The sequence below is a fragment of the Cetorhinus maximus genome, chromosome 18 (assembly GCF_964194155.1).
Source record: "Cetorhinus maximus chromosome 18, sCetMax3.hap1.1, whole genome shotgun sequence".
NCBI classification, from domain to species: domain Eukaryota; kingdom Metazoa; phylum Chordata; class Chondrichthyes; order Lamniformes; family Cetorhinidae; genus Cetorhinus; species Cetorhinus maximus.
In genome coordinates this window covers 89,113,288-89,257,466 of record NC_135896.1, presented here as the reverse complement: position 1 = coordinate 89,257,466, position 144,179 = coordinate 89,113,288, and the positions used below count along the sequence as shown (strand labels likewise).

The 144,179-nt window shown below is 43.6% G+C and overlaps 1 protein-coding gene across 1 annotated transcript; it reads right to left on the bottom strand.

The window, feature by feature from the left end:
* Positions 1–83,408: 83,408 nt before the first annotated feature.
* On the bottom strand, positions 83,409–112,839 carry synj2bp (synaptojanin 2 binding protein). The gene is made up of 4 exons (XM_078563143.1): positions 112,648–112,839; positions 92,966–93,102; positions 90,605–90,700; positions 83,409–88,149 (listed from the first exon to the last, which is right to left on the bottom strand). The coding sequence occupies exons 1-4, from the start codon at positions 112,706–112,708 to the stop codon at positions 88,033–88,035; spliced, it is 411 nt and encodes a 136-aa protein (XP_078419269.1). The 5' UTR covers positions 112,709–112,839; the 3' UTR covers positions 83,409–88,032.
* Positions 112,840–144,179: the final 31,340 nt, after the last annotated feature.

The window sequence follows — 144,179 nt, the reverse complement described above, 5'->3', positions numbered from 1 at the left end:
TGGTGCAGTCTCACCAAGGCTCTATACAATTTCAGCAAAACATCATTACTCCTGTACTCAAATCCCCTTGCGGTAGAGGCCATATTTGCCTTCCTGATTGCTTGCTGCACCTGCTGCTAGCTTTTAGTGACTCACGAACAAGGACACCCAGACCCTTTTGAATATCAACACTTCCCAACCTCTCACCATTTAGGAAATGGCTTTCTGCTCTTTTTCTACCAACGTAGATAACTTCACACTTATTCACGTTATATTCCATCTGCCATGTTCTTGCCCATTCACCTATATACAGCTCAACATACTGAAGATTCCCCTCATACCCTTGAAGGTAACCGAGTGAAACTCCAACATATTAATCCAATTTTGCAAGCTCCCCCAAAATGTGCATATTATATATTATGTTTGATTGGCTGTTGCGTCATACTGTACATACAAGATTTCCTTGACTGTATGCATTAAAATGGGTCTGCTCATTGGATGCTGTGAAGCTCACACAGTAATGCACAAATAACACATGGCATCAATGGTCCAAGAAAACAACTTTGAACTAGTATTGGAGTTGCTGATTCCGGAAAATGACCTACAATGCCAAGCATCTGAAAGTACAGGTTACAGTTTGGGGTATCAAACAGGGAAAGCAAGTTCCAAGGCTATATTACAATGTAATAAATCAACACATACTGTATGACGTACAAAACAATTCCTTTGGAGCGCGTATTACTTTGTGTTTTCAATGTGAAGCCCTGAAATGGAGTTTAATCCAGGCTTGAATTATTCTTAGCTTGCACATAGGCTTTCCTGAACTGAAGTCTCAACAGTTTGTTCCAATTTGAACTGCCTGTGTTTTCCCTTGCTAGAAGTGTATAGACTGAGCTTCCTTCTTTTTCTGCAAGATATCTGCTAACTGCTTGTTTACTCAAACTGAAAGCCGATAGGAGACCACAGGCAAAACTCAGAGGCAACCAAAAAAATATATAAAAAGCAACTCAAACAACAGGCAAACTACCCTAGGTACTGACGAGAACCAAATGATTTTTAAGGAGGCCCCTCTGGCTTTGCTCATCACAGTGGGTGCCCTCCATAAGTTGGCTTTTGAAATGCAAATTAACAAGACTCCACAGAGATAGCCTTGAATGGGAACATTCAGAAAATGAACTATTTTTAAAAAAATACATATTGGTCTCATTTTAACAGCAAATCGATGCCACTTTTCTACACTATATTGTTGAAAAGATTTTTATTCACAAAGAATCTACATTATTTATTATGTTTCAGCCAGTCAGCACAATGGTTTATGGTGTCACTTGTCCGACAGTCTCCTGTACAGTCCTGTCATTGTGCATATATCAACACTCTAAAAGGGTATTTTCTGTTAAATTCAAAGCTCAGGAAATATCTAAATTCTTATTTCATTCTATACGCCAGAAATTCTACATAGAGCAATAGTCAGCAGTTAGTGCTGAATTTTGTTGTGAAGTGCTGCATAAATGCAAGTTGTGATTGAGGGAAATAAAATTCTGAGTCATCATCCCATTCAAACACTTGTGTTAATTTATCTCCAAAATGCAGAGGATTTGCTTTACTTTTCAAAACATGAAACACTCAATCTTTTTTTGACTATGCCACTTATGAAATATATACTTACTGCCTTATCATTCAATAACCAAATGTTGGCTTTCAGTTCATCTATTCCACATAGACGTGGTTGACACACAGACTTTCCGTCATGAGAACATGGTCCATGTTCAAGCTAGACTGATGGGATGAAAGTTTCCTCATTTTGATGACTGCAAGTGCTCTATCTCAATGAGTATGAACAACCTCAACTGTCCCTAGTTAGAGTTGATCCACACTAACAGCACAAAACAGCTTCTATATGGCACTTAATTAGCAATTTCAAATAGAAAGGACACAAGGAGATAAGGTTTCCCTTGGTTTTCTAACTGACCATCCATTTGTGCCAATGGGAGGCCCAGTCTATTTGAAGGACCAGGTCACGTTAACTTGGGTCCAAGAAGGGGGGAATACCAATGTCCCAAACAGCGCACAAGGTCTGTGCTCCCGCAACGTTGAGTGACCCCGATGACCTTCAGGCCTAGGAAAGGAAAGGCAGGGGCCTGAATTTTTCAGTCGGTGTGCAGGGGCGATCCCGACATGTCGGCGCCCAAAATGACGCGCGATGACGCTGGCGTGTGTCCCGACGTCATCATCGCGCTGTCTCACAATGTTTCGTTCAGCGGGCGCGCGCTGGAGTCAGCTGCGCACCCGCCAATAATTGATAGGCCTGTTAAGGACAATAACAAAGTAATTAATGTCAAGTTTACGCTACCCATCCAACCTTACGGTTGGCAGGCAGGCGAAAAGGCCAAGCGGCCTTTACGTTTTTTAGGAAACCTCATCCACGAGCGGGATGAGGTTTCCTAAAGCTTTTATAAATTAAATAAAAACTTTTTCTGAAAAATAAAAACATGTCCCATCTCATGTGACATGAGGGGACATGTTTCATTAACTTTTTATTGATTTTATTTATTGTTCTCAAAAGCTCTTCAATCTCCCTGAGGCAGCTCCGTGCCTCGGGGAGATTGAAGCACTCTTGCGCGCACATGCCCGATAGAGTGCTGGCCCCAACTCTCCCTCCTCCCCTCATCTGCACAGGTAGTGCTGAGCGCTACTGCTCACATATTATGTTGGGTGGGCCTTAATTGGTCGCCTGAGTAAAATGGCGGTGCGGAGCCAATCACGGGCAGCGGTCAGATCCGTAACTACCCCCGCCTGTTCCCACCGAGCCCGCCTGGTGTGGGAAATATTCAGGTCTGGGCTTCATTCTTGCAGAAGTTGAGCTGGTGCAGCAATGGCCCAGATTCCTTTTCTGGTGCTTAGAGACAAGCACTCCTACTGCCTCCAGGTCCCACAAAAATAGCTAAAAACCTACCTATAGCCTCCACTTCGGCTGGACTGGCAGTTGATACTGAAATTTTCACAGCCATTTCTCCACCCCATTGAGTCCAAAAATGACACCAGGGTCCTCATGACAACCAAAAACCCAAGTTAGCCATTCACATGCTACAGTTGGCTGCCCAGTCCTCACACTCTGACAAATTGGCGATGGGAGAATGGGGCAGTCAATTCTACATTGCAATTTTCAGGCTGATATCCCTGTCGTTTCCAGGCCACAGACTTCACACATATGAACATATGAAATAGGAGCAGAAATAGGCCATTCGGCCCCTCAAGTCTGCTCCATCATTCAGTAAGATCGTGGCTAATCTGTTTGTGTTTCGAATTCCACATTCCCATCTATCCCCGATAACCTTTGATTCCCTTGCCTAACAAGAAACTATCTACCTCCACCTTAAAAATATTCAATGATCCCACTTCCACCGCCTTCGGAGGCAGAGAGTTCTTGTCGCACAGCCACTTGAGAGAAAAAATTTCTCCTCATCTCTGTCCTAAAAGGGCAACCCCTAATTTTAAAACAGTGCCCCCTAGTTCTGGAATCACCCAAGAGGAAACATCCTTTCCACGTCCACCTTGTCAATACCATTCAGGATCTTATATATTTCAATCAAGTCACCCCTCACGCTTTCCAAGCTCCAGTGGAAATAAGCCCAGTCTGTCTAACCTTTCCTCATAAGATAACCTGCTCATTCCAGGTATCAATCTAGTAAACCTCCTCTGAACAGTTTCCAACGCATTTATATCCTTCCTTCTATAAGGAGACCAAAACTGCACACAATATTTGAGGTGTGGTCTCACCAATGCCCTGTATAACTGAAGCATAACATCTTTACTTTTATGTTCAATTCCCCTTGTAATAAAGGATAGCATTCCATTAGCCTTCTTAATTACTTGCCGTACCTGCATAGGAACTTTTTATGATTCATGTACTGGAACACTTAGATCCCTCTGCACATCGGAATTCTGCAGTCGTTCTCTGTTTAAGTAATACTCTGCTTTTTTATTCTTCCTGCTAAAGTGAACAACTTCATATTTTCCTACATTGTACGCCATCTGCCAGGCTTTTGCCCGTTCACTCAGCCTATCTTCAAACTCTGCCCCAAGATGTCTTCCATGAGAAAGACCTGTGTAGTGGCCAGTTAAGGCAAAGTGGAATAAATGGTTTTCTGGCTCTTTATATGTAACAATGCAATAGGCGTGTTTGTAAAGGTTTCCTCTGTTTGATATTTTGAATTTAAAAATATTAACGATTTTGCTTGGAATAGCAAACAATGGAAATCTACATGTGAACATTTCTGATGATGTTGTATATCGTGACATACACACTGATCCTCACAGGAGCTTGAGTAAACACATTGGGAATAATACTGACTCAGGCTGATAGTGTAAAACGGGCCACACTGATTCAACTGCCCGTTACACCTCTCACCTGATTTTCAGAGTTTTGTATAATGGAAGGGAGAATCAATGGGCTGAATTTTACAGCCCTTCACCAGCGTGTTTGAAGGCAGGGGTTGGGCACTTATAAAATGCATTGCATGGCCTGCCTGCCCATGTGGCCTGCCCACCATCTTCCTGCCCATTCCCCATGCCCCCAATCTGTGTCCCATTTTAGGGTGGGGGGGGTGGGGTGGTGGAGCTGTCAAGTGGCCCGCTCGCCCTTGGGCTTATTGAGGCCCTTAAGTGGTGAATTAATGGCCACTTAAGTGTTTCATCCTGCCCCGTCTGCTATAAAATTTGGAACCAAGTGAGCTTCAGGAACTGACATCTGTCTAGATTAATTCATAAATTGAGTTCCAGTTTGTTCAGTGAACAAACTCTTATTCAGACCCAAGCCTTTAATATAGCTAATACTTCCATTAAAACTTTAAATTTTAAGTGTCAATCTACACCAATTTATTTTCAGTGACATCTTTAAAGTTGGATAGTTATTTCAATGGGCTGAAAATCTAGTGCAGAATTGCCATGGCTGCCTTGGTGTGAAATGTGATTGTCAAATCTGATTGGTCTTTGTCAACCACATGTTCAGTGTGGTTGGTTGAAATGACCAATAAAAAAGTAAGTTGAAAGCTACATTCCGTTATTTCCAGTCATAAAATATTGTATTATCAAAATTATTTCACGTATGGAAGCAACCATTATATTTCTGGAGTAAAGTTGAGATTCATAGGCCAGGATTTCACGGTCGGTGAGAGAGGGGCGGGGCCCGCTCGCCGACGCGTAAAATGACGCGGGATGAAGTCGGGCAGAACTCCCAACGTCACCCTGCCCCATTTCAATTTTCAGGTAGGCGGGGGCACAGTCGAATCAGCTGTGTACCCACCGACCTGTCAATGGCCAATTGAGGCCATTGACAAATTCATTAAAGTAATTAATGGACCTGCCCGTCCAACCTTAAGGTTGGCGGGCAGGCCAGGAGCCCTGGCGGGCATTGGAAAAAGCGTGAAACCTCATCCATGGGTGGGATGAGGTTTCATGTAGGATTTTAAAAATGTAATAAAGGTGCCTTTGAATGTGATGGACACGCCCCAACTCAGGGAACATGTCAGGGAAATTTTTTTTTTCTATTTTTAAGATATTTTATTGTGGAGCCGATCTCCCTGAGGCAGCACTTAGCCTCAGGGAGATGAGTGCGCTCTTTTGTGCGCATGCATGAAAGAGCGCACTCTCGGCCCAGGCAATCCCCCCCACCGCCTGCACAGGGAGCGCATAGTGCTTCCTGGCGGACGTCACACTGGGCAGGCCTTAACTGGCCCACCCACGTAAAATGGCGGCACGCCCCCAATCGGGGGCGCCGATTGGAGGCGCATCTTCACGTGTCCGTTCCTGAACCTCCCCCTGGATGGGGGGAATATTCTGCCCATAGCTTTTTACTTCTTATTGGGCAGGATTTTCACAGGCCAGCGGGGGCTGGCACGGAGATGGTCAGGCACATAATTTCACGCCACTGGCCAGCGTGCCAATTTTCCAGTCAGCCTGTGAGTCCTCGGCAGCACTGGGAATGGACCAGCTGCCTATAGCGGCAGACCGATGGGGCTAGCACTCCAGACAGGCTTTGAGGCTGTCCCTGCCCACCTGTCTGCTCCACAACAGTGACCCAGCAGCTGCGACCATTTTGTTCTAATTCAAATCTGTTAAAGTTGTGGAGAGGTTGCCTCAAAACGGAGGTGCCCTCTCTCTCCCCATTCCCTGCAATGGCAGGCTGCAGCTCCTTCCACGCCAGAGGGCCTCCGAGTGGCCCTACAGCTTTGACAGCCCACCTGCCAACCTTAACTAGACGGAGAGGGCATCCTCTGGCCACTAATTAGCCAATCGAGGAAAAATAATTGCTCCCGACGCTGCGGGGTCAGAAACCCCATTTGACCCCAACACCAGGGGCCCGACCCACAATGCAAAATCCTGCCCACAGACACAGCTGGCTTCAGGAGGACTAACCTTTCCATAAACTGTTTGAAAAGCTTATATTTTATTTGGTGGAGGCGATCCATTGATAATTTTTTATCACGATGAAATATCAAATATCTGTTTCCCCATAATGGAAGAACGATTTGTCAAGGTTGCTGCTCCTTTAAATGATCATTCATTTACAGTAAAAGTTTTATTGTGGCCATGCTGATGTATTCATTCCTGCAAATGGAGAAATGCGCACATGCTATATCCGTTAGCATTGAAATGGAGTTTCTGTAACACTGTCTTTATAGGGCCTCCTTTGATCTTTTCCCTTTCTCACTAATCCGCAAATCTTCAGAGCTGGCGGGTGGGGCATTAACCAGAATCAATCAATTTCTTAACTTCTGCTTTGAGACAAGAAAAGAAAGGGAGATTTATGAAGTAATTTGTTTCGACGAGTCACAATCCCAGCCTGCACTAGCAGAAATCCTCATTTAAGGCTGGAGAGTATTGGGGCCTGGGAGGAATACATTTCTCAGAACAACTCAGAACCAAATTTAGAACATACCAAACTGATTATATGACACAGATTTTGGAACGTTAACACAGCACGATGCGTATCCACGTTAAAATCTTCTGCAGGCAAAGGGTATTTCTGGTCAGTCAGTGACAAAAATAATTTAAACAGTTTGTCTAGTTTGAACTTTGTATTTGTTCCTTACCACCTGAATTAAGACTACTGTTCCCAACCTAACATGATCCAAATCTTACAAAGGGTTGGACTCTATAGGGTGGCGCTTTCCCCGCCCCGTCTAAAAAGTCAATCGGGAGACCGCCCACAAAATATCCAATTGGCCGGCAGCTCTGTTGTCCCGGCAGCGCCAAGTTCAAGCGGTGGCCGCTGCTGGGACTACAGGCAGAACCCGAACAAAAGCAAGTTATGGGAGCTGGACTGGCGATAAATCCAGGGTTTCAGTGGGGGCTGACCAGCAGGCCCCAGCGGGTGGGTGAGGAAGGTGGGGGCCAGGTTTGAGAGGCTTGTGGGGTTGGGGGGGGTGGTCAAGGGTAAGGAGGGGATATGTCCTTGGGAGAGGGTGACGTCTCCAATGGACACAGGCAACCCACCAAATGAGGTACACCCACTTCTTGCCCAATATCAGTTCATCCAATAAAACCTACTGGGCTACCCACTTGGCCTGGGCCTCCCCCTACTGCAGGATAAGGCACTTCAGTGGCCATTAATTGGCCACTTAAGGGCCTCAATAGGCCCAAGAGGGAGTGGGCCACCCAAAACACCCACCATGCCCCCACCCCCACAGGTTTGCTTGTCATGCTCACCTCGTGGCGAGCCCCTCATCCGCCGCAGGGTTAATACCAATGGTGACAGGATAAGGCACATAAGTGGGCATTAATTGCCCACTTAAGGACCACGATTGGCAGCAGGGCAGGCTGGCTATCCATGGGCTTTCCCGCCATGGAATTAATCATGGAGGAGGTGGGGAGGTGATGGTGTCACCATCTGCCACCCTCCTGTCAGATTAAATGCACCCCTGCCACCAACTTTGCCAAGAGGTAGGATCTTAAATTCCATCCTTGGCGTGTGGGTGTAATGGAGCAGAGCATGGAAATTGTGGAGGGTTAAGCAACAAAGTTATCCTGATGACTCTAGAACATCACTGAAATTTTGCCTTGGAAGTTTTGACATGCGACTACACCCATTTTACCTGGGAGGATAGCTGTTGAATTTCTAGAATATGTTCCGATGATCTAAATGCCCAAGGTGTCACAGCATCCTTTCCCTGATCATTTTTAGCGTTACGGCAAACACGGAGGAAAGTGAAACTTCACTCCTGTCTCAATGTGTGAACAAAAGATGGTTTGGAAATTCAGAGGCCAAGCATGATAAATGCCCAGGTCAAAAAAAAGCTCTAAATTATCCTGATGACTTATACCCCGATAGCTGCCAAGACATCACATACCACAGTCCACACGCTACAGTAAGATTTAACTATTTGCTTAGTACAGTACAATGAAACTTGAGGCCATAAAGGTTAAAAATGGGGAGGGCAACAGCTAAATATGTGGCCTGAGTGAAGTATAGCTATGTATTATGGGATGGAATTTTATGGCCCCCTCGCAGCAGGGGCAGGGCTGGAAAATGTGGTGAGCCATTCAAAAGTCCGTTGACTTTGGCCAGACCAGAAAATCTCGTCGGTGGGAGGGGCCATAAAATTCTGCCCATGTTGTTTGTGCGCTTATAAAAACATAAGAAATAGGAGGAGGAATAGGCCATTTTTGACCTTTCAAGCCTACTCCGCCATTCAACCTGTTGATTCCAATACTTGTATGCTGAGCAAAGAATGAGTCTGAAGCCAGCCTTTACCTTAAGACAAAAACAAAAATTGCTGGAAAAACTCAGCAGGTCTGACAGCATCTGTGGAGAGAAAGGCAGAGTCGAAGTTTCGAGTCCATATGACTCTTCATCAGAACCAAAGAGAAATTTTGCTTTTACCTTAAGACAGACTTATAGAACCATAGAAACATTACGGCACAGAAAGAGGCCATTCAGCCCCATCATGTCTGCGTCAGCTATAAAAGAAAACATTTAAAAAATAAAAAACTAGCTGCCCATTCTAATCCCACCTTCCAGCACCCGGTCCATAGCCTTGCAGGTTACAGAACTTCAGGTGCAGATCCAGGTGTCTTTTAAATGAGTTGAGGGCTTCTGCCTCCACCACCAAACCAGGCAGTGAGTTCCAAACACCCATCACCCTCTGGGTGAAGAAGTTTTTCCTCATGTCCCCTTCAATCACCTTAAATCTGTGCCCCCTGGTAATTTACCTATCCACTAGGGGAAACAGGTCTTTCCTGCTTTTTCTATCTAGGCCCCTCATAAGCTTGTACACCTCAATTAGGTCACCCCTCAGCCTCCTCTGTTCTAAGGAAACCAACCCCAGCCTATCCAATCGTTCCTCATAGCTGCAATTTTCAATTCCTGGCAACATTCTTGTAAATCTCCACTGTACTGTCTCCAGAGCAATTATGTCCTTCCTGTAATGTGGCAACAAGAATTGTACACAAAATGCCAGCTGTGGCCTAACCAGCATTTTATACAGTTCCAGCATTACATCCCTGCTTTTGTATTCAATAGCTTATCCAACAAAGGAAAATATTCCATCTGTCTTCTTTATTATCTGTCCTGCCACCTTCAGGGACCTGTGGACTCCAAGGTCCCTCACTTCCTCTGTTCAGTGCCCTCCCATTTTATTTTCAAGCCTACAGAGTAAAGAGATAGACTCCTCCCCAATTCCCCCTACACCCAATATGAACAGCTTTTTATACTCTTGTAATGAAGCGCTAATACTTCCCCAATTGGGGACAGCTGCTCTAGATTACCAACTTAAAGCATGTTCTCTATTACAGCACAATTCCAACACTAACACAACCAGAACATGGCTGATTTTCTACCTCAACTCCGCTTTCCCACACTAGCCCCGCAACCTTTAGTTCCTTTAGTCACCAAAAATCTATCCACGCCTATCTTGAATACGCTCAAGGCAGAATTTTCCCCCCAATGCGGGGGAAGTTCAGGAGCAGGCGCGTGGGGGTGCACCGCCATTTTACATGTGCGGGCCAATTAAGGCCCGCCCAGCGTGACGTCCGCAAGGAAGTGCTATGCACTCCCTGTGCAGGCGGAGGGGGGGATTCCCTGAGCCGGGAGTGCGCTCTTTCGCGCATGCATGTGAAAGATCACACTCTTCTCCCTGAGCCTAAGTGCTGCCTCAGGGAGATCGGCTCCACAATAAAAAATATTGAAAACAGAAAAAAATAATTTCCCTGGCACGTCCCCTCATGTGACACTGTCAGATGAATTGGGACATGTCCATCATTTTCAGTTTCACTTTTATTAAAAATTTATAAACATACATGAAACCTCATCCCGCCCGTGGATGAGGTTTCATGCTTTTTCCAATGCCCGCCTGGGCTCCTGGTCTGCCCGCCAACCTTAAGGTTGGGTGGGCAGGTCCACTATTTACTTTAATGAGTTTGTCAATGGCCTCAATTGGCTATTGACAGGTCGGCGGGCACACAGCTGATTCAGCTGAGCCCCTGCCAACCTGAAAATTGAAGTGGGGCAGGGTGATGTCGGGGGTTCCGCCCGACGTCATCCCGTATCATTTTACGCGTCGGCGAGCTGGCCCCGCCCCCCCGCTCGCCGACCGGGAATTCCTGGCCTCAGTGACTGAGCATCCACGGGTCACTGAGTGGAGAGTTCTAAAGACTCACGAGCCTCTGAATGAAAAAATGTCTCCTCATCTCAGACTTAAATGGCCAACCCCTTATTCTGAGATTGTGACCCCCATGTTCTTGATTCCCCAGCCAGGGGGAAACATTTTCTCAGCATCTACCCAGTCAAGCCCTTTCAGAATTTTATATGTTTTAATTAGATCACTTCTCGTTCTTATAAACTCCAGGCAATTTAGGCCTGGTCTACTCTCTCCTCAAAGGAACAATTCTTTCATCCCAGGAGCCAGGCTAGCAAACTTTCGTTGCATTCCCTCTAGAGCAGGTATGTCCTTCCTTAGGCAAGGTGACCAAAGCTGCATTCAGTAGTTCAGGTGTGGCATCATCAATGCCCAAGGTAGCTGATAGTATAAGAATAGAACCTCTTCCCCCCCTCTCCGTCTTCGAGGGAAGCGTACTTTTGGGTGATCGGAGTGGATGGAGGGTTGAAACTGAGGTGTTAGGAAACAGGCTGGAATTGTGGCATTGTTCTCTTGGGGGTAGCTTGCTCCCTGGGTCAGTCAGAAGACTACAGCTGTGCAAACAGCTTAGAGAACGGTAAACGATCTCTCTGGGCCTGGGAACCAGGCTATATTATCTGTATGACATCTTGTCATTTAATACAATGCTGTAGAAAAATTATATAAAACCAAGTTCTATTAGTCATTAGAAATAAAGCTTGCTGATTATAAGAAAACTGCTCAGGTGCTCCCATGTGCCTGCTGCCCTTGTCCTTCTAGATGGTAGAGGTCGTGGGTTTGGAAGTTGCTGTCTAAGGAGCATTAGTGAGTTCCTGCAGTGCATCTTGTAGATGGTACACACTGCTGCCACTGTGCGTCGGTGGTGGAGGGAGTGAATTTTGTGGAAGGGGTACCAATCAAGAGGGCTGCTTTGTCCTGGATGGTGTCAGGCTTCTTGAGTGTTGTTGGAGATGCACTCAGGCAGGCAAACGGAGAGTATTCCATCACACTTCTGACTTGTGCCTTGTAGATTGTGGACAGGCTTTGGGGAGTCAGGAGGCGCGTTACTCACCATAGGATTCCCAGCCTCTGACCTGCTCTTGTAGCCACAGTATTTATATGGCTAGTGTAGTTCAGTTCTGGTCAATGGTAACCCCACCCCCCGAGGATGTTGATATTGGGGTACTCAGTGATGGTAATGCCATTGAATGTCAAGGGGCAATGGTTAGATTCTCTCTCTTGTTGGAGATGGTCATTGGCTGGCCCTTGTGTGGCACGAATGCTACTTGCCACTTCTCAACTCTAGCCTGGATTTTGTCCAGGCCTTGCTGCATTTGGACATGAGCTGCTAAATACCTTTGAAGTTAAGTCACAGTTGTAATGTAGGATACACAGAGGCCAATTTTCATACAGCAATGTCCCATAAACAGCAATGAGATAATGACCAGATATTCTGCTTTTCATGTTGTTGGATGAAGGATAAACATTGGTAAGGACACTGGGCGAACTTCCCTGTTCTTCTTCAAATAGTGCCATAGGATCCTTGGCATCGACTGGAAAGGGCAAATGAGGCCTTGATTTAATGTTTTATCACAAAGACATCACGACGACAGTGTAGCACTTCCTCAATGCTGCACTAAGGTATCATCTGAGATTATGTGTTCAAGATTCTGGCATGCAGCTTGAACACATACCTTCTGATTGAGAGGTGAGGTGATACCACTGAGCCAAGACATGAATAAACAGATAGTTTATTTTCTTTCTGTTCATTGAGGGATTAATATTGGCAGGACATTGAGAGTCTTCCCCTGTGTTTACTAATGTCAGTATTGAACTGTAAAGTTACTTCTCCCATTAATTTACTGTTGTGGGACCACTTTTCAATCAACTAACCAAAGTGGCCTTCATCAACACTATAAATAAAGCACCTACTTAATATAGCTATGATTTGTGAGTTGGCTGCTACCTTTTCAGTTACATTCCTTCAAGGCATTTGATTCACGAATGGGATATGTTATTTTGGCATTGGCTGCTTTGTTCGGCTGCTGCCAAGTCATCTCATCAAGTGAGAGGAGCATCTGAGTTTCCCCTGCACAAAATAAGTTATCTGACTAATTTTATCACTTAATGACATAGCTAAGGTAATCCCTAAAGTCCTGAGATCTGAATGAAAATTCAGCTGAGGAACAGAATGCCGGGATGCATTGGAACAAAAGACAAAATAAATATACCGTAGCCAAAAAAAGGTTTAAGCGGGTTGTTGGGTTTTAATAGGATATTGTCATACATTCTTTACCTCCAATACAAGTTTGAGGACTAGAAAATATCAAACCATCTGATTAATGCTCTTTGTTACTTAGATCCAGAAGCATACAGGCAAAAGTTTAGAAATCTGAGGAACAGAAAGAATCAGACTCTTGTGGAAGTGTTTGATAGATGGTATAGGGCAATGAAGCTTTATAAAGATTTTAAAAACCTTACAGAGATGTTGCTGATGGTAGAATTTTAAAACAGTATTCCTTCAGGAAAATGGTCCCAGCTCGAAGTCCTAAAATAAGGCGAGCTGCTGTTATGGTCATTCGTTACAAACTATCCCACAAGCACATAGCTAGCAGCAAACTTTGTTTGCAAATCCACACAGAAACTGGAGAGATAAGAGGAGTGATAATGTGCCGGACACTAATTACCAAGAGAGGATGGCAGTACTGAGGAAACATGCTTCGGAGAGAATTAAAAATGCCAGTGGGTGGGATAAGTATGATTCAAGGGAGCCAACTTGTTACTTCTGCCATTAGACAGGCCATGTAAAAGCAGATTGCTGGAAATTACAAGCTACACCAGTGGTGTTTGTAGTTTTGTCTAGAGTTTCTCCAGAAAATGCTGTACCAGTGAGTGAAATTTGTGTCAAACTGACACCATCTAATGTATTTACATTGGGTGCAGATTGAAACATGAAGGATTATGGGGTGAATTAACTCCATTTTTGTCTGATAAAGGAGCCAAAAAGATTGATATTCTTAGGGATACAGGGTCAGCTCAGCGAAGAGGTGATATTCTCTCCATAAAGTTCGATAAATATAAAAATGTAGTGATACAGGCCATTGATGGAAACATTTTACTCGTTCCATTGTGTAGATTGAATCTAAATTGTACTTTAGTCATAGGTTCCGTTATTGTGGGAGTGATGTTCAAATTGCCTATTAATAATGTTGGCCTTATCTTGGGAAATGGGGAACATGGACCAAATCATCCGATGCCCAGAGGAGCGAAATCTGGGGGATATTTTCCCCCCATCTGGAGGGGGGGAAGTGCAGGCGCGGGCAGGTGCGCCTCCGATCGGCGCCCCCGATTGGGGGCGGGCAGCCATTTTATGTAGGCGGGCCAATTAAGGCCTGCCCAGTGTGACGTCCACCAGGAAGCTCAATGCACTCCCTGTGTGGGCGGGGATGGGGGGGGGGGATTCCCTCAGCCCAGAGTGTGCTCTTCCGCGCATGCGCACAAGAGAGCGCATTCATCTCCCTGAGGCTAAGTGCTGCCTCAGGGAGATCGGCTCCAAATTTAAAAATGGTCAATGTACAAAAATATAATTTCCCTGACATGTCCCCTCATGTGACACTGTCAAATGAGCTGGGACATGTCCATCACTTTCACTGAAACCTTTATTAAATATTTAAAAACCCTCATGAAATCTCATCCCGCCCGTCGATGAAGTTTCATGCTTTTTCTTAAGCCCGCCAGTGCTCCTGGCCTGCCCACCAACTCTAAGGTTGGACGGGCAGGTCCAGTAATGAGCTTAATTGATTTTTAAATGGCCTCAATAGGCCATTGACAGGTCGGCGGGTGCGCAGCTGATTCGGCTGCACTGCCGCCGACATGAAAATGGAAATGACGCGGGGTGATGTTGGGAGTTCCACCCGATGTCATCCCATGTCATTTTACGCGTCAGCGAGCTGGTTCCGCTCCCACTCGGCAACCAGAGGATCCTCCTCCAGGACTTAAGCCTGTGTTGTGAGTCACGACCCTGCGGAATTCCTGGCACAAACATGTGCGCTGTAATTGCCCGAGAAGTTTAAAATGCTGTTGGGTGATTTCTGCTCCCTGGGACCCTCCACAAATGTCTTTGACACCAGCTACCCTCTAGAGCCAATTACACACTCACTCACTTACCCACTCACCCACTCACTCATTGAAAGACTTGAGGTCTTTAAAAACTTAACTGAATACATTGGTCACTGGGAATTCAAATTTCTTATTAAAAGTTATTGGTCTCTACTGAGATTATAACAATGAGAAGACATGACTTCATCTCCACAAGGAATGTATGGTGGACACTCCTACCAATACTGTCATGGACAGATGCATCTGCGACAGGTAGATTGGTGGGGACAAGGCCAAGTAGCTTTTCTCTCTTATTAGTTCTCTCACTTGCTACAAGCCCAGTCTGGTAAATATGTCCTTTGGAACACGGCCAACTTAGCCATTAGAGTTGTTATTAAGCCACTCTTGGTGATGGATATTGAAGTCTCCCACTCAGAGTACATTCTGTGCTCTTGCTGCACTCAGTGTTACTTCGAAATGGTGTACCACCCAACTGTATACCACCATGGCATCACCTCTGGTGGGTCTATCCTGACGGTGGGCAGGACATACCCAGGGATAGTGAAGGAGGAATCTGGAACATCAGCTGTAAAATATGATTAGGTGAGTATGACGGTGTCAGGCTGTTGCTTTTCTAGTTTCCGGGGCAGGTCCCCCAATTTCATTACATGCCCCCACGTATTAGTGAGGAAGGACTTTGCAGGGTTGATTGGGAAGGGTATGCCTTTGTCAATTCCGGCGCCCAGGTCAATGTTGGGAGCTCCGCCTGGTTTTATTCCTTTTTGACTTTTCCAAAGTGGTTTGATATGGCTAGGTGGCTTGCTAGGCTATTTTGGGGGCACTTAAGAGTCAACCACATTGTTGTGGATCTGGAGTTACATATAGGCCAGACCGTGTCAATTTTCTGAAGGACATTAGTGAACCAAATGCCATTGTGAGGGTTAAGTATGGCACGACAATCCAGTAGTTTCATGATCACCATTATTGAGACTAGCTTTATATTTCAGATTTATTTATTAATTGGATTTAAGTATCTTATTTTTTTCTTATAGACATTTAATGAAGTAAGGTCTCCACTACTCCAAGCATAGCATAGCTATTTCAGATCAGAACTAATGTGTGGATATACAGATCTTAAAATCTTACCATGGCTATTCTACTTGTACAACTATGCATACACAGTTATTAAAAGGGATAGAATAAGTCACAAATAATGTTAAACTTAAACCAGTTAAAATATACAAAGGAGAGAGAAATGAAGGCCAGAGATGGCAGAAATAAAGTTTTTAAATGCTATTTGAAGTACTTGAGCAAAATGATATAACAATATATTCCTTCTGGTATTTGGCTAGCATTACTGTATGATTCTCGTTTGGTTGAACTTTTTATCAAATAAAAAATGCTTGCCCATGTTGTGAAGGAGGTTGCACAGATATAGATAGGTTGAGTGAGCGGGCAAAAATCTGGCCAATGGAGTATAACGTGGGAAAATTGTGAAGTTATTCACTTTGGCAGGAAGAATAAAAAAACAGTGTTACTTAAACAGAGAATGACTGCAGAATTCCGAGATCCCGAGGGATCAAGGTGTTCTAGTGCATGAGTCACAAAAAGTTAGTATGCAGGTACGGCAAGTAATCGAGAAGGTAATGGAATGCTATCCTTTATTATTATGAGAGGAATTGAACATAAAGGTAAGGATGTTATGCTTCAGTTAAATAGGGCATTGGTGAGAACACATCTCAAATACTATGTGCAGTTTTGGTCTCTTTATTTAAGGAAGGATATAAATGTGTTGGAGGCGGTTCAGAGGAAGTTTACTGGATTGATACCTGGAATGAGGTGGGTTGTCTTATGAGGAAAGGTTGGACAGACTGGGCTTGTTTCCACTGGAGTTTATAAGAGTGTGACTTAATTGAAGTATATAAGATCCTCAATGGTCTTGACAAGGTGGACATGGAAAGGATATTTCCTCTTGTTGGTGAGTCCAGAACTAGGGGGCACTGTTTTAAAATTAGGGGTCGCCCTTTTAGGACAGAGATGAGGAGAATTTTTTTCACTCAGAGGTCGTGCAACTTTGGAACTCTCTGCCTCAGAAGGTGGTGGAGGTGGGGTCATTGGATACTTTTAAGGCGTGGTAGATAGGTTCTTGTCAGGCAAGGGAATCAAAGGCTCTCATGGGGGATGGGAACCTGAGGGCAGATTCAGAATAGGGAACAGGAGATGGAGAATTAGTGAGTGACTCTGAAAGACAGAAGCAGGTTAGGTTAAAAAATGTACAGCACAGAAATTTGGCAGTGTTAAAAGGTATATATGTAAATGCAAGGAGCATTGTAAATAAACCTGATGAGCTGAGGGCACAGATAGACACATGGCAGTGTGATATCATTGCTATAATGGAAACTTGGTTTAAGGAGAGGCAAAAATGGCAGCTCAACATCCCTGGACATAGAGTTTTCACGCAGGATATGGAGGGAGACAGAAAGGGTGTGGGTGTAGCAGTATTAGTTAAAGAATCAATTACAGCTGTGAGGAGGGAGGATGATATATGAAATGAAGCATCAAATGAGGCCATATGGGTTGTGCTCAGGAATAAAAAATGGGGCAGCCACACTGCTAGGAGTGTACTAGAGACCTCCAAATAGTGGGAGAAAGTTAAAAGAACAAGTATATAGACAGATTTCTGAGATCAAAAACAATAGGGCAGTAATAGTTGGGGACTTCAACTACCCTAATGTCAATTGGGATACGAACAGTCTGAATGACACAGAGGGCACAACATTCTTGAACTGCATTCAAGAGAACATTTTTAGCCAGCACGTAACAAGCCCAATGAGAGGGGGTGCAATTCTAGATTTAGTTTTAGAAAATGAAGCTGGGCAAGTGGATGAAGTAGCAGTGGGGCACCATTTTGGAAATAGTGACCATAATACAGTTAGATTTAGCATCATTATGGAAAAGGACGAAGATAGAACTGGAGTAATAGTTCTTAATTGGGGGAAGCCAAATTTTACAAAGCTGAGAGGTGAGCTGGCGAGAATTTTTTTTAAATTCATTTATGGGATGTGGGCACCGCTGGCTAGGCCAGCATTTATTACCCATCCCTAAGTGCCCTTGTTCAGAGAGCATTTGAGGATCAACCACATTGCTATGGGTCTGGAGTCACATGTAGGCCAGACCTGGTAAGAATTGCACATTTCCTTCCCTAAAGGACATTAGTGAGCTAGATGGGTTTTTTCCTGACAATCGTTTCATAGTCATTATCAGACTTTTAATTCCAGGTTTTTATTGAATTCAAATTTCACCATCTGCTATGGTGGTATTCAAACCCAGGTCCCCAGAGCATTACCCTGCGTCTCTAGAATACTAGTCCAGTGACAATATCACTACACTACCGCCTCCCCCAACTGGACTGGGTACAGTTTTGAGAAGGAAAAACTATGTCAAATCAGTGGGAGGCATTCAAAGGTGAGATTCTACAGGCACAGTGTAGACATGTCCCCACAAAGAAAAAGGGTGGTGCTGCCAAATCTAGAGCCCCCTGGTTATCCAGAAGCATACAGGCCAAGATAAAGCAGAAAAAGAAAACTTGTGGCTGTCACAAAACACTTAATACTGTAGAAAGCCTAGAAGAGTATAGAAAGTGCAGGGGTGAAGTAAAAATGGAAATTAGGAAAGCAAAGAGAGGATACGAAAAAGTATTGGCAGGTAAAGTCACAGAAAATCCTAAGATGTTCTACCAGTACATTAAAACAAAGGCCCAACCTTTTCCTTAGTTATGCTCTATCAGAGATGCACATGGTAACTTATGGCTTAATGCAGAAGATGTGGGCAGGGTTCTCAATGAGTACTTTGTCTCTGTCTTCACTGAGGAGAGGGATGATGCAGACATTCTAGTTAAAGAGGAGGAGTGTGAAATATTAGACACAGCAAGCATGGTGGGAGAGGAAGTACTGGAGGGACTGGTATCCTTGAAGGTGGATAAATCACCAGGGCAGGATGGATTGTATCCCAGGCTGTTGAAGGAAGCCAGGGAAGAAATAGGGGATGTTTTAGGGATCATTTTCCAATCCTCACTAGATACAGGCAAGGTCCCAGAGGATTGGAGGTCTGTTAACGTTGTACCATTGTTTATAAATGGAGTGAGGGATAGGCCAGAAAATTATAGGCCGGTCAGTCTGCTGTCGGTGGTGGGCAAATTATTAGAAACAATTCTGAGAGACAGGATAAGCTGTCACTTAGAAAGGCATGGCTTGATCAGGGATAGTCAGCATGGTTTTGTTAGGGGAAGATCGTGTCTTACTAAATTAATAGAATTTTTTCGAGGAAGTAATAAGGAGGATCGATGAGGGTAGTGCAGTGGATATTGTCTACATGGATTTCAGTGAGGCATTTGACAAGGTCCCACATGAGTGAGATCCCATGGGATACAGGGGAAGGTGGAAGGTTGGATCAAAATTGGCTCGGTGACAGGAAACAAACGGTAATGGTCAATGGATGTTTTTGCGAATGGAAAATGGTTTTCAGTCATGTTCCACAGGGCTCAGTGTTGGGGCCCTTACTGTTTGTTGTCCTTGCTGTTTGTTGTATATTTAATGATTTAGACTTGAATGTGGGAGGCATGATTGGGAAATTTGCAGATGACACAAAAATTGGCCATGTAATTGACAGCGAAGAGGATAGTTGTTGACTCCAGGGTGATATCTATGGTTTGGTTGAGTGGGCAGAGAATTGGCAAATGGAATTCAATCTGGAAAAGTGTGAGGTAATTCATTTGATGAGGGCAAACAAAGTAAGGGAATACTCAATAAACAGTAAGTTACTGAGAGGGGTAGAGGAAGTGAGAGACCTTGGAGTGCATGTGCACAGGTCCTTGAAGGTGGCAGGACAGGTGAATAAGGTGGAAAAGGAAACATATGGAATGCTTCCCTCTATTAGGCAAGGTATTGAATACATAAGCATGGATGTAATGATGGAACTGTATTAAACACTGGTTAGGCCACAGCTGGAATTTTACGTACAGTTCTCATTGCCACATTACAGGAAGGATATAATTGCTCTGGAGAGTGTGGAGAGGAGATTTACAAGAATGTTGCCAGGTCTTAAAAATTGCGGCTATAAGGAGAGATTGGATAGACTAGGGTTGTTTTCCTTAGAACAGAGGAGGTTAAGGGGTGACCTAACTGAGATGTACAAAATTAAGAGGGGCTTAGATAGGATAGACAGGAAAGACATGTATTCCCTAGTTAATGGGTCAATTACCAGGGGGCATAGATTTAAGGTGATTGATAGAAGGATTAGAGGGGACATGAAAAAAACCTTTTTCACCCAGAGGGTGATGGGCATTTGGAGTTCACTGCCTAAGTTGGTGGTTGAGGCTGAAACGCTCAACTTATGTAAAATCTGGATCTGCATCTGAAGATCTGTAACCTGCGAGGCTATGGACCAGGTGCTGGAGAGTGGGATTAAAATGAGCGGCTAGTTTCTATTTTCTCTTTTTGACTGGCGCAGACACGATGGGCTGAATGGCCTCTTTCTGCGCTATAACTTTTCCACCATTCTATGGTTCTATGAGAATGTGGAATTCAAAACATACAGATCAGCCATGATCTTATTGAACGCCAGTGCATGTTCGAAGGGCAGAATGGGCTAATTCATTTCTTATCTCATATGTTTTTATGTTCGTATGTGGAGCTGTCAAGCTGTCAAGTTATTTAAACCCCCTGCCCTTTAAAGGCTGAAAAAACTGTCTGCCTGTGTCTCATAGTGAAAAAAAAAATTGTTTCTAGGGCCTGAGTCTTCTGGTTGGTGTGCGGAGGTGAGCCCCGCTCGCTGACGCTTAAAATGACACGCAATGACGTCAGGCATGCGTCCCGATGTCACCGCACATCAGTCCGATCTTCAGTTCGGTGGGTGCGCACCGGAGTGGGCTGCGCGCCCACCCAACTGTCAAAGGCCTATTAAGGCCATTTGACAACCAACTGAAAGAGAACTAACAGGGCTGCCTGTCCAACCTTAAGGTTGGCGGGCAGGCAAAGAGCCCAGATAGCCTTCGCCTTTATCATGAAACCTCATCCATGGGTGGGATGAGGTTTCATGAAGGCTTTATAAATCAAATAAAATGTTTTTAATTAAAATTCATTGACATGTCCCAGCTCATGTGACACTGTCACATGAGGGGACGTGTCTGAATAATTTTTTCTATTTTTTTTTAAGTTTTCATAATGAAAACAATCTCCTTGAGGCAGCTCTGTGCCTCAGGGAGATTTCTGTGCTCTGTCTTGCACATGCGCGAAACAGCGCAGGCCCCGACTCCCCTTCCTTCCCCCGCACACACAGGGGGCCTTAATTGGCCCACCCACGTAAAATGGTGGTGTGCAGCCGATCGCAGGCAGTGATCAGCTGCGTGCCTGCCCAGCCCACATGACTGGGAGAAAATTCTCCCCTAGTAGTTTCAATAGATGGTTGTTGCCATAACCCTAAGTACTATCACTATAACATTGGGCAGAATTTTCTGCCTGTCAGGCGGGCGGGCCCGACCCATTCTCTGGCGAGCGGGGAGCCGATCCCTGCCGGAGAAGCGGGCCCTGCCGCCATTTTACATGGGCGGGCCAATTAAGGCCTGCCCAGCGTGACATCTGGCGGGAAGCGCTATGCGCTCCCTGTGCGGGTGGTGGGGGGGGGATTCCCCAAAAGTGAGAGTGCGCTCTTTCACACGTGCACAAAAGAGCGTACATCTCCCTGAGGCTAAGTGCTGCTCCAGGGAGATCATTTACACTTTGAAAAATATGAAAAATAGAAAAAAAAATTCCCTAACATGTCCCCCTCATGTGACAATGTCACCTGAGATGGGACTTGTTCATAATTTACATAATAACTTTATTAAACTTTTTAAAACCCTACATGAAACCTCATCCCGCTGGTGGATGAGGTTTCATGTTCTATCTATTTGCTGCCAGGGCTCCTGGCCTGCCCGCCAACCTTAAGGTTGGACGGGCAGGTCCTTTAATTGTATAATTGATCCTGTCACTGGCCTCAATTGGCCATTGACAGGTCGGCGGGCCCGCAGCTGATTTTGCTGTGCCCCCTCCTTCCTGAAAATTTAAATGGGCCGGGATGACGTTGGGGGTTCTGCCCGACATCATCCCGCATCATTTTTTGCGTCGGCAAGCGGGCCCCGCCCCCTGCTCGCCGACAGCAAAATTCTGCCCATTATTACTGCTTGACTGCTTCCACAACCTGACATTTCATTAAGGTGGGGAGTAGTAGTTTGTAAGTTCACAGTTTGATTGACAGTTCTAAGAGATTCGTAAAGGATTAGCTGTCTTTGATATGGGGTTATGGATACAATTTTTTTTGAAGGATTAAGTTCTTAAGGTGATTTAAATGTATTGAAAAAGCCTTCATGTATAAGAGTGTTTTTTATATAATTAAGTCTGTAGCAGATACTTAGAATTTTATTTTATTTCATCTCAGCATAGCCCCTGAGGTCTGTCAATGGTAGATATTGGGTGGGTTGGCATATAGGGTGTAAGGGCATGAGTTTGCATGAATTGACACTAAGTTGGCAGTGGGGCTATAAGGGGCCATGAGTACGAGTAGGAGGGGATGAATTGGCACTAATTTGGCATGGAGGGTATGAGAGGTCATTAGGGGTAGGTGGGATGTATGAGTTGGCATGGATGTGGCATGGGCAGTGGGTGGGGAAGTGAGGGGTGAGGACAAGAGAACCTAATATTTAACAACACAACTGGGATGAAGTCTCAGAGAACTGAGGCAGGCCTTTCAACCAACCTGCCACGGCACTTGGCAGCCCCTGTGGCTGCCTCCAATGTGCATCTGTGGTCATCGGGCCTGACTCCAACCTGCACCCATACCCCCACCCCCCTGCATTTCCACAGAATTAAAATCGTCAAGCAATAATAATGCTCTAGTAATAGCACTTAGGGTTATGGCAACAACCATTTACTGAAACTGCTAGAACCAATTTTTTTCACTCTCAGAGCCATAGGCAGATGTTTTTTCAACCTTTAAAGGACAGGGGATTTAAATAACTTGGCAACTTGACAGCTGTACAAATGAACATAAAAACATATGAAATAGGGGCAGAAGTAGCCCATTCGGCCCTTCAAGCCTGCTCCGCCATTCAAGGCACCTTTTCCCAAAGTGGGCGTGTCAACACAGGAAATTTCCCAACTCCAGCTACCCACTTCTAAGATGAAAATCCAGCCCAGAGTTCGCAAGCCAGCTGCTGCCATCTCACCTACCATCTATGGAACTTTACACAGTCTAAAGATTAAATGTTGCAATTACCCCAAAGTTATTGGTGAGAATTTAGGAGTTCCTGAGCTGCTTTTATATTTCTTGCCAGTTCCAAAAGGATTGAGTTCCTGTCCCTTTAACTTGCCAATTACCAAAACTACACTAAGGGTGAGAGCATTAACAGAGCAGTCAATTAATGAAAAGCTTTTAACAAAACTGTTTTGTTCAAGGAATGTCAAAGAAATCAGGGGAGCCCTGGGTTACATAGGACCAGGAACTGGTTATTCAGCCCTTGAACCTGTTCCAGCAATCGATTAGATCATAGCTGATCTATCTTCACCCACCTTGGTTCTGCAACCCTTAATACCCTTCCTTAACAAAATCTCTCAACCTCAGTTTTGAAGTTTTCAATTGACCCCCAACCTCAACAGCCTTTTGAGGAGAGAATTCCAGGTTTCCACTACCCTTTGTGTGAAGAAATGCTTCAAGCCATCAGCCCTGAATGGCTTAGCTCATATTTCAAGGTTATACCTCCTTGGTCTGGGCTCTGCCCCTAGGGGGAATAATTTCCTACCATCTATCCTATCAACTCTTTTAATCATCTTAAACACTTCCATTAGATAACCCCTTAATCTCATTTCTATTGAGATAAGACAATGCATTAATAACACAATGATACCCTTCAAGCTGAAATGTAAACATACAATACAAAAATATTTATTGAATATGCTACTTTTTTTAAAAAAGGGACAATATACTTTTGTGAGAGGGATGGCTCACTGATATTTTATTATCATGCTCAGCAAACAATGTCAATCAGTTTTTGAAAAATATAAATTAACTGCCGCTGCACTATGGGGCTACACAAAACAAGTGGATTAAAATTATGTTCTCCCACACACTGCCACATTAGTGCACTGGAAATTCATTGCTGTTTAGAATTATAATGTAATGCTGAAAAAAAAACGTCATTCCATTTTATTGCAGTGGCATTGATATCACAATTCCTGGTACATCGACAAAAATGTGGAAAGAGGTTTTTGATGACTTGGCTGAGACCCATCTGTCTATCCACCTTCTGATTTTGACATCTGGGTGGCACATTTGAAGGATTTATTTTCAGGATGAAATGATGCTGAATGTCACTGAGTTTTCCCATTCACAAACAGCATCGGCTGGTGGGATGTCCAGGCAGTGGCTAGCTTTTATTTTGCAACAAGAAAGGGTGCCCAAAATCCACAGCACACAATGCTTTGCAATGAGGCAATAATTTATCACCAAGTAGCATAGTGAAGTATTTCAGGCAGAGGATTTTATTCCCCGCATCCGGATATTCCAGGTTTTCTTACCTTTTATATATTCAAATGCACAATTCCTTAAATGCCAAGAGCATGGTTTAGAAATGCATCTTGGGTGGTGGTGCAAAAAAGACAGTATCAGACCGCTGCCTGTTATACACAATGCCTGATGTTCAGTTACATTCTAATCAGCTGAATTAACTACAGGTCCTATGTATAATGGGTCTGTTTTGCATTACAATTCAAGATGAATTTCTACCCTGTATCTATTTCCTTTTGAAGCCCCTTCAATTTCTTGGTTAAACAATCTACATTGGTCGTTTTCTGACTCGAAACAGCATTGGATTCTAGGATGTCAAGGTAGTGGTAAGCGTTTATTTCATGCAGACAAGGGCACACAGAGAGCACATGCACAAAAATCCACAGCACACAATGCTTTGTAATGTGGCAAGAATTTATCACCAAGCATCATAGTGATGTATATCAGGCAGAACATCTCATCCCCCATTCTATACTGAAATAAGGTTGATCATCCTTTTGCTGCCTTAGTTATGCCTAAATTGACCAGTCAACTTTTATTTACTTTGATTCTAAACCTCTTGGTTCTGGAATTCTGTACATGTCCCGAAAACATCAACTTCCAACTGTCAAACTCCTTCAAAATTGTTAAAATGGCTACCAAATCTCTCAATGATCTTCTCAGCAAAGTAAAAAAGCCCCAAATTAACTTCATAGATCCATCCTTTCTGTCCTGGTATTAACCTTGTAGCCCTTCTCCGAGAACGTGGCATCATATCCCTTTGAAAGCAGTGGAACCAAAACTTGATGCAGTACTCTAGATGTGGGTGGGTAAGCCACTTTATAGCTTTAGAAATCACTTCTTTCATTTTAAGTTGTACCCTTTGCTCCATACCCCAACAGTGTGTTTGCATTCTTTACTACCTAAGGCTGCTGCTGTCATTGAACAGTTCCCCACCAATATTTTGAGGTCTTCCCTTTCTGATGCCTGATATTTCTCATTAAGTATATAATCCATGTTTCCATCATTGCCCCGGTAACGGGTTTGATAGGGGATCTCTGGAGGAGGCTGGGGGTAAGATTTCCCTCAGAGCTTCTCCTGCTCCACTGTCATCACTTTGACACCTATTTATCCATGTAACTCCACTGAAGTTACAGCACGAAGAAGGAGAAACGCCAAGGAAATCCATCCCCTGAGACACAATTTTCAAATACAGATAGACTTTGCAATCCATTTAGTTTGTATTTTGTTGACAGATCCTTTCTCAATTTGAACAGTGGAGTACTCAGAATCCTCAATGTCATGGTGACTCATTTCTGGGATTAAGCTCTTTACTTCAAATGGGCACCTAGTAGTTGAAGTACCAGGTGAGAGGAACAGCTCTGAGATTTCAGAGAAAGAAAAGATTTCTGAAACTCTAAAAGGTAGCTCAATACTCCTGAAAGGCAGGAGAAACACTGAAGAGTAGATTTCCCTGGATGTGAAACATTGCCTGGATGAAGAAAGATTGAGCTGGGAACATCACAGATTAGTTAGAGAGTCCGCCTATTTTTCCTTCCATTACTTTACATGGAATTAGGTGAACTCTGTCACCATATGCCAATGCTCCTTCCCTGATTTGCTTCTATGTAACCATGCAATGCCCATCCAGGCAATGAAGAACAAAATCTACCTCTATATATTTACAATGGATTAAGTTATTTCATACAGTTGCGATTCTTTATTATTTTGTCTAGTAGAAGAGTTAGATAAACAGCTATATAAAACTGTATTTTATCACTGTTAGATTAATGTATCAAATATTCCAGGAAAAATAGCAACATGTTCATAACACATGCCATTATTAATGTACAAATCAGCCACCAGATCCAGAGGATTAATAGATATATTCTAAATTGTGGATCACCAAAAATTGCTCATCAATTTATGTTGCTCCACTATTTATTTTGCACAAACTGCATTTTGCTCTCAATCTCCCTATTATTTTTAAGAACTTGTTGGATTTGCACATTAATTGCCCATTAAATCTACCACACAAAATCTGAGCTCAAACCCAACAATGTAACTGCTCTTTTAATGAACCAACAGTTGCTACTGCAACACCCATCAATCTCTCTCACCCAGAGAGGAATTTACATTGTTGGACATCATTCCTCTCAGCAGTGAATTCTTCTCAGAGATTTAAAACATTTCAATTTTTATATCTTTCTTATTTTTCCTTCCTATCTCCTTTTCTCTCTCTCTTAATCAAATCTTTCTTTGCCTCTCTTTATTTCTCTTTCTACACCTAATTTGGACTTGAATTAACTCTTCTTATCATTCCACTTTTTTTCTCAATCCTTAAATCTCATTAGTCAATATGTACCCCAAAAACCCACTTCCTTGCCTTGCCATTATCAGCTTGCTCTTCCAGCAAGCTATGCCACAAATTAAATTTGAGCTGAAGGATGCTGCATCAAGTCTAATTAATGGCCTGTGCCACAAGATATCCCAATCCAGCAAGATCTGGCCCATTAATTTGTTTATTATTTGTGTGATAAATTTGCTCCCCGGTTTAAACCTTAAACAAGGTCTTCACAGACTGAAATGAATTGCATTGGAAGGTAACCCAGTGGTTAAAAGCAATTACCAGCCAGGGTTTTCTATTTGTTTATCCATGTGTTAAAAAAGCTAACCTAAATCTCATGTCAAGGGGGATCACTCTTGAAGATATGGGGAGTTGGGACTCAAACTACAAGAGTTATGCATGACCCAAGAGCAGCACCCGTTTGCTAAATTGTATCACTTCATATTTATCTGCATTAAATTGCATTTGTCACTTTTCCATCCACAAGCCTAGCATCTACGAATTGTATGGAATTCATGAGCCTGGTTCCAGTTTGGAGTCATATGGTAAATTTTATAATTTCAAACTAACTCCTGTCAGAATCATTTATAAGAACCATAAAAGCAGTGATCCCAACACTTGACCATAATTTGGCATTAATTTGTAATCTCTACAGACCTGTACAAACAGTGCTCAATGATTTTGCTCCCAAATGTCCTAGCTCTAGTTTTAAGATTATGTCCTCTTGTTCCTGATTCTCACACAAAAACCTAAAGGCAAGGAATGGAAATGTCACAGTGATGCTGTCCAGATTGCTCTTTTGAGGGCAGAGTTCTTTGCATCAGGTTTATTCCACACTTCAGAGTGCTCCTTGTTGGCAATGGATAGAAAATTCCCACCAATCAGCTGGAAAATGATAATCTTCACCAAACTGCAAGAGCAACTTCTCAATTCTCTCAAAAGTAGATGCCCTGCCAAGATTTGAATACAACTCCCAGATTTGGATGTGCATTTCTAAATCTTCTCATTCATGCTCTTGGACAAGATACAGATGGTCATTTTGACTTTGTGCGATAGGGTGAAATGATTGATAGTGAGTGGCCAGCCAGTTTGTTATCTCCCAGAATATTTATTTCTATTGACTTTAGTGGAATCTGTTTTACAACATTGCACAAAGACAAGCTTGACCCCACAAAACAAGTTGGGCATCAGATAGCCAATTCTCTATTTTTCAAGTGCTCTCGCTCTCGCTCTCTCTCTCTCTCTCTCTCTCTCTCTCAGGCACATGATGATTGGTTTACTAAACTTATTTGTCTGCAGCATCAAGTCTTCAAAACTTATTGTTATCCAGCACTGTGCACCTTGGCCCAGCACCTTACCTTCCCTGTTGCAGAAAAGAAAGAGAGTTTTGCAAAGAGAGTAAAAGACTAGTTTCGTTATTTCTGACTGGTCCTTCACACCTTATGCACTCCTACTCTTTGTTTATTGAAATTTCTGGCTTACAAGCTGGAAAGCCTGTTTCCAGTGCCACTTAACATTATGATTCGTGACACCTTTCAGTGAACAGCATGAGTAATATTCTCCAAAATTAGACATCCTATAAGCTACTGAGATGAATCATATCACTTCAGATCAGTTGGAACTGAAGATCAGTATCATTGATACGTTTTTTTTTTGTTGTATAATTGATGACTCACATTATCAGCTAGTGGCCATATTAGCCTCCTAGTAATGAGGCAGTTAAGATGTTCATTTCACAGTGCTGCAGTCGTGGGCTCCGATACCAGGACTCAAGATACTCCATAGCTATGCGTTGCTTTGTGAGGCTGTGAGTTTTGCATTCGTTAACATGAGTTAAGAGAGTGTTGGAAAATACAACGGGGCCATGCCAAGCATTTGTAGCTTATCAGCCAACAATCTCAATCAGCAGAAGACATTTGGCATGAGATATTGGCAGATAAGCAGGGCCACTCAGAAGTTGCGAAGATGGTTTCTGTGTATAGCACTGCTAGTTTAAAAATAGCTTGCTTCAGCACAATACAGAGGTCTACCTCCAATGCGTCAATCTTCTTCTTCTTAGGCTGTCCCTCAGGTTCGAGGATGACTTGCTCCTACACTAAAAATGAGTTCTCAGGTGACTGAAAAGTCCAATGTGTGACCTACAGTCTCTGTCACAGGTGAGGCAGATGGTGGTAGGGGGAACGGGTAGGTGGAGTGCCCAGGTTCAATCACAATGTATAAGAGCACCTCTTAATATTTTCACTTCACAAGACATTGAGCATTGACGTTGCTCACTGAAGCCAAATTTAGCGGACTCAGTACACACTTACAAACACTCTCATCATATGGATCGGAAACTACCAGGTCAGAGGAGTAGAGGTAAAGCTGAGTAAAGGAGTAAAGGAAAGCTGAACCAAACCAGCCAGGTGTCAAGTGGCAAACTGAAGGTTGCAACTTGGCTGGTGTGAGAATTTGGAAAATGTTGCTGTCAGCCTTTATCTAAAAGGCTAGAATATAAAACAGTGCTACACAAAGCCCTGGTTAAACCACATCTGGAATATTGGGTGGAATTTTATGACTCCTTTGCAGCAGGGATGGGGCTGGAAAATGTGGCGAGCCATTCAAAACGCCATTGGCTTCGGCAGGTCCGGAAGATCCCGCCGGTGATAGGGGCCATAAAATTCCACCCATTGTGTTCAGTTCTGTCTAGCTCTGAAAGGGTATAGACTTGGAAGGAGTGTGGTGTAGATTCACTAGGACTCCAAGCATTAGATTACGAGGAGAGATTAGATTAACTAAACTTGTATTGGCTGGAATAACAGGTTAAGGGGTAATTTGAATGAGCATTTAAAGATTTTGAAAGGAATTAATAGGTTTGATAGAGAGAAGCTTCCTCTGCTATTGACAGAGTCCAGGACAAAAGAACATGACCTTGAAATCAAAGCCAGGCCATTCAGGAGGAAGTTAGGGGATACTTCTCCATGCAGAGGGTGGTAGAAAAATGTAACTCTCTCCCAGGGAAAGAAGCAGATGCTACCTCAATTAATAATTTTAATATGATATTGATAGATCTTTGCTAGCCAGGGGTATATGGGACATAGAACCAAGGTGGGAGGATGGAGTTAGGGTTAAGATCACCCATGATCTCATTGAATGGCAGAATAGGCTCAAGGCCTGATTGGCCTACTCCTGTTCCTATGGGCCTATGTTCCACTGGTGCAGTCAAGCAGTTTGGGGGTATAACGGTTAACAATGCCATACCTGACGTGGGAGTGAAACTTTCCCAATTCCCAGGTTAACATCCCTCATCTTCATGAGCAAAAAAAGTACGCAAGGTCACAGCAATGAGAAAGACCATTCAGCCCATCTCAAATCATGTATCCAGAGAGATCCAAATGGTTGGCCAGGAAGTGAGCAAAACATTGAAAAGAAGATTGTCCTTTCTTCTTGCTGAGTGCCTGTCATGAAAAATTCCTGCAGAATTGTATGGAGGGGTATAAACAAATTGTATGAATAGAACTACAAGTCACACTGGTATTAATTATAGGTAACAGTTTAGAACTAACAACATTTAGTGGATATAATTTTTCCAGGGCCTGATCTGAAGGGGCTCATTATCAGCCCTGCAGATCCCAAGCATTCTCAGAATGGGTTTGCATACTCAATTATTATTAATTAGTTGTATGTTTATTACTAATTATTTGTATTGTGATTTTCATATGCATGAATAGTTATTCCGTTATTAATTCGGGTGCCTACTCATCAGCTCACTTTACTGTTTCTGGTCATCAGCAGCTAGGTTTGGTCAGTTATTGCATTGCCTCCCAACACCCTGTGCTCCCACCTCACCATCCACCCTTCCCAATACACCCTATCCCTACAGGATAGTCACACCCTCAGCTAGTAATTTACTTCAAACTGCTCAAATAAAAAAGGTTTTCTGTGAGATTGAGCAATCATCACTAAGAGTTTAATGAACAAGACTGTAATTTGGAATATGTTACACCTGTAAAATGACAAATATTTTCTCCGCTATTAGTCACCTAGGATATGTAACTCTTTTGGCCATATATTACAGAGCTTTTGCAGGTTACAGGACAAACGAACAACAAAAACAGCACTTCCCTTTCTGTCGTCCTGGAGGATTAGACGGCTTATTTGCAGAAAAGCCCTTTTGGACAATCGATTGTAGAACTATTAATGACTTGGATGAAGGGACTGACTGTATTGTAGCCAAATTTGCTGACAATACGAAGATAGGTAGGAAAGCAACTTGTGAGGAGGATACTTAGGCCGGAATCGTCCCAGATTTGCACGAGAGTAGTATCGAGCAGGTAAAACGACATTTTACCTGCCGGCCGCAATGACAGCTTCTCACACCGTATCATCGCAAACCTGCCGCATTAATTATGCATTCCCGGGAAACACGTCATTTCCATTCAGCACGCCGGGCGTCATATTTAAAGTGCAGCCGCGCACACACGCCTCAGTGCTTCCAGCCCAGGGCTGCTGCACAGGAGACTGGATGGCCCCGAGAGGCAAAAAGACTGCAGCCCCAGGTTTAGTGACACATCCCTTGAGCACCTTTTGGATGCCTGGAGCCCGCCGTGATGCCCTCTACCCCAGCTCTGGCCACAGGAGGGGCAGCAACATTACCACTCCGGCTTGGTAGGCAATGGCAGTGGTGATCAGTGCCAACATTGCACAGAGGAGGTTGGCCATCCAATGCAGATAGAGGACGAATGACTTAATCCGTGCTGCCAGGGTATGGCAACCATCTCATCACTCTAAACTCACTCAGGCCCATCACACGTGCACTGGAATTTCATCTGCTGCCACCTCAAGGGACATCACCACTCACTCTCTCACACACGCCCTTACATCTCCATCTGGCCTCATCTCCTTTGGAGGCTGCCTCCTCAACCCTCAGCATCTTGAGGCCATTTGCACAGATCAACATGTGCCCCCACACACACCCTGGGATGCCCCCCATCCCCAGTATAGCCCTCACTCTGCAGCCTCTTCCCTTGCCTGAGGCCGCTTCTCCCCCTTCCCCAAGCAAGCCTTAGCCCTGCAGCTGTACAAAGCCTTATAGCTGGTCTGGTAGGTAGAGACCTGCCCGTGAGCCCCCCTAGAAGTGATGTGGTGCTGCCTGCGAAGCCTGGTGTAGATGACTGCGAGTACCACCTGAAGCAAAGTAGGCAAACAAACCTCAAAGTCCCGAATGAAGTGCAGCTCACCAGGTGCACGTCGCTTATGTGCTGTGGTGAAACATGTTGGTGCGCTGACATGGGCAGACGATCTAGCGTGGGGGGATGAGTCTGGCTGGCTAGCCTTATAATAATATGCAGATGTATTACAATGATGCTCCCGGCATCCGATGGCGGGAGATGCGGCCCACCATTGACAGGCTGAGCAGATGATCGCAAACTCATTTCACAATGTTGTGAAGCCAATTTTTGTCCTTCTCGCCATATTGTCCACTCATGCTACCAAACACACCCGACGCCAGCAGGCACTGACAATTACACCCAAAGAGTCTGCAAAGGGATACAGATAGGCTGAGTAAGTGGGCAAAATTTAGCAAATGCAGTATAATGTGAGAAAATATGAGGTTGACCACTTTGGCAGGACAAATAGAAAAACAGAATACTATTTAAATGGAGAGAGACTGCAGAATGGTGCAGAACAACAAAGGGATCTGGGTGTCCTTATACATGAATCACAAAATGTTAATATGCAGGTACAGCAAATAATTAGGAAGGTAAATGGAATGTTGGCCTTTGTTGCAAGTGGGATGGAGTATAAAAATAGGGAAGTCTTGCTACAACTGTACAGGGCAATGGTGAGATCACGCCAAGAGTATTGTGTACAGTTTTGGACATTGTATTTGAGAAGAGACATGCTTGCATTGGAAGCATAGAGAAGGTTCACTAGGCTGAGGGGATGAGGGGTCTGTCATATAAGGGAAGGTTCAGAAAGTTGGACCTATAATTATTGGGGTTTAGAAGAATGAGGGGTGATCTTATTGAAACATCTAAAATTCTGAGAGGGAGTAAATACTGAGAGGATGTGTCCTCTCATGAGATAACCCAGAACTAGGAGCACAGTTTAAAAATAAGGGATCTCCCATTTAAGATGGAGATTGGGAAGAATTTCTTCTCTCAGAAGGTCATTAGTTTTTGGAATTCTCTTCTCTAATGAGCAGTGGAGGTTGGGTCATTCAAGGCTGAGTTGGACCTTTCTTTGATCTGATAATGTAAGTGTTCTGGGGGTGGGGGTGCACAGGCAGGAAAGTGGAGTTAAGGCCACGATCAGATCAGTCATGATCTTATTGAATGGTGAAACAGGCTTGGGGGTGGAGGGGGGTGTGGGGGGGGGTGCAAATGGCCTACTCCTGCTCCTATTTCTCATGTTCTTAAGTTAAAACAGTATATTGTGCACAAGAAACTTGATTTATAACCATTCAGCTCATATGCTGAAGACATTTAGTGAGAGCATTGCTTAAACTGTGCTTCAAAATTTATTACCATATTACTGTTTTACTGGCCTACTGTGACCAACATCTATTAGATCTCACTTGCAGTGATAGACATGAAATAGCCCATCACCAAAAACACAAATTTTGTTTTATGATAGACAGTTGGCTGAAAAGCTATAACTTATATTTTTTAACCTCTCCACCATCAGGGGTTGTACATTTTTTCCTGAAAAAGGTGAGGGTGATTTTCTAAATATTAGAAATTGTACATTATTCAAAATATTCTGAAAGACTAAATTCACAGTGCAGAGATCATCTGTTGTATCCCCTCCCCACATTAAACTCAAGTGAAAAGCAAAGAAGGTCTGATTAAAGTGCCCTGACATTCATTTTCAAAAGGAAAAAGTCAAGTTTTTTTTTAATTCATTCACGGGATGTGGACTTCACTGACTGGGCCAGCATTTATTGCCCATCCCCAGCTGCCCTTGAGAAGCTGGAGGTGAGCTGCCTTCTTGAACTGCTGCAGTCCCTATGATGTAGGTACACTCACAGTGCTGTTAGGAAGGCAGTTCTAGAGACAGTGAAGGAACGGCGATATATTTCCAAGTCAGGATGGTAAGTGACTTGGAGGGGAACTTCTAGTTTCTTACTAACATGAAGCCCCTTGGTAGGGTATTCCAGCCTATTGTGTGGCAACTAATCATGAGAAGTTATTCTATTTACTGGAACAGCTGCACTCACAGCTTATAATACCTTGCTCCCCAAGTTACCAGAACAGTCTCAAAACATGGATTTCCTCAGAATTTCTTGGATAAAGTGGGGCACTGACAATCATTGTGAGAGGATCAATGGACACTGGCATGTAGCAGTAGATTGGAAATAGGCTAGCATAATGTCCATGTTCAAAAAGGGCGTCACAGGAAACTACAAACTCGTTAGTCTTACTTCGATTCCATTTAAGTAATGGAATCAATTATCAATAGCAAGTACAAGAATCATTCGTGCAACAATAATCTGGTTAACAGCCATCAGTAATGATTCAGAAAGGGAAGATTCTACCTGATCAACCTCTTCAACTTCTCCGAGGAAGGGAAAACTCAAGTGGACTATGGTAAACACTGTGATGTATGCCTTTCCAAAAGGCTTCCATGTGGAAGGGTGCTAATTAAAATAATAGCTGTGGGGATCCAGACTAAACCCTAGGAATGGATATGAGAAAAGCTGAAGGTTAAGAAACAATAAATGCTCATTAGAGGAGTTATATCAGAGTGCATAGGAATTTGGGTCCTTTAGTCTTGTATTCAGAAATTCAATACAAACTGGGCAAATTTACAGATGAGAAGGAGGCACCTTTAATGTTGGCAAGTGTAAAATGTATTTCACACTGGACCATTTACAACCAACAGACAGAGGAGGCTTTTATGCCATCGGAACCTCAGGTCCAAGACAGCTTTCTAATGCACTGCCCCATCACCATCACCCACTCCTCAATAAGTTTAGAGCATTCCCAAGGTGACCCTTGCTGGGATGTGAGGAGAGACACCTGCTGGAGAACAGTTCTGGCTCACATTCACAGTCAGTTGCTTGAGTCAAAAGGGCAGCACTGACTCACCTCCCACAGTATTCCCTTTCCTTCTTGAAGGTATCAGTAGAGGCTAACAGCTTTTTAATGCCCTGTCTAAGTGGCCACTTTTAATATCGAGCCTCAACATTGAGCAGTGACAAGTAGCACAGTTGAGCTTAATACTGTCTGCACTTTCCAACAGGTTATTAGAAATTCAAACACTCCTTAATTCTTCCCTCCCTATCCCAGGGCACTGAAGTCACTTGCAATATCTACTCTACAAGTTAGCTGATGCCAGGTAACTCAGCATGGAAGGTATCATTTTTTTTTTAAAATCCAAAGCTTTTCATTTACAATTCCATTAAATACTGCATTTTGATCACTATTGTCACAAGAAATAATCTGTATTCAATATTTATTAATAAAAATCAATTTACAAACAAAAGACAAGGCTCCAAATGATTGGTGTTCCAGAAAAGGTCAAAATGTTCCACACTGGGCAGGATTTTCGGGTCGTCCAGCGGGCAAGATGGGCGGGCCCGGGTGCCGCCAGGAAACGGCCCACTGCACCCGATTGGCCCCCAACCCACGATTTCATGCTGGCTGGCCAATTAATGGTCAGCCAGTGTGAAATGCGCGCTGAAAAGCTCAGTGCTGCCGGGGTGGGGGCGGGAGGAGTGCGAGTGCAAAAGTCTGCACATGCTCGGGGGAGTGCGCACTTAAAGCTCCCTGAAAGCAAGGAGCTGCCTCAGGGAGCTCAAGAATCTTAAAATCAAAAATGAAGCGTTTGAAAACCTGAAAGAAATGTCCCCGCATAGGATTCACTCACATGGACAGAAACGTAATAAAAATTAAGTCAAAACATTTTTTTTTAAATTAATGTTGGAAACCTCATCCCACCCGTGGATGAGGTTTCCTAAAAAATCCAAAGGCCGCCTGGCCAATTTGTCCACCCACCAACTGTAACGTTGGATGGGCAGCGAAAAAGAGCTTTTAATTAATTGATTAATGGCCTTAATAGGCCTCTTAATTGTCGGCACGTTGTCACGTTGCCGACTCTTGCGCACGCCCGCCAACCGAAATATCGCGCGAGTGCGCAATGTTGGCGGGACGCTCGCCGGACATCATCGCCCGCTATTTTATGCCCGATTGGGTTGGGCATGCACCCTCCTGAGGGACGTAAAATCCTGCCCACTAAAACCAAAGGGCACTATAGTATTCAAAAATTATACATAGCTCAGTGGAGATTAGGTTCTGGGGAAACTGGCCAATGAAAGGAAAGGAAACCAGCCATTAAAGGAAAAAAGTGTATTGAAAGAACAAAGAAAGGCTTGCATTTTTAAAGCACCTTGCATGACCTCAGGATGTCTGAAAGCACTTTTGAAGTGTAATCACTGTTATAATGTAGGAAAGGTGGCACTCGATTTACATGCAGCACAAACAACAATAATGACAAGATAATCTGTCTTTTAGTGGTGTTGACTGAGAGATAAATATTGACTGGGACAGAAGTCCCCTACTGACTTTCGAAATAGTTTCATGGGATTTGCTACATCATCCCGAGACAACAGACTGGGCTTTGGTGTAACATCTCATTCAAAAAGTGGCACTTCAGGCAGTGCAGCAGATATCGAGTTGTCTTTTGGATTTGGCTAAGTAACATGTGTTGCTTTCGAACACAATGGTTACTAAATCCAACAAAGATGGCATATGGTTCAAAGGGACACAGATTCCCTTTGAAGGGGTATGCTGTCAATGAAGTTTCCCCTTATTTCATAGTCCTTGATACCTTAGTCCCCAGCAGCATTGGTACTCATTGTTTTCCAGGGAGGGGATAGGAGAATCTAGATCTATCTAGAGATATACGTGACTCCATATTTGTTGTCAGTCTTGACAGTTTTGCTGTTGTTGTTTGATTAGCTATGCTTGATTCTTAGGGTTGGGTGGTGCCTTCATGTTTTCTGATGGTCAAGAAAAGCTTATCGACTATTGGGATTAGGCTTCAAACTTTCCAACTACCTGAATATTGGAATCTCTGAACCAAAATCAATGTCCATGGCAGTGTTCATTTCCAATACTGCACCAAGGATAGTATCATGCCAGCCCAAAGTAGAATGAGCTTTGACCAGAATAGCAATTGTGTTGTATCTTGTAAACTGGCAAAGCTTGGGATTTTGCAAGAACAAGTAAAAATGTATTATTAGCTTGGGGCCCTTTTATCAGCTTAAAAAATGATCATATCCAAAATCTGCAAACAAAAAACCTCAGCAGATATCATCTGCAAGTTATATGTTCTAAACCAGCTCAATGCCTCAATTAAACCCCCTTCTGGACTATTTCAGTTGTAGACCAATTCTGAGGCAGCGTATTATAAGCCGTCATCGGATCATTAAACATACCCCAGTCCCAACCCATGATGTCCTCTAGTCTACCCTATTTCTCCTGCAGTACCCTCTGTGCTATTCCACAATCTAGTCTACCCATTATATAGTAAACCATTTAATTGCTGCAATGTGTAAGTGCACTGAAAAATATATAGAATGCAATTCCATTAAAAGTGGTTAATGCCACATTGGTTCACTCCTTTAAAAAGAGTTGAAGAAATATTCCTTTAAGAACAGAGGAACAGTAACTATAGGCAATGGTGACAAAATATTCTAAAGATCATAATGCTGAGTTGCTGGGGTAGTGGAATATCCTGTGGAATGTAACTATGAATAATACAGATCGCAATGTTAAACTGATCTCCTGAGTATTTACTGCTCTGATTTTAAAGGATCTAGAATAAATTTCTGGGATTTGGAGAGCAAGTTCCTCCTGCACATAATTTTGCCAAAATCATCAGCATCCCTGCAAACCAAGGAATTGCATTTTTTATGTATGTAAAAACGATCATCAGCAGGAGGAGTTTCAGTCCCTTTCATTCTTGGGGATGTGCCTGCAGTTGTGCTTTACCATCCTAAAGCTTGGCTCACAGGACTCTGACAGCAGTGATGGCTTGACATCAGTCATCTGAGTCAGGGATGGTGTGCAGTCCAGAGAAATAAAAAAGTTAAAGCACACGAAGAGGATCCCTGAATGATCCCTGAACTAAATCAAAAATCCCCATTGTTGCAAGTTTGTAGTTGAGCCAATGAGTTGACTCCTGTTTGCAAATAGGGGTTTTTGATATCTACACCAGCAATTCCTGGTAACTTCATCTTGAAGACCACACCATGAAGGTCATTCTCACTCAGCCATTCAAATCCAAAAAGCATTTGTGTGACAGCTCCATACATAGAAGCAGAAGTCCATTTTCGAGTTGCGCTAACTATAAAGGAAACAAGTTCAAGAGGTGCATATTTGTAGGCCAGATATATCATTACTTATTTATAAAAGACCTTTGCATTAGGCTTATTTCAAATGCTGACAGTTTTTTCACCTGCTTAGGTGAGACATGATTAAACATAAAATCCGTTATATCCCATATAGCAGGTCAATAAAATAATGACGGATAATTAACCCAGCCTTGTTTTTCTTGAAGAAGCCAGGAGAATAATTTTGTTTGGATTTTGTGACTCTACCCTGGCTTGCTTTGATGCTCTTGTATTTTTTTCTGGCTGTTGAATGATCAATATGGCTTTAATCCAATTCACTTAGGTTGCATGAACTGTATTTTAGGAGTAAACTGAAGTATTCCCAGATGCATATGGGGAAATACTTGGACTTTTTAGGAATCTGGAATGAATTGTAAATATTCAGGGCAGTGCATGAATAGAAACGTCCTGGTAAGACCTCTGGAGTGATCCAACATCCATCTGTATTATGCAAATGATCCAATGCTCAACCACACCTTCAAGTTTATGTTAATGATATCAGTGGATGATTGTTTAGCATATTTACACACACACATATTATGACTGCCTTTTGGATTTTAATATCCCCTGTTTACAGAACTGTAACACTCATAGAAATCAGAATAGGCCATTCAGCCCCTCTAGCCTGTTCTAGCATTCAATTACATCTTAACTCCAACGCTACCTTCCTTGATTTCATAATATTTAGTACTCTTGCCTAAACAAAATCTATCAACCTCAGTTTTAAAATATTAAATTGATCTAGCCTCAACAGCTTTTGAAAGGAGAGCGTTCTAGATTTCCACCATGCTATGTGTGAAAAGGTGATTCCCAACATCATACCTGAGAAATTATACATCGTGCTTACGCCCATTATGTAATCTGCCCCATTTACAGAGGTATATCAGTTCAGCCTGTTTCTTGTTGCATAACATTCCTATATGAATGTTCCATTTACAGAGATATAACACTCCTGAAAATATAATAATCCAACAAAAAGAATCAATTTTCAGTAAAACACTTCTTTTCTATTAAAATCCAATGGGAACTAACATTGTAAAACTGAACTTTTCCTGTTATGCAATTTGAGGCTGCACAGCAAATTAAATAGCCATAATCTTGGTGGTTAAAAGGAGTTAAGGAAAAATATCAATAACTACCAAAGCAGAAGGATTTGGTGTGTATAATTAATACATCATATTAAAATTATTTTTAAAAAGCTCCAGCATGTTTTAGGCTGCAATGCAATCCCAGTATTTTGCTATCCTATATTAAATATGCACTATTCATCTGGAATAATTTACACTCCATCAGCTGCATGAATCCTCAATTAAATAAGATTGACACAGAAATGGAAAGTAGAACACACCCCCATAATATCAACTACCAAAACCACAGTGAGGGAAAGATATCCTCAAGTTACAATGTATTAACAATAATGGGACAATGTTACTGTTTCTAAAAAAGAATGTTTTGAAATAATTCTAAAAGAACACATAAATGATTTGGCTAGAACCAGTGTCCTGAGGATATTTTGCCATTTGATTTACGATGTGGTTAATGGATAGCAATCAGAGGAATCTCCATCTTTTCCTATAGAACAGATGGCATGTCTCACTGCCTGTGAGTTCAATATGGCTGCATTTTTTTTTTAATGAGAGAGAATGGGGATAGGGTGGGAAAGTGCAGTTATTTAGAAGATCGGCCATTATCTTATTGAACGGTGAAATCTCCTTGATGGGGTCAAAAGGCCTACTCCTGTTCCTATTTCTGATTTTCTTCTCTATAGTCATTTGGTGAAACAGGCATGCAGATCCTGTGGGAGTTATTTGCTTCATACCCAGGTAACTTCGATTTTGACACAAAATAGAAATGTTACCATGGAATAATCAATAGTGCCTTTTGGCTGTTTAATCACCACACATTTTCTAAACTTGATATGCAAAGAGTCCTTTGTAGCCTGAGATAATGAACAACAACCCAAAACCATGTGTGATGTGGAACATCATTTACATCATTCTGACCAGAGGCATTCGTGATACCACAGATGATGTGAAGTGACATTAAGAAATCGGTATCAGACAATAAGAAAAATGCTAGACAGATGCATCACATTAAACGTCATAATAGGCTGTTCAATGCAAGAATACCTCATTTCTACTTTCTATGTTCTACTTTCCATTTCCATGTCAACCTTATCTCATTTTCAATTTACAAATCAGGTGCAGTATTGAGGTATAAAGAATATCCTAACCTTTTCTATGATTAAATGGTCTGGTCTCATTGCTTGGCTTTAAAAGCAGCTATTGAACCAAGTGTGCTGGGCAGTGAAGAGAATAGTTATAAAACAGTTTGTGATCGGCGAATGCAAGCATGAATGGTTTATTTCTTTGAGCAATATTGCTGTCCTTGTAAATATATGGTCATTAAAACATGATTTGCGTCAAAATTTGCCATTGCACCCTTTTACATGATGCCATTTATGATAGGGATAAGATTCTTGTAAATGTTATAATATGCCCTGTTGACAGAGGTATAACACTTCTGTATATCTTATTTACAGCATATTTCCATATATTGTGTAATTTGCTCTATTTATATAAGTACATACCTTCAGCCTATATCTTGTTATGTAACTTATAATAATGAGATATAACACAGTTTTTCTTGGCACCAACCATAGCGTCAATTCTTTTTTAAGTGCTTTTGGATATTTAATAGAAGGAAGGTGATGGTTGGGTGGCTGTCTCTAAACTTCCCTTCCCTTTAATTTAAGAGCTCAGTGATACTGATGTTTTAAATCTGATTGCTGTACTGTTCTTATATCTATTCAAAAGCAAAGTGTCAATTCAATATCACAATGAGTTTGATAGTAACATGACAGATGGTCCCATTCAGTATAAATATTCAACCTACTATTCAAGTACAACTACCCTATGATAGGATATAGCTAATTTAATGGTGGATGTCTCTGGTGGTCAACTTGAGCAACTAATGACTTTGATTTTATATAAATATTATAAACCATGTAGTGTTGCAACAGATTACTTAAGGACTAATTTCATATTCTTGCTTGTATAGAGCCTGTAATTTCTATAAGATCAGCCTGGAATGCAAAAGTAACTCCAGCTTTTCTCCTTCATGACCAATATTCTTGTTAAACCTCTCTTCCCTACTTCCTCCACCTTCACCTTCAACAAATGTAAAGAGATCATGGACCTCTTTGTCGCTAAGATTGAGACCGTCCAATCAGTTGCCTTTTCTGCTTCTCTCCTTTCCCCAGTCCACCAGGCCAAGTGGCTCCCCTAACTCTGAACTTGCATCTTTCTCTAGTGTCCCTCCTATCTCCACTCAATGCTCTATTCCAGCTCATTTTTTCCATGAGACCACATCCAGCCCCACCCATCCTCTTCCTCCTAAAATGCTGACCACCCAACTTCCCTTCCTGGTCTTCACGTTAATTAATATTGTTAACAGTTCCCTGAATCTGTCCCCCTCCCCTTCAAATCTACCATCATCAACCCTCTCCAAAAAAAAACATTCTTCATCCTTCTGCCCTTGTAAACTATGTGCCCAAGTCAAACCTGCCTTCCCTTCCATAAGTCTTTAATCATCCTTTTATATGGTGCTAATAGTGGTATGCATAAGATTCTTGCAAATTTTATATAATGTGCCCTGTGCAACAGAAGGTTGCACCATCCAAATCCACTTTCATTTTCCGGCAGCTCTATGTTTAACCAATGTTCCCAGTAAACTGCACGGCTTCAACCCAAATATTCCCGACGCAGTCCTCGCACAAGTCAGCCTATTTAATTTACTGCATATATGTGACTGAGCAAAAAAATTACAGGGGCTGCGAACTTAAATAAATTAGCCATATACTCCAATAGGGAACGTTGGTTGGAACGTCTCCAATCAGGTTTCCACCCCTGAAACAGTACGGAAACAACCCTTATCAAAATCATAAATGATATCCTATGAATGTTACGGTGCTATTCTAAAGCTCCTCATCCTTCTTGACCTGTCTTCAGCCTTTGACACAGTTGACCACACCACCTCCTCCAACACCCTTTCACCGTCATCCAGTTGGGTGGGACTGCACTTGTCTGGTTCCATTCTTATCTACCTAAAGGTAGCCAAAGAACCACCTGCAATTGCTTCTCTTTCCACTCCCACACTGTTGCCTCTGCAGTCCCCCAAGGATTTATACAAGGCCTTTTCCTATTTCTCATCTACATGCTTTTGCTCAGCAACATCATCTGAAAATATATTAGGTTCCACATGCGCTAGCTCACCATCACCTCTCTCGATCCCTTCACTGTCTCTGATTTGTCATGGTGCTTATCCAACATCCAATACTGAATGAGCAGGAATTTCCTCCAACTAAATATTGGGAAGACTGAAGTCATTGCCATGGGTCCCCATTACAAACTCCGTCCCTACCTCACTGACTCCATCACTCTCCTTGGCAACTGTCTGAGGCTAAACCAGACCATTTGAAATGTTGCTGTTCTATTTAACCCTGAGTTCAGCTTATGACCACATAGCTACCCCAACAGCAAAACTGCCTACATCCACCTCCATAGCATTGCTCAACCCCACCCCTGCCATAGCTTATCTGCTGCTGAAACCCTCATCCATTCTTTTGTTACCTCCAGACTTGATCATTCCGATGCTCTTTTGACTGGCCTCCCATCTTCCACCCACCATAACCTTCAGTGAATCCAAACTCTGCTGCCCGTACCCTGACTCACACCAATTCTGTTTACCCATTACCCCTATGCTCACTGACCTACATTGGCCCTTGGTCTAACAATGCCTCAATTTTAAAATTCTTTCCCTTGTTTTCAGAACCTCAATGGATTCACCCTTCCCCAGATCTGTAATCTCCTGCAGCCTTCCGAGATCTCTGCACTCCTCTAATTTTGACCTCTTGAGCATCCCTGACTTTAATTGCACTAGTGCTGAAGGCTGTGCCTTCAACTGCTGAGTCCCTGACTTATGCAATTCCCTCCTTAAATTTCTCTGTCACTTTCTTTCCTCCATAAAGGTGCTCCCTAAAACCTATCCCTTTGCTCTGGCTTGTCCTAATATCTCCTTTTGGATTTGGTGTCAAATTTTGTTTGATAATGTTCCTGTGAAGCGCCTTGGGTTATTTTATTATGTTGAAAGTGCTACATAGATGTAACCAACAAATGTTTCCACAGTAGGAGTGCAAACTTGCAAAGCTTCCTATAGATTTTGAACTGAAATCAAGCTTTTAACATGTGAGGAAAGAAAGTCCACCTGTACATGGGTTATGCCATTTTTTTACTTGTTTATAAACCTTACTTGTACAGCTTTAACGCAGCAAACTGAAATATCTGAATTCAATTCCAGGTTTCATTTTTGAATGAAACAGAGTTTACATGGTGTCCACAGTGTGATGGAAGCCTGACACAGCTGTGAAGGAGAAAACTGAGAGATTCACATATGTCACTTCAGTCCTAAGATGTGCTTCTACTTTTGGCCACTTGCTATAGTTGTTACCCTTTATAATTAAGATAAATACATTAGTTACTGTTATCCACCATATTTAGGTTTTCGAACTTTGCAGTGTCTTAGTTAACAAGACACTACCAATAACTGTGATTAAACAAAAGCTGTTTGTATGGTAGAATTTAGGTGCTTGTGATTAATTTCCCTACATGTTATCAGGAAATATCACACTGTTGTATATCATCTAGAATATAATGGATGACTAGGGGTGATTATAAGTTAGTAGTCACACTGAGAGGCTACTACAGTGAGCCTTGAGTAATTTATCACTTGAATCCCGAATAGAGATTGCAGCCTTCAAACTACACCTGGATAATTAGTTTCAAGATGAAACTCCTTTGAGGTATTTTATTTCCTTTGCTTCTCCATGTCATTCACCTTTTCGAGGCTGAGGTCAGGGGATCAACTCCCTGGCTGGTCTCTGCTAACCCTTGCTCTAAACTCAACCACTAGTGCCCCAGAGCAGCCAAGGGTGACCCTCCATCTAAAGAGGAATTGTGTAACCTTTCACACAGTAATCCATTACCTGAACTATCAGCACCCATTGTACATTGCCAAAGAATTGTCATTCCACATTGTTTTGCAATATACAAACACAAAAAAGGCTATGATATGTATTACTGTTGGATCTGAAATAGCAAAAGAGCCTCTCTACTGTATGTGCCACAAAGTAATGTCACTGAGAGTGCTTTTACCAAATGCACCAATATCATATTCAGGAATAATTATAAAGATGCAAAATGATTGCAAATGCAGAAAAAAATGCAACATCGAGTTTCAAGCAGACATGCTCCTCCATTCCAATATTAAGGGGAAACAGAGATTTGTCCAACACAAGCAGAGTGCTACTTAGAACTCTCCTAGATCTAATGTAAATGCACATCAACCCATCTGTCAAACCAGCTAATGTAGATTTTATTCATCCTGCAACTGAGATAGCGAGTATTTAACAACCTCTGGGGAGAAATCCAACAATGACCCCTGAATCTACCTAGCAGCCTACTGAATTTTATGTTTAATCAATCAAATGGGTGCTGTTTAACACTTACCATATCGTAAACATTGAGAATCACTGGTTCATTTGCCATCGCTCGTTGCAGAGATCACACAGTTCCAATAATCCTTAAATCAGTTACTGACCCCAGTTCGCTCTCACTGACCCACACTGCTGGTGCATCCAAGATCTACCATGCGGGACAATTTCCTTTTATTTTTACACTGAGATCGGAAATCTATCCAGTCTCCAGAAATACACAGCGAAGATTGGATTCCCTCTACTTCGGGCAGTGTGATCGAGAGAGTGTGGTGACAGTTCATCCATGGGAAGTGCCCCTCTCTACAAATCCAGCCTGTAGGCTAGAAAACCATGTTGTGCATTTAAACAGGAAGAGAGAGAAAATGCATCAGTTAGAAATCATTGCATTAAACGCCTCTGATCCGTTAGAGAATTCTTCATGTTCACTGACCCTTTCCCTCGTTTCAGAAGAGATTGGAGATGGAGCTCATAGAAGTGCAGGTGACTTTTGCCCCTCCGGGCTGTAGCGGTTGGCAACGGTGATCGGAGCTGTCCAACGTGCTGATGCGGCTGGCAGCGGCGATTGGAGCTGTCCAGGGTGCTGATACGGCTGGCAGCGGCGATCGGAGCTGTCCAGGGTGCTGATGCAGCGAAGCCTGGCTGGAGTAGGATGACATCACTTGAAGCTGCTACCCAGCCAAGCTTTTAAAGCAGCCCCAGCAAAACTGAGATGGAGATTGCTGCGATCCGGTTACATCATAACTGTCCACATCTCCAAAAGGCCCGGGCACGCTTAAAGCTGGACTGCATTCGTTGGGGGAGCTTCCTGTGCAAATCATAGGCCAGGTGCATTAAACGCCTCCAAAATAAACAAAAATGTAAAACGTTACTTTTTATTTGTTTGAACCATTGTGAACTGCGTTCCAATAATTGAGTGAACACCTTTAAACACGAGCTTCTTGCTTTTTTTAAAAGCGTGTTGGGGATGAGTGGGAAAACTGATTTACAGGTGTTCACTCTGAAATAAGAACTCGTCCCTCAAAATTCAGCTTTGTAAAAGGACCGGCTCATGTTAAAACGTAGGCACCAGTTGCTAACAGTGCCGGCAGCGTGACTTGGAGCATACGCCTACAGCGCGTAGCATTTGCAATTTCCAATGCACGACTACAGAAAGATCGTTTTCATGAGCTGCTGCTCCAAGTTTATCCGAACACCACAGCACACAGCTTTTGCAACGGCTCAGCTTTAAATCCATGCAGTTGGAATTAGATACCGATAGCATTTCAGCAATCCAAAAATAAACCATCTCATCCTAACCTTTCACAGAGCCACTAACACGTGATTTTCTTGTGGTTTCTAAGTGAATGGGCAAAAACATGTCTAAATCAACTCCAGCTTATTTATACTCCGACTAATGAATCCTGCTTCAGACGGCAAGAACCCAAAGGGAAGGGCCTATAATTAACAGATATCTGGGCAAGGAATTCATTTATACTTGAACTTAATTTCAATCTTCACATTCCAGATTTTTTTGAAATCATTAAAATATTTCTGACAGAAACATAAAGTGAAGGCAATCCGCATCTAACTCTCTTAAGTCTTAAGTTGCTTTAATATTCTTGAAAGCTATTTGCCAACAGCTACTTCTTTAAATCCAGGACTTCTGGAGTCGGGATTTTCAAAACTGAAATTCCAGCCTTCTTCTCACTTGCTGACTTTTCACTCCTTAATTCAAGGTTTTCAGGCTCAAGGGTCTTTCTCTGATGATTGCATGTCACAATTTAAACAAGCCTGAGCTTTAAAAACCTCGTAGACTTGCTAAAATATTATTAAACAAACCTATGATTTTAATATCTGGATGTTGGAGCAATTTTTAGTTATGAAATTGTTGACTCTCTCACGGGTAACAATTTGTACCCGTGAGTCTCAAAAAACTGAACCCAACACAAGTACACAACCAGCTCCTCGTTGTGTAAAAGAAAAGTAAAACATGGAGACCACTCTCCTGTAACAAATGTAAAACTGTCTCCTGACCCACCAAGGAACATAGGCATATCACCTTAACGAAAGGAAGTGTGTACATATTACAACCTCAACCAAGATCCTCAACACTGCTAGGCAAAACAGATCTATGCTCTAACAATGATAACTGTCTGGTTGGGAAAATAGATATCTTCAACACAAAACAGTGAAATGTGATGTTGTTAATTAAACAGGGAGGAATTAGATACTACAAGATATACCATCAATAAAAGTGCAGACATGTACACCTTTTTGGCATTGTTGCCTTATTTTAACTCAGCGGTGGTTCCTTCAATTCAGTCAGGTATTAAAAACCAACTTCTGAATCCATGTGCCCAGAACTTAATACAAGTGTCCACGACTGTTAGGTTGAAGGAAGAGCCATGCCACACACACAAACAAAACCATACCATGCAACGTATATAAATATGAGCAAGCTGAGCAGCTTCTTTTGAACTTAGCCAACATGCATTCAAATTCATAACTGATAAGACACTATTTGGGCCTGAAATGTTCAACAGTCTTTAAGTTGGTTTGGAACTTCATAGGATCAAGTCACTTAGCTCCACATTTGCTAAAAATACAGGGTGCATAATAAATATGTATGGAAGAGTGAATTATTAAAAGCACAGTTGTGGAGAATTTTTTAAAAATTCATTCATGGGATGTGGGCACTGCTGGCCAGGTCCATGTTTATTGTCCATCCCTAATTGCCCTTGAGAAGGTCATGGTGAGCTGCCTTCTTGAACCCCTGCAGTCCATGTCCACTCACAGTGCTGTTGTGAAGGGAGTTCCAGGATTTTGACCCAGTGACAGTGAATAAACTGCAATATATTCCCAAGTCAGGATGATGAGTGGCTTGGAGGGGAACATTCAGGTGGTAGTGCTCCCTTGCATCTACTGCCATTCTCCGTCTAGATGGTAGCAGGCATTGGTTTTGAAAGTGCTGTCTAAGGATCCTTGGTGAGATCCTGAAGTGCATCTGTTCCACTGTTGAGGGAGTGGATGTTTAATGTGGTAGATGGGGTACCAATCATGTGGGCTGATTTTTGCTGGATGGTGTTAAGCTTCTTGTGTGTTGTTGGAGCTGGTAAGTGGAGAGTATTCACACTCCTGATTTGTGCCCTATAGATTGTGAGCAGGCTTTGGGGTGTCAGCAGGTGAGTTACTCGCTGCATGATTCCTAGCTTCGTACTTCCTTTTGTAGCCACAGTATTTATATGGCTAGTCCAGTTCAGTTTCTGGTCAATGGTAACCTCAAGATGTTGATAGTGGGGGATTCAGCAATGGTAATGCTATTAAATGCCAAGGGGTGATGGTTAGATTCTCTCTTCTTGGAGATGGTCCTTGCCTGGCACTTGTATGATGCAAATGTTACTTGCCACTTGTCAGCCCAAGCCTGGATATTGTCCAGGTCTTGCTGCAATTGGACATGGACTGCTTCAGTATCTGAGGAGTTGTGAATGGTACTGAACATTGTGCAATCATCAGCGAACATCCCCACTTCTGACCTTATAATGGAAGGAAGGTCGTTGATGAAGCAGCTGAAGATGGTTGGACCTAGGACACTACCCTGAGGAACTCCTGTAGTGATGTCCTGGAGCTGAGATGACTGACCTCCAACAACCACAACCACCTTCTCTTGTGCTAGGTAAAACTCCAACCAGCCAAGAGTTTTCTCCCTAATTTTCATTGACTCCAGTTTTGCTAGGGCTCCTTGATGCCACACTCAGTCAAATGCTTGCAAAGGCAGTCAATCTTACCTCACCTCTGGATTTCAGCTCTGTTGTCCATGTTTGAACCAGGGCTATAATGAGGTCAGGAGCTGAGTGACCCGGGCAGAACCCAAACTGAGCATCAGTGAGCAGGTTATTGCTAAACAAGTGCCACTTGATAGCACTGTTGATGACCCCTTCCATCACTTCACTGATTATCGAGAGTATGTTGATGGGCAGTAATTGACCAGATTGGATTTGCCCTGTTTTTTGTGTACAGGATATACCTGGGCAATTTCTCACATTGCTGGGTAGATGCCAATGTTGTAGCTGTACTAAAAAAACTTGACTAGGGGTGCATAAAATTCTGGAGCACAAGTCTTCAGCACTATTGACAGAATATTGTCAGAGCCCATAGCCTTTGCAATATCCAGTGCCTTCAGCCATTTCTTGATATGACGTGGAGTGAATTGAATTGGCTGAAGACTGGCACCTGTGATACTGGGGACCTCCGGACAAGGCCGAGATGGATCATCCACTCGGCACTTCTGGCTGAAGATTGTAGCAAATTCTTCAGCCTTATCATTTGCACTGATGTGCTGGGGTCCCCCATCATTGAGTGTGGGGATATTTGTGGAGCCTCCTCCTCCAGTGAATTGTTTAATTGTCCACCACCGTTCATGACTGGATGTGGCAGGACTGCAGAACTTAGATCTGATCTGATGTTTGTGGAATTGCTTAGCATCTGCGGTGGGCAGGTTGGTGAGGATGAGGTCAAGTACGTTTTTCCCTCTTGATGGTTCCCTCACCACCTGCCACAGTCCCAGTCTAGCAGGTATTTCCTTTAGGGCTCGGTTAGCTCGGTCTGTAGTGGTGTTACCAAACCACTCTTGGTGATGGACATTGAAGTTCCCCATCCAGAGGACATCCTGCCACCCTCAGTGCTTCCTCCAAGTGGTGTTCAATAAGGAGGAGTACTGATTCATCAGCTGAGAGGAGGGCCAGTACATGGTAATCAGCAGGAGATTTCCTTGCTCATGTTTCACCTGATGCCTTCATGGAGTCTGGAGTCGATGTTGAGGACTCCCAGGGCAACTCCCTCCCCACTGCATACCACTGTGCCGCCACCTCTGCTTGGTCTGTCCTGCTGGTGGGGCAGGACATACACAGGAATGGTGATGGTGGTGTCTGGGACATTGTCTGTAAGGTATGATTCCATGAGTATGACTAAGTCTAGTCTAGTCTATAGTATGACTATGTCTAGACTATGTCTATGTCAAGTCTAACGATGACCATGAAACTATTGTCAATTGTGGTAAAATCCCAACTGGTTCACTAATGTCCTTTGGGGAAGGGAATCTACAGTCCTTACCTGGTCTGGCCTGCATGTAACTCCAGGCCTGCAGCAATATGGTTGACTCTTAAATGCCCTCTGAAATGGCTAGCAAGCCAATCAGTTCTCAAGGGCAATTAGTCATGGGCAATAAATACCCTCCCAGCCAGCGACACCCACACCCCATGAATGAATAAAAAAAGACTGTGGCTTGACTAGTCTGTGAGACAATTTTGTGCCAATTTTGGCACAAGCCCCCACATATTAGTAAGGAAGACTCTGCGGGGTTGACAGCGCTGAGTTTGCTGTTGTCATTTCTGGTGCCTAGGTTGATGCTGGGTGATCTGTCCAGTTTCAACCTATTGCAAATTATTATTTTCCTTACATAGAATTAAATAGAATATACAACACACAAACAGGCCATTTGGCCTAGCCAGTCCATGCCACTGGTTATTCTCCACTCAAACCTCCTATCATCCTCTCTCACCTAACTCTAGCAGCTTAACACTCTAGTCCCTTCTCCCTCACGTGCTTATCTTGATGTCCTTTAAATGCACCTGTACCATTTGCATCAACTACTCCCTGTAGCAGTGAGTTCTACATTCTCACCACTCTCTGAGTAAAGAAGTTTACTCTGCGTTCCCTATTTGATTCCTTGGTGACTGTCTTAAATTGAAGGCCTTCTGTTTTGCTTTTCTCCAGAAGAGTAAAAGATTTTCATGGAGTCGGGCCAACTCTAGAGGCCTTTTAAAATGACAGGCAGAACATGGATGTGGATGCCCCACCCCCATTTCTGGAAGATCCCATTTTTGCCAGCTGGGGAAAGGGAAAAGGGATGGATCACACAGACGGGAAACACAATCTCAGCATGGCTTTTTGAAATGAGTACTGAGTTTGAACAGACCCCATTTTCACTGTTCCAAGGGCCTTAACCCATAGTGTGGGAGTCACAAATTTATAGAGGCTCAAATACATAGCATGGTGGTCATTACAGAGACATAGGTAAAGCTGCTCATGATTGGCAGTCAAATGTTCCAGGTTATAAGGTTGTTATAAAGCTCAGGGAAACTGGAAGAGCAGGATAGGTAACCTTTTTGATTAAAGACAACAGGGGGATCTTTCACTTGAATGACCGAATAGGTTTGGGAGCAGGTGGAGAGCTAAGAAGTGTTGAAATTGACACCTCATCTAGAAGCCAGCTCCGAACCATTTATGCATTTAACTGGAGCACATTGAGGTTGCTTGAAAACAACCTTGTCAGTTTGTCAATTTCAATATGTTAATCATTCAATTAGAGAGATATTTAATAAGAACAGCAAGTGCTGGAAATACTCAGTGAAACAGTGTTAACGTTTCGAGTCGACTATGACTCTTCTTCGGTGTTCTTGCTTCTTGCCTGCTTGCTTTCACTGGGCTGCTCCTTCCTCCCATCAGTATTTCTCTCTGGGCCCTACAGCCCCCAGAATCACATCTTGGGGGGCAGTGGAGCTCAGGTTTGAAACACTGGGACTTCATCCTGACAACTCCTTCTTGTGTTTTTCCAGCCCCAGAATCCGTCATCTGTCATCTTTGCAGTGTCCCTTAAAGTTGTTGTCAGTTTCCCTTCATTATTGTCGATGACTGTTTCTTGCGTGCATAGAGGCATCCCTTTTGTGTTCTAATGCAGCTGTGGAGCCTGAATACAGACCTGCTTGGCTTTCCCCAATGCAGGAAGGATGAATTGTCTGATTTTTTGTTGGGACTGCCCAGTTTTTCTAACTTGCCTTTTGTCCTTTGCTGCCTGTATTCTTTGCTGTTCGAAGGAAACAACGCTGCTATTTGAGATTGTTCTACAGGTGGTTCTTTCTTACGCATTTCTCTCCCAATCTGTGGTGGACATGCAACGTTTCCTGAGTTTGTCTTCATGAAGCCCTTGAACCTTAATCTCGGCCTACCTCGCAGGCAGTATCTAAGTTTAAGTTGTGAATACACGTCCACCTTAGGCATTTTATCTTCTGTCCTACGTACTACGTGTCCGCTCCATCTGAGCTGGGCTCTGATGATAAGTGCTTCAATTCCAGACATTTCTGCTCTTTGAAGTACCTCCGTGTGGGGCACTTTGTTCTCCCATTTGATGTCTATGATGGTCAGATTGCATCTCATCTCCAGTCCCTTAAAGTAGTGCCATTGGAATCAACACCTGCAGGTTATCATTATGTCCATTCGAGTTAATGGACCGGGAAGCCTGGAAGCCAGGTATAAATGCAGTGGCTGAGTTAGAAAAGCCACTGAGAGGCATGCTGCTTTTACCTTCGAGTATCCAGGCCCTACCTAACTCACATTCTACTCCCCTTCCTTTCCTCTCCCCGCACCGCTCCTCGCATGTCATCAAGTTAACCCCCACCAAACCCCAGCCCCTACCAATGTCACATTATTAAGAGAGAACATAGGTAGATCAAAGCAATCAACAGATACTCTATGGTTAGAATTGAGGATTACAACTGAACAAGAGAGGACTTAAAACTATAATGGAGTAATCTACAAGATGTGGGCAAAAGAAGGCATGAGTAGGAATAATATACTTGAATTGGAAGGAAGTGACTTGTGATGTCCCACAAGGATCTGTACAGCTGCCTCAACTATTCAACATATTCATTCATGGCTCAGATAATACAGTAGAGAGCTATATATCCAAGTTTGCTGATGTCACATAGATTGTGCTGTCATAAGTAGGGCAGACAGGAACACAGATTTCAAAGGGAAGTTGGTAGATTAATTGAGTGTATGAAACTGACAGATGGTTTTCAATGTGTGAGGTCATCGATATTGGAATAAAAAGGATAAATTTGAGTATTAATTAAACGGTGAAAAGCTAGGAACAGTAGAGGTCCAAAGAGATTTAGGAGCCCATGTACACAGATCACTAAATTGTAGTAGTTAGGTGCAAAAAGAATCAAAAAGGCTAATGGTATAGGAAGAAGTTTTGCTACACATTTACAAAGCACTGATTACAGCATATCTGAAATAATCTTCTGGACACTGCACCTTAAAAAGGTTATGTTGGCTTTGAAAATTGTGCAGAGCAGAGTCACCCGAATGTTACAAGAGCTCCAAGGGTTAGATGATGAAGATAGATTTACATTAACTTGTATATCCAGGAATATAGAACCTTAAGGGCTGATCAAGGCTCCTACAATTTTGAAAGGAATTGATAGGGTTGGTAAAGAGAAATTATTTTTCCACTAGTGGAGGAGTCATAACCTTAAGGGTTAAGTGAAAGGGACATAACCTTAAAATCAGAGCCAGGCCATTCAGGACAGAAATTAAGGGCAGGATTTTTAGGTCAGTGTACGGTGCGATCGGCCGGCCCGGCTATGGCCGGGGATCGGCCCCTGACCACAATTTCACACTGGCTGGCCAATTAACAGCCAGCCAGAGTGAAACGCAAGTTGAAATGCTCAGCACTATTGAGATGGGGGTGGGAGGGGGGTGGGCGCTGACATAAGCGTGGGCGCAGGCGAGCATGGAATGAAAGCTCCCTGAAGGCAGGGAGCTCCCTCAGGGAGCTGAAGAATTTAAAAGCAATAAATAAAGATTTTAAAATCGAGAAAAAAACGTGCACGCATCAGAATCAGTCACCTGAACGTATACATGGGCAAGAAACTTCCCGTCGGTGAGCGGGGGTGGGGCCCACTCGCCGAGGTGTAAAATGACGCGGAATGACGTCGGGTGGAATTCCCAACGTCATCCCGCGTCATTTGCATTTTCAGGTAGGTGGGGGCTCAGCCGAGTCAGCTGTTCGCCCGCCGACCTGTCAACGACCTATTTAGGCCATTCCAAAAACAATTAAGCTCATTAGTGGACCTGCCCGTCCAACCTTAAGGTTGGCAGGCAGGCTGGGAGTGCTGGCGACCACATGAAAAAGCACGAAACCTCATCCGCGGGCGGGATGAGATTTCATTGCTGAATCAAAAAAATAAGAGACACTTTTAATTAACGTTATGGCCATGTCCCAACTCATGTGACATTGTCACATGAGGAGACATGGATGGTGAATGAAATTTTCACTGCAGTAACTTTTTTTACTTTAGGAACCCATCTCCCTGAGGCAGCACTTAGTCTCAGGGAGGTCAGATTCCGATTTTTGGAATCCCCCTCCCCACCACATAGGAAGTGCATAGGGCTTCTCTGCCGTCATCACACTGGGCGAGCGTTAATTAGCCCACCCACTAAAAATGGCGGCTTCCGACTTTCGTGCATGCCCGCCAACTGAAACATTGCGCGGGATGACGTCAGGACACTCGCCCGACAACATCACACGCTATTTTATGTTCGAGCGGGTTGGGTGCACACCCACACGCCGAGCTAAAAATTCTGCCCTAGGAAACAATTCCTCACAAAACGTGGTAAAGTATGGAAATCCCTTCTATGAAAAGCAGTAGATGCTAACTTAATTAATCATGCTAAATCTAAGATGGTTAGATTATTGCTTGACAAGACTGTTAAAAGCTATGGAGCCGACTATTAAAAGCTATGGAGCCAAGGTGATCCAAGGATACAGATCAGCAATGATCTCATTGACGGGCAGAACTTGCTCGAGGGGCTGTATTTCCCACACCTATTCCAAAGTAGGCTTGAGGCTGTAAAATATGAGGGCAGTCTAAAATGTAGAAGTTGATGTAAGAAAGAGCAGAAAAGGCCCAAAAAGGAAACACTCCATGTAATAAGAAAGGATGACTTATAGCCAGAGAATCCTAGATCCATAGAACGATCAGTGAAATATCACCATGTGTTCTTCTCTTTTTACTTGAATGCAAACTGAAAAGTACTCTATTGTAAATTCAAATTCAAATCACAGCTGGCTTATTTTACATAAAAATACATGCATGGACAGTATACAATTACACAGTGAGAACAGGCCATTTCCTACACTTCTTGACATTAAAAAACAAAAGGTTTGCCTCTTTCCAACACAATGAATGCAAGTTCACTGTTTTGACTAAAGTATTTATAAGTAGTTGGTCCAGACTTCTTGACGCTACCTGCGAAAGTTAAACTCCTATTCACACACAGAGGAAAGAAGGGAGAGTGGCAGACATAGAGATAGACTAAGTGTGAAACAGAGAAAGTGAGAAGAGATATCTTAGTTTAGCCTCCATTGTGAAAATGGAATGGAACAGTATCTGGTCACCCCACAATTGCAAAGTGATCCTCTCAAAATGGCCTAACATGCCTGAGATTAGAGATAACAAGCCTAATTTGTTTACTAATTAACAAGCCAATTCACTATGGTAAGCTGTCTGCTTTTCAGGCTGCTGTTCACTTATAAAAAATTTCAGTTATCATTACAGGTGTATTACAAGATGAAAACCTCAGTTCAGGCAACATAGACTAAACCCAATCCTTACACAGGGTGCTAGCTGGAAAACATCCAATATGCAAAATGAAAGCCAGATATACAGAAGTGGACCTTCAGGGACCTCATGTACCACTGAAACCCACATCCATGCCTTTTTGTTATTTTTAGACCTGACTATTTCAATTGCAGTCATTTCTCTCAGTAAAGTTAGATGAGGAAAGGATAGTTACATACAAATTATATGTATAAAATCAATCCCAGTCACTTACAGCAGTGGGGTATCCAGGTTTGAGTGCATTACCCAATCATCTCCATTCAGTCCTGGAATAGTGGTGTCAGTATGTGCAACCACAAATATGGGCTGATCAGGGAGCGCCAGTATGGATTTGTAAAGGGTAAGGCATGTGGAACGAACTTAGTTGAATTTGAGGACGGCACTAACGTTATAGATAGGGATAGGAAGTAGAGGGTAGTACAGAATGGGTGTTTTTTCTGACTGGATGGAAGTATGCAGGGGGGATCCCCCAGAGACAGTATTAGGAAAATGTTTTTTCTTGTTCTACATAAATGACCTGGAATTGGGTATAGGGAGTACAATTTCAAAAGTTTGTGGATGACACAAACTTGTCAGTGTAGTAAATAGGACAGTGTGTAGCAGACTTCGGGAGGACATAGATAGACTGGTGAAAAGGGCGGACTCATGGCAGATGCAATTCAATGCGGATAAATGTGATGTGATGCACTTTGGGAGAAACAACATGCAAAGACAGTATATTCTAAATTGCACTATTTTGAGTGGGGTACAAGAGTAGAGAAACCTGTGGTTCATATTCACAAATACTTGAAGGTGGCAGGGCAAGTTAAAAAGGGAGTTAGAAAGTACATGAGGTGTTTGACTTTTTGAATACAATCATTGAGCACAAAAACAAAGAAGTAATACTAAACCTTTATGAGCTACTGGTTGGGGCCCAGCTGGAGTACTTAGGAAGGATGCTAATGCCTTGAAGAGGATAAAGAGGAAGTTTACCCAGAAGATGCCAAGGATGAGGGAGTTTGGTTATGTGGAAAAGCTAGAATTCTACTGCTTGGAATAGAAAAGGTTAAGTGGAGATCCAATATAAATACTCAAACTGGTGAGGAGTTTTGATAAAGCAAATAGGGAGAAATAGTTTTTTGTGGCTTGTGGGTTGGTAGTAAGATCCATAGATTTAAAATAATTGACAAAATAACCTGAAGGGAAATAAGGAGGTATTTCTTCACACAGAAAATTGTTAAGACCTGAAACCCACAATTTCAATTTATGGTATCAGATTCCACAGCAAGCTTCAAAAGGAAAGGGTTTGCAAGGTTAGGGGAAAGCTGGAGGGTGGGTCTAATTGGATAGCTCTTTGAAAGAGCCAACACAAGACATTACAGGCCAAATGGCCTCCTTCTTTGCTGTAGGATTCTATGATTCAATTATCCCATTTTAACAGTCTCCTCACCATAATCTGCCATTTTCAAAGGCTTGTGCACATCTATCTCCAGGTGTCTCTGTTCCGACACCCACTTTAAAACTGTAAAATTTAGTTTCTATTGCCTCTCCTCATTCTTCATACCAAAATTAATCACATCACACTTATGCATTAACTTTTATCTGCCAAGTATTTGCCTATTTCACTAGTCTGCCCTCTTGAAGTCTGTTAATATCCTGCTCATTGTTTACTACTTTCCTGAGTTTCATGTCATCTGCAAACTTTGAAATTATGTCATGTATACTCGAGTCCCTTTCATGAATATATATCAAAAAGGGCAGTAGTCCTAACACAGACCCCTGGGGACACAACCGCACATCCCCACTAGATTGAAAAACAACTGTTCACAATTATTCTCCACTTTCTATCCCTTAGCCAATTTCATTTCCATACAGCCACTTTCTCTTTAATCCCTCAGGCTTCAATTTTGCTAACAAGTCTATTGTGTGTTACTTTTGAAGGTTTGTGTACACAACATCAACTATACCACCTTGATCCATCCTCTCCGTTACTTCATCAAAGAACTCAATCAAGTTAATCAAACACAATTTGCCTTTAACAAATCTGTACTGGTTTTTATTTATGAACCAATATTTTTCCAAGTACCAATTAGTTTTGTCCCAGATTAATGTTCCCCAAAGTTTTGGCCTATAATTACCAAATTTATTACACTCCTTTTTTTGAACAGGAGAATAACATTTGCAATTCTTCCTATGTTGTGTGCACAGTTCATTTCGTACACCGATCTCTTGCAAGTAAATTATATTCCTGATATTTTAGTGCCCACACTCTTTTAATCTGCATTAAGAATGGGAAAATTAGATGGGCATTAGTAGCCTAGATGGGGAATTCATAGAGTGTTTTCGGGATAGTTTCTTGGAACAGCATATCCTGGCGCCAACCAGAGAGCAGGCTATACTAGACCTGGTATTGTGCAACAAGATAGGATTAATTAATGACCTCAAAGTGAAGACACCCCAAAGCAGCAGCGATCATAATATGATTGAAATTTATGTTCAGTTTGAGGGAGAGAAGAGTGGGTCCAAGACTAGTATTTTACACAAATAAGGGAGTTATGAGTGCATAAAAGCACAGCTAGCTAAAGTGAACTGACAAATTAAGTTAAGGGATAGGTCAATAGAGATGCAGTGGTGGACATTTAAGGGGATATTTCAGAATACACGGAATAGATACATTCCAATGAGAAAGAAAAATTTGAAGTGGTGGACTCAACACCTGTGATTAATTAAAAAAATTAAAGATAGTATCAAACTTAAAGAAAAGCATATCATTGTGCAATGATGGGTGGCAGGTCAGAAGATTGGACTGAATATAAAAAACAGCAAAGAATGACTAAAGATTGATAAGGAAGGAAAATTAGAGTATGAGAGAAAGCGAGCTAGAAATATAGAGACAAATAGTAAGACTTTCTATAGATATTTTAAAAAGAAAAGTTAACAAAGTGTGTGATTGTCCTACAGAAAGTGAGGCTGGGGAATTAATAATGAAAAATAAAGAGATGGCAGATGAATTGGACAGGTATTTTGCAACGGTCTTCACTACAGAGGATATAAGTAATATTCCAGGAATAGCTGTAAATCAGGAAGTGGAAGGTGGAGAAGAATTCGGGAAAATTACAATCACCAGGGAAGTGGTACTGAGAAAATTGTTGGAGCTGAAGACTTACAAATCCCCAGTTCCTGATGCATGTCATCCTAGAGTCTTAGAAGAAATGGCTAGTGAGATCGTTGATGCTTTGGTTTTAATTTTCCAAAATTCCCTAGATTCGGGGAAGGTTCCATTAGATTGGAAAATAGCAAATGTAACTCCTTAATCCAAAAGGGAGGGAGACAGAAAGCAGGAAACTACAAGTCAGTTAGCTTAACATCTGTCATGGAAAATGTTAGAAGCTATTATTAAAGACGTTTTGGCAGGGCCCTTGGAAAAATTCAGGGTAATCAGGCAGAGTCAACATGGTTTTGTGAAAGGGAAATCATGTTAACCAATTTATTGCAGTTCTTTGAGAAAGTAACATATGCTGTGGATAAAGGGGAACTGGTGAATGTACTGTACTTAGTTTTCCAAAAGGCATTTGATAAGTTGCCGCATCAAAGGTTATTGTGAAAAGTAGAAGCTCATGGTATAGTGGTTAACATATTAGCATGGGTGGAAGATTGGCTAGTTAACAGGAAACAGAGGGTAGGCATAAATGGATCTTTTTCTGGTTGGCAAAATGTGGTGTGCCACAGGGATCAGTGCTGGGGTCTCAACTTTTTACAAATTATACAAATGATTTGGATGAAGGGACTGAAGGTATGGCTGATAAATTTGGCGATGACACAAAGATAGGATAGTGAGATATGAAGAAGACATAAGGAGGCTACAAAAGAATATAGGTGGATTAAGTGAATCGGAAAAGACCTGACAAATGGAGCATAATGTGAGAAAGTGTGGAATTGTCCATTTTGCAGGAAAAATAAAAAAAGCATATTGCCTAAATGGTGAGAGATTGCAGAGCTCTGAGATGCAGAAGGATCTAGCTGTCCTAGTGCATGAAACGCAAAAGGCTGGTATGCAGATGCAGCAAGTAATTAGGAAAGCTAATAGAATGTTATCAATTATTGCAAGGGGAATTGAATGCTTCATTAGGCTCCAGTTATACAGGGCATTGGTGAGACCACATCTGAAGTACTGTAAACAGTATTGGTCCCCATATTTAAGGAAGGACGTAAATGCATCGGAAGCAGTTCAGAGATGGTTTACTAAACAAATACCTGGATTGGGAGGGTTGTTTTGGAGGAAAGGTTGGACATTCTAGGCTTGTATCCATTGGAGTTTAGAAGAGTAAGAGGTGACTTGATTGAAACAAATAAGATCCTGAGGGGTCTTGGCAGGGTCGGTGTAGAGAGGATGTTTCCTCTTTTGGGAGAACCTAGTACTAGAGGTCACTGTTTAAAAATAGGGGTCATCCATTTATGACAGAGACGAGGACAAATTTTTTCTCTTAGAGGGTTGTGAGTCTTTTGAACACTCTTCCTCAAAAGGCAGTGGAAGAAGAGTACTTGAATATTTTTAAGGCAGAGGTAGATAGATTCTTGATAAGCAAAGAGGTGATAGCTTATTGAGGGTGGACGTGAATATGGAGTTGAGGTTACAGCCATGATTTTATTGAATGGCGGAGCAGGCTTGAAGGGCCGAATGGCCTACTCCTGCACCTAATTCACAAGCTCATATACTCCTGTTGTCACAATGATGTGCTACATGGAATGGGTGGTGGCGTGTTACAGCTTATGCAGGGTTTTACATGCATGTTGTAGCCTGGGGCTACGGATGGTGATGGTAGAGGCTCCAACTTTCTTTCCATCACATGGCTGAACAGGAATCTATCCCACTCTTACCGCCTGCCATTGGCATGTGTACTCAACCTGTTTGGCCATCAAATCCTGGAGTGAGGCTCAAACCCAGAGCTTCTGGCTCAGAGGCAGTGACACCCCCCTCAGCGCCACATGACATCCACATTGCATGGAATACCTATCATTAATTCATACTGCATAGAGCCCCATAAATATATATTTGGACAGCCAAAAATCACTAATTCAAAAATATTTATTAATTTTACAGGGACACTATAGTGTAACTGAGTTTCATCCAATGTTCCCTCCAAGCGTAGTCAGACAGCAATTTGAAAGTTGCCACACACAAGTTGACCCTTTAAGTTACTGCACGTGCACAGCCACACAAAAAATAGTTTAGAAGGTCCACGCATTTAAATAAATCACCCACAGAACACAAGGTACATCAGCTCCACCTGATTTTCTTTTAATGAGAAATAGTATTGGATCCTTAAAACCTGAAAATGTATCCAGGGAAAATCTGATTTCACAAGGATGATTGGCTTAGCCTCTTCTCAAGACTCTGTAACACTAAAATAAACATCAATTAGACTCACCATGAAGCTACTGGTGTTGCCTGGCCCCACATTTGTCAGCAGTAGAAATCAATAGCACTCACCAAAATCATTCATCACAGCAAAATACCCGATTTAAATCCATTCAGTTTATGAGGCACAACTTGAAAGTTGGCTGAACTGAATTTATAGTCTTCGCTGTTTATTTTCATTCCGCACCTGTACATCACAGAATTGGAAGCAATGAACCATGGAACAATAGAACAGTTAGGGCACAGAAAGAGGCCATTCAGCCCATCATGTCTGGGCTGGCTGAAAAAGAAAAAATAGGAAAAAACTAGCTACCCATTCTAATCTCACCTAACAGCACCCGGTCCGTAGCTTTGCAGGTTACAGCACTTTAGGTGCAGATCCAGGCACCTTTCAAATGAGTTGAGGGTTTTTGCCTCCACCACCAAACCAGGCAGTGAATTCCAAACACTCTGGGTGAAGATGTTTTTCCTCATGCCCCTCTAATCCTTCTACCAATCACCTTAAAACTCTGCTTCCTAAAGGAAACAGGGCATCCCTGTCTACTCTATCTAGACCCCTTATAATCTTGTACACCTCAGTCAAGTCACCCCTCAGCCTCCTCTGTTCCAATGAAAACAATCCTAACCTATCCAATCTCTCATCGCAGCTGCAATTTTCAAGCACTGGCAACATTCTTATAAATCTCCCCTGCACTGTCTCCAATAATGTGGTGACCATAACTGTACACAAAATTCCAGCTGTGGCCTAACCAGCGTTTTATACAGTTCCATCATTACATCCCTGCTTTTTTATTCTATACCTCATCCAATAGAGGAAAGCATTCCATATGCTTTCTTTACCTCCTAATCCACCTGTCTTGCCATCTTCAGGGACCTGTGGACATGCACACCAAGGTATCTCACTTCCTTTACCCCTCTCAATATCCTCCCATTTATTGTGTATTCCCTTACTTAGTTTGCTTTTCTGCCCACTCAACCAAACCATTGATATAATTCTGGAGATAAAAGCTATCCTTTTCACTATCAACTGAACAGTGGTATACAGTTGGTGGGGAATTGCCCTGGGCGTACTCAACATCTACTCTGGCCCCAACGAAGTCTCATGGCATCAGGTCAGAGGTGGGCAAGGAAACCTCCTGCTGATCACCACGTACCGACCCCCACCCCCACCCCCACTCCACAACCCCCACTCCCCCGTCAACTGATGAATCAGTACTCCCCCATGTTGAACACGAATTAGAGGAAGCGCTGAGGGTGGCAAGATTGCAGAATGTACTCTGGGTGGGGGATTTCAACATCCATCACCAAGAGTGACTCAGTAGCACCACCGTAAACCGAGCTGGCCGAGTCCTAAAGGACATAGCTGCTAGACTGGGTCTGTTACAGGTGGTGAGGGACCACAAGAGGGAAAATCATATTTGACCTCATCCTCACCAACCTGCCCACCGCAGATGCATCTGTCCATGGTGGTATTGGTAGGAGTGACTACCGAACAGTCCTCGTGGAGACGAAGTCCTGTCTTCACATTGAGGATACCCTCCATCGTGTTGTGTGGCACTACTACTGTGCTAAATGGGATAGATTTCAAACAGATTTAGCAACTCAAGACTGGGTATCGGTGACGTACTGTGGGCCATTAGCAGCAGCAGAATTGTCCTCAACCACAATCTGTAACATAATGGCCTGGCATATCCCCAACTCTACCATTACCACCAAGTCATGGGATCAACCCTAGTTCAATGAAGAGTGCAGGAGGGGATGCCAGGAGCAGCACCAGGCACACCTAAAAATAAGGTGGAAGCCTGGTAAAGCTACAACACAGGACTACTTGCATGCTAAATAGCAAAAGCAGCAAGTGATAGAGCTAAGCGACTCCACAACCAATGGGTTGGATCTAAGTTCTGCGGTCCTGCCACATCCAGTCGTGAATGGTGGTGGACAATTAAACAACTCACTGGAGGAGGAGGCTCCACAGATATCCTCATCCTCAATGATGGAGGAGCCCAGCACATCAATACAAAAGATAGGGCTAAACCATTTGCAACAATCTTCAGCCAGAAGTGCCAAGTGGATGATCCATTTCAGCCTCCTCCGAAGCTCCAGAGCATCACAGATGCCAGTGTCCTGCCAATTCAATTCACTCCATGTGATATCAAGAAACAGCTGACGTCACTGGATACTGACAGTATTCTGGCAATAGTACTGAAGACCTGTGCTCCAGAACTGGCCCTGTCCCTAGCCAAGCTGTTCCAGTGCAGCTACAACATTGGCATTTACCCGACAATGTGGAAATTTGCCCAGGTATGTCCTGTCCACAAAAAAATGGACAAGTCCAATCGGGCCAATTACTGCCCCATCAGTCTACTCTTGATCATCAGTAAAGTGATGGAACAAGTCATCAACAGTGCCATCAAGTAGCACTTGATTAGCAATCACCTGCTCACTGACACTCAGTTTGGGTTCTGCCAAGTTCACTCTGCTTCTGGCTTCATTACAATCTTGGTTCAAACATGGAACAAAGAGCTGAACTCCAGAGGTGAGGTGAGATTGACTTCTCTTGACATCAATGCAGCATTTGACCAAGTGTGGCATCAAGGGGCCCTAGCAAAACTGGAATTAAATGGTAATTAGCGGGAAAATTCTCCGCTGGTTGATATCATACCTAGCACAAAGGAAGTGGTTGTTGGAGGTCAATCATCTCAGTTCCAGGACATCATTGCAGGAGTTCCTCAGGGTAGTGTCCTCGGTCCAATCATCTTCAGCTGCTTCATCAATGACCTTTCATCCATCATAAGGTCAGAAGTGGGGATGTTCGCTGATGATTGCACAATGTTCAGCACCATTTGCGACTCCTCAGATACTGAAGCAGTCCATGTCCAAATGCAGCAAGACTTGGACGATATCCAGAATAAGGCTGACAAGTGGCAAGTAACATTCGCGCCACACAAGTGCCAGGCAATGACCATCTCCAACAAGAGAGAACCTATCTATCACTCCTTGACATTCAATGACATTACCATCGCTGAATCCCCCACTATCAATATCCTGATGTTACCATTGACCAGAAACTGAACTGGACTAGCCGCATAAATACTGTGGCTACAAGAGCAGGTCAGAGGCTAGGAATCCTGCAGCAAGTAACTCACCTCCTGACTCCCCAAAGCTTGTCCACCATCTACAAGGCACAAGTCAGTAGTGTGATAGAATACTCTCTGTTTTCCTGGATGAGTGCAGCTCCAACAACACTCAAGAAGCTTGACACCATCCACGAAAAATCAGCCCGCTTGATTGGCACCCCTTCCACAAATGTTCACCCCCTCCACCATTGACGCACAGTGGCAGCAGTGTGTACCATCTACAAGATGCAGGAACTCAGAAGCCTCCTTAGGCAGCACCTTCCAAACCCATGGCCACTACCATCTAGAAGGACAAGGGCAGCAGATACATGGGAATAGCACCACATGGAAACTCCCCTCCAAGCCACTCACCGTCCTGACTTGGGAATATATCGCCGTTCCTTTACTGTCACCGGGTCAAAATCCTGGAACTCCCACCCTAACAGCACTGTGGGTGTACCTACACCACATGGACTGCAGCGGTTCAAGAAGGCAGCTCACCACCACCTTCTCAAGGGCAATTAGGGGTGGGCAGTAAATGTTGGCCTAGCAAGAGTCGCCCACATCCCAAAAATGAATTTTTAAAAAACTGTGACAGTATGAGTACTAATTACCTCCATCACCGAATGTGGGCAAAGGTAATGTTTTCACCCATGTTGGTCTGCTCATCTGTAAACAATATATCTCAAAAACTAACAAACAGATTTCAACTAAACTTGGTACATGGACAGGGTTTCGCCCAAGGAAGAACTGGACAGTTTTTGGTGAAGATGTGGATTTGGGTTTGCACCCTGGAATTTTTCAATAGATCCGTGGGACATGTTTTATGACATTTTTATTCTCTCCATTTTTTATTTAAACAGCGCTTCATCTCCCTGAGGCAGTTCCGTGACTCAGGGAGATTGAAGAACTCTTTTGCGCGCATGCACGAAGTTTGCCCCCCTCCCCTTGCCCGCTGAACGCTACCGCTCGTGTTCCAGGCTGGGCAGGCCAATTAGGCCTGCCCACATAAAACTGCGGTGCTGTGCTGATCGAGTGTGGCGATCAGCTTTCCGACTGCCCCCCGCCAAGGGCAAAATTCTGCCTTAGGATTTTTCTGTATCACATTCCCTAGGTAACTATCCAGGTAAGTCCCACAGAACTGTTCGAAGCCCCTGACTCTAACTGAGAGCCAGCGACTTTTGCAGAGGGTCCCAGGGAGCAGGGGAATTGCCAGTCGGAGGTTCAAACTTCCCGGAAAATTCCCACAGAGGTCAATGCGTCGGGACTTCCGTGGGGTCCCGCCGCACATCTTGGGTTATAAGTCTGGTCTCCGATGATCCAGAGACTGGAAGATCTGGGCCAATATTCAGAAAATAAGAAGACCAAATTTACGGAATTCACCTTACCAAAAACCAGGACTTTGTTTAACAAAACATCAGACACTGTTACGGCTTCAGAAGTTATTCCTGTACTGTAAATAGTAATTAAGCCTTTATGAACTTAGTCATTGAAATGGCTTTTATTATTCATCAATTTTGTACTTTCTATCTCAACTTAATTATAAAGGTATTATCTGTTTCAGTCCTTTAAAAGCTCTGGTTTAAATTTAAATGCTCACTACCTCAAAGCATTCAGCGGCACAACAGGAGTCTGCTTAATCTAGTAAGAAGATTACTTCAAGTATGGTCATTGTTAACCCTTGGGGGACACACTGTTCTGACATTATTGTAAGTAGAGTTTAGAAATTGCAGATGACAATCTCCATTTACAGGAACAGCTACTAAACTACCAAGAGAAAAAGAAAAGTTTCTATAATAACCAAAAATTGTAACGCAACCCTTTGCCATTTCAATAGTTGGAAGAAAGGATCAAGACTAGGCCATTCAGCTCCTCCAGCTGGTTCTGCCATTCAGTTAGATCATGGTTGATCTGTATCTCACCTCATTTTCCCACCTTTGATCCACTTCCTTATCTCATAAATATCTGTGCATTTTGGCCATGAAAGTTTTAATTGTCCTGGCATCCAGTTTTTTGGGAGAGAATTCCAGATTTTCACTACCTTTCGTGTGAAAAAAAAGTGCTCCCCAATTTTACTCCTTAATGCCCAAGCTTTAATCTTAAGGATGTGCCCACTTGTTCTAGATTCCCCACCACAGAGAAAAACTTCTCTGGAAAACAAGGATTGTGGCAAGTTAAAATAGTTGGGGAAAAATAACACTGGAGAAAAAGTATGTGGTAGGTAGGATCTTTTGCCTTAATAAGAGTTCCAAACATTAATACCCAAAGCATGAAGAATACAGCAAGTGACTTAGAAGTGAAACTCAGTTTAAAGGGTATGAAGTGGTGACATCACTGAGACATGGCTACAAGCTGAGGAAGGCTGGCAGATAAATGTACCAGGTTCTAAGGTTTTTAGAAGATGCAGTCAAATCATGGAGAGCCTGAGTGCTGCAATCGGTAATGCTCATGCCTCTGAGCTGGAAGGTCCCAGATCTGAGTCCCACTCCAGGACTTGCTTTCCGCAGAAGAACCCAGACACTGGTGCAGGCAGGCCAACATGTATGGGTGTCGGACCCCAGCCTGGATAAATGGGGGGGGGGGGGGGGGGGAGGGGGTGGCGGCGGGGGGGTGGGGGGGTGGGGAATTAGCGACAAGAAGGCAACTGGCTATAAAACCACCTGGCAAATCCAGAAAAAATGGTTAATATGAAGGGTGATCAACCAGCATTGTGGAGACTCCATGTAACATGGGAAAAATGGAAAGATAATGAGGCAGAGAAACTGGAAAAGGAATACTGATAAAGTATGTTATGATATCATTTGAATGAGGGATTCTCAGAAACAGCAATAAAAATGCTCTTGGTATGATTATTATCAACAATTTATGAATATTATCAATTATTTATATATTGATAACTAATATTAATAAAAATTAATTATAATTAAAGAGTAGAAGAGGATGTAAGATTGTGGAGGCAGTTGTTTACAGGCTGCCTGACAGCAGTGACAAAGTAGCAGCATTCATAAACATGGAGATCAGAGAAGCTTGCTCCTCAGGGTAGTGTTTTAGGTCCAGCCATCTTCAACTGCTTCATCAATGACCTTCCTTCCTTCCATCATAAAATCAGGAGTGGGGATGTTCGCTGATGATCGAACAATGCTCAGCACCATTCATGACTCCTCAGGTACTGAAGCAGTCCATATCCAAATGCAGCAAGACCTGGACAATATCCAGACTTGGGCTGATGAGTGACAAGTACCATACACACCACACAATGCCAGGCAATGACTATCTCCAACAAGAGAGAACCTAACCATCGCCCCTTGACATTGAATGGCATTACTATCGCTGAATCCCCCACTATAAACATCCTGGAGGTTGCCATTGACCAGAAACTGACCGGACTAACCATATAAATACTGTGGCTACAAGAGCAGGTCAGAGTCACGGAATCCTATGGCTAGTAACTCACCTCCTGACTCTCCAAAGCCTGTCCACCATCTGCAAGGCACAAGTCAGTGGGATACTCTCCACTTGCCTAGATGAGTGCAGCTCCAACAACACTCAAGAAGCTCGATGACATTAAGGACAAAGCAGCCCACTTGATTGGCACCCCATCCACAAACATTCACACCCTCCACCACCGACGCACAGTAGCAGCAATGTGTACAAGATGCGCTGCAGGAACTTACCAAGCCCCCTTAGGCAACGCCTTCTATGACCACTACCATCTAGAAGGACAAGGGCAGCAGACACATGGAAACACCACCACTTGGAAGTTCCCCTCCAAGTCACTCACCACCTTCACTTGGAAATATAATTCTGTTCCTTCACTGTCGCTGGGTCAAAATCAAGGAACTCCCTTCCTAACAGCACTGTGGGTGTACCTACACCGCATGGACTGCAGCGGTTCAAGAAGGCAGCTCACCACCACTACATTTTCAAGGGCAACTATGGAGGGGCAATAAATGCTGGCCCAGCCAGCAATGTCCACACCCCTTGCATGAATAAAAAAAAAACAAAGAGGTAATTACAGGAGACCACAATTTTCAAATAGAATAGATGGAATAAATAGACGAAACAGAACAACTCAAATTCCAAAGATGCCAATTGATTGTACTCGAGGGTTTTCTGGAAAAATATGTTCTTAAACCAATAAAAAATGGGCCATGTTAGATTTAGTGATGATCGATGTTCTTTCTAAGCTGTGTGAATGGGTGGCTGCACAGCAGTCCAGAACTTACAGTGCGGGGGACAAATAGACCATGCACAGGAAGCTGCCCCTTTAAGGTGTGCTTATAGCCACAGAAATCTTAAAGAGGCTGCGCAGTGCAACAAATGGGCCATACATGACAAAGGGAAATTAAAGGGCACATCGGTGATGAGCGATGAGCCTGAATTAGCCAATAATTGAGTGATAAGGCAAACACCTAACAAACAGTGGCCAAAACGTGATTGAATCGATATTAGGTTTGAGAGGCAAGAGGGTGAGTCACAAAACAAGGTTTTAAATTAAAATAAGGTTGAATTTGAATGAGCCATGAATTTGTTCACATTAAACTGGCAGAACTATCAATGGATAAAACTACAGGAAAACTGTGAGGTGTTTTAAGAAGTGTTTGGTAGAATATAAGCCTTGTAGCTATCCATAAAGGGAATGAGTTTTACTTGTGTGATTAAATAACCTTGGTCCACAACAGATAATATTAAACTCGAAGAAAGGGTTGAAATGAAGTCAAAAAAGAACAGACATCCCGCAGACTGGAAGAGATATAAGGAGCAGCAAAGGGGCACTAAGAAAGTTTTTTAAAAGTTGCAAAAAAGGAACACGAGAAAAAATTCTGAGGGGTATCAAGGAAAACACTAAAAGCTATTACAAGAAAGAGGAAGCTAAGGTCAATGTGGGTCTCTTAAAAACACTCACCGTCAATATTCTTATTGAAAATTGAGAAACAGCAGGTTTACTAAATACTTCCTTTGTATTAGTCTTCACATTGGAAGAGGAAGATAAATTACCAGTGATATGAGGAAAAGTAAAAATAAATCCATGGGAGGAACTTAGCAGAATTAATATGTTAAGAAGTAGCAACAGAGAAAGTGAGACTAGAGGTATACAAATCTCCAGAATTTAACATTCTTCATCCCAGGGTCTGAAAAGAGATGTGAAGAAATTGTCGTCCTCTAGTCCTGATCTTTCAAAACTCTCTTGATTCAGGAATTGACTCCTTAGATTGGAAAATCGTCAGTCACTTAACAGTTTTAAAAAGTGTGAAAAATAAACAAGGTTTTTATAATTAGTCTAATGTTAGTTGTGTGGAAGTTGCTAGATTTCCTATCAGATACAGAGTGACTTGTATGTGGACAAACATGAGCAGTGAGAGTCACCATGGGTTTATAAAGGGTAGGCCACATGTAGTGGACCTTGTTGAATTTTTTGAGGAGGTATCTAATGTGATAGATAAGAGAGTGACTAATGGACATTATTTGTATCGACTTTCAGAAGGAATTCAGTAAAGGTTGGCATAAGAGACTACTAATCAAAAATGAGAGCACATGGAATTCAAGGCTGTTTATTGACATGGGTGGGGAATTGGTTAGCATGTAGGGTACAAACAGTGAGGTAATGGGTATGTACAGGATGGTATGATGTAACTGCTGGTAGCCATCAGGGATTTACACTATGGCCCCAGCTTTTCATTACATTTATAAATGACTTGGATAAAGGAATAGATAGCCATATATCCAAAAACAATATATTGCAAGTGCTGGAAATCTGAAGTAAAAATGGAAAATGCTGGAAATATTCAGCAGGTCAGGCAACATCTGTGGAGAGAAACAGAGTTAATGTTTCAAGTCAACGATGACCCTTAATCAGAACTCATATTTTGAGCCACACATCCATATCTGTTAACAACACCAAGTTAAGTGGCATGGTAAATAAGACGAGAGCAGAAAGTTGCAAAAAGACATCAATAGATTGCGTGGGGAAAACCTTGGCAGATGGAGTTCAATGTGGAGAAATATAAGATCACTCACTTTAGACTTAAGATAGATCAGAGAATATGCTAAATGGGGAGAAGATAGGAGCTGAGAGATTATAGGGTGCAAGTACAGAAACCTCTGAAAGCTAGTGGACAAGTGGAAACAGGTAATTTCAAAAGGATAATGGAATGTTGACCTTTATCTTGAGAAGGCTAGAATAAAAAGGGGGTGGAGGGGTTATGTAACAACCACATAAAACTCTAGTTACTTCATTCAGTCCAGGCCACTGCACCCCAGGAAGGATATGCTAGTCGGGTGCAATGCAAGAATAATACTGGGGCTAAAGGAGTTAAATTATGAAGACACGTGGCAAAGACTCAACTTGTATTCCCTTGAGTGTGGAAGATTAGGGCTGATCTATTTGAGGTATGATCTAATTAAGGTAATTACAGGATCTGATAGGGAGAAATGATTTCCTTTGGAAGGAGTGTCCAGAACAAGGGAGCAGAACAATAAAATTGCAACTAAGCTGTTCAGGTGTGATGTCAGGAGACATTTCCTGATACGAGGTTAGTGGAAATCATGAACTCTCCCTAATATCTGTTGAGGCTAGGTTAATTTGAGATTTGAAAACAGAACTTGATGAGATTTTTCTTAAGCAAGGGTATTAAGGATTATGGAGTCTAGGTGGGGAAATGAAGTTAAGGTACAGCCATTACCTAATTGAATGTTGGAACAAGATCAAGGGACTGAATGGCCACTCCTGTGTCTAGGTACTCTGAACCCCCCTTAATCATTTGAAATACCTCAATTAGATCACCCCTTAACCTAGTGATTTATGCGAAAGAGGTAGCATTTCAGTATTGTGTTGCTTAGAATCTCGCAGAAAACTTTGTCACTGACAGATTAACATTCCAGAATACCCCAGGGAACAACACAAAAAGATACTTTAAAATCAAGCACAAGTCTAAACACCACCACCCCCCCATCCCCTCCCTGCAGACACAACAGGATTTATTTGACTGGTTTTAAATCACGTAAGGGCAGAAGTGTACAGAAAAGTATTTAAGATGCAATATATTGTAAAGAATATACATGTGTTTACAGGAAATAAATCTCTGGCAGGAGAACAGAGGCAATCTTTTCTGAAATTTAAAAATACTCACTCAGCAGGTGAGACAGCATCCGTGGAGAGAAACAGAGTTATCATTTTAGGTCGATGACATTTCATCAGATTTCTAGCATCCACAGTATTTTGCTTTTGTAGTTGTGGCAATCTTTTCTCACTCGTTGGATTCATGTATAGCACTGTTGTATATTGCTGGTCACCTCTGTAAGTTACTGAACAGCATAAGTCATCATGAGTTACTGTGTTCCAGAAAAGATCTAGCAACTCAAAACTGGGCATTCGTGAGCCATTAGCAGCTGTAGAGTTTCATTCAGTCACAATCTGCAACCTCCTGACCCGGCATATCCTTCACTCTACCATTACCATCAAGACAGAGGATAACCCCTGGTTCAATGAGGAATGCAGAAAAGCTGCCAGGAGCAGCACCAATGCATACCTAAAATTGGGGTGCCATGCTGGTGAAGTCACAACGCAGAACTACATGCATCTAAACAATGGAAGCACATAGGCAGAGCTAAGCGATCCCACAATCAAAGCCCTGTAGTTCTGTAACATCCAGTTGTGAATGGTGTTGGACAATTAATCAACTAATCAGAGGAGAAGGCTCCATAAGCATCCCCATTCTGAATGATAGCGGGGGGGGGGTTGACACATCAGTGCAAAAAACCGATTTCCAGCATCCACAGAATTTTGCTTTTATCTTAGTGCAAAAGAGAAGTCTGAAATGCTTGCAGCCATCTTCAACCAGAAAGGGCCAAGAGGAAGACCCATCTCAGCTTCCGCCTGAGGCCCCCCAGCATCACAGGAGCCAGTCTTCGGCCAATTTTATTCACTCCATGTGATATCAAGAAACATCTGAAGACACTGGATATAGGAAAGGCTCTGGGTCCCAGCAACATCCTGGCTGTAATGCTGAAGACTTGTGCTTCAGAGCCAACTTCACACTTAGCCAAGCTGTTCCAGACTACAGCACTGGCATCAACCTGACAATGTGGGAAATTGCCAGGTATTTCCTGTCCACAGAAAGCAGGAAGAATCCAATCTGGCCGATTACCGTCCCATTAGCCATCTCTTAATCATCAGCAAAGTGAGGAAAAGTGTCGTTGAAAGTGCTTTCAAGTGATATGTTGTCACCAATAACGTGCTCAATAATGCTCAGTTTGGGGTCTACCAGGACCACCTAGCTCCTGACCTCATTACAGGCTTGGTCCAAACATGGACAAAAGGCTGAATTCCAGAAGTGAGGTGAGTGTGGTTGGCCTTGAGATCAAGGCAGCATATGACCGAGTGTGGCACCAAGGAGCCCGAATGAAATTTAAGTCACTGGGAATCAGGGGGAACAGTGTCCACTGGTTGGAGTCATACCTAGCACAAAGAAGGGTTGTGGTTATTGCAGGCCACTCTTCTCAGCCCTAGGAATTGCTGCAGGTGTTCCTCAGGTAGTGTCCTAGGCCCAGCCATCTTCACCTGCTTCATCAATGACCTTCCTTTCACCATAAGGTCAAAAGCTGAGATATTCACTGATTATTGCACACTGAGTCCCATTCACAACTACTCGGCTACTAAAATAGCCCATTCCTGCATACAGCAAGACCTGGACAACATTCAGGCTTGGGTTGAGCAGTGGCAAGTAACCTTCACGCCACACAAATGTGTGATGACTATCTGCAACAAGAGAGAATCTCCCCTTGGCATTCAATGGCATTACCTTTGCTAAATCACCCACCACCGACATCCTGGGGATTACCATTGATCAGAAACTGAACTGGATTAGCCATATAAATACTGTGGCTACAAGAACAGGTCAGAGGCTGGGAATTCTGTGGCAAGTAACTCACTTCCTGACTCTACAAAACCTGTCCACCAGGATTCCGAGCCTCTGACCTGCTCTTGTAGCCACAGTATTTATATGACTAGTCCAGTTCAACTTCTGGCCAATGGTAACCCCAGGATGTTGATAATGGGGGAATTCAGTGATGGTAATTCCATTGAATGTCATGGGGTGATGGTTAGATTCTCTCTTGTTGGAGATGGTCATTGCCTGACACTTGTGTGGCGTGAATGTTACTTGCCACTTGTCAGCCCAGGCCTGGATAATGTCCAGGTATTGCTGCATTTGGACATGGACTGCTTCAGTATCTGAGGAGTCGCAAATGGTGCTGAACTTTGTGTGATCATCAGCAAGCATATCAATGTCTGACATTATGATGGAAGGAAAGTCATTGATGAAGCAGCTGAAGATTTTTGGGCCTAGGACACTACCCTGAGGAACTCCTGCAGTGATGTCCTGGAGCTGAGATGACTGATCTCCAACAACCACAACCATCTTCCTTTGTGCTAGGTATGACTCCAACTAGCAGACAGTTTTCCCCTGATTCCCATTGACTCCAGTTTTGCTAGGGCTCCTTGATGCCACACTCGGTCAAATGCTGCCTTGTTGTCAAGGGCAGTCACTCTCAACTCACCTTGGGAGTTCAGCTCTTTTGTCCATGTTTGAACCAAGGCTGTAATGAGGTTAAGAGCTGAGTGGTTCAGGTGGAACCCAGAACTGAGCGTCAGTGAGCAGGTGATTGCTAAACAAGTGCCGCTTGGTAACACTGTTGATGACCCCTTCCATCACTTTATTGATAATCGTGAGTAGACTGATGGTAAGGTAAGGTAAGGTGGGATTTGTCCTGCTTTTTGTTTGCAAGACATACCAGGGCAATTTTCCACATTGCTGGGTAGATGCCAGTGCTGTAGCTGTACTGGAACAGCTTGTCTAGGGGCGTGGCAAGTTCTGGAGCACAAGTCTTCGGTAGTATTGCCGGAATATTGTCAGGGCCCATAGTTTTTGCAGTATCCAATGCCTTCAGCCATTTCTTAGTATCATGTGGAGTGAATCAAATTGACGGAAGACTGGCATCTGTGATGCTAGAGAACTCTGGAGGAAGCAGAAATGGATCATCCATTCGCCACTTCTGGCTGAAAATTGTTGCAAATGCCTCAGCCTCATATTTTGCATTGATGTGCTGGGCTCCCCCATCATTGAGGATGGGGATATTTGTGGAGCCTCTTCCTCCAGTAAGTTGTTACATTTTCCACCACCATTCATCACTATCACTGAATCCCCCACTATCAACATCCTGGGGGTCACCATTGACCAGAAACTGAACTGGACTAGCCATATAAATACTGTGGCTACAAGAACAGTTCAGAGGCTCGTAATCCTGTGGTGACTAACTCACCTCCTGACTCCTCAAAGCCTGTCCACAATCTACAAGGCACACCTCAAGAGTTTGATGGAATGCTTTCCATTTGCCTGGATGAGTGCAACTCCAACAACACTCAAGAAGCTTGACACCATCCAGGACAAAGTAGTCCACTCGGTCAGCACCACATCCACAAACATTCACTCCCTCCACCACTGATGCACAGTAGCAGCAGTGTGTGCCATCTACAAGACACACTGCAGAAACTCACCAAGGTTGCTTAGACAGCACCTTCCAAACCCATGACCTCAACCATCTAGAAGGACAAGGGCCACCACCTGGAAGTTCCCTTTCTGGCCACTCACCATCCTGACTTGGAAATATATTGCCCAAACTTCACTTTCGCTGGGTCAAAATCCTGGAACTCCCTCCCTAAAAGCATTGTGGGCGTATCTAAACCACATGGATTGCAGTGGTTCAAGAAGGCAGCTCATCAACACTTCTCAAGGGCAATAAGGGATGGGCAATAAATGCTGACCTATACAGCAAAGCCCACATCCCTTGAGTGAATAAAAAAAAGTGACAGGACTGCAGAGCTTAGATCTGACTTGTTGGTTGTGGAATCACTCAGCTCTGTCTATCGCTAGCAACTTATGCGGTTTGGCATGTAAGTAGTCCTATGTTGTAGCTTCACCAGGTTGACATTCATTGTTAGGTATGCCTGGTGCTTGCTCTTGGCAACTCCCCCTGCACTCTTCTTTGAACCAGGGTTGATCCCCTGGCTTGATGGTAATAGTCGAGTGGGGGATATGCCGGGCCATGAGGTTACAGATTGTGTTGGAGTACAATTCGCCTGCTGCTGATGGCCCACTGCGTCTCATGGTTGCCCAGACTTAAGTTGCTAGATCTGTTCCAAATCTATCCATTTAGCATAGTGGTAGTGCCACACAGCACGATGGAGTGTATCCTTAATGTGAAGACTGGACTTCTTCTCCACAGGGACTATGCAGTGGTCATGCCTACCGATACTGTCATGGACAGATGCGTCTGCAGCAGGTAGGTTGGTGAGGATGAGGTCAAGTATGTTTTCCCTCTTGTTGATTCCTTAACCACCTGCCGCAGACCCAGTCTAGCAGCTAAGTCCTTTAGGACTCGGCCAGCTCGGTCTGTGGTGGTGCTACTGAGTCACTCTTGTGGTGGAAGTCCCCCACTCAGAGTACATTTTGTGCCCTTGCCACCCTCAGTGCTTCCTCCAAATGGTGTTCAATATGGAGGAGCACTGATTCATCAGCTGAAGGGGGTGGGGGGGTGGGGGGGGTGGAGGCGGGGTGCGGGGGGAGAGCTGCGTTACATGGTAATCAGCAGGAGGTTTCTTTGCCCATGTTGGACCGGATGACATGAAATGTTATGGGGTCTGGAGTCAATGTTGAGAACTCCCTGGGCAACTCCTATGTATACCACTGTGTTGCCACCTCTGCTCAGTCTGTCCTGCAATTGGGACAAGACATACCCAGGGATGGTGAGGGTAGTGTCTGGGAGGTTTGATTCCGTGTGTATGACTATGTCAGGCCGTTGCTTGACTAGTCTGAGACAGCTCTCCTGATTTTGGCACAATGTTAGTAAGGAGGACTTTGCAGAGTCAACAGCTCTGAGGGCTGAGATTGCTATTGTCATTTGGTCTGGTGACTAGGTCAATGCTGTGTGGTCCGTCCAGTATCATTCCTTATCCAATTTTCTGTAGAGGTTTGCTACAACTGAGTGGCTTGCTAGGCAGGCGGTGTTGGTTGAGAGGGCATTTAAGAGTCAACCACTTTGCTGTGGGTCTAGAGTCACATGTCGGCCAGACCAGGTAAGAACAGCAGGTTTCCTTCCCTAAAGGGCATTAGTGAACCAGATGGGTTTTTACAACAATTGACAAAGGTTTCATGGTCATCATTAGACTTTTAATTACATTTTTAAATTGAATTCAAAGTCCACCTTCTGCAGTGGTGGGATTTGAACTCAGGTCCCCAGAGCATTACCCTGGGTCTCTGGATTACTCCTTCAGTGACAATACCACAATGTCACTCCCCTCAATGATGTAATTCTCTCTATTTGCCTGGGTGAGTGCAGCTCCAATATGACTCAGAAAGCTCAACACCATTCAGGGGAAAGCACTTGATGAGTTCCCCATCCACCACCTTAAACATTCACTCCCTCCATCCATCATCAGCACAGAGTGGCAGCAGTGTTTACTATCTACAAGGTGCACTGCAGCAACTTACGAAGGCTCCTTTGATAGCACCTACCAAACCTGTGTTCTACCACCTAGAAGATGGGCAGCAACACATGGGAGCCAGCACCACCTGCAGGTCCCCCGCCCCCCAAGCCATACATCATCCTTACTTGGAAACATACTGCAATTCTTCACTGTTGCTGGGTCAAAATTCAGGAACTCCCTCCCCAACAGCACTTTGGGTGTAGCTACACTGCATGGATGCTGTGGTTTAAGAAGGCAGCTCAACACCACTGCTCAATGACAATTAAGAGTGGGCAATAAATGCTGGCCTTGCCAGCAATGCCCAGATCACATGAGCGAATATACGACAATTCCAGCAGACATGTAAAAAAATAAACGGAGAGGAAAATACAGAAGCATTTTGTGAGCTATCTTCTCTTTTAATAGTTATGCTGCTCAATCTGTATTGCATGAAAAAAGTCTTTATTTTGATTTGTTTATGGAATGTGGTGACTGTGAGCCAGTGCTGGTGGCCTGCCAATGGCTAATTGCCCTGCCTGCATACTTACTAGGAAGATTTCAGATTCCCTGGATTGTGTCAGGTTACCTGATTTCAGCTGTAGCAGCAGCAAGATTTGGAAGATTTGATTCAATGCCACTGAACTAAGAGGCTGGGGAGGGGGGAAGGGAATACAATCATCCAACGTTCCCAATCCTGATCATTTTCCGATGTTTTGCTGGAGTGTGCACAAGTGTCACTGACCATCACGGAATGTCAGTCAGTGACTGGATTAAGCTTGTCTGTGAAGCCTGCCATGGAAAATTAGCTAGTTAGCATTCACCATTGATGCTCACAAATGCAAGAGATGATGGGGAAATTACAGTGTCCCTGAAATTGTTCCCCAGCAAGATCAAGGGAAAATATTAGGGCTTTACCATTACTGTTTTTTTATTTGCAAAAGATGTAACTAAATTGACCTCGATGGAAAATAAAAATATGAAGAGGGTTAACAAATTTTACTGGGTAACAATCAAAGCCTGGAGCATCTCAGTAGTGAAATGCATACTTAAACAGCTCTGCAAACGACAGGGCATGGAAAAAAGGTTACGCTGGTAGGAAAAAATCATTCTGTATTGCTTCATCACTAATGTTCTGTGCTAACCCTCTGGGTTGATGTGTACATGCAGCAGCTCTTATTTCTGTCAAAAAGATGGTAATGGTGCTTGAGAGGAAGAGAGACTTTGTGACCTGGGGTATCCTCATGCAGGATTTTGATGGTTGTGGCTGTCAGTGAATCAAGGAGCAAGATACTGATACAAGATAGAAACAACAAGTAGAAAATGTTCAAACAGTGCCATTGATTTACAGCCAGGATTTTACGGTCCCTCCTGCCCGGTGAGATATTATAGTCTCACCGAACTGAATGGAGATTTCAATGGCTCGCCGCATCCACCAGGGGGAGACACGCCGCGGCAGGGCCGTAAAATCCTGGCCTACATATTGTTAGAAAAAATGCACTTTGAAAAGCTTGCAACTCATTTGAGGGGGTCCCACTAAATTCAGACTACGAATGCTCTTATACCTCAAGAATACATGCACCCAGGAGTTCCACACAGAATAAAATAGTCTCAGCCTCAATCCCTCAATTATAACAAGGGGGAATCGACAATTGGTATCAATGTTCCTGAAGCTTAAACAGAGAAGTCAGTCCGGTGTAAGTGAAGGTCAAGAGGAGACTGGACTCAACGATGCATCTTCTTGGTTACATAGCTTGTCAACATTCACCGACCCCTGAAAATTGGCCGTTGGATAGGTCACCATAAAGTTGCCAATGCCCATTAAAAATGATCATAAATAGAGAAAATCAGAGTGTAGGAAATGGGGGAGGGAATTTAGAATACATGCACCTTCAGGAGCTAAACTGATGTTTCTCAGGGTAACAATTGTTTTAAATTATGGTGACTTTACACTGTATAGGAGCAATATATTAATTAGCTTCCTGTATGAAGTTGAAAAGTTATCCCATTCTGTAAACTAAGAAGAATCTGAATTTGGAGCTCCTGCCAAGGATCCATGTAGTAATTGTAGCTATAATGACTGTAGTAGTTGCAGCTTTAAGGAATGTAGTGACTGCAGCTTTAAGAATTATTGTGCTGTGTAGGATCACGTGACAGTGTGAACGAATCAGCCTGAAGTGTGGGGAACCTTAGGGTGGACATCACAACAATGACACAGGATAACTACCATCATGTAATCTAATTAAGGAGTGGAGGAGGCCAATGTCACACCCAAATGGCCCCAGACAACATCCATTCATCCCTGACACGGAAGGAGGGAAATCTTTCACATAAAGATCAACTTTAGAGCCAGGGACAGCTCATCTTGGTAGGATCCATTGTTTTCAGTTGTGGATATAACATCAGCGCTGAGCAGGTCTGTCCAGAACAAACTTGCTGGAGCAAAGTGGGTGCTAAGCACCAATCATCCAACAAGATGTCCTCAGGAGGTGTGTCTGTGATGGTCTATAAGCTTAGCATCCGGGAACCATTTTAACCCCATAATTGCTGTAGAGCTTGAAAGCCCCACTTCACAGCACTCTCTCAAAACTGGGGAGGTTGCCTATCTTATGTGCTCCAGCTCCTGATAGAATATGAAATCATAATCTCCTACTTATAAAGGTGAAGATAGGACCACCTAAAGCAAGCAAAAGTGGTAACTTTGTGAAGACCCAACAAATATATCTGCCCTGGCAACAAACAGACTCATATTGGTGTTACAGTCTGAGGCACTGGACCAAAATTTCTCATAAGTTGTAGCTTGATAGGCTACTTCGTGCAGCAGTATGTACATATTCCTAGTGCTCTTATTTCTGAACACCTCTCCTAATCCTTTACAATAGTAGACCACAAAATTCAAAAGCCAACCTGTGCAACTCACAAACCTTCTAAGAGTACTTATTCACTGCCTTCCCATTTGCTAATTTCATCCCACGTCGATTGACAATACTATTGAGAAAGGAAAATCCGGGCCACTATGTTTTGCACTGCTACGTATAATAATTTAAAAAGTTGCTTGATGACTGCATGCAACTTACTTTCTAAAGAATGCTAGACTGATGGGTGATAATAATGCAGATGCTTATAGTATAAGGAAAATTGAAACAATGGTATCAAATTCCATGATCCTACTACCAATAAACAGCATTATGTAGAATTTAAATCATTCTTATACTAAGTACAATACATCTTATGTATAGTATTTTATATTGTGAATTATCTTTTCATTGAAACAGTATATGCATAAATAACATTCACATCTATAGAATGTTCAAAACAATGAGCATTAAATGTTGTATTTTTCTTCATATACAGCAATGAGCCTGAGACGATTTGTATTCAAACAAGTAGTGCAGTTTAAAGAAGAATGTATGCAACAGCCACCATAGGCATGCAAATGCATCTGGGAAACCACTTGGCAATTACAAAGAATGATAGGAAAATTATCCAGTGTGGGGGACAGTAACTATGTACAAACAGCAGGTGTTTATCAATACACCATAAGAATCACAACAAATCCCATGTAATTTAAAAACAATGTTGTACTTCAGTCTCTTATGGATAAATTTACTTTCCTACCATATTGGATTGTGTGGGCACTGTCACATTGTCACCGGTAGCAGCTTTTTCTGTCCTGATATGTTGAGTTGGTAATGTCTATAAAACTATGATATTCTTCTTTCTTACCACGTGATCGAAAATTAAACTTGTCATTTGCTTTTAGCTGAATGCTTGATTTTGGAAACCATTTCTATGTCTGTTCCTTCTCACTGTTAATCACATTGTTTAGGAATCTTCAATGGCACAAAAGTGCTGACAAGGAGTGTCTAAAAGGTTTTCAAAATTATAACACACCTTGAGGGCAAGCTGTGCTTTTTTTTAATTCCTTCACAGGATGTGCGCATTGCTGGCTAGGCCAACATTTGTTTTCCATTCCTAATTGCACTAGAGTAGGTGGTGGTGAGCCACCCTCTTCAACTGCTGCAGTCCCCATGGTTGTAGGTACACCCAGAGTGCTGTTAGGGAGGGAGTTCTAGGGTGTTGACCCAGTGGCAGTGAAGGAATGGGCATATTGTTCCAAGTCAAGATGGTGTGTGGCTTGGAGGGGAACTTGCAGGTGGTGGTGTTACCATGTGTTTGTTGCCCTTGTCCATTTGGCTGGTAGCCGTTGTGGGTTTGGAAGTTGCTGTCAAAGGAGCCTTAGTGAATGCAAGGGTGTTTCCACTGACAATGATCTCTGGAAAACAAAATATTTTTTTCAATGCATTATTGGAACCAATTGGGCTGTTTTTAGCCACTATTCGGCCTCCTAAAACTCAAACATTGGGTCCTAGATGTGCACACACACTTCCAGTAGGAAGTGTGCTGGACATCATTCTGGTACAGTAATTTGCATATGCACCAAACAGCTTCTGGCAGCATGCAGAGCAGATAGTCATCGTCAGCTGGCTGTCCCTCGATGATTCCTTCATTCTGTGGCAGTCCTTATGCTAGCTGTATTTGACTAACAGCATCTCAGGTAACAAAGGTTGCTTTAAACTCCTCAATCTTTTGTACATTCCCGAGTGTTGTACATCTGCACACTTTGAAATAACACCATGTATGTATTAGGCCAGGTCATTGATAGGAATTAAAAAACAGTAATCTTGATGCCGCCACCTGAGGGATACCACTATGTACTACCCTCCAATTTTCAAAATAACCATTTACTCTGCTGTCTATTAGCCAATTTCGTATCACCCTTGCCACTGCTACTTTAGTCCGATAGGTTTCATTTTTACCAATGTGCCTGTATCAAACGCCTTTTGAAAGACTACGTATGCACATCAACTGCACCATCTTCATAAATCCTCCCCCACTCCACTTCAAGGAATTCAATGAAATTAGTCAAACATGATTTGTCTTTAACAGACCCTAGCTATCATTTATCAACCCATAAACTTCAAGTGATTAGTGACTTTGTAGGCTGACCGGCCTACAGTTGCTATGTTTATCCTCTTTTACACAGCGTGTAAACATTTAGAATCCTCCAGGGACGATTGGAAGATTGTTGCCAAAGCCTTCTTCACTTCTTCCACCCTTAGTTCCTGTATGAACCGGGTGACTTTTCAATTTTAAGCACTGCCAAAATAATACCTCTTTATCCTTTTGCATCTTGTACTTCTCTACTAACCCCCTTCTTTACAGTGATATTGACAGCATCATCTAGTGAAGGCAGATGCAGAACATTCATTTAGTATCTCGGCTATGACCTCTAACTGCACGAGATAATCATTTTGGTCACTAATCACCCCACATTACCTTCCTTTGACTTAATCCTTTCCTGTGTCTGCCTCATGTACCATTAGGCAAAGCACATGCTCATGTCCATTTCCATGGCTATTTTTTTTTCCTGGAACAGGTCACCAGAGGTAATAGCTTGAGAGGCACAACTCCACATCAAGCATGGCTGACCAGGAGATTCTCCCACTCTTACCACCTGCCAGAGGCAAATTGGAAGGCTTTACAGACTGATAATCAACCCATTTGGCCATGTTATGAACGCACTTTCTTTAGCCATCAAGTGCTGGAGTGGGACTTGAACTTGAGCTTCTGGCTCAGGGGCAGGGACTACCACTGTGCCACAAGACCTCCTTCAATTATCTTATTGCTATCAATATGGCTAAGGAAGATTTTAGCAGCTCCTTTTATGTTCTCATACTCTACCTTCCCCTTAATTCTTTCTTCACTTCTCCTCTGTAAACTGTGTATTCAGCTTGGCTTCATATTCTACTATGAGTCTAACATTTATCATTAGCCTCCTTTCTGTTTCACTTTAAACTCCATCATTAGTCATACCAGTAGATCTGGCTCTGGATACCCTTTCTTTCCACTTTTTGGGAATGCTCCTAGCCTGTACCTGAACTATCTCTGAAGGCCCCACATTACACATTTTCACCTCAGAATTTGATCACTCATAAAGCAGTCTCATTACACCTATGTGTTGAGGTGTAAAACACTTGCTTTTCTGTCCCATAGGTGTCATGTAGTTTACTGAAAAAAGCAAATAAGATATGACTAAGTATGTCTGAGCATGGGCAAATTGTGGGTAATTTAGCCTTAGTTACGAGCAGTCAAGACATAAAAAGCAAAAATAAAGGGGACAAATTAGTTCATGAATAGAGCAGCAAGACAGGAACAGAAATTATAAATCCAATAATGCTTCACTGCATAATTTCCCAAAGGGAATTTTCAATAGTCCCTTTCTATAACTGCTGCTGAATGTAGATGTTTTCTTTGCCAACAAATATTGCCCCTCTCCTTTTGACAACAATGGTACATCAAGCACAAAAGTCCATCTATCTCTTTCCTATTCAGTTGTTCCCCACCCCACCCCTCCCCAAACACCTGACACAGGGGGCAGATTCACCTTTTAAAAATTCAACATACACCATGAATGTGAGATTTTAAATGTGCTGCTTCAGCAGTCTGATTAGTGCTCACAGAAGTACCCGCTTTTCGCCCACAGCGTCACACTATTTTAGAACAATTGCAGGTCAATACTCATCCAAATGCATACAAATAGTGGTGGTGGAGGATATTTGCATCAACTGAAATATATTTTTGCTTTGTAACTTCTTCCCAACACAATATTTAAACCTTAGCACACATCAGAACATCTTAATATTGGTTTGAGATGCTGTTTCCTTATACAGAAAATGTTATTTACCCTCTAATTTTACGCAAAAATAGGTCCAAACAGCAGTACGCTATATCCCCATCCAATTCAGAAATCTGAAGTCCTGAAATACCAGGTGTCTGAAAATATTTTGGAGCAGATCCTAGCAACTCACCGACTCGTCACTCTGCGCTGCAACAAATCAGGAAGGCATTGGTTCTCCTGATGTGGTGACTAGATAGCACAGGAAAACGCGTTAGATTACAAAACCATTTCTCTATGCTCTGTCAATTCTGACATATCTCTATCAGTCTACTCTCTCTTGCGATTCCTCTCTTCTCTCCTTTTGCAGTGGTGCTTTTGAGCAGACCCAAGTCCCAGGGCATAGTTTGGTTTTTTTTTTTAAACACTCATCATGGCATCTAAGAAAAGTGCAGCAGAACTTAAGCATATTACACTTACAAATATTGGAAAAAGCATAAAACAAAGAAAGTAGATAAGAGTGTTTCAGTGAGACCACAACCAGATCAGCCATGATCTTACTGAATGGCAGAGCAGGCTCGAAGGGTTGAATGGGGCTTACTCCTGCTCCTAAGTCCTATGTTCCTATTGAAAAATTTGTGTGAGGGTGTCTCAACAGTTTATGATATCAAGAAGCAGCGTGAACATAGAACACATAGAATATACAGTTTGAATAAGCAAAACAATTTTATTACTGCTTTATGTTTCATCACTATTTTATGTTTCGGGTAAATATTTATTTCTATGGTGTTTCCTGGTTCACATTTGTGGTTCAGACATTCTAACATCATTCTATAATCCAGAAAATTCTGAAATCCGGAAGTGACTTGGTCTCAAGCAATCCAGAAGGTTATAGTTTAATAGCTACCAAGCTTTTTCTTCTTAAACAATATTCATGTCATTACAGAAATACTCAGGGAATTGTATGTGATTTCTACCAGTTTTGCAAGAGTTTTGATAAAAAAGATAGTGTAGCTCACTCCCAAGTTTGGACACACAAGTAAATAAATTAAGATTCTTTAAAGAAAGTGAATATTTGAGAAGTAACTTTACGACTAGCATTACAGTAACAGTTCTATTTCAGGCATCTCCTGTACAGAATTATACATAAATATAACATTTTTATCTGGATACATTTGTTTTGCGGTACCTTTTTTGCCAAGCATCAATTTTTGTTCAAAAACCTAGACTGCATTAATAGTGATACAGATCAGACCTTCATAACATGCTCATTAACATGAATGTAGACTATATTTTGAACCATTATGCAATTTTCAAAGTTAATTAGCAGCATTTCAGGCCAACAGTTACTATATATAAAAATCAAACTTTATGACCAAAATGACCATCTTGATTATAAATCTAGGCAACACATCGACAAAGATGATGTGGTTTCATTAATACATTGATTGCACACATCAATTAAAAGTCAGTTCTGGCAGTTTTATTTTCATCATAATAGAAAAAAATGAAGTTATATTGAAACATATTAAAACCTCATTAGTAGTGAAGGACTTTCTTTTTAAAGGCCTCATTTGGTATACTTTCCACAGTAGGCACTGGGTCTAGAAAAACAGAATTTCAGCACAGTCGGTGTATATAGATATAGCAAAAGTGGCATATAATAAAATACTACATTTGAGATGAAGTTACCAATGATCTGTTGCATAAAATGAAGGAGATTTATGTACTGATGTATAGCTCATATTGTTCTAATATTGAAGGTTATGGTAGTAAATCAAAAGTTACCATTTACCTGACTATTGTTTGAGCTACAAGAGGTCAATAAGTTTGGGATTAAACTGGCAACAAAGCACATCTGTCCAAAAACAGAAGTGTTATTATTGGTTTCAAGTACTTTTACGAGATAAGCTATAGGTTTTCCTGCAAGGTTTATTAGTTGAAAACAAAATTGTGCACACTTATTTTCCAAATTCAGTTACCCATTTTACAGCGCCTGTGACCTAAAAATCTTCTTCATCACCACAACAGTTCCTGGAAGCCAAGAAGCTTACAGGTTACAAAGCATGAAATATACTACAGTTAAAATCTAAGCTAGAATCTAAGAAAATAAAGGGCATTAAGGAACAAACAAGAAAGATGGTACAATATATGAGGGTGGGGGTTACTGCTATTTCAACACTGAAACTTTGATAACTCTTTGTACAGGACATATATATCCCTGCCTACAATCTTCACCATTGGCAGAGTATTAAATGGCAAAAGATTCTGTACTGTAGATTCTGTAGAGAATAGAGTGCTGTTCAGGCAGGAGTTTAGACATGCACTTTATAGTACAGAACTTGTATATTGCTGAAAAGATAGGCATATTGCTGAAGCTTGGGGAGCCTATAGTTCCCGTTGCTTTCTCAGTGGCAACGCCTTGGCCAGAATTGACTTGCCAACCAATCAGCACCCTTTTCTTCCATAGTATAAATTGTTGCGTTTGTTTGAAATTTGGCACTCTTTTGTTTTATCCTGATGAGTGCAAGACGGAAAGCCTCGGCAACGTCTCTCTTTTCAGCAACGTACATGTGCTTTAATTAGATCGAGGTTTTACAACAGGGCCCTGTATATTCAGGCAATGTAGTTATTGTTGTCACTTCTGAATGCATGAAATGCCAATTTGAGTTTACAATTGGGCAGGGTCCCTGTCTACTGCCGCAATACTTCACATCGAGGTGTTCCTTTACTCCAGAAAAAGACCTGCCCATTCAAACACTATCACAGGAATGTGCAGAGTAGACATTTAAAAACGTCTCTGCAAAGTCCTTGCCACTTTACTAAACAGGTTCCTCAAGAATTCCATTGTAAACTAATCCAAATTTCCTTTAACAAGTAAAACTTTGCTGATTTGCTATTCAAACCACACAATATCCAGATGCGGAATTAGGTTGAAATTTCTACTGAATTAAAATAAACATACATTCTATTGTCCTATTATTTACAATCCCAGAGATCTCTAGGTGGCATGGTTCTAGAATGTCAACCTGATTTGGGTGAAAGCAGGAAGACTATTATAAAAGTACAGTCCCAATTAAATATTTGGCACAATATTTGGATTTTTTCTTTAAAACAGATTTTTGAATTAGAACAAAAATTTCCACATTCCCATAAATTATTTAAAAGTAGATTTTTTTTTTAAAAGTCTGTTGTATAACAGAGGTTCAATGCTGTCTCAAGTCCAATCATCTTGGGTCAAAAAAGTGCCAGAAAAGTATCAATATTTCAGTATAACGTTACCTATGCACTTTAACAGGGAAAAAATTCAGGGTAAATCAATGCTGCCCATTTTCATGCACTCAAACAAGAGTGATACTGCCCAAAAAAAGTGGAAGCCATCATCCATTTACTCCCTTTAAAGATTGTAGAGCCTCAAAGGGAAGGAAAAAATGGATATGTGCAACTGAGCTGGTGTTTGTCAATTACTTGCTACTTTGCTTTTTCCAAACAAACTCGTATTTTAATCCATGATTTGTACACTGCCAACAGTCACTTAAATATTAAAATGACTGGACAGTAAAGGGGAGAGAATGTACATCATTTTTGTAGGCCACAGATAGTCTCAATATCAGTCACAGTTTAGTTGTTGACACCTGCAGACATAGGATTATGATGTTGCTCAGCAGTTCTATAGTGTATCCAAAAAGCATTTGGCAGGGGTTTCAGCAAATAAATTCATCCCATTATTCAACTGGTTGGCAATAAGCCTCACAGTCTCTTCCAAATGGAACACCAGGTCACTAGGGCCCAAAGACTCATCCACAATCTTCACCATTGCTTGGTGACCAGCCAACTGAGGTGGTGTGACTCAAGCAGGCTCGGCAATTGTATTGGCCCACAGCAACTTGACATGAAGTATATCTAGCAGCCAAAGGAACCGCACCAGAGTATTCATTTAAAATGCTACATGCATTATGTCAGCAGAAAACATGCAGCATTTTTCTGAAGGAGGCACAAAATAATTGTAGTTATAGAATGTCCACGTGTATATGCAGAACTAGTTTCCTCAGGATTTGTATAACATTAGTATTTTGAGAGGCTGACTGACTAAAACTTGGTCTTTAAGAATCTGTTTATAGCGTCTACTTCATTAGTCTGCAATAACCATTTTGAATACCTTACAGTCTGTTTTCAAGCAAGTTAAGAGAGTAAAATTAGCACTGAATAGTTCCTCTGTTACAGCTCTAATATTTGAATCTCTAATTTTGTTAGGTCATTGCAGCATTGTGAAGTAAACCTGCTAGGACAGCAAGACTTCCAAATCGAAATATATAGTACAGAACTTTGTTGAAAAACCTTTACATGGAAATTAACCATTACATAGTAGGGGTTTACAAGGGTTGAAAATACAGCATTCAACAACACCACATTTAAACTTGCCAATTAGGTAACACGATTTTAGTACCCAAAATTACTGAGGTTACTTGATTTTGATGCAAATACTGCAGTGAAGCTGATGAAGACAGAAAACAATTCAATTAGCACACTAAATCCTTACGCTGTTATTTTGTCAAAAGTAGTGTCTCGTTGGTTTCATGTGCTTTGTCAAAAAAACAATCTAGTTAAAAAATGCACTTTTGTAAATGACTATGGTTAAGTGTTGGAAATTTGCTAAGTGAAACATAGTGTCCTTTTTCGACCATACTGTTTTAAGGTTTTCAAAATAGTTCAACAACATTTTGAGAAATGTGATTTTATCCTAACACAAAAATAGTGCACGTGCCATATTTACCAACAGGCTTTTCAACTGTTTGAGCACACACTACTTACAGAAGCAATCAGTTGTTGAAAGATACTAATTGTTAGAACATAGATTATTAAATTAGATTCTAAACACTTTCTTCTCCAGTGTATGGGAGGTCACACACTGAAATGTGATTACTTCTCTAAAATTTTAACCCTTAATTTTTTTCATACCATCTAGCTGTGAAATCTTTGCCTGATCAATCACTCCTGAAGGATTTTCCGAGTCCTGTCTTTAAAAAATTTCCAGTGTATAGGTTGCACCATCATTCATGTTTATGTTCTAAAATTATGGGAGATCTTTATTTGTATCTTCAGAAAAATTACATCCAGGAAATAAAAAGGAGAAAGTTGCAAAGCATTGCAACTTATTATCTGTGGTATATAAACGACACGGGCATTTAGTGTGCGTGTGTGCATTCTCTTTAAGATCCTATAGTAGCTTACAAATTTCAAAGCTAACATCTAAGCACACAAATAAGCAGCAGCAAATATAGGGTTTTAAAAATTATTGCCCTGTTGTAAAAGACATCAGTATTTGCATTTTCATAACCTACGGCGATATTTCACGTATACGAACATTGCCAACACTGCTATGCCAAGTGATGCCAACACTAGTGGTGAGAAACCAGACACGTCGATTTGATTATTCTTGGTTTTTATCTGAAAGAAAGCATTAAATATATTAGTGGACTGTAATTAAACACCAAAATATCCAAAATGCATTTTTAAGCTTTCAAAAGACATCCACATTTCCCAGGCTTCAATTTAATCACCATTTTGGGGGCTAACACACCAATTACTTTCCCAGTACTCATCTCTTTTGAACTCATAGTAATCTGTGGCAGTGGATGCACAACCCAGCACTGTTTGGGTTAAAAAGCTAATTTCTGAAATATTAGCTTTTGTGCAAAAAAAAGCAGGGTAAGGTAAGCCTTAAGGACCTGTATGTTTTCACCAATCGTATGTGAAGTGACTTATTGTTTCCTCAGAGGCCCTGACTAAATTTACGATACTTTGGCTGGTAAACAAACTTTCCCCAGTGGACTTGGAGTGTCCAATGGAAATAAATCTACTACAACTGCTTTGCCTTCATCTGTTTATTGTATGGTTTGGCTCTCCCACTTGGCTGCTAACAAATTTCTAATCACATTATAGCACAATTGCACCACGGCCACAGTTCAGCATTTGAGCATTCAAAAAGCTGACAGGATGCTGTTGCTTAGAGAATGGTAACGCATTGGGATAACTTCCCTCACCTAATGTAACCATGGCATTGCAGAATACTTAAACCAGAAAAAAACAAGAGCGGACTGACAAAAATGATCAAAATAAATTTCTGTTAAATTGAAAACCCTTGTCCACATTTTTAATTAGCATTGATTTTAAACTGAAAGATGTAGACTTTGATTTTGCACGATAGTTAGAAGAAACAAATCCTTAACAGTGAATTTACATCGACTAAACAGGCTAAAATGTGAAACAAAGATAACCATGCATGGAAAGATAACCATGCATGGAAAGATAACCATGAAAAGTAGCAAGGATGCTTCCTTGATAAACACCAGCATTCTGAACTGCAAAATGTCTAATAGCTGCCAATATTGAATGTAAGAAATAGGAGAGGACTAGGCTGCACAGCTCCTAGAGCCTGCTCTGCCATTCAAAAGGATCAAGGCTGATCTTTGACCCCAACTTCACTTTCCTGCCCAATCCTATCCCTTGATTCCCTCAAAGCACAAAAGTCTATCGATATGAACCTTGAATACTCGCAGCAAGCACCCATGGCCCTCTATGGTAGAGAATTCCAAAGTTTCATTATCCTTTGAGTGACAAAATTTCTCCTGATCACAGCCCTAAATGGACAGCAATTATCCTGAGACCAAGATCTCTAGTTTTGGATTCTGCAGGGGAAACCAGCTTTCAGCATCCACCCTGTCAAGCTGTTTCGATGTGATGACCTCGCATTCTTCTAAACTCCATGAGAATATAAATCCAGTCTACGGAATATTTCCTCATGCTTGTTGACCTCAATGGAGGACTCAAAGAACTTGCATTTATATAGTGAATTTGCTGATTTCAGGACATCCCACAACACTTTACAGCCAATCTGAAGTGTAGTCACTTTTCTAGTATGGGAAACACAACAGCCGATTTACACACAAAGTAAGGTCCCACAAACAGGAATGAGATAATGACTGGATAATCTGCTTTAGTGATGTTGGTTGAGGGATAAATATTGGACAGGACACTGGAGGAACTCCCTTGCTCTTCTCTGAAAAGCGTGTTATGGGATCTTTTACATCTATGGTTTAATATCTCACCCGAAAGACGACACCTGTGACCGTGCAGCACTCCCTCAGTACTGCACTGAAGTCTCAGCCTAGGTTGTGCGCTCAAGTGATTGGACCGGGACTTGAATCAACGGTCCTCTGACTCAGAGGCAATAGTCTTGGAGTTTAGAAGAATGAGAGGTAACCTTATTGAAACACAAGATTCTTAGGGGGCTTGACAGGGTAGATGCTGAGAGGTTGTTTCCCCTTGTGGCAAAGTCTAGGACCACAGGGCATAATTTCAGAGTAAGGGGGCACCCATTTAAAACAGAGATGAGGAGGAATTTCTTCTCTCAGAGGTTAGTCAATCTGTGGAATTCTTTACTGCAGAGGATTGTAGAGGCTGGGTCGTTAAGTATATTGAAGGCTGAGATAGATAGATTTTTAATCAGTAAAGGAATCAAGGGTTTATTGGGAAAAGGCAGGAAAAGTGGAGTTGAGGATTATCAGATCAGCCATGATCTCATTGAATGGTGGAGCAGACTCGAAGGGCCGAATGGTCTACTTCTGCTCCTACATCTTATGGTCTTATAGTGTTACTATTGAGCCAAGGCTGACAGCAAGGCTAATTCAATAACCAACGAGTCATTACTTGCAGCATTATCTAAGTAGACACTTGGCTGAGACAATGATTCAAAACAACGTCAACACTTCCAAAAGACTTGCCAAAAAATAAATTGCCCTGCCACAGGTTTCTTGCAAGTAGCACCAGTGAATTCTTGAGGGAATCAGGAAGTAGAAGTTGGGCTAACCAACAAACAGGCTTGATGGCACACACACTTTACCTTTTTTAAAACGAGTAGTGTCACCTCATCACCTGAACTTCTAAATATTTCCACGGCTTCCTGATGAGTCAAGTTGCAGAGCTCTCGCCCATTGATCTAGTTGAAAAAAGGAAATTTATTGTACAAGATGATCGGCAAGGTTAGGATGCAGTTTATACAGATCTAAGCACAGTTCTGTGGCAGTAAAGACGTTAATGTCTAATGTAGCAAAACGAACTGCATAATCCAAAAGATTACTCATCTTCAGTCACACCACCAGCTGGAACCACTATTCAATCATTCCAGCAGGGGAACTAACTTTTCAACTGTGTTTCCACTTGAGTAAGAGCTCAGTTCATAGCACCCTTGCCTTTGAATCAGAGGGTTGTGGGTTCATGTCCCACTCCCGGAAACCAAGAACTGTGATTGTACTCGAAAAGAGTTGCAATCTGTGACTGTTGATAACTCGAAAGAGTATCAGCAGCATTTAATTTGATATTTAGCTATACAAATGGCCCAAAGTTCAATTTAGTTATTGCTGAATTAGCTAATTCCAGCCAGGGCAAGTATAGGAAATGGCCTCAATGAATGGGTGGAACAGAATCGGTTCCCACTTCTGAATGCTATCCAATGACACCTGATGAGTGCTGCTGTGATGCTCACCATGATCAAACTGACTGCCAAAATATATTGTCTAGATTCATCACTTGGGTGAAGTAACAAAGGCCTTCAGGCACTGCTGGTGCTTCAGTGGTCAGCAGTGAGTAGTTAGCAACACAAACTTGGAGGTCGTCACATTAAGCACCAGTCTCTGCCATGTTTGCTGATGAAATGCTGCAATGCTCTTAGATTTATGGTGGGGTTAAAACTGCAATCAAAATCCTAGAATGGTTGCAGCATAGGATGCCATTCAGCCCACTGTGTTTGCGCCAGCTCTCTCTCTCTTTGCAAGAGAATCTGTTAGGCCCACTCCTCTGCCCCTTCCCCATTGCCCCGCAATTTCTCACTCTTCGGGTGCTTAGCCAAATCCCCTTTGAAAGCCCCAATTGTATCTGCCTCCATCACACTCTCCAGTAATGCCTTCCAAATCCTAATCGCTTGCTGAATAATATAGCTTTTCCTCATATTGCTCTTGGTTCTTTTGCAATTCAACTTATATCAGTATCCTCTGGTTCTTGAGCCTCCCGCCAATGGAACAGCTTCTCTCTGTCCACTCTGTCTAAACTCCCTACGATTTTGAATGCTACTATCAAATCTCCTCTGAATCTGTTCTTCTCGAAGGAGAACAAACCCAGCATCTCCAATTTATTCACTTAACTGAAGTCCCTCATCCCTAGAACTATTCTTGTAACTCTTTTCCGCACCCTCTTTAAAATTTACACCTTTCTGAATGTGTGGGGCCTGAATCCAGTTGAGGCCGAACCAGTTTCTTTTTACAAAAGTCCATTATAACTTCTTTGCTTTCGTACTTCCTAGCAAAACGTATGGCTTCACACTCCATTCCACCAGCCTGTCAATCTCAACACCCTCCTCACAATTCACAACATTTCCAAGTTTTGTGTCATCTGCAAATTTTGAAATCAGGCCCTGCAACCCAAGTCTCGGTCATTAATACATATCAAGAAAAGCATTGGTCCTAGTACTGATCTCACTGTATACCTTACTCCAGTCTGAAAAACAACCATTACTCTCTGTTACCTGTCACTCAGCTAACTTCATATCCATGTTACCTGCCACTTTTATTCCATGGGCTTCAACTTTGCTCTCAAGTTACTTCTTCAAGCACCTTTTAAGTCCATAGAGAATACACAGTGTGTGGACATTTTTAGCTTTCCAAAGTCAAATAGCCCACTGGCACCAGATCAGACAGGAGGAACTAATGAAGAGAGAGCAGAATCCACAGAGCCGTAACCCATAAGGGGTCACCACCTTCAGTAGACGGATGGGGACGTGGGAGGGATGGAGAATAGGGAAGTTCAAGGACAATATTTTAGACATTACTTGTGTCTGTTCTACTTCTAAGTAATCAACCCTATCCTCCCAAAAATATGGCTGTGCTAATTCCATGATTCATGGAGGATAATTGATTATATTACTGTTACTTTTTTTTTATTTTGAGGCACCACCACAAACTTCTGAACTCTACAGGGGGAATTCGGAGTTAGTTAGTCCAACAGGCTGCGCAGATTACACAGGGATAAGGGAAGGATTTTTAAATTTGCACCGATAGAATGTTGGATTATCCACCCGTTATACACCTCTCCCACAAAACTGGTGGAAAGGAAAGAGAGAGGGGTGTGTAACAGCCAGCTGATCCAATATCACCTGGTTTTACACTGCTGCTCAACGCAGCACTCAAAATAAACATGTTAGATGCCTTACTGCTAAGATTTGGTCCTGTTCCTTTAAACGCCCATCAAGAGCTGCAGGTCCATCTTTTTTAATTTTGGTTACATAGATTGCACTATCATTACAAAAGTGCTGGTGGTCGGTTCCTCCAATAATATTGAATCCCAGCCCTGCAGGAGAAAGAAAAACAAGGCCACAAATAAACTCAGTCAACAGGGTATTAAAAATTGTTCCAGCATCTGCCAGTGACTATCGCACCACAAATTTCTCAAATAAATTGAACATTTGCAATAATCTGCATTTCTTCAATAAAGCAGTAGCGATTTTTGAGCAACGGTGAACAGGGCATTTGTATTGTTTGAATAGGATAAATCTATTCTAAGCCTGTAGAACAATTTAAATAAAATCCTTGCGGCAAACTCCAATAACAGTGAGCAAAAAGAAAAAGCACTACTCATGCAATATCCTACACCCGAATCTTTTTTTGTTCCAGGAAGATTAAAGTTCATGCACCTTTTTGAAATGTCTGAATATTTAAGAACCTTAGTCCTGCCATTAGCTAACAGCCCAGATTTTGCTGTCCTGAATGAACAAGGCAAGCAGCTGTACATCTCCTTAACTAAGGGTTGAAAAATAGTAACAAGGAAAAGGAGAGTGTAAATTGTTGGGTGAATTCAATTTTAAATCAGGTACAGAAAGAAAAAGATACAGAGTGAGAGAGATTAGATTAATAAAAGAAAAAGAATTGCACTTATATAATTGCTTTTCATGACCACAGGACTTCTCAAAACTCTTTACAGCCAATGAAATACTTTGACAGTGACTACACTTCAAAAATGTAGAAAATGCAGTGGCCAATTAGCACACAGCAAGCTCTCACAAACAGCAACCTGATAACGCCCAGATAATCTGTTTGATGTTGATTAAGGGATTAATATTGGCTAGAGCACCCTACTCTTCTGCAAAATAGGGCCATAGGATCTTTTACGTCCACTTGTGGGCAGATGAGGCCTCAACCTAATGTCACATCCAAAATCCACTCCCTCAGTACTACACTGCACTGTCAGCTTTAATTTTCGTGTTCAAATCCTGGAGTGGAACTTGAACCACAGCTGACACTAAAGGAGCAAAAGAAAAAAAGTCTTAAATTTGATATTTTAAAATTTCAAACAATTAAAACCTGAGGGAATAAGATGCCATACTTTTAATAGTTAATTTGCAGTGCTCAGAGTGTGTTGGCAGTAATTGGCAATTATCATATTAAAAGGGTACTGTGCTTGTAATGAAAAGATTTAATTTTGTGGTGACTCATTTATATTTACCGTGCAAATACAGCAACTTCCCAACATTCAAACACCAATGAAGCAGACAGCAGAATGTGTTTGTGAAGCTAGTAGCATAACTCAGACAGCAACTTTTGGATATTGGCATTTAATTGCACTGCTGCCTGTTGCCTGAAACTCTTTCGAGTTATCAACAGTCACAGATTGCAACTCTTTCGAGTACAATCACAGTTCTTGGTTTTCCAGGAGTGGGACATGAACCCACAACCCTCTGATTCAAAGGCGAGGGACGTTAGCAGTAATGAGTTCCGAAGAAAAGTTATATTGGACTTGAAACATTAATTCTGTTTCTCTCTCCAGAGATGCTGACAGAGCTGCTGAGGTTTTCCAGTATTTCATTTTTATTTCAGATCTCTAGCCTCTACAGTACTTTGCTTTTATTTGGACATAAGAGGTTGGTACATTTTGTAAGTGGAAACACTGGTCCACTAGAGAACATACTGCTCAACAGTCTCATTAGAAACCACAACTTGTGATTGATGCAATTCCTCTACACAACGGTAGCTGAAACAAATACAGCAAAACATAAACTACAGACTCCTGAGATGTACACTGGCTGTTCTTAAGAATGAATTGTTATGATCCTAGCTGAGATTACCCCTGGACAAGCCTGATCCCAGGGTGGAACCCAGCTTGATAGATCCTAACTTTTATTTGTTTGTTTAAATACATGGAGGGTAGCTACTGAACAGAGGCACAGGAGTCAGCTGATGAGCTTTTAACAAAAGAATAAAGCATTTATTCAACAAGAAAAGATGAACTACATTACAATACTCCTTCACCCACAACTATAACTTGACAGATATGCACAGATTTGTAAGGATAACAAGTTATAAAAGCTATCTTACACTCTTCTGTCCACAGTAAGTACACAGTCCATGTACCAATAGGCAGCCTGTAGTCAAGCACACCACACTCTGATATCAAGTGCCAGATGCCATCTCCACCAGATGCTATGGATCTCTCCTCAATTCCAACCCCCCCCCACCCCCACCCCCCAGATGCTTGTCACACTGTGAGCCAACTAGATCACTGAACTCTGTCTTTCATACAGGGTTTCCAGAATCCACTCTCCAAGACGTGGAATCTTCTCTCAAACCAACACTTTCTCACAGACGCCTTCCGCAAGGGTTCACCTCCAAGGTTTTGAACTCTTCTTCTGATGTTCCTCTTGCCTGGGTCGCCACATGCATTCAAGCTCTCTTCCACGCACTCACTCTCACTGACTCAGCCATCAACAGTACCAGTGCTTCACATGCCCATAGCAAAGAGTTACAGACCTTCAGCCATCTCTTTGGACTTTCTTGCCTCTTGCAAGCCGTTCTCGCTTTAAAGCTGCTTTCTGCAGCTTTTGTCTCTTTAAATCTGAAGCTTGGAGCCTCTCTGTCCCTCACTCTTAAATTCATTAATAGGATCTTTTCCAGATTCCTGTCCTTCCTTTGACTAGAAGGTCTGCTTTGGACTCTTCCCTCTTCCACTAACCTGGATTTTTGGGGTTTTCCTTTCGCTTGGGACTGGCTATCTGCCCCCTTTGCTCCAGTCTCTCCTGGCAGCTACTTTCAACCAGCTAAACTCCAACAGCTTCCAAAGCCAAACTGCTGTCTTTTTCTTGTGTGTGTGTCTGTATGTGCGAGGGACCTGCCTCTCTGGCCCCATTGTGAGACAACAGTCCAATTCTTCTACCCTTGGATGTTTACCTTCTCTTTAGGAGTTGTACAACACATCAGAAATGCAAGCACCTTTCAAAAGTGAAAGCAAACTCTATTTGACCTTTCTTAACACACAGATACAGAAATACAAATCAAACTTTAACTTTAAAGCTAATACTCATTCCTAACACTCAAAAAATACAAATATAACTTACTTAAACTATCTCGATTTCGTAACATGGCAGAAATCATGATCAGCACCTTATCAGCTGCAACAATGCAAAAACTTTCCCTTCCCATATACCAACATTCAGTTATATTCTCTCATTTTACAAAGTCTATATTCCCATTTAATTTCAAATCACTCATTTGAATCAGAGTGTACCTTCAGTAATTAACTGAATTTTTCAGTTTGATATTTTAAAAATGTCCCAGGAACAATTTAACATCTGAAAGATTAGAGCTCCACAGTTTAAACTGTTCACTTCTGGGCCAGTGAGGTTGATTGGCACTACATTAACAATTACCTCATTCTTAGAAAGGTACTTGCGCTTACTTACCAGACTTAAGTTTCTGTGGCAAGTATAAAGGCCAATTAACGTGCAAAGCTAGCAAGTTCTTAAAATTAAACAGGCAGGCCAGGGGAGAGTGCTATTTGTGTGAAGAAAACTGCGGAACTGCTTAAATCAACCAACAGGTTCTAGGGATCTGCAACACAGCATATGTCATTAACAAACCATTATTTTTCCAGAAAGATCCAGCCCAGTATTCCACAAAGTCAGCCTTAAAGGAACCCAGTTTACCATCATCAACAAAATATATTGCATATTCCATGACATTATACTTGATACCTTATAAAACACATCATCTAAATATGTACCTCATAAGGCATTGCTCACAAGAAGTGTTATGCAATTATGTAATTATTTGCAATTACATTAATCAATATATAGAATTACATAGGAGACATGGCACACAAACAGGCCAATCAGCCCAACCAGTCAATGCAGATGTTTATGTTCCACTCAAGCATCCTCCTATATTTCTCACCTAAATCTACCATTGTAACCATCTATTCCCTTCTTCCTCCTATGCTTGCCTAGTTTCCCCTGAAATGCATCTTTAATATTTGCTTCAACCTCTTCCTGAGGTAGGAAGTTCCACATTCGCCAGCAATAGTACTGAAGACTTGTGCTCCAGAACTTCCTGCACCCCTGGGCAAACTGTTCCAGTACAGCTACAACACTGACATATACCCGGCAATGTGGAAACTTGTCCAGGTATGTCTTGTACACAAAAAGCAGGCCAAATCCAACCTGGCCAATTACATCCCATCAGTCCATTCTCAGTCATCAGTAAAGTGATGGAAAGGGTCATCAACAGTGCTATCAAGCAGCGCTTGTTTAGCAATTTGTTCACTGACGCTCAGTTTGGGTTCCGCCAGGTTCATTCAGCACCTGACTTCACTACAGCCTTGGTTCAAACATGGGTAAAAGAGCTGAAGTCCAGAGGTGAGGTGAGGGTGACTGCCCTTGACATCAAGACAAAATTTGACTGAGTCTAGCATCAAGGAGCGGTAGCTAAACTGAAGTCAATAGCAATCAGGGGTAAAATGCTCCGCTGGCTGGAGTCACACCTTCAAAAGGAAGGTGCAGCAAGGCCTGGACAATATCCAGGCTTGGGCTGACAAGTGGCAAGTAACATGCGTGCCACACAAGTGCCAGGCAATGACTATCTCCATCAAGAGAGGATCTAACCATCACCCCATGACATTAAATGGCATGGCCATCACTGAACCCCCCCCCCCCACTATCAACATCCTGGGGGTTACTATTGACCAGAAACTTAACTGAACCAGCCACGTAAACACTGCGGCCACAGTGTTTGTCAGAAGCTGGGAATTCTGCAGCGAGTAACTCATCTCCTGACTCCCCAAAGCATGTCCACCATATACAAGTCAGGAGTGTGATGGAATACTCTTCACTTGCCTGGATGAGTGCAGCTCCAACAACATTGAAGAAGTTAAACACTGTCCAGGACAAAGCAGCCCACTTGATTGGCACCCCTTCCACAAACATTCACTCCCTTCACCACCAATGCACAGTGGCAGCAGTGTACACCATCTACAAGATGCACTGCAGGGGCTCACCAAGGATCCTTAGGCAGCACCTTCCAAACTCACGACCGCTACCATCTAGAAGGACAAGGGCAGCAGGCGCATGGAACACCACCACCAGTAAGTTCCCCTCCAAGCCATGCACTATCCTGACTTAGAAATATATCCCCGTCCCTTCACGACCACTGGGTCAAAATCCTGGAACTCCCTCCTTAACAGCACTGTGGGTGTACCTACACCACATGGACTGCAGAGGTTCAAGAAGGCAGCTCACCGCCACCTTCTCAAGGGTAAATAGGGATGGGCAATAAATACTGGCCTAGCCATGAGTGGATAACAACAATTCTTACCATTCTATAGGTGAAAAAGTTTCTTCTGAATTCCTTATTGGATTTCTCAGTGTCTATCGTATATTGATGGCCTCTAATTATGCTCTTTTCCTCAAGAGGAAACATTCTCCCTGTATTCACTCTATCAAAACATTTAATGTTAAAGACCACTATTAGGTCACCCTCGGCCTTCTTTTTTCAAAGAGAAGAGACCAGCCTGTCATTTCCTTCCTGATATGTATACCCATGCATTTCTTCCTTATGAATGTTTTCTGCACCGTTTCTGGATGTGACCAGAACTGCACCCAATATTCCAAGTGCGGTCTAACCAAGGTTTGATACAGATTTAGCATAACTTCCCTACTTTTCAACTCTTTCCCTCTATAAATAAAACTCAGTGCTTGGTTAGCTTCATTACCTTGCTTACCTGTGGTGTAACTTTTAATGGCTGTTGCATTTGTACTCCAAGATCACTTTGTTCCACTATCCCACTTAGATAGTACCTTTGAATTACTGACCTCGCTATTCTTCGTACCAAAATGTACTACCCCACACATATGCGTTAAACTTGATTTTCCATTTATTTGCCCATTTCTGCAAGTTTACTTATGTCCTCCCATCATGTGTTACAATTCTCTTCAGTACTGACTATTTCCCTGTCCCCAAACGTGGTGTCATCCACAAATTTAGAAATTGCAAAGTCCAAACTTTTAATGAAAACCGTGAACAGCAGTGGTCCCAGCATTGATGCTTGTAGAACAACACTTCCTACATTCTGTCACTTTGAATACCTACCATTTACTCCCACTCTCTGCTTTCTGTCTTGAAGCCAGCCAACAATGCCCACAATACATTCTGCTATATATCCCGACTCCACAAACTCTGACCTTATTCGAAAGTCTATTATGGGACACCTTACCGGAGGCCTTTTAAAAATCCAGGGAAATTACATCCACTGCATTACCATTGTCTACCCTTTTTACTGCCTCCTCAAAAAACTCAATAAGATTGATCAAGCAAGATTTCCCCTTTTGAAACCCATGTTGACTATTCATTATTATATTTCCCATTTCTCAATGTTCTGTTGAAGGGTCATGAGGACTCGAAACGTCAACTGTACTCTTCTCCGCCGATGCTGCCAGACCTGCTGAGTTTTTCCAGGTATTTTTTATTTTTTGTTTTGCTTAGATGTTCCCCTACTTTTACTTGTCTCATCTGCTCTGGTTCATTCCCCATTACTAGATCCAAAAGCGAGTCTTCCCTTGTTGGACTTTTTACATAATGGATTAGAAAACAGTTCAAACACATTGTAAGCACTTCATTCCTCTTATCCTCTTTACCTACTTCTTTTGACCAATATCAGGGTAGTCTGTGTTTTACTCAATTCCCTAATTTGCCTGTATATTTCTTCCTCCATCTCCCTTCCACTCACTATTAGATGTCATCTACAGACCATCTATTAGTGTGATGGATCCTTTATCATTCATCTCATTCCACGTAGATTCTATTTTTGTCTTGCTAATAGCTGTGTCCCATTTTTTCTACTGCCATTGTTGTCCTGAATAGGTACAGTTACTCCACCTCCCCATTTTCCCTCTATATCTTTCCTAAATATGTTATACGCTGCAATGTGTAATTCCCAGCCCTGATGTTTCTGTAGCCACGTCTCAGTAATCCCTACTATGTGTATTTCCTCCCAATGCATGATTGCCTCCAGCTTCCCTCTATTATGGACACTGTAAGCATTGTTGTAGGCATTTTGAACACATTTTAATAGATTTCCTCTCACTTTTCAGTATAATCACACAATTCAATAACAATGAATTGGATATAAACGGGATAATGTGCAATTCAGTTGTGATGGGTATTATTTTGCAAACTTATTACCATTCTTGTGCCCATTTGGCTATTTTGGTGTATTCCTTTGTACTCAAGTTGTCTATCTGCATTTTGTTTTAGTTTATGGATGCGCCAGTTGGAATATTTAGACTATATTTGGTAAGGAAGTAGGAATGTTAATAAGAATATGAAAGGAAATTCTGAATGGAAACATGGACAGGGAACATTAAGCGCTCTGATCTGCCTGCTCATGGGCCTGGTGTCTGGTCATAACGGCACTTACAGCAATCAGAGGGTCAAGGACCCAGGAGATGAACTTGAAGATGGTAGGTGAGATCATCAGAAGAGATTTTAAAAGAGCGAAGGATACTGGGTTGAAAAGAAGTGGAAATTTAGTAACAGGCTGTCATTTCATTGCTCGAACTGGGGCCAGTTCTAATAAGGAACAAAATATGGTTTGCAAAAGCAAGGAAAATCTTTACTTGCCCCCTTTCTGAAACAAATGTATAGATAGTCTTGGACAATAGGGTTGGACAATAGTTGAAGTGGTCACCTTAATTTACCATTAGAAGCTCAACTGTGATCTATATCAATATTTCTAATAGAAGCAAGAGGTCTAGTTGACAAACCAAATGAGACAATGAGTTATCAACACCTGCTTGGGTTTCATTATGTAAATGAAAGTGCTTGTGTGTTCAACGCAACCTATTTCTGACTGCAATGATGAGTAATTCAGCTATTACTCCATTAGGATAAAAACTGGTGCTAGAGTTCAGCACATAATTATCACTACTTGAATTATGTACTTGTTTTCTTTCAAAAATGTTGTTTCCCAATTTAATACACAACAAATAGCAATTAACATACAAATCACGCATACCTAGCAAAAACAAAAACATCTTCTATACACTAACACAAGGCTTGATTGCTGGCCGCAGTGTTCCCATAGTATGTGGGTATGGTTTATGTACACTTTTTGTACACTTAAGGATACCAGTTTATCACTGAACTAAACTATAAGGGATGGACTTGCCCAGTTAACAAAAAATCGCAAGTGTTTTTAATGTTTCAGGCAGCAGTTTTATATTTTGGGAGGGGGACAGCAACATTGGCCAGAATTTTTAGGATAATGGAGTTTCCCATCCACCATCTGAAGAGTTGATGGGGAACACATCCCTGCTAACACCGTCTGTCCCGCAGCGATTTCGTGCTCCGAGTTAATTGGCTGCAGGCAGGACTTCCGCCCCTCACTTGGGAAGAAGCCCTGCCTTAGAGAACTACCGGCCAATCTGATTGGCCGTCTGCTCTCTAGACCCTGCAGTGGACAGGCTAGGACTGCACGCAACCCCCAGATTCTAGGAAGAGGTAAGTTTTGGGCGTTTCAGTTTGGGGTGGTTATGGGGGTCATGGGAGTGGGGGGGGTTGGAGGTGGTCCAGCAGTTACTGGACCGTGGGGTGTGGGGGGATGGCGCAAGAGCAGGTGGCCCATCAGAGGCCTCTCCCGCCCCAGGGTAAAATTGCAGAGAGGTCGGGGTAGGCGGGAACCCAGCGGGAAGCCCATCCAAGGAATTTTACACTCACCTGCCCGCCTACAAACCTGCTGGTGGGAGAGCACAAAATTCAGGCCATTGCACAAACAGGAAAACAGGCAATACAAGATCAAAATTATGGACCAGCTCCCGAGCATTAATTGTGGCCATAAATGTGAAAATGAATTAGGAAATTAATCCGTGGGCTCCCCAAAGGTATGCATATTCACCAAAACTTTGATATAAACCGGGTTCAAATGTTCATATCTCTCAATTTAAAATGAATTTCAAGTACTTTCTTTCTCCACTGTCTGAACCATTTCCTTTTAATTCAGTTGGTGCAAATTGCTCAAAAGTAAATAAGCTTAAGAGGTTAATGACATAAATGAAACAGTGTAATGTGAAAGTTATTACAGAATCAACCTATTTTGGGTATGCAAGTTCCATAAACAGCAATGATATAAACCATCTGTTAATCTGTTCTAATGGCACTGGTTGAGATACATATTTTGGCCAGGAAGAACTCTGTTATTTTTTGAATGCTACTGCAGGATCTACCATGTTCATTTGAACAGACAGAGGGGTTGCACTTTAAACTCACAGAACTTTGACGGCAAAGGCGGCGGCCATTCGGCCCATTGCGTCTGCACCGGCTCTCCAAATGAGCATTATGACCTAGTGCCATTGCCCTGCCTTTTCCCAGTGCCCCTGCACATTGTTTCTATTCAAGTAATAACATCTTTGGCAACGTGGTACTTCTCCAGTAAGACACTGAAGCATCAGCCAAAATCATTTGTACATGTCCTTCTAGCACATTAATGTGCATGTATCCAACTGTTTTGGAATCGTTACTAAGAATTCTGTTTCTTGCCATTGTGGTTTCCCAGTGCCAAGTCTGGAAATATCACTAAACTATAAACATTGGCAAGAACATTAATTCTTTCATGCTCAAATAGATGACCTCTTCAAAATCCACTGTTCAGTTGGATGCTATTGCCTTCCTTGCTTTACAGCTTTCACAATCATAAGCAAAGAATGGACGTGATGGGTGAGCAAGATGCTATGTGGGTTAGGATTCAAGGTCTGAATTCTGGAGAAGATACAGAAAGAGCAAGGACATCCCAAAGTCTTTCAGCCAATGAAATATTTAAAGCATAGTCACCATCGCAATGTAGGAAACACAGCCAGTTTGCTTACAGCAAGATCCCAGAAACACTGAATTACATGATCTGATAAACCATTTTAGTGATATTGGTTGAGAGATAAACGTTAGTAAGGACAACTTCCTACATTTTTGAAAAGTGCCCTGGGATTTTTTGCATGTTCACCGATGAGGACAGACTCTGAATTCACCGGATTGTCAGCCTAGATTGTGCACTCAAGTTCCGAGCTGGGCTTCTAACTCAGAGAGACAGTGAGCACTGCCAGGGAGCCAAGGCTGGCACAAGTTTACAGAGGTAGAAGCTGGGAAATGGGTACTGGTGAACTTGAGTGTAGAAATGACAATGGCATGGATAAGGGGTTTGGCTAACAGCAGGTATAATATAGGGTCATAGGAAGGCAAAGTTGGGAAGTTTGAAGAAAGCAAGCTTGGTGAAGAATGTTTGAAGCTCAACTCTTTGACAATGAGGACATCAAGGCCGGACACAACCTATTGCGGCTTGAGTGAGCAGCCAGAGAGTGTTTATATTCAGTGATGGTGATTATACAGAGTGGAAACAGTCTCTGGATTGGGGCACCTAGAGGCAGGATCAACCAATGTTCATGCCAGAGGTGAGGTGGAGGAGTAGGATGGTTTGGTGAAACACTATGGAGTCATCCAAGAAGGAAAACTTTGGGCAGGGCCGTCTCCATTTTGGGAGAAAGAAGAAATATAAAAGAATGAGTCCTAAGGCAAAGTCTGTAAAAAAATCTTGTACCCCTACTAAAACAGCCAATACTGAGATAAGGTTAGGCTTTCAAAGGGATAATGCTGCCCAAATTTAATCAGTTAAGAACAATAGCATTATCCTTTCAATTATTGGTAACAACTTTTAAAAAGGTTTCAAAAGTAGCTCTGAAGCTTTTGCAGACTGAGTGAAGCTGAAGACTCAGTTTTTCTCCACTCGAGAGCCATCATTCTTAAGTTAAAATGTGGAAAAAGCTGACATCTTCTTCAATGCACATGCAGCAAAGAGCACTGAATAGATAAAATGTATATGAGCAATGTCTCAAATTTAAAATTTGCATCCTTGTCTTTAAACCCCATTGTGGTCTTGATCTTTCCTATTTCTAACCTTTCCAGCTATATGAGTCTCAGAACTTTACATTCCACCAACCCAGGCCTCTTCTACATCTCCCACTCATTTTTCTGCCATTGGCAGTTGTTACTTCAGTTGTTTAGGGCCCACAATATGGAATTCCCTCCCTAAACTGCTCCATCCGTTCACCTCCCTCTCCTTTATTAAGACCCTCGCATCTCTGACCTAGTTTTTAGTCATCCTTTCTAATTTCTCCTTGTTTGGCTTGGTGTGGATTGTTGTCCGATTGTGCTTCTGTGACGTTCCTTGGGATGCTTTTCCATACCAATGATGCTATGTATGTCCAGTAGCTTGACAGAAAATAGTGTAATCAGACTGCAATGGATGAGACTGCTAAGGCACAGCCTATTCAGCTTGCTTGTAATTTAAATGCTTCACTTCTACGAGAACATTGTTAGCTCTGCCAATTAAGGATACACCATTGTGAAAAAGGGCTTGCAAGGAGGAGGGGAATGGAGAGGGAGAAATTGATGACTTTTGTTTGAGAAGAAAGTGCAAATAAGTCATCATATTGACGTTTCAACATAATTTATCTTGCTGCACTGTGTTAGGACATACATATGGAATTAGCCAGTGTACCTTTCAATAAAGTCAATGTCAATTTAAGGCAGACTGTTCTTATCAAATGGTACTTTAGGATTACTCAAGAATTAGAATGTGAACATGACATAAATTACATCAAACAGTACACTGTACTACAAGAAACTTCACTGCATCAACTGCAAGTGAGATCATCCTACCTGTGGTTATATTTGATCTCCCTATTAAGCAGTTGTTTTAGACAGACCACCATAAAATCTGGTCACACAATGGCCTAATTTTTTAATATAGTATTCAAATCCATAGATGAAGTTCATGTACAAGTTCCACAGATGTCCTGCCAATTAGTCACCCAGTGTAAAAGACACACGTGCAACATTTCCACTAGAAAAATAGTATACACAAGTTCACATTTTCAACAATGCACGATAGGCAGTGCAGCTGTATACCCGGTATCAATTCTCCATATGTCAAATATTATAATGTTCCATGATTCTCACTCCTGTATTCATCTCTATGCACAGTTAATCACTGAGGCCACTACTAAGCTCTGCTGGACCCCTGGGTCAATCTACATTGGCTCATAGTTACTCTCCACACTGCTGCCCACTGGTCAATCTCCAGCAACACAATGATTTATACTCTGCCTTCAAGCAGCCTCTGGATTCACTCACCCGCCACTATCTCCAAACCTGAGTATTGCTCCTCTAGGCTCCAAGCTGCTTTAATCCTGTCTGTACATCGACTTCATTCCACCACAGGGCTGCTGATTTTAATTCTGGACGCGCTGTCTGTTCAATATCCTCTGGTTATAACGAGGATGTAGCTATCCTGGTCTTGGCCATGCCTACATAATCCCTGCGTGTGCATTCTAGCTAATGCTTCAGACAAAAGCTCATTACTTATTTCTCTTTTCCCTTGCAAAACTCAAAAACCTTCTCTCCTGTCTCCACCTCTATTAGCTAGTTACACCAAATTTCATTTCTCTGCTCTTTATTACTTTGTCTCCCAATTCTTATTCAAACCATTCATTGTTCTGCAGTCTTCCCTTGCCACCATTCCAGCTGTGAATCCCCCTGCGATAAGCATTATGTGCCTTCCCTGCCATTCTCAGAAGCGCCCACTGAAGTGCCCAATGCTGTGCCTTTGCATGCAGAACTCCAAATGCCCCATTCAAGACCTCTGCATTCCTACCAGCCCAGTACTTAACCTTGTCAAAATCCTTCCTGTTTCGCCTACTCCACCCACCAGTGCTCCTCTGGACTCTGCCCGTGATCCATAATCACACCTCTCTCTGTATTTTGTCCTAGAATATCCATTCACTCGTGAACAAAGCCGTCCCCATCCATGAGCTTATTGTGGATGGTTGCTTTGACAGAAACTTGGTTCATCATCAGTGACACCGTACCCCTTTCTGAAACCACCTCCGGCTGTACTTTCCACCACCTGCCCTGTTGGTAGTGACAATGGAACCCTCATCACCAAATCTCCTCTTACTGCCCTGCTAACTGCTCCTTTCTAGAGTACCTCACCTTATTTCACTCCCTCACCTCTCCTATAAAATCCTCATCCTCTCTTCAGTCCAGCCCCAACTCTAACCTGTATTCCTCTGAAATATTCGCATTTCTTTCCTTTCTCAGACTCTCCTCTGAGAAACTGCTCATCCTTGGGTGATTTGAAATTGCCAATGAAAATCACCTTGTCCTCTGATTTCCCTTCAATATACCCTACCTATGGTCACACTGGAGGTCTTGTGGCACAATGGGTCGGAACCTGCCTCTGAGCCAGAAGCTCTGGGCCCGAGTCCCACTCCAGGACTTGATAGCCATTGCCCAGTCAAACAAGTTGAGTATCAGCCTGCAAATCCTTCCACCACACCTCCACAGGTGGTAAGGGATTCCTGGTTAGCCATGTGATGGGAAGCAAATTGAATCCTCTACCATCACTATTCATAGCTCCAGGCTACAACGTGCATGTAAAAGTGCATGTTGCCACAGCAACTTGGAATCCCTAAGTGAGCTGTAACAGACCACCCCTTCCAACCCCACTTCGCACTTTGTCTGTCCCTCAAGAAAACTCTTCCCTAATTCATCTGCAACAGTCTATCTGGAGTTCTCTTCCCCAAGAGGCTGTGTATGTTGGGTGAATTGAAATTTTCAATACTGATAATGAATGGTTATCAGACACAGAAGTTGGAGGAGGGTAAATGGAGTTGATGTACAAATCAACCATGATCCAATTTAATAGAACAGGTCTGAGGCACTGATTGGCTGAACTTTGTTTCTACTTCTAGCTTTGACACTGCTCATCACAACACTTTTGTCACTGTCAATCTACTCAAACACTACTTGATCTGTTTTATGCCTGCGCCTCCAGTAAACCCTCACTCTCCCTCACCATCATATTCCCACTGGTCCCCCATTTTTGCTCCCTCAAGTCCAAGGAGTGCAGGCTTGAATGGATATGTTGCACAACTGGTTTAACCATCGATCTCCAGATTTGGCTGAACCGCATCAAGCACTTACCTAGCTCTGCTCAGCCTAAAATGTTCACTACTCCAGAACCATCCTGGAATGCAAAAATACCAGTTTCTTTTATCTACGGCCAGCCATCTTATTAAACCTCTCCCCATTGTGTTCTCCTCCAGCAACAAGTGTGAGGAGTTCACTGGCCGCTAAGAATGAAATCATGTGTTCAGCTGCTGTACTGCTCCTCCCCGTCATCCCTACTGAACTATACCTCCTCCCCTTCTCTAGCCCTGAACCCATATATCTCTCGCTATCCTATCCAGTCATGCCATCTCCGAGCTCATTCCATCCACAATAACCACCTCTTGCTCCCTTCACCAAAATCCCACTAAACTTTCGAACACCAAACTTCGCTTTCTGCCGCCCACTCCACACATTAGCTGACATTGAAAATGGTTCCCTCCCCTCAGGTGCTGACCTGTCCCTTTCAAAACTGCTAACATCACACCCTCTTTGTGGGTTTGTTTAGTTTCTTTTTACAAAAAAGTCCCACAGAATTGCAGCAATCACTCACTTTCAGATAGTCTCTTATATATTCCAATCAATGTTGACAAGATTTGAAATCCCTCGTGGCATAATAATTATCCATTTATCATCTAATTGATAGGCTGTCACTAATACTTCCCCTCCATCCAACAAAAAAGACATGTGCTTTCAAAGCCATTTTTGTTAAGCCTTTTTAGTTACCAGTTCTCTCTGATTCCTATTTATTGCTTGCAGCATTTTATTACTTTAATACTTGTCCTACTCAGACCCATGTAAACAAAATATAGGTCAACTTTCCTCATCACTTCTCTAATCTACACTGGCTGGTGGTCAGCTCAGCAAGAAATATGTAATTTAACTAAAGGTACTTTATTTCCTGCACCTGCCTCATAACACCCTGAATCCAAAACCAAACATGGAGATACAGTTTCTGCTCCATTGCAATGTTTTCTCATCATAATTGGCCCAAAATCAGCCTAGCTGGAGCAAAAGATCACAGAATTTTAAGCGTAAATTAAATCCAACAAATTAAGTTCCCTCGCTCTTTTGTGTTAGTTAAAAAAAATGCTAGATGCCGGTCCTTCCCACAAATCTGGCCATGTCACTAGGGATTCTGTGAATTGTATATGTTTGCAGACCTTCAAGAGAGAGGACCTAGAAATGAAACTGGTTGTTGTGATGCAAGAAGGCTACGAAAACACAAACATTTTTCAAAACTGGAATAATTTTTATTCCAGATCACCAACTGAACTGAAAACAGAAACTCTTGTCTGTGGCGCATTATCTCCACCCCAGCCAAGTCACATTGCTCCCAGTGATTTCAGGGTTCGCCAAATAAACTTGGATGTATTCGTTGCATAAGTACTTTGTAATCAAACAACAACTTGCATTCATACAACACCTTTAAGGCAGTAAAACATCCCAAGGCACATCACAGAAGCATTAACAAAATTTGTCACAGAGTCATATAATAGTAGGGCAGATGGAGGGAGGTTTTAAGGAGCATCTTAAAAGGAGGAAAGGGGTAGATAGTTGGAGAGGATTAAGAATGGAATTTCAGAGCTTAGGCACAGCACGAATGGTTAAGTGCTTTAAAATCGGGGATACACACGAGGCTAGAAATGGAGGAGCAGATATCCCAGGGAGTTATAAGATTGAATGAGGTCACATTGATAGGGAAGGGCGATCTGAAAACAAAGTTGAGAATTTGAAAATGAAGGCATTGCTCAACAGGGAATCAATGTAGCTCAAGGAGTATGGGGTGATGGAAGAAACGGGCTTGATGTGAGTTGGTGCTTTCTGGGCAGCAGAGTTTTGGATACGCTCAAGATTAGGCAAAGTGGAAGATGATAGGCTGGTTAGATGTGCATTGGGTTGATAGTGTGAGAGAGAAAGCCCAGAAAGCCCACATTCAAGTACAAAAGCAAAATACAGTGAATGCTAGAAATATGAAATAAAAACAGGAAATGCTGGAAATAATGAGCGGGTCTGGCAGCACCTGTGGAGAGAGAAACAGAGTTAACATTTCAGGCCAAGGGCCTTTCTTCAGAACAGAAGGAAGGTAGAAATGCAATAGGTTCTGTGCCAAGGAAAGGGAAGTTGCAGTAGTTTGCAATAGCAAAGGGGTTAAGGATTGGCTTATTTATGAAGTCCATGAGCTCCTCATACTTTTTGTCAGAGAGGACAACAGAGGTGGTAGGGAGAAGGGTTTCAGAAGACAGTTTGTAGTAGAATAAAGAAGCCTGGATGTTATCTTTGCATTGCAGGATGATCCTGGAAGTGAATGAATGAGGAGCAAACTATTATATTGTGAATTTATACTTAAACATACATTAATATAAAATTTAAATTTACAACATGGTTGTGCAAGAGATGCATTAAATAAATGCAATTTCCTTTTTGAAAGAATGAGCTCCTGACATAGAAGAGCTGAAAATTTGATTGCAGTGCCTGAATTTCAATCCAAACACTATTGCAATAATTTAAATGTGGAATTAGTGTGACTTTCAATCATCGCTTTTAAAGAAAGGAGCCTTTGGTGTGAGTAATCCCAAATTTTGCTCAGACAATCTCATTTTCAGGTATAACATAGGTTCAGCTTGAGGTGCGTGAACAAGAGCAGTTTGTCACTGGGCTGGTTGGTTCCTCCAACCCCACATGCAGGCTCACCACCCCTGCGTAAGCTCCTCTGCCTCTGCAGTCTTCCCCATATAACCCTCTCCCACACCCCTCCGCATCCCCGCATGGCCACCCCTTCCTCCGCGTTGCTGCACCCCGTCCCCTCCCCCTCCTGTCCCACCACCCCTGCTTCTCCCTTCCCGTAACCCCTCACCCTTCCCCCCTGTCCTTGCACCCCCCGTAACCCTCCCTCTCCCTCACCCGCTCCTAACCCCCACCCAACCCCCTCCAGTGCCCCCAATCCCTCCTGTTCACCCTGTCCCTCCACCCCCTTGTCCCCCCACCTGTTCCTCCACCCATACCATCACCCCACAAGGCCCCCACCCTGTCCCATTCCCCTCTCCACCCCCACCCTTCCCTCCAACCCCTTCCATCCTTCCTCCCTCTCCCGTCCCCCACCTGCTTCTGTCCCACCCGTCTCCTCTCCCCCTCCCATTCCCCCTCCCATCCCCCCACCCCATCTCCTCTCCCCCTCCCATCCACCCACCACCATTTCCTCTCCCCCTCCCATCCCCCCACCCCCATTTTCTCTCCCCCTCCAATCCCCCCACCCCCATCTCCTCTCCCGCTCCCACCCCCCACCCCCTCCTGTCCCCTTCCCTCCTGTCCCACTTGTCCACCCCACCCCCTCCCACATCCCGTCCCTCAATCCCCTCCAGTCCCCATTCCGGTCCTCCCATCCCCACCTGTGTCCCCTTCCCCTGCTGTCCACCCACCCACTCCCCTCCCTCCGCCCCCTTCTGTACCACCTGTCCCCCAACACCCTCCCAACCCCCTTCCATCTCCCGTCCCGCATCCCGTCCGCCAGCACCCTCCTGTCCACCCAACCCTCTCCTGTCCCGCCTCCCACCCCCTGACCCCCACTTGTCTCCCCTCCTGTCCCCCCACCCCCTCCCGTCCAATCTGTCCCCGTCCCCCCCCTCCCTCCCCCTTCTGTCCCACCCCCCTCCCATCTCACATTCTGTTCCCCAACCCCCTCCTGTCCCCCAACTGCCCCATACCCCTTCCTGTGCCCCCACCCCGTCCTGTTCGCAAAGCCCCACACCCCGTCCTGTCCCCCTACACCTTCCTGTCCCCCCACCCCCTACACCTTCCTGTCCCCTGTCACCAGTCCCCCCACCCCCTCATATTCCGCCCACCCCATGTTCTCCACCCCGACGTCCCACCCTTCACCCCACCCCCATTCGTCCAGCATCCTGTCCCCCAACCCTCTGCAGTCCCCACTCCTGTCCCCCCGTCATCTCACCCCCTCAACCCCTCCAGTTAACCCCCAACCTGTCCCCCCACTTCCTCCTGATCCCCCCCAACCTGTTCCCCCACCTCCTCCTGATCCCCCCACAACCTGTTCCCCCACCTCCTCCTGATCCCCCCCCAACCTGTTCCCCCTCCTCCTGATCCCCCCCAACATGTTCCCCCCCCATCTCCTCCTCCTGATCCCCCCCAAACCTATTCCCCACCTCCTCCTGATCCCCCCCAACCTGTTCCCCCTCCTCCTCCTGATCCCCCCCAACCTGTTGCCCCTCCTCCTCCTGATCCCCCCCAACCTGTTCCCCCTCCTCCTCCTGATCCCCCCCCAACCTGTTCCCCCTCCTCCTCCTGATCCCCCCCCAACCTGTTCCCCCACTTCCTCCTCCTGATCCCCCCCAACCTGTTCCCCCACCTCCTCCTGATCCCCCCCAACCTGTTGCCCCTCCTCCTCCTGATCCCCCCCAACCTGTTCCCCCTCCTCCTCCTCCCGATCCCCCCCAACCTGTTCCCCCACTTCCTCCTCCTGATCCGCCCCCCAAACCTGTTACCCCCCAACCTGTTCCCCCTCCTCCTCCTCCTGATCCCCCCCAACCTGTTCCCCCTCCTCCTCCTGATCCCCCCCCAACCTGTTCCCCCTCCTCCTCCTCCTGATCCCCCCCAACCTGTTCCCCCTCCTCCTCCTCCTGATCCCCCCCAACCTGTTCCCCCTCCTCCTCCTCCTGATCACCCCCCAACCTGTTCCCCCTCCTCCTGATCCCCCCCAACCTGTTCCCCCTCCTCCTCCTGATCCCCCCCCAACCTGTTCCCCCTCCTCCTGATCCCCCCCAACCTGTTCCCCCTCCTCCTGATCCCCCCCAACCTGTTCCCCCTCCTCTTCCTCCTGATCCCCCCCAACCTGTTCCCCCTCCTCCTCCTCCTGATCCCCCCCAACCTGTTCCCCCTCCTCCTCCTGATCCCCCCCCAACCTGTTCCCCCTCCTCCTCCTCCTGATCCCCCCCAACCTGTTCCCCCTCCTCCTCCTCCTGATCCCCCCCAACCTGTTCCCCCTCCTCCTCCTCCTGATCACCCCCCAACCTGTTCCCCCCCCAACCTGTTCCCCCTCCTCCTGATCCCCCCAACCTGTTCCCCCTCCTCCTCCTGATCCCCCCCCAACCTGTTCCCCCTCCTCCTGATCCCCCCCCAACCTGTTCCCCCTCCTCCTGATCCCCCCCAACCTGTTCCCCCTCCTCTTCCTCCTGATCCCCCCCAACCTGTTCCCCCTCCTCCTCCTCCTGATCCCCCCCAACCTGTTCCCCCACCTCCTCCTGATCCCCCCTCCCAACCTGTTCCCCCTCCTCCTGATCCCCCCAACATGTTCCCCCCCTCCTCCTCCTGATCCCCCCCAAACCTATTCCCCACCTCCTCCTGATCCCCCCCCAACCTGTTCCCCCTCCTCCTCCTGATCCCCCCCCAACCTGTTCCCCCTCCTCCTCCTCCTGATCCCCCCCAACCTGTTCCCCCACCTCCTCCTCCTGATAACCCCCCAACCACTCCTGCCCCACCTCCTCCTGTTCCCTTCTAGCCCTCCCGTTCCCCGCCGCCCCCTTCTGCAACCTGCCCCACCCCCAACCGCCACCTCAACCTCATTTACCTGAAGCGCCTCGCTTGAGGCGGATTTCCTCGGTCAGGGTTTCGAATGACGCGCAGCTCATGCTGAGTGACAAGGGGGGGAGCGACCGCCCGTAAATGGAATCCACCCCCCCGGCCACAGCTGGAGCCGCGGGGAGCGCAGGACTGGGTGATCCGGGAGATCAGCCCGCCGAGCGGCCTGTCCGCGCATGCGCACCCGGGAGCGCGGCTCCGCGCATGCGCCAGCCCTTGAATCAGGCGCAGGCGCAGTCCCTGCTCCTTCAATGGACTGTGGTGGTGCAGCACGTGGTAGCCATGTGGTTAGGAGCATCTTGTCCTTCCTAAAGGACTCAGCTTTATCCCCTTACCCCTGCCCCAACTTAATGCACGGTATCCTCCGACCTTCCCCTTTCTGATGCTGAACGATCCGTCCTTCGTAAAGGGCTCACCTTTATTCCCTTACCCCTGGAGCTCAGCATGGCCTTGAGCTCTCCTATCAACTTCACCTCCAATCCCCCATTTTTTTTTTTGGCCAGCTGTCCTCCCCCATTCTCGATGGACCCTTCCACTTGTCTCCAGTGTTTCTCCCTCCACCTGGACCCAGGACAACCAACCTTTGGGGAATAAATTACAGGACGCTGCCAGGGTAGTGTCTGTTGCGTGGGGTTGAAAGTTGCTGCCAAACCTGTAAGGGGTGGGTGGGGAGGCAGGAAGGGGTGTGTGGGGGGAGCGAGGGTTGGGGGGGGTTGTTGCTGATCTGTAAGAGCAGGCTCGCAGACACAGTTGAGTGTCCCCAGGACACTTCCTCAGAACGCCCGAGCACAAATCTCAGCACTTACAGGGCCACCACATGCACAAACACAACTGGCCAACGTATGCACAACCATAAAGACTGGTTGAAGCATGCGCAGACAAAGACCAGTGGACACAGATGAATTCCAGTGCAAAACGCATCCTGGCGAGGCATGACCTGAGAAACGGGACAAAAGGCCTGATTAAGGTTGTCACCCATAGACACCATCCTCTGGCCTCTTACCCTCTCGTGATCTTTAAGTACTGCCGGTGTGACGTCGACCATATCAATTTCTCTGCCCTTTTTACTCACTCTAACCTGTCTCCCTTTGAACTGGCTTCAGGTCTAACCTTAACATTGTTATCAAACCTGCTGACAAGGAGAGTACTCTTTTTCTCTGCTGAACCCTGCTGTTTTGGCGGCTGGATCTTGATCTCTAGTTTGCAGAAGCTGAACGCTGACTCCCCAATACTTCCTCCTACCTGCCCCTGGACATGACCCCACTATCAAACATCAAGCCATTATTTCCAGAGCAGTCACTGACCTCATATCTTCTGGTGATCCTTCCTCCACAGCTTCCCACTTCATTATTTCCCAAGCCCATACAGGTCACTTCTACCTCCATCCCAAGATCTATAAACAGGATTGTCCTGGTAGACCTACTGCTTTAGCCTGTTCCTGCCCAACAAACTGATTTCTTCCTACATTGTCTCGATTTTTTCTCCCCTCATTCTCTTCCTACCTACATTCATGACCCTCCTGATGCCCTCTGTCACTTTAAAAGTTTCCACTTTCCTGGCCCTAACTGTCCCCTCTTCACTACCGACCTTTAATCTCTCTACTCCTCCATCCCCCACCAGGATGTTCTAGATTTTCCGCTTCTTCATTGAATGGAGGCCTGATCAGCTTCTACCAATCACCACCTTCTTCCGCCTGGCTGAACTTGTTCTCTCATTAAACAATTTCTCCTTTAGTTCGCCTAATTTCCTCCAAATAAAATAATATGGGTCCTAGCTATGCACTTCTTTTTCTAGGATACGTGGAACATTCCTTATTTCAGTCCTACTCAGGCCCCCTCTCTCAACTCTTTTTCCGCTATGTTGACGATTGCATAATTGCCATTTCCTGCTCTCACTCTGAATTGGAAAATTTCATCAACTTCTACATTTCTCTCCGTTTTACATTGCCCATCTTCCCTTCCCTTCCCCAACTTTTGTCTCTATTTCTGGCGATAGGCAATCAACTAATATTCATTACAAGCCCACTGACTCCCACAACTACCTCGACTACACTTCCTCACACCCTCCACCCTACAAGGACTCCATTCCATTCTCCCAGTTTCTCCATCTCCATGGCATCTATTCCAATGATGCAACCTTCTACGCCAGTATTTCTGAGATGTCATTTTTCCTCAGTCGAGTTCCCCCAACTGTGGTTGACAGGACCCTCGAACATGTCTGCCACACTTCCCACAGTTCTGCTCTCACTCCTTCCCCTCACTTCCAGAAGTATGATAGTGTCCCTCTTGTCCTCACCTTCCAGCCCATCAGCCCCCATTTTCAGCAGATCATTTTCTGTCATTTCCACCACCTCCAGCATGATGCAACCACTGAACACATCTTCCCTTCCCCTCCCTTTTGGCATTCTGAAGGAATTGTTCCCTCCATGATACCCTGGTCCACTCCTCATCCCCTTTCCATGGCAGCTTTCTATGCAAATGCAGAAGACATCTACCTTTTAACCTCTTCTCTCCTCATCATCCAAGGCCCCAAATACTCCAGACGAAGCAGTGAATTATATGTACTCCTTTCAATTTAGTATACTGTATTTGCTGCTCACAATGTGATCTCTCAACATTGCAGAGACCAAATGAAGATTGGGTGACAGCTTTGCAGAGCACCTCTATTCAGTCTGCAAGCTTGACCCTGAGCTTTTGGTGGCTGTGTCATTTTAATTTGCTGCTTTGCTTTCACGCTGACATCTCTGTCCTTGGCCTGCTGCACTGTTATAGTGAAACTCAACGTAAGCATGAGGAACAGTGCCTCATCTTTTGACTAGGCACTTTACACCTTCTGGACCCAACATTGAGTTCAACAATTTCAGATTGTAAATTCTGCCCCCTATTTTGTTTCCTTTTCTTTGCACATTTTATTTTTTCTCTAAGTTTTGCTTTAAACAGCAGCACACCTCCTCTAGGCACATCTTTTGCTTCTTTGTTTCTCTTCTTGCCCCATCACTTTTCCTTTGGCCCTCAGAAGACTAACTCTAACTCTTCTATCATTCAATCTCTGTCTGCCACCCTGTCACAGACATTTTTGCCCTCGTCCCACCCACCCCTCGCTCAAAACCCACTGCATCTCTTAACTTTTCCCGTTCTGCTTGAAAGGTCATCGACCTGAAATGTTAACACTGTTTCTGTCTCCACAGATGCTGATTGAACTGCTGAGTATTTCTAGTATTTTCTGTTTATATTTTCCTGCTTCTGTCAGAACAGGAATTCCCATCTAAGCCACACGCAAGAATACAAAAGTTAGGAGCGGAAAGAGGCCATTTGGCCCATCGAGCCTGCTTCACCATTCAATAAGATCATAGCTGATCTGACTGTGGCCTCAACTCCACTTTGCTGCCTGCCCACCACAACCCTTGACTGTTATGTCAATCAAAAATCTACCTAACTTTGCCTTGAATATGTTCAATGATCCAGCCTCCAGTGCTCTCTGGGGAAGAGAATTTCACAGACAAACAAACCTCTGAGGCAAAACTAATTCTCATCTCGGTCTTAAATAGGAGACTCCTAATGTTTAAACTGTGTCCCCGAGTTCTAGACACCCCCACAAGGAGAGACATCCTCTCAGCATCCACCCTGTCAAGCACCTTCAGGATCTTATATGTTTCAATAAGATTGCCTCTCATTCTTCTAAATTCCAATGCATTTAGGCACAACCTTCTCAATTCTCTTCATAAGCTAACGCCTTCATCCCAGGAATCAGTAATATGAACATTCTCTGAACTGCTTCTAATGCAGTTACATCCTTTCTTAAGTAAGGAGACCAAAACTATACACAGTACTCAAGATGCAGCCTCGCCAAGGTCCTACACAGCTGTAGCAACACTTCCCTACTTTTATACTGTATTCACCTTGCAATAAACGCCAACATTCCATTTCCACTTTCTGTACCTGCATACATCAAGTAATTTTTGTGATTCATACACCAGGTCATCCAGATCCTTCTGTACCGTAGAGTTTTGCAATCTCTCTTCATTTAAATAATATGCTGCTTTTCTATTCTTCCTCCAAAGTGGACAAGTTCACATTTTCCCACATGATACTCCATCTGCCAAATTTTTGCCCACTCATTTAATCTATCTAAATCTCTTTGTAGACTCTTTATGTCCTTTTGACAACTTACTTTCCAACCCATCTCTGTGTTATCAGCAAATTTAGCATTTGGTCCCTTCATGCAAATCATTGATATAGATTGCAAAGAGTTGAGGCCCTAGCACAGATCCCTCTGGCACTCCAGTAGTTACAGCTTGCCAAACTGAAAATGACCCATTGATCTAACTCTGCTTCCTGTTAGCTAACCAATCTTCTATCCATGCTAATATGTTACCCCCTACGCCATTAACTTATATATTGTGTAGTAACCTTTAATGTGGCACCTTATCGAATGCCCCTTGGAAGTCCAAATACACCACATCTACATGTTCCCCTTTCTACACCTTGTTTGTTACTTCATCAAAGCACCCTAATAATTTAGTCAAACACAACTTCCCTTTCACAAAACCATGTTGACTCTGCCTGATTTTATTGTGATTTTCTAGATGTCCTGCCAATACTCATTAATAATGGATTCTCACACTTTCCCTATGACAGATGTGAGGCTAACTGGCCTATAGTTTCCTGCCTCTCTCTTTTCTTGAATAGTGGTGTTACATTTGCAATTTGCCAATCCGTTGGGACAGAAACATAGAATTGTTATGGTGTAGAAGGAGGCCACTTGGCCCATCCATGTCTGCACCAGCTCTGAGCATTTTAACTTAGTGCCAGTCTCCTGCATTTTCCCTGTAACCCTGCACATTGTTTCTATTTAAATAATCATCCAATGTCCTCTTAAATGCCTCAATTGAACCTGCTTCCACAACATTTTCAGGCAGTGCATTCCAAACCCTAACTACTTGCTATGTGAAAAAGATTTTTCTCACCTCGCATTTGCTTCTTTTGCAAAACACTTTAAAAATCTGCCCTCTGGTTCTCAATCCATTTATGAGTGGGAACAGTTTCTCCCTGTCTAATCTGTCCAGACCCCTCATGATTTTGAAAACTTCTATTAAGTCTCCTCTTAGCCTTCTCCTCTCCAAGGAAAACAGTCTCAACTTCTCCAGTCTTTCCTCATAACTGAAGAGTCTCGTCTCTGGAACCATTCTTGTAAACCTATTCTGCACTCTCTCCAATGTGTTCACATCCTTCCTATAATGTGGTGCCCAGAACCGTACACAATACTTCGGCTGAGGTCTAACTAGTGCCTGATAAAGGTTCATCATAACCTCCCTACCCTTGTAGTCTATGCCCCCATTAATGAAGCCTAGAATATTGTATGCTTTAGAAACAGCTCTCTCTACCTATCCTGCCACCTTTAATGACTTATGTACATATACACACAGGTCTCTCTGCTCCTTTAGAATAGTACCCTTTATTTTATACTGTCTTTCCATGTTCTTTGTACCAAAATGTACCACATCACACTTCTGCGCATTGAATATCATCTGCCACCTATCTGCCCACTCCACCAATGTGTCAATGTCCTTTCGAAGTTCCACAATGTCTCCCTCACAGTTTACAATTCTCCCAAATTTTGGATTCTCCGCAAACTTTGAAATTGTCCCCTGCACACCAAGATCTAGATCATTTATATATATCAGGAAAAGCAAGGGTCCCAATACCGACCCCTGGGGAACTCCACTACAAAACTTCTTCCAGCCTGAAAAATACCCATTAATCATCACTCTCTGTTTCCTATCCCTCAGCCAATTTTGCATCCAAGTTGCTACTGTCCCTTTTATTCCATGATCTATAGCTTTCCTCACAAGTCTGTTGTGTGGCACTGTATCGAACACCTTCTGGAAGTCAATATACACCACATCAATGGCCTTGACCTCATCAGTCATCTCTGTTACCTCTTCAAAAAACTCCAGCAGGTTAGTTAGACACGATTTTCCTTTAACAAATCCATGCTGACTCTTCCGAATCAATCTGAAGTTTTCCATATGACAATTAATTCTATCCCGAATAATTGTTTCTGGAATTTTCCCCACCACCGAAGTTAAAATGACTGGTCTATAATTGCAGGGCAGATCTTTACAACCTTTTTTGAACAAGGGCATAATGTTTGCAATTCTCCAGTCCTCCGGCATCTCCCCCCGAATCCAGGGAGCATCGAAAGATTATTGCCAGTGCCTCTACAATTTCCACTCTCACTTCCTTCGATATTCTTGGATGCATCTCATCCCATCCCGGAGCCTTATCAACTTTGGGTACCGACAACTTATCCAATATCTCCTCCTTATTCAATTTTAAACCCTTCTAGTGACTGAGTTTCCTCCTCTGTCACCATGGCCTGGGCAGTCTCTGCCTCGTAGTTAAAGACAGATGCAAGGTATTTATTTAACACCTCAGCCATGCCTCTTGCCCCTATTTGCAAATCCCCTTTTTGGTCCCGAACCAGCCCTACTCCTCCTTTTATCACCGTTTTACTATTGATGTGCTTATAGAATACTTTGGGATTTCCTTTTATGCTAGCTGCCAGTCTTTTTTAATGATTCCTCTTTGCTTCTCATATTTGCTTTTTCACACCCCTTCTGAACCTTCTGTATTCAGCTTGGTTCCCAACTGTATTTGCTACCTGTCACCTGTCGTAAGCACACTTTTTCTTTTTTAACTTAATTTCTATCTCCTTTGTCATCCAGGGAGCTCTGGATTTGTTTGTCCTACCCTTCCCCTTTGAGGGAGCATACCTTGACTGTGCCCAAACTATCTCCTCTTTGAAGGTAGCTCATTGTTCAGTTACTGTTTTTCCCGCCAACCTTTGGTTCCAGTCTATCCAGCCCAGCTCCATTCTTGCCCCATTGAAGTCTGCTCTCTGCCAGTTGATTATTCTTACACTGGATTGATCAATGTCATTTTCCACCGTCATCCTAAACCTTATGATACAATGATCACTGTCCCCTAAACATTCCCCCACTGTCACTTGATCTACACGGCCCATCTCATTCCCAAGAACCAGGTCTAGCAGTGCCTCCTTTCTTGTTGGACTGGACACATACTGCCGTAGGAAATTCTCCTGAACATAATATAGAAACGCTTGTCCCTCACTGCCCCTTACACTACCACTATCCCAGTCTATATACGGGTAATTAAAGTACCCATTAAAACTGCTCTATGATGTTTACACCTCTCTGTAATTTCCTTGCAGATTTGTTCCTCTATATCCTTCCCCCTAGCTGGTGGTCTATATATGACACCAAGCAGTGTAATTTCACCCTTCTTATTCCTTAGCTCTAGCCAAATCTATTCTGTCCTTGAATCCTCTGACACATTCTATTTTTCCAGTACTGTAATACTCTCCTTAGCTAAAAACGCCATCCCTCCTCTTTTTTTCCCTTACCTATCTTTTCTGAACACCTTGTAACCAGGAATGTTTAACACCGAGATCTGCCCTTCTTTAAGCTAGGTCTCCGTTATCGCCACAACATCATAACCCCACAAGGCAATCTGTGCCTGTAACTCCCTCATTTTATTAGCTATACTCCGCGCATTCACATCCATGCAGTGAAACCCTGAATTAGACTTCATTACTTGCTCCCTTACTCTGACTCCAAGAATGTGGAGTCACGTGACAAGTGGCAAAATGGATTGTTAGCCAGTTTCAAGACAGAAAGCAGAGAGTGGGAAAAAAGGGCAGAATTTTGCCCTTGGTGGGTAGGCGGGCCCCACCGGCTCGGCGGCGGGCGGACAGCTGACCCCCGTCGCTGAAGCGGGGCCCGCCGACATTTTGAGTGGGCAGGCAAATTAAGGCCCTCCCAGCGCTATGTGCTTCCTGTGCAGGGGCGGGGGGGGGAATCCCCAGCTGTCAAAGTGCACTCTTTTGCGCATGTAAGCGAAAGAGTGCACTGCTCCCTGAGACTAAGTGCTGTCTCAGGGAGATCAGTGACAGTTTGAAAAACTTAAAAGATAGAAAAATAAAAATGAGATGGGACATGTTAATAAAAACAACATAAACTTTATTAAACTTTTTAAAAATGGACATGAAACGTCATCCCGCCAGTGGATGAGGTTTCATGTATCATCAGGAGCCCGCTGAGGCTCCTGGCCTGCCCGCCAGCCTTAAGGTTGGACGGGCAGGTCTTTAATGATCTTAATTATCCTGCCAATGGCCTTAATTGGCCATTAACAGGTCGGCGGGTGGACAGCTGATTTCGCTGTCTGCCGGCCTTCCTAAAAATTTAAAGGGACCGGGATGACGTCGGGGGTTCTTCCCGACGTCATTCTGTGTCATTTTCCTGTCGGCGAGCGGGCCCCACCCCCAAATCGCCGACTGGAAAGTTCTGGCCAAAGTGTTGTTATTCAGAGTGGCAGAAGGTGTGAAGTGGTGTTTCACAAGGATCAATGCTGGGACCACTGCAGTTTGCAATTTAACAATTTGGACTTTGTTATCATAAACAGGATGGGATTTTCCGGCACCGCCAGCAGTGGGCACCATCACGGGTGGACAGGAAAATTTGGAATGTGGCCAAAAGCGACAATGCTAGCCGCTGGCGGAACCGGAAAATCCCGGCCATAGTTTCTAAATTTGTGAATGACACCAAGTTGGAGGGTACAGTTAATACTGAGGAGGACTGCAACAAGTAACTTGGAAGGACATTAATAAACTTGTAGAATGGGCAAATGATGTTTAACACAAATAAATACATTTTGGTAGGAAAAATAGGGAAGTCACTTATTTCTTGGAGGTCTAGACGTCTAGATGGGGTAGAGGAACAAAGGGATCTTGGAGTACAAATACATCAGACACTAAAAGTTGCGCCACAGGTTAGCAAGGCCATAAAAAAGCAAACCAAGCACTTGGCTCTATTTCTAGAGGGGTAGATTTGAGAAGAAGGGAAATTATGCTAAATCTGTAATGAACATTGATTAGGCTACACTTAGAATACTGCTTGCTGTTCTGGTCACCATGTTATAAAAATGATATAGAAGCTCTGGAAAGGGTGCAGAGAGAAACTTTACAAGGATAATACCAGAAATGCTTAAGTATATATATCAGGGTAGGATTGGCAGGCTGGGTCTCTTTTCTTTTGAATAGAGGCCTTTAAAATCCTGAAAGGTTTTGATAGAGTGGATACAGAAAAAATGTTTCCTGTTGTGGGAAAGCGCATAACTAGAGGCCATCGACATAGGACAGTCACCAAGAAATCCAATAGGGAATTCAGAACAAACATCTTTACGCAATGAATGTTAAGAATGTAGAACTTACTACCACAAGGAGTGGTTGAAGTGATTGGTATAGGTGCATTTAGGGGGAAACTAGACAAGCGTATGAGGGAGAAGGGAAAAGATGGTTACAAAGGTAGATTTAGATAAGAAAAGGAGGAGGCTGGATTTGAGCATAAACACTAGCATGGACTGGCTGGGATAAATGGCCTATTTCTGTGCCATATATTCTATGTAATCATTTAGCTTTTGGAGCTGTTGCACTTCTGTAGTCCCATTCCACTCCAGCTCCTTTTATATTCCTATCTTTTGAATATTTATCCGCTTTTAAGTTAAAGTTTAGTCACCATCTCAATTGCTACATGTGGTGAAGGATCCCATGGTCTAACAGCCCTCAGTTCAAGAACCTTCCTCCTCACTTTCTACTTGTTTCTTCCAGTGAAAATCTTTGGTTTCCATTCCCTAGTTCCCCACTACTTCCACAATGGAAAAAAATCTCCCACTGTTTACTCACAGTAAGATCCTTAGATTTCACTCATCTTTTTACTGGCTGTCAATCTCTCAATGCCATTCCCACTCAACCCCTCACCCCTCCATTTCCACTACAGTCACAGTAAAGGCTGCAGACCTCCTGCATGTGCCAGCTTCTGATTAACATTCCCATCTCGGTAAACTGCCAGCTGTCCCTAATTGGGTGGCAAATGTGTAGCTGGCCTCTGAATGGTTATTTTCTGTAAAAATTAAGCTGGCAGGCATGCTAATGAAATGGTCCCAACATTGGATTTCCAATGCTCACAGCAAAATTCAGCCCTGAATATTGGATATCACAGCTTTGTTAATAACTTGGTACACAGACCTTAATCAAATTCTAAAATATCTATTCCAACACCCACTTTTGATCCATTTTTCTTATCTCTTCCATGTGACAATTTGCAAGCTTCATATTTAATATCATTTATGAATGACTTAATTATGTTCTGACCTTGCAGCTATTGATCTGTGACTCCCTAGGTTATATTGTTATATTATTCATAAAGGAATGTGAATTAAATGTTATGAGAATGCACATCCAGGGTGCCACAATTTACTGCTACACTGGAGTCATGTGCTGAGTAACAATGTCTTTCGATTCAACAGCATCAAGAGCTGAAAGAAATTCACTCAATAAAGCTCCAGTATTTTGAGTCTAAAGTGTGATTGCAATAGCTCTTACTTATGGGAGCCAGACGACGTAACATGGTGGCAGTGAGGTGTCTGTGACTAAAACCCAAACATTTTAAATGAGTTTAATGTTAAATTAGATTGAAAAATCAGCCTGAATTAGTGCCAGAGAGAGAGGGCAGGATTCTACATCCCGCAGGCAGGCATGGGCCCGATCTCATTGGGCATAAAATAGTGCGCGATGATGTAATCACGTACTTGCGCCATATTTTGGTCAGCGGGCACACGTGAGAGTCAGCAGCGCGCCCGCTGACAATTAAGAGGCCTAGTAAAGCCCTTAATCAATTAATTTAAACATGTTTTTCAATCTCCATCCAACCTTACAGTAGGCGGGCGGGCGAATTGGCCAGGCGGCCTTATGATTTTTTAGCAAACCTCATCCACAGGCGGGGTGAGGTTTCCACAATTAAATAAAAAATAAATATAAATTTTTGGGCAGAATAGTTATTCTGTTCGTGTAATTGTGAGAGAGACCCATGTTGGGACATTTTTTTCAGGTTTTAAAAATATTTACTTTTGATTTTAAAATTGTTCAGCTCCCTGAGGCAGCTTCCTGCCATCAGGGTGGTTTCAGTGCGCGCTCCCCCGCACATGCACAGATTTTTGCGCGCGCCCTCCTCCCGCCCCCACCTCGGCAGTGCTGAGCTCCTCATTGCGCCTTTCACGCTGGCTGACTGTTAATTGCCCAGCCTGCATGAAATCGCGGTCGGGGGGCCGATCGCGGGTGGCGGACTATTTCCCGGCTGCTCCCAGGCCCGCCCACCTGACGACCTGAAAATCCTGCCCAGGGAGAGATAAAAACTGAGTGAATCATGTGAAAACCAATGGCTGCCACCAAAAACACACAGCTCTAGTCCGTAATGAATTGGGAGGCTGATAGATGGTGTACAGGCAATTGAGAAGTTTGGATAAAAGTAGTTTTTCTGGTCGTGTCCTAAATTGGCTTTGTTTTGGAAAAAGATTTTTACATCACTCTCACATTTTTAGTAGCAACGTTGAACCCTCTCCAATTGCAGCACTCTTTGGAATGGAGCCAAATGGCATCCCTCTTACAAAAATTCAGACTGATACACTCGCTTTTTCAAGATTATTGGTTAGATACATTTTTCTATTAAATTGGAAACACTTTGCCCTGCCCTCTTATTAATTGGATACGTGATCTTATGCAGAATCTCAAACTTGAGAAAATAAAATACACTATAAGCGGCTCCACTGATGGATTTTATGTGGCTTGACAACCTTTCCAAGGAGGAGCTACAGCCCTCTACTTTCATGTAATTGACCCTAATTAGGCTGTATATATTATATCATGTGAAACTACATTTGTCCTATGATTGTTGTTGATTTTCTTATTATTTATTTTTTGGGGGGCTGGGGAGGGTTTTTTTTTGTCTTCTTTCCTTTTTTTTTCTCTTCGCTTTTTCTCATTCTTCCTCCTACTTCACTTTTCTTTTCCCTTTTCTTTCTTTTTCTCTTCCAAATGTAAGTTTATTAAATTATTGCTGTACTGTAAGCTATTTCCTGTACTGTTACTCATTATGATTGTTGTTAAAACTTAATAAACAGAAATTTTTTTAAAAAGTAGTTTTCAAAAAGCTGTCAGTGATGAGGAAGAGGTCAGCTACGTCCTTCTGCAGGCAGGAGAGAAAGGGTTAAATTTGTTTAATAGCTGGGAGCTAAGTGAAGATGACAGCAGAAACCCAAATAAAATTTTTGAACAACTTAGCACACATCTCTAGCCAAAATCAAATCATTGGATCTACTGATATAAATTTTAAGGCCTGAGGCAGGAATCAGTTGACAATTTCATGACAAGATTAAAATATGCAACCAGAAAATGTGAATTTAAGGACACAGATGAAAGGCTGCTAGATGAACTCATCTGGGACTCTCCACACTCTAAAGGCCAAAAAGATTTAACTGGAAAGGACAAGCTCACAATGTCACAGGCTGTAGACACTTGCCGAACACATGAAGCCATGAGTAGACAGGTGAAGACACTGACTGCCCAAATGGCTAGCTTTTAGTTAAGTCAAGAAGAAGCAGGTTTGATTCAGTGAAACAGCAACAAAAGAATGCGCATCAGAGAAAAAGACGTACAAGGGATGAGGAAGACCACATGCGTTCACGGGCAAAAGGAAATGCCCTGAATATGGATTAGACATCGAAATAGTGGCAATGTATGCCAAAAGTGCAGAAATACACAGCAGAAAGAGGAGATGATAGCTACTGAAGTACCACCCAGATCATACTGTGGGAACCAATTTATTCACACACAATAAAAAATGGTATCTCATAATTGCAGACTATTAATCAAAATTCCTTATTATTCAAAAGGCGAAAGATTTGAGAGCTACAACAATCATCTCAGCAGTATAAATTCTGTTCACTGAGCAAGAAACTCCTCAAAGAATAATATGTGACAATGGAACCCAATCCACCTCCAGAGTATTTAAGAAATTAATTGAACAGTATGGGTTCAACATCATTACCTCATTACCACATTACCCAAGGGGACGCGGGTTTATAAAAAGACACATCCAGACCTTCTGGAGAACCCTCATAAAATACTAGGAAACAAAGGATTTCCTAAATCTTGCCTCATTGTCACTCCAATCTGTACAACCCTCAACGCTGACATGTAATCACCTGCAGAGCTGTTGAATGGAAGAAAGTATAAGTCAACTCTACCAAGCAAGATACTCCCTCCAAGTGACCAGGGGGAAGTAAGACTCATTGATAAACAGCTAGAAGGAGGCCAGCACATCAACAAACATGCCAAATCTCTGCTGGAGTTATTGAAAAGAAAAACTGTACATGAAAACTTGGAACCCAGCAAAAGTTGTTGAAGCTGAGAGACTTCCGAGATCATACATCATTGAGGCCAAAACCAAGCAAATGAGAAGACAGAGTTCACTTTCGAACTACACCTGAGCTGGAAAAGCAGAAAAGATCATCAACAACACCAGCAACATCACTAACCAACGAGATATCATCAACAGCATTACCAACAGGCGATGCAACATCAACAATGTCACCAGTAGGTGACACATTAGAAACATCAATCAAGACTTCTACAACACCAGGAGCAATACGCACAACTTTGCCTGTGCAGTGTGTCAACTCACCGCTGAGGACGATGAATACCAAACCTACAAGATGGAGGCACAACATTCTAACACCTAGGCGATACCGTGAATAATATTTTTAGAAAAGAAAACAAGCTATAACAGTCTCTAAAGGTGTTCAGTTTATTTATAAAAGTTCATTGCTAATCTTCTTTGGTTTAGAAAAAAAATAATTGGAACAGTTTTATTAATATAGGGACATTTTATAGAATTACTTTTAAAGAAAGAGGGATGTCATATTCTTATAATTATTCACAAGGAGCTAAGAACTAATTGAAATGCAAATACATATCCCAGGGTATCACATTAGTAACAAAGTATTAATATATCACTACATCGAGATGCAAGAAATACACTTGATGAAGCTCCAGCATTTTGAGTCTAAAGTGTGATTATTTCTAACTTATGGAAACATGAGACACAACATAGCCATTTTAAGATTTTACAAATGGAGAATCATACTTGCACACTTTGTTAACAAAGCAGTAGTTTCATTCTTGGTACTATTCTACTAAGTAAGTGAAATTTCAATTATAAATCAGCATGTTTGAATACCAATGTTTTGCTTTGGAAAAGGATAATGTAATCACAACTGTTCCTGCCCCAGAGCTTGTTACCAACTAATTAAAGTTCCCTGCAGTAGGCACTGGAATGCTTTTAATTAAATTTACTATCTACACTGATTATTGCTTTATGGTCAATCGTAATTCAACAATTCAGTGATCTTTAGACTTAGAGACTCCACATGAGGCTGTCATAGCACAGCTTATGTCTGTTTCCTTAGCTAGTCTTCCTGGAACAGGTTGTTAGCCTGTCACCAGAGGCTCTAGCTTGAGAGACACCACTCCACATCAAGCATGGCTGCCGAGGAGACTTTCCCACTCTTATCGCCTAGATGTATTGGAAGGAGTTATACGTTGATAATCAACCTGTTTGAACACATGAGCACTCCTTCTGTGGCCATCAAGTTTTGGAGTGGGGCTCAAACCTGGAGCTTTTGGCTCAGAGGCTACCCACTGCACCACAAGACTTTCCAATTCGGTAATGCAACATCTAAATTGACTTGTACTTCCTCAGGCAAAAACCAAAAAAATACTGTTATTACAAAACAAAGAGAAATCTATTGTAGAATAGCATTAGCAGTCTTGAAGGCAGTCTGATTAACTCTTTCTTTACACATGGACAAAATAGATACAAAAACAGAAAATGCTGGAAAACCTCAGCAGGTCTGACAGCATCTGTGGAGAGAGAAACAATTGGTGTTTCAAATCCATATGACCCTTCTTCAGAACTAAAGAGAAGTAGAAATGTGATGAAGTTTATATTGTTTAAGGGGTTGGAGCAAGTGAAGCTGGATAGAAGGCCAGCGATAAGTGGGGTCAAAGGAGAGATTGACAAAGATGTCATGAACAAAAGGACAAAGGGAATGTTAAATGGTAGTGGTAAGGGCTAAAAAAGGTGCTGATAGTGGCAAAGATAAGAAAGCAGAAAGTGGTAACAGTAGAACAACGAGTTGTTTAGATGTTTGTGCACTCTCTCCGAAGCCTTGACTTGGTCTATGTATGTTCCCAACGAAATCTCTCGATGTGTTTGGTGCCTTCCCGAATGAATCTCTTCCATTCTGGTTGGTCACAAGCCAGCCCATGAGCTGGTGGGAATGTTTGACCTCTTCAGAGATGCTTTGAACATCTAAGGCGTAACTGCAGCCATCTTTGCATGTCTCCTCTGATCCTTTTCTCCTTCCGACTGGCAGATAAACAGTGATGACTAGTAAGACACCAATCAGATGTCCTACTTAAGCTATGCACAAACATAGAGTTCTTGGCAAACTACCTCAGTTAGGAAATAGGATAAGGCTGTTTGGCAAGCAAACTGTCAAATCTCTAGGCCAACATATAGCTACTTGCCAAAAATTATCCATTAGACTTCCCTTTAAGAAAGGAGATCCAACATGGCTAAATGAGATGAGCATTCACCACAGAGTCTGCATTGCTGCAAATATATTACTATCAGATTGTTAACATAATTTTGTCACTTTAAAAGATGCTGACTGCATACCTGGTGAGCAGGCACTTGGCTAGTGATTAAGATATGCTATACTTCTGGCCTCAGCATTAACTAGTTTCCTATGTCCAATATGCATCTATGCTGGCATATAATAACGCATCATTGGCCCAAATTATAGTCACATTTTGACCTTTTCAAATATCTAGCATTATATAACATTTGAAGTTGGAGTACTGATCATAATCAGCAGGTGTCATCATGCAAGTTTGTTAGTCATTTTCAAAATCTACTCAAGTTATGACTTTCATACACCTCTCTCTCTTTTGGGAATCTGCTCGCTCTTAATGTTCTCAATGATGATACCATTACCTTCTGCATTTCAATTGCTTAGCAGGAGGGGTGCTTTTTTTATTCATTTACTGGATGTGGGCATTGCTGGCTAGGCCAGCATTTATTGTCCATCCCTAATTGCCCTTAGGAAGGTGGTGGTAAGCTGCCTTCTTGAACTGCTGCAATCCCAGTGATGTAGGTACACTCATAGCGCTTTTAGGGAGGGAGTTCCAGGATTTTGATCCAGTGACAGTGAAGGAACTGTGATATATTTCCAAGTCAAGATCGTGAGTGACTTGGAGGGGAACTTCCAGGTGGTGGTGTTCCCATAGCCAGTCCAGTTCAATTTCTGGGCAATGATACCTCTCAGGATGTTGATAGTGGGGGATTCAGTGATGGTAATGCCATTGAATGTCAAAGGGTGATGGTTAGATTCTCTCTTGCTGGAGATCATCATTGCCTGGAACTTGTGTGGCATAAATGTTACTTGCCACTTGCTATCCCAAGCCTAGATATTGTCCAGGTCTTGCTGCATTTGGACATGGGCTGCTTCAGTACTTGAGGAGTCACAAATGGTGCTGAACATTGTGCAATCATCAGCAAACATCCCTACTTCAGACCTTATGATGAAAGGAAGGTCATTGATGAAGCTGCTGAAAATGGCTGGGCCTAGGACACTACCCTAAGGAACTCCTGCAGTGATGTCCTGGAACTGAGATGATTGACCTCCAACAACCACAACCATTTTCCTTTGTGCTAGGTATGACTCCAATCAGTGGAGAGTTTTCCCCCTGATTCCTCCTGATTCCCTGTTCACAACAGCCTTGGTGCATTGGTTGTGCTCTCACTTCTGAGTAAAGGGGTGGAACCTTCTGCTCTGGAGACTAAGTGCAGTGAAGGGCGGGAAAGGCGATGTAGCTCCTGCCAGCTTGCATGGCGGGTTGCCATGCTGGATCGTCTGCTTTTTAGCTCATTATGTATTCAGATCATGTGGCTAGCTGTATCACGTGTCAGGGTGGGCTGGGATTCATCTTCCCCACCATTACCTCATTGGGTGGCATTTATAAATGGCACCCACGCATATTTCACTCCCTGCAGCCCAGGACTTGTTGTGGCCCTGAGAAGAGACAAATGCTGTGTGCCTAAATTCCACGACAAGGCACTAGTGGCACTTCTCTAGGCAGTCGAGGACCGGCAGGAAACCCTTTACCCCCCATGATGGGAGTCAGAGGCCCACCAACTTCACTCCCAAGGCTTGGCAGGAGATCGCCAGTGCGGTCAGTCCTTGCATCCCTCAGAAGGTGACTGCTATCCACTGCAGGAAGAGGATCAATGATCTCATCCACTCCGCCAGGGTAAGTCAATTGTCTCCTGAATCTCAACTCTCACACTCATAACGCCAACAGGCATTCACAGGGTTACAGTCCACAGGGATGTCACACACTACCAGCACAGCAGACACCACCACTGATTCTCTCACACTTTTACATCTTTGTCTCCTGCCACATCCTGCACAAGGGTGTCTTCCGCCCTTACATAGGTCCACTCAGCACACATTGTATCCTTTGGCATCCGTCCTGCTCACAGTCTGAGCATCTGTCTTTATGTAGACAAAGATCGCCCCCAACAACATGAAGAGATCCCAGACTGGAGGGGGGGATACCGGAGATCAGGCCACTCACCCCTTTTGAAGAGCAGGTGGCAGAGCTGGTTGGTGAGGACTGGAACTGTGCCTGCATCAAAGACGAGCTAGGCAAACCCCAACAAGCCAATGAGGCCCCATCCAGCAGTCTTTGCCCACCTTCCAATACTTTGAGTGCTCTGTAATGTAGGAGGTTGTCCAGTCAATCACTAATTTTCTCTTCTGTCTATTACAGGCACCAGCAGGAAAAGAAAGAGGGCCACCTCCAGCCAGCCCACCAGCCCCAGCCTGAGACCGCCTCAGATGAGGATTCTGAGGACCCACTAGATGTAGTGCCGTCACAGCTGCAGCCTCCACCAACACAGAGACACACACCTCGGTGGGACCTAGTTTTACAGCAGGGTTGGGGGTCACCATCTGGTGAGCACAGCACAGATTCAGGTCCACAGCAGGCAGAGGCAGTGACAGCCAAGGTCACCAACATTCAGAGGACCGATGGAGGCCAGACTTCTGCTGAGTTCGAGTCCGATGACGAGATTCTGGACTCAGCCCTCAGTGAGATGTTGGAGTTCCAAAGACAGACAGGGGCACATCAGGGAGGGTTGTCAGAGGCCAATACCAAATTTGAACAGAAGATGGAGGAGTCGATCCACATTCAGTCTGATGTCCTGGCCCCGACATGCCAGTGCATTGAGGTCACCATTGGAAGGGTGGTGACCACCATGGCGACATTGGTCTAACAGTTTCTGCTGGATATACACGAGGACCAGCACACCAATGCTTCAATCATGAGAACATTCCAGCGGTGGCTAGGTGAGAGGAGGATGGGGCACCTCAACCTCCCTCCATGAGCCCTTTTTCCTCAAGATCGATGGTAAAGCGGAGTTATTTTAAATTCCCAGAGGGAAACTTTAAACCACTGTCATAACCTAGAATTTTTAGTGTTATGTTTGAGATGCGACTCTAAATTCAGGAATCAGACCATCATTTCTCGAGGTTTTATATTAAACTAGCTGAAACATTTTATTAATTTACACAGGTCAAACTATATATACAGAGCTACAAATTACTACGATCATAACGTTTCACAAATTCCAAAACTAATCTCCATTAAAGCAACAGCAACCTATTAACCAAACACTAGGCAAAGCATTTTTACCTTACAAATTCAAAATAGGCTCTTTTCATTGTGGAGCCAGTTGGAGGCTTGCAGCTCCCTTTTGATCTCACATTGCCTCTGCTCTGCACACCCGAAAATTGCTGAAGTTATACCTACTGTTGCCGGAGGTCACCGGTAACGGTTGTTGGCTTAGTACAAAGAGGAGAAGAGTCAATTCTCTCTTAACTCTAAATTCGCTTTATTCACATCGTTAGATCATCTACATATAGCTTATATGTCTGGTTAAATATAGACATGCAGTTTACAGCAGGTTATACAGTTTTATACCCAAAACTAGGATCTAAACGCACACCCACTAGGTTTCTCTGATACTCCCTGAGTGGTCACAGAATATAAAAGCTAATACCCAAAAAGGGTTAGCTGACGCTGGCCAGGCGTTCCGTTCTCTCTCTCTCTTGCGTCTCTACGTTGCTGACATAGGTTCTTCCACTTCCGCGATGATTGGTCTCCAGAGTTCTCTCTGGCACCATGCCCGAGATCCTCCAGTCTTATACTGAATCTTATCTCTTCAAGCTGTGCTGTCTCTCTCCCGTTGGTTTAGGCTTGCTTGCCTAGTCTGTGGCATCTCCTCATTGGCTCTGTCCCAAGGACTTAGGTGGCATAACCTCGTTACTCCTTTTCTAAATAAGGACTTGTGTCTCATCACATTTCCTTTGTCTTTGCTAATTCAAACCGGTTTCCCAGCCAGCTCAGGCCAGTTTCTGAGCTCAGGTTACTTCAGTTCAAAAGTTGCTCAGGAGTTTCTGCAGCCCCTGGCCAACACTACCACCACTGATTAAATTCCAATTCTCATTGTCTCACCAGCTTCTTTGAACTCCAACTTTTAACAATGAAACCCCTTTCATGGTACCAATTTTATTAGTAATATAAACATATGGCTTGGTATCTGCTAGATAGGTGTCAAGTTTTCACCCCACTTCTTGAATGCTCGATTCAAAGAATGCAAATACACTCTACCTCTCTGTTTACATCTCAAACTAGTACATATCAAAGCACCCAGACTAGCTGATTTTAATCCAATTAAGACACACCCACAGACATAACCTCTATTTTAAAAGAAAAATATTTTCCAAAACATTATATACACTGAGATAAAAACAAAAAGCTAAAAGCTACTGCTGATGCTGGAAATCCAAAACAAACCCCCCCCACCCACCCACCCCGTTTCTCCACCCCCCCCCTTTTTTTTTCAATAATTTATATAGATTCTTCTTTCCCCACCTATTTCCATTATTTTTAAATCTAAAACTAAAACCTTGTTAGTCTGTCCACCCCACCCCCACTAGAGCTGTACTTTGAATATCCTGTCTTCCATTCTTAATTAACACTTTTCTTAGACAAATATCACCACCTTCAACACCTCTTTGACCCTTTTGTCTGTGACATCTTTTGATTATCTGCTCATCTCCACAATCACCACACCCTCAACGTCTCTCTCCACCCCCGCCCCCCCACCTTAAAACAATTTATATTTCTCCCTTCTCCTAACTATGCTTCAGTTCTGCTGAAGGGCCATGAAGGCTCGAAACGTTAACTGATTTCTTCTCCGCCGATGCTGCCAGACCTGCTGAGTTTTTCCAGGTAATTCTGTTTTTGCATTATATACACTAATTGCTTCATGATAGTGGGGCCCGTGGGCACCCACAGGGAGGAGGAGCATCAGTGGGACACCACAGGCCATGTACTCAGGACTCTCCATAGCTGTCCAGCCACTCCAAATCCCCTCTGTCTGTGACCCCCATCAACTCCAGCTCCTCAAGCCAAGGAGAGTGCACCTGCCCCACCGCAGGAGACCCAAAGCAGGCCGGGACCCTCCAGAGGTTGCACGCCAAGGTCATCACAGGCAACCTGGCATAGCAGTCAGCAGGCTGCCTCCACCTCTGCTGTGGATGTCGGGGATGCACCAAGAAGTGGTGGCAGAGTAAGAAAAATTAAGAAATTTTGAGATCGCAAAGGTTTTCACAATTTGTAAATACTTTGCGCATACGTCAATCCATTCTGTTTCTGTGAACTTCTCATCTAGTGAATGACTCTTCAATCTGATGCAATGTTCTGAGGTCATACAAGTGTAGCAGAGGCCGCCCTCCTCGCATATCTCCCATCGTGTGCTTAAGGTCGATGGTGTCTTGCACCATCTCATTACAGTGCATCACCTTTCTGTGCACATTATGCACATGAGCAAGGCCTCTCGCTCCAGCCAAATGGTGGTTGGCCAATGCATATCTGAGCCTTGCTTCAGAGGATCATATCATGTGGCCTCTTGTGTATATATGTTGCAGTCTGGTTTATTCACCTGATGTTTCTGCACTGAGGAATGGTCCATGTGGTCCGTAAAGGTTTTAATGTTGAGCCGCATTAGGATCAATCTCAGTTGGTGCATCTTTCAATGGCCCCCATGTAATGGCTGTCAGGCTTGAATGCGGGTTACATATCTTCCAATATTCAGGGATCTTAAGCGTTCCTGGCAGCCTGCCACTTAATGTCATGTCTGAGTTTACAGCTAGACATCAGGCCTATGGTAGCCCTACTTGTCCACCTACACAATCCAGAGCTCAGTGACTCCTGAAATGCCTGGTAGAGGGCAACAACTATGCGAGGACAGAGGTGCATGTCAAGGCCCCATATGCCGGAATATTACGTGGGAGGATGCCGCTCTGGACGTGAAGATGCGGTTAGCGTGGCTTGGTCAAATGCCTGAAGCAGCTCTCCGATGGACAATCAACATGGTTCTCGGATTGTGTGAATGCTATCAGTATGCTTTGTTTCCGTGTGGACATCTGAAATTTCTGGAATGAAATATGGAGGCATCAAATGAGTTCAGAACTAAGCTCCACTACATCTGACGTGTGCTGTTTATTTATCAAAGAATTAACTAATTAACGCTGACGTGCAGTGTCTGCATCCTCAAGCCCACAGATACAGAGGCTAGGCTGCGCAGAAAGTTGGGATACTCCAGACAAAGTTAGGGTCATAAGTTATTGACAGCATCAGGCGATGTTGCTGCTGACGCTCTCCCTGTGCACGCAAAGGTGACCTCACTCACAGGCTCGCATCCATCACTGAGAGTGACAGATCACTGGGTCCTAAAGAACAATCTCATGCTGTGGGCTCAGTATGATGATGAGGCCCAAACACTAATGTTGCATGAGGGATTGCCCGTGGAGAGATCCCCCAGTCCGGATTCAGATATGACCTCGGACATCAAAACAAGAACCAGTGAGTGCTGATTGTCCTCTTTGAAGTGCCTAGCAACACTTCAAGCATACTGCCACGAGTGGGCTGAGGTTTTCAGTGCTGCTCCAGCCTCTTGAAGGCTGCCGTGGGCAGTGTGATGTTGGTGAGATGCTTGAAGAGACTGCACCATGTCTGCTCTGTTCACATTGCGTGCTGGTAGAGTTATGACCCCAATGCAGAGTGGTCACATGCTCCAGGAGCTGCCTAGCATTCCAAGGATGAGGCAAGATTATAACTACTCATTCTGAGATTGATGTCCTTCATTGAGATGCTGAGGGCAGCAACAAATGTGTTAATATCAAGCAGCATGGCGGGCACAGGTAAAAGAACTCATCTGAGCTAGTGGTCATCATCGTCCTGGAACCTTGTGGCTATAAGGATTTCATGGGCACGTCTGCCATGTCTGGCCTGTGCCAAGGCCTCCTCCTCTGGAGCCACAGCTTCCTTGCCCTCATTGAGCTCAACCCTCTCAACATCCTCCTCATCAGAGGAGACGGGTAGCTGCTCCATCTCTCTATCTGGCAAGCCATTCTCCCTGCCTTTTTGTAGTGCCATGTTGTATAGAGTGCAGCAAACCATGATGAGGTGGGGGAGCCTCTGGGGAGAGTACTGGAGAGCACTGCCTGACCAGTCCAGACATCTGAAACGCATTTTCAACTTTCCAGTGGTCTGCTCAATCAAGAATGAGCCACATTGTACCTCTCCTCTGAAGCACTTTTGTGGTCGCCTTATGTGGGCGTCATTAACCACGTCTTTTGTGGGTAGCCTTTGTCTCCAAAGAGGCAGCCCTGGATGTGCTGAGGGCCCTCAGTGATCTGTGGCACCTGCGAGTGACTCAAGATGTATGAGTTGTGGGAGCTCCCAGGACGTCTCGCACAGACCTGCATAATCTGCTTCTGGTGCACGTTGAGAGAGCGGAAACCTTTTCTGCTGATGAATCATAGTGGCTGCTGCCAGGCAGCTCTTAAAGCCACATGTGCAGTCGATGGAACCCTGCACCAGTGGGAATCCGGAGATCGTTGCAAACCCGACTGCCCTGTCAGCCTGGCTGGCTTCATCCAGGGCGAACTGGATGTAACTGTGTACCTTGCTAAATAGAGCATCGGTAACCTCTCAGATGCATTTCTGAGCAGATGCTTGGGATATGCTGCAACGCCCCCCAGTGGAGCCCTAGAATGAGCCAGCTGCAAAACAAAATTCAGTGCGGCACTCACCTTTAGAGCCACTGGCGATGGATAGCATCCCAGTCCCTGCGGAGTCAGCTCCTCCCGAAGAATGCGTCAGATGTGAGCCACCACAGCGCTTGAAAAGCAAAGGCATCTACAGCACTGTCTCTCACTCATCTACAGGTATGGGAAGTGTCTTTGATACACCCTTGGTGGAGCCAAACGCCTCCATGGAATGGGTCTGTCAGCCTCAGCATCTAGGCCTTCATGGGAGTCCGTTAGCCCATGTTCCTCAGGGCAAGGCTCCTCTTCTTGCCCTGCCTGGTGGCGACGGGCCCTTCTTCTCCTCTTCAGTTCCCTGAGTGCCAGGAAAAAAGGCAACATTGTCCGCTGCATCCATTCTCCACTCTTGCTCATCTCTGCAGAAACATTGAACAGATACATGATTGTCCATCACCCTGCAATGATCACCTTCCAGTTGCAGGCTTAGGAGTCACTGTGAAGTCCTTTGATAGCCCTCATTCCAGACATTCCATCTGCAGATCGTTCCTTGCATCTAAGCACAGCCTTGGGCATCTATGGAAGTGCCCCCATCCCCTGCAAAGGCCCCAGGCATGACATCGCTTTCAGAAAGTGGTTTGGGTCTGGATGAGTGCAGCCAGGCACTAGCGGTCTCAGTCAGGGCTCTGACAGACTGATTCCTTTGGAGTAGACTAGAGCCCAACCTTGCACTAATGTCATGGCTGTAATCAGGGAGGCATGCAAAACCTGGACCTGTCAGCTTTGAGGTGTGGAGGTCTTTGGGGCATTAGGCATATGCAGTTTGGCCATTCTCCCTTGACAGCTGGATCCTCCTGAGGTTTGCACTTTCCTATGAGATGGACAAATGGTCATGGAAGACAATTAAAATCTTCCCCCAGCATGGACTGGAGTCTCACATGAACGCGCACCATGAGTTAAAGTGCCCAAATCCTTCAATTGGTACTTGAGTGTTGCTAACATGTCTCAGCTATTCAGTGATCTCCATTTGGTAAACCACCAAATTAAGTTTCTCCACCCATGGTGCAAGGAATCTTGATTATAAGATATGGAAAATGGAAATAGGACATTCAGAAGTTAGAAGAAGGGATAGTCATAGTAGTATTGAAGAAATAGAGAAAGATGAGATAGCTTGTGCAGAGAGACATGGTGGAATGGTTGCTGTTTTCATGTCCCCACACTCTTCTTGAAAGTAACATAAAAGTATTGCAGACTGATGAATAGTCTGACAGGCTGTGATGCAACCATCACTACACTAGCCAATTGGATGGTAGTGTTTGGAGGCATTCCACAACCTATGTGAAGAAGGGAAACCCCAGCCTTCCACTAAGTATTCCCACTGGATGTCACTGCAGAATTCAGAATCAGGGCTCCAGGCTCCACTTGGTAGGACCTTGGTAGGGGTGCAGTTTGGTTCCCAAGTTATTGTGGCTAGATATACATGTTGACTACTACAAATAGGTTGTTTCCCTTGGCTGGAGCACTACACAAATCTTAACAGGGACAAAAGCATTTGAGAGCAGAATTTGCTTAAGATCAAATTCAATGCCATGGATTTTTGAGCCTACTTAAGGAGGGAGAGAGCCCCTTCACTCAGGCCAAATGTGCAGTGTTCGATTCCTCCGCACAAGCCCTTAGACCCCACCCCGGCGATTTTTTCATATCTTGCTCTTGTATTGTCATTGGATCAGCTTGCAATATGGCGGTGCTCAGTTTGTGCACCCTCCCTCAAGTCATATGTATCTGTCCAACCTTCCCCCATCCAGTCTTGTCAGTGATGTGTGTCTGTGCATTCTTCCCCAGTCATCCCCGTAACTCATGTGTGTCTGTCCATCCTTCCCCCCAGGGTCTATTCGAACCCCATCCCACACAACCCACGGAACACATGAAGTCTTTAATTTCCAGGCTTCTCCCTTGCCTCTGTCTCGTCTCACCACCAACACCCTACCCCCACCACCAATCCAGTCAAACCTTTGCCTTCTAGCACCACCCCCCTTTGCCTTCCTGCTGGTCTTGCCTGAGCAGCCTTGGCACGGATTCGGGGCAGCAGTGAGCTCACTGCAGTGAATGGTAGGTAAGCGCTGCATGCACAAACCTCAAGGACACGTATATCCAGTCGCGCTGGTCGAATTTGACACTGCCGTAGCCGTTTGATCTGGAAGCAGAGGGGGGCGCATGATTCCAGCGAGCTGGGTTTTTAATGAGTATTCATGATATTCAAATGCATGTAAATGAGCTTCCCAGCATGGCACGGCGGGATACCTGACCCGCCATTAAACTCAGAAGTGGAAAATTTAAACCTATTTTCATGCCAGCGGGAAACTGACTTTTGGCTGCACACCAAATTTTCCCACCCTGCCCACCATGATGCTCACCACTGGTGGGACCAGAAAACCCCACCCAAGGTGACTCTCACTCCAAAAACTTGAGCATATAATCAGGTTACACTCGAAGGCAACATGGAGGGAATGATATACTTTTGGAGGTGTTGTCTTTCAGCAGAAACATAAACCAAGGCACTCTCTCCCTCCTTAAGTAGGCTTAAAAATCCATGGCATTGAATTTGATCTTAAGCAAATTCTGCTCTCAAATGCTTTTGTCCCTGTTAAGATTTGTGTAGTGCTCCAGCCAAGGGAAACAACCTATTTGTAGTAGTCAACATGTATATCTAGCCACAATAACTTGGGAACCAAACTGCACCCCTACCAAGGTCCTACCAAGTGGAGCCTGGAGCCCTGATTCTGAATTCTGCAGTGACATCCAGTGGGAATACTTAGTGGAGGGCTGGGGTTTCCCTTCTTCACATAGGTTGTGGAATGCCTCCAAACACTACCATCCAATTGGCTAGTGTAGTGATGGTTGCATCACAGCCTGTCAGACTATTCATCAGTCTGCAATACTTTTATGTTACTTTCAAGAAGAGTGTGGGGACATGAAAACAGCAACCATTCCACCATGTCTCTCTGCACAAGCTATCTCATCTTTCTCTATTTCATCAATACTACTATGACTGTCCCTTCTTCTAACTTCTGAATGTCCTATTTCCATTTTCCATATCTTATAATCAAGATTCCTTGCACCATGGGTGGAGAAACTTAATTTGGTGGGAAGCAAAAATTCTGTTTCCCGATGGTGGGATAAACTTTTGGAATTGTGTTAACCCGGCTTTCAAGGCGGTTAAAGACAGGTCGAGCATCCTGACGACCAATGTCAGAGACCCCACTTGCATGCCTTAGCATCTCACGCATGCACATTATAAGGCCACCTCGCCAGAATTAAGTTCGCCCTCCAAATTAAGTTCCTTGCCAGCGAGAATTTGGAGCGTTCCATTTTACAACTGTATGTAAGTGGTGTGCACCTGGCGAGTTCCACCTCTTCCAAACCTTTGAGGTCGGTGGATGTCGCTTTCTCCTTCTCAGGGACCTTGCATAACTTCACTCAAGCGCCGTTAGCAAATGCTGCACCTATGCTGGACAAGGGAAGCAAGCTTACTAGGGAAAGGTGGGGGGAGTGTCTGGGGAAGGGTGGGGGGAGTGCCTGGGGATGGTTGGGGGAGTGTCTGGGGAAGGTTGGGGGAGTGTCTGGGGAAGGGTGGGGTGAGTGTCTGGGGAAAGGTGGGGGGAGTGTCTGGGGAAGGTGGGGGCAGTGTCTGGGGAAGATTGGGGGAGTGTCTGGGGAAGGGTGGGGGGAGTGTCTGGGGAAGGTGGGGGAGTGTCTGGGGAAAGGTGGGGGGAGTGTCTGGGGAAAGGTGGGGGGTGTGTCTGGGGAAGGTTGGGGCAGTGTCTGGGGAAGGTTGGGGGAGTGTCTGGGGAAGGGTGGGGGGAGTGTCTGGGGAAGGTGGGGGGAGTGTCTGGGGAAAGGTGGGGGCAGTGTCTGGGGAAGGGCTGGGGGAGTGTCTGGGGAAGGGTGGGGGGAGTGTATGGGGAAGGGCTGGGGGAGTGTCTGGGGAAGGGTGGGGGGAGTATCTAGGGAAGGTGGGGGGAGTGTCTGGGAAAGGGTTGGGGGAGTGTCTGGGGAAGGGTGGAGGGAGTGTCTGGGGAAGAGTTGGGGGTGTGTCTGGGGAATGGTGGGGGGAGTGTCTGGGGAAGGGTGGGGTGATGTCCAGAGAAATGGGAAAGAGAATGTGCAGGAAAGTTGGGGGAGCGAGTGTCCGGGGAAGAGGATGTCTTAGAGGGCAAGGTTGGTGGTGTTGACGGTGGGGTTCTGGGGGGTCAACTCAGGATACTGGTGACGGGAGGGCACATTCACAGTCAGACTGGGGAGTGGAATGTGGTAAGGGTGGCAGGTCCAGGATGAGAGTCTGGTAGGTGAAGGTCTCATCAGGTGGGTCATGGAGAAGGGGCAAGTCGGGCGAAGGATCAGGGTGGTCAAGGGGATGGTAACGGGTGTTAGCTCTGAGGGGAGGAAAGGTGTGTGGACCATGCTAGGGTCCAGGGTAATGGGAGGAGGTTCAAGGGTGATAGAGGGGGCAGGAATGGTGATATTGGGGGCATTTCTGGTGATGGGGGAAGCTGGTGAGTGGCAGCGGGAAGGTAGAGGGTGGTGGAGTGAGTTTGAAAGGTGACGGGTGCCATTTTTCCAAACTGAACTTGATCACACGGTTAGTCAGTGAGTGAGATCCTTCAAGGTGGGACTTTTCGGGCGGGTGAAGTTCAAGTCAGTACAAGTGGCCGACTAAAGGGGCACCTAATAATTATGAGGCAACTGGTGTGTTCTCCTCTCTATGGTGAAGCCCACATGTAGTAGGTTTGTTTCTGATTCATGGGTCTCATAACCTCGAGATCCCAGCAAGGTGTGGAGCTGCCGTTCGTTCTGTGCCATTTGCCCTCAGCTGCAGTCAGAGACAGGGATGAAGGGAGGGATGGAGATGGAATGCCTCCAAGGGGCAGTGCTGGTGGATGGCAGCCAACTCAGACTCCAAACCTCCACCCTCCTGAGTGAATGGTCATGCCTGACAAGCGATCATACGGTTAGTCTTTCTATGCTGCCAAGTCAATGGGTCTCTCTATAGATCTTCGAGTGGAAAAGTGTCCACTTGAAGCTTCTTGCGCATGATTCTCATCATCCTGGTCAAAGAGCAATGTCCTGGTCCTCTTCTACCTGGAAGGGGTGGGGATGCCATATATAAATGGAGGCTAGGTGAAGGGCTTAGCACTTGCTTGCTGGCTTTGAGATGGAGGGAAGCTTGTAAAGGGCATTCTCACTTAATGTATCACTTCAATTCATTCACACATCCACTGAGGCTTTGACGATGTAGGCTGCAGGCAACTGTGCCTTGGTAGTGGCTTCGTCAAGATGAGGAGATGTAGGGCCTGTCACCATTTGCCACAGGGCTGTGAGGAGCAAGGACCTGAGCAGCAAGAGGCAGCGTGGCCTCTTGACCAAGAGGTTGGTGAACATGGAACACTAAAATGGCAAGCATTGGCCCAACCATGTGTGCATCACCGGCGTTGCTCTTATCGAGAGATAAGCAAAAGGCAGTGCCCTCGTATGTCCCGGGATGTGGTTGCTCATATCTGCGAGCTTCTTCAATGTGAGCTGCAGCCACAAGGACTCTTTGGAAGTAATGCGGAGCTCCTGGCCTGCAATGAGTGGATGTGTTGTCTGGGTGCCCATTCAATATGGTGCCAGGGTCTTCGACACCATGAGGTAATGGCGCCGCCATGAGATTCACCAAGTTCCTCGCTGAAAAGCAGAAGATCGCGTGTGACCACGCACCCAACTGCCCAGTAGGAATCAAGCCAACTTTCCCACCCACCATCAGACTTAGGGCGGAGTTTTCCATGCCTGTTGGTGGCGGGCATGTTTGGCGGCGTGAGCGGACAGTATGATGAGAAGGCCAAGAATTAGTTTCACGACATTGTAAAACCAGTTTGCAATTTTCCGGCCACATTTCCTGCTATCAGACGTCAGGAACTTCATTATAATACATCTGCGTATCATTATAGGTCCAGCTCACTGGAATCATCCCCCCACGCTGGATCATCCGATCATGTCGGCGTGACTGAACGCCAACGTGTTTCACAACTGAACTTAAGTGACATGCACCTGGTGAGTTGCACTTTGCTTGCGCCTTCAAGGTTGAGGTTTCTTTGCCTACCTTGCTTCGGGCAGCACTCGCAGCCATCAGCACCAGGCTTCGCAGGCAGATCCACATCACTTTTAGGTGGGCTTAGAGGCAGATCTCTCACCATAAGAGGGGGTGGCTTTTCATTGGTTGCAGTGCTAGGGCTTGCTTGGGGAAGGGGCAGAAGTGGCTTCAGGCAAGGGAAGGAGCTGCAGGGCGAGGGCTGTACTGGAGAAGGGGGGCATCCCAAGGTATTTGGCACAATGGAGGCACAAGTTGATCTGTGCAAGTGATCTCAAGATGTTTAGGGCTGAGGAAGCAGTCTCCAGAAGAGACGAGGCCAGATAGAGATGTGAGGGTGTGTGTGAGAGAGTGAGTGGTGATGTCCCTTGAGCTGACAGTGAGTGAATGTGTGATGGGCTAGAATGTGTGAATTTAGAGTGATGAGATGGTTGCCTTACCCCGGCAGCACGGATGAGATCATTCACCCTCTATCTGCATTGGATGGCCAACCTCTTCTGTGCAGAGTTGGCATTGATCAGCACTGCCATTGCCTATCAAACCGGACTGGTGAGATTGCTGGTCCTCCTAGGGCCAAGGCAGGGGTAGAGGACATCATGGCGGACCTCCACGGCATCCAAAAGGCGTTCCAGGGACGCGTCACTGAATCGGGGGGCTTCAGTCTTCTTGCCTTTCTGGCCCATGTCTTCTTTGCAGCAGTCCTGGACTGGAGGAATTGAGAGGTGTGTGTGCAGCTGCACTTAAATATGGCACCTGGCATGAGGAAGCAGCAAGGTGACGGTGTGGCGGGCAAATGAGAGCCCGCACACCATCAAAAGGGCGTGTTTCCCGGGGATGCATGAGTAATGAGGTGGAATTGAGACGCCAATGCAGCCAGCAGGTAAAGTGTTCTTTTTCCCACCCGCTACCGCACTTACTGCAAATCTGGGATGATTCCACCCTTAGTCTCCAGAATGGAAAATTTCACCCTATAGCTTCACATCCAAAAACTGAAATATATAAGTGCGCACATTGAAATAACTATAACCATTTAAAAGTTGTTACTGCTAGTTTAACATGCTAATTAAATTAAAAGTAGCTTCCAAGTTCTATCTGAAATTTCTATGCGGGATAGAAGGAAGTTCCATTTATGTCACACCTTCACATGCCTCACAGAAACATCTCAAAGCACTTCATATTTGATAAAATACTTTAATATAAAATGAATGTTGTTATGAAGGCAAAAAGGGCACCTATTTTGTGTAGAGCAAAATCCCACAACCAGTACTTGGTGGTGATAGCCATGGTCCTGAGCCACAACAAAGCTTGGGCTTCCAAGATGAGTAGAATATTCTAGAAAGGATTATCTTTTCAAAAGTTTGAGGAAAAAGATTTTAAACTGCACACAGGGAGTCAACGGAATGTATGGGCCACCTGCCCAGGTGCTGCAGCAGGAAGTGTGAGGTGATGCATCCTAATAGGAAGAACATGGAGAGACAATATTAAATAAGGGGTACAATTCTGAAGAGGGTGCAGGAGCAGAGGGACCTGGCTGCATATGTACATAGATCACTAAAGGTGGCAGGACAGGTGGAGAGAGCAGTTAATAAAGCACACAGTATCCTGGGCTTTATTAATAGGGGAAAATGAGAGGTTTAAAGTGATTTGCAAAAGAAGCAAATGTGATGTGAGAAAAAACTTTTTCACACAGTGAGTGGTTCGAGTCTGGAATGCACTGTCTGGAAGTGTGGTGGAGGGTGGTTCAATCGAGGCATTAGATGATTATTTGAATAGAAACAATGTGAAGGGGTACGGGGAAAAGGCAGGGCAATGGCACTAAGTCATAATGCTCATTCGGAGAGCTGGTGCAGACACGATGGGCCGATTGGCCTCCTTCTGTGCCACAATAGTTCTGTGATTCTGTGGGAACCCTGGCTGGGCCTCAGTATTGTCCCAACGGTCATCCACCTGCCAAAGACAGACAGCTGGAGATGATTCAATGGCTTTGGTCTACAAATTGTGTGTAAGGTTGGGTGGGCGTTTCAGGAGGGTTTTTTGGGTGAGAAGAGGAGGGGGAAGCCAGAGCAGCTGTGGCCCAAATTATCTTCGTGGGTCCCAGAGTAGCAAGAATCCAGGCCACACAGAGATAAACTTTACACTTACCTTACACGGTCTCTGTTGGGTGTCTGCCAGATTTTAATGAGCTGGGTGTCTGCAGCGGAATCTTTGCCCAGTAAACAGTTAAGATAGCACCGAGAT

What these genes read in the sequence shown, in the direction of transcription:
- synj2bp (XM_078563143.1), bottom strand. Translation starts at nt 112,708, where the DNA reads ATGAGCTGCGCGTCATTCGAAACCCTGACCGAGGAAATCCGCCTCAAG. An exon ending in CCTCAAGCGAGGCGCTTCAG is followed by an intron (nt 93,103 to 112,647) that starts GTAAATGAGGTT and finishes TTTCTCCTGCAG; the next exon opens with GGCTGGGATTCAATATTATT. An exon ending in AACAGGACCAAATCTTAGCA is followed by an intron (nt 90,701 to 92,965) that starts GTAAGGCATCTA and finishes TTTTTCAACTAG; the next exon opens with ATCAATGGGCGAGAGCTCTG.